The sequence below is a fragment of the Odontesthes bonariensis genome, chromosome 6 (genome assembly GCF_027942865.1).
Source record: "Odontesthes bonariensis isolate fOdoBon6 chromosome 6, fOdoBon6.hap1, whole genome shotgun sequence".
NCBI lineage: Eukaryota > Metazoa > Chordata > Actinopteri > Atheriniformes > Atherinopsidae > Odontesthes > Odontesthes bonariensis.
The window spans coordinates 17,082,406-17,224,398 of record NC_134511.1 but is presented as its reverse complement, the minus strand read 5'-3'; the positions used below and the strand labels follow the sequence as shown (position 1 = coordinate 17,224,398).

General features: G+C 41.2%; 8 protein-coding genes across 21 annotated transcripts in view; 2 read left to right on the top strand and 6 right to left on the bottom strand.

The window, feature by feature from the left end:
- LOC142382873 (chondroitin sulfate N-acetylgalactosaminyltransferase 1-like) overlaps nt 1-263 on the bottom strand; it is a 7,425-nt gene extending 7,162 nt beyond the window's left edge. Inside the window, exon 1 of the mRNA XM_075469001.1 lies at nt 1-263. This exon is cut by the window's left edge and continues 136 nt beyond it. Coding sequence (XP_075325116.1) covers nt 1-227 — 227 coding nt within the window. The 5' untranslated portion in view covers nt 228-263.
- A 5,042-nt stretch (nt 264-5,305) lies between these two features.
- On the bottom strand, nt 5,306-30,284 carry rnf122 (ring finger protein 122). 2 transcript variants are annotated; one of them, XM_075467680.1, is made up of 6 exons: nt 29,864-30,284; nt 20,944-21,100; nt 9,603-9,648; nt 9,473-9,514; nt 9,262-9,344; nt 5,306-7,202 (listed from the first exon to the last, which is right to left on the bottom strand). In XM_075467680.1, exons 1-6 carry the CDS (start codon nt 29,886-29,888, stop codon nt 7,088-7,090), a joined length of 468 nt encoding a protein of 155 aa, XP_075323795.1. In that variant the 5' UTR covers nt 29,889-30,284; the 3' UTR covers nt 5,306-7,087. The 2 variants fall into 2 exon arrangements, with proteins under 2 accessions (XP_075323795.1, XP_075323796.1); XM_075467681.1 differs by having other exon boundaries at nt 9,262-9,341.
- Nucleotides 30,285-31,866: 1,582 nt separating this feature from the next.
- LOC142382141 (gamma-glutamyl hydrolase) lies at nt 31,867-36,945 on the bottom strand. Of its 2 annotated transcripts, XM_075467675.1 has the most exons (10): nt 36,693-36,945; nt 36,406-36,553; nt 36,152-36,266; nt 35,827-35,877; nt 35,644-35,728; nt 34,608-34,746; nt 34,207-34,313; nt 33,611-33,704; nt 33,381-33,518; nt 31,867-32,566 (listed from the first exon to the last, which is right to left on the bottom strand). In XM_075467675.1, the coding sequence occupies exons 2-10, from the start codon at nt 36,521-36,523 to the stop codon at nt 32,448-32,450; spliced, it is 966 nt and encodes a 321-aa protein (XP_075323790.1). In that variant the 5' UTR covers nt 36,524-36,553; nt 36,693-36,945; the 3' UTR covers nt 31,867-32,447. The 2 variants fall into 2 exon arrangements, with proteins under 2 accessions (XP_075323790.1, XP_075323788.1); XM_075467673.1 differs by lacking the exon at nt 36,693-36,945 and having other exon boundaries at nt 36,406-36,648.
- Nucleotides 36,946-38,524: 1,579 nt separating this feature from the next.
- On the bottom strand, nt 38,525-44,574 carry nmrk1 (nicotinamide riboside kinase 1). 3 transcript variants are annotated; one of them, XM_075467678.1, is made up of 9 exons: nt 42,917-43,129; nt 42,767-42,825; nt 42,099-42,189; nt 41,969-42,017; nt 41,450-41,612; nt 40,838-40,909; nt 40,626-40,732; nt 40,325-40,408; nt 38,525-39,450 (listed from the first exon to the last, which is right to left on the bottom strand). In XM_075467678.1, exons 2-9 carry the CDS (start codon nt 42,793-42,795, stop codon nt 39,440-39,442), a joined length of 606 nt encoding a protein of 201 aa, XP_075323793.1. In that variant the 5' UTR covers nt 42,796-42,825; nt 42,917-43,129; the 3' UTR covers nt 38,525-39,439. The 3 variants fall into 3 exon arrangements, with proteins under 3 accessions (XP_075323793.1, XP_075323794.1, XP_075323792.1); XM_075467679.1 differs by lacking the exons at nt 42,767-42,825; nt 42,917-43,129 and adding an exon at nt 44,039-44,574; XM_075467677.1 differs by having other exon boundaries at nt 42,767-43,129.
- On the top strand, nt 44,327-52,295 carry ostf1 (osteoclast stimulating factor 1). Its single transcript, XM_075467676.1, has 10 exons — nt 44,327-44,478; nt 47,981-48,027; nt 48,543-48,593; nt 48,824-48,887; nt 49,004-49,057; nt 49,295-49,402; nt 49,617-49,666; nt 51,099-51,177; nt 51,393-51,491; nt 52,136-52,295. The coding sequence occupies exons 1-10, from the start codon at nt 44,445-44,447 to the stop codon at nt 52,192-52,194; spliced, it is 645 nt and encodes a 214-aa protein (XP_075323791.1). The 5' UTR covers nt 44,327-44,444; the 3' UTR covers nt 52,195-52,295.
- A 2,750-nt stretch (nt 52,296-55,045) lies between these two features.
- Nucleotides 55,046-67,256, bottom strand: mapkapk5 (MAPK activated protein kinase 5). The gene is made up of 14 exons (XM_075467672.1): nt 66,215-67,256; nt 64,640-64,713; nt 61,943-62,018; nt 61,134-61,231; nt 60,937-61,045; nt 60,665-60,754; nt 60,194-60,289; nt 60,018-60,098; nt 59,738-59,925; nt 59,423-59,543; nt 58,932-59,062; nt 58,597-58,712; nt 58,023-58,127; nt 55,046-57,219 (listed from the first exon to the last, which is right to left on the bottom strand). The coding sequence occupies exons 1-14, from the start codon at nt 66,248-66,250 to the stop codon at nt 57,125-57,127; spliced, it is 1,416 nt and encodes a 471-aa protein (XP_075323787.1). The 5' UTR covers nt 66,251-67,256; the 3' UTR covers nt 55,046-57,124.
- A 1,959-nt stretch (nt 67,257-69,215) lies between these two features.
- On the top strand, nt 69,216-87,927 carry atxn2 (ataxin 2). 9 transcript variants are annotated; one of them, XM_075467665.1, is made up of 26 exons: nt 69,216-69,739; nt 71,570-71,600; nt 71,869-71,928; nt 72,326-72,397; nt 73,562-73,712; nt 74,335-74,349; nt 76,136-76,260; nt 76,396-76,487; nt 76,731-76,919; nt 77,578-77,750; nt 78,068-78,316; nt 79,564-79,749; nt 79,860-80,039; nt 80,234-80,341; nt 80,448-80,518; nt 80,608-80,972; nt 81,227-81,290; nt 81,398-81,544; nt 82,128-82,145; nt 82,774-82,840; nt 83,518-83,711; nt 84,015-84,141; nt 84,258-84,449; nt 84,556-84,770; nt 86,069-86,243; nt 87,090-87,927. In XM_075467665.1, exons 1-26 carry the CDS (start codon nt 69,630-69,632, stop codon nt 87,116-87,118), a joined length of 3,405 nt encoding a protein of 1,134 aa, XP_075323780.1. In that variant the 5' UTR covers nt 69,216-69,629; the 3' UTR covers nt 87,119-87,927. The 9 variants fall into 9 exon arrangements, with proteins under 9 accessions (XP_075323780.1, XP_075323779.1, XP_075323778.1 ...); XM_075467664.1 differs by having other exon boundaries at nt 82,774-82,846; nt 84,559-84,770; XM_075467663.1 differs by having other exon boundaries at nt 82,774-82,846.
- An 867-nt stretch (nt 87,928-88,794) lies between these two features.
- sh2b3 (SH2B adaptor protein 3) lies at nt 88,795-140,588 on the bottom strand. Of its 2 annotated transcripts, none has more exons than XM_075467661.1 (8): nt 140,289-140,588; nt 121,070-122,248; nt 98,953-99,054; nt 98,586-98,674; nt 94,814-94,905; nt 94,119-94,333; nt 93,764-93,941; nt 88,795-92,752 (listed from the first exon to the last, which is right to left on the bottom strand). In XM_075467661.1, exons 2-8 carry the CDS (start codon nt 122,219-122,221, stop codon nt 92,385-92,387), a joined length of 2,196 nt encoding a protein of 731 aa, XP_075323776.1. In that variant the 5' UTR covers nt 122,222-122,248; nt 140,289-140,588; the 3' UTR covers nt 88,795-92,384. The 2 variants fall into 2 exon arrangements, with proteins under 2 accessions (XP_075323776.1, XP_075323777.1); XM_075467662.1 differs by lacking the exon at nt 140,289-140,588 and adding an exon at nt 123,817-123,954.
- Nucleotides 140,589-141,993: the final 1,405 nt, after the last annotated feature.

The following is a 141,993-nucleotide window of genomic DNA, read 5'->3' as shown; positions in this document are numbered from 1 at the left end:
TGCTTTGTCAGGCTGTTGATGTAATGCCTGTGAGAGTCCTCCCTCTCCTGCAATAAGGCCATGTATCCCTCCTTACTGTTGGTCCCTCCAGACCACAGCAGAGACTGCTGTTTGCCGTGAGATGCAGGTTTACAGGCCAGGAGGTAGAACAGCAAAAGACAGCAGCAGAGACCCAGCACGATGAGGCCAACTCGGGCCACCAGGGCCAGCAGCCACCGTTTGAACATAGTGGATTGTCTTTTAACAATTCCTAAACACCTCAAATTGCTGTCATGTGTAGATGCACCCACAATGAGGTGAGCAATCCATTGCTCCTGAGTTATCGATCAGAAGTGGATGTTAAAGTCCTCCTACTTTTTTCATGCTGTCCTCATCTCTCCTGTCCATGGGAGGCATCTTCACCTGGTCTCATTTGTTGGTGACAAAAGTGTTTGCGTTAGCTCCCAAATTTCGAAACTCCCTGCAGGGACCAAAATATATACATATTAAAGCTCATTTTTGGCTGTTAAAGTCGAATAACGAGCCTTTGTTGCAGGTTATATAAACAGAGAATGTTTTATCTTATTTGATATGTTTCACTTTAAAAACTTAAAAAAAGGAGGCAAGTCCTAACTAACTTCTTTAACTAGGCTAACTGGTAACAGGTCAGTAATATGATTGGATATAAGAAAAATCCCAGGGAGGCTGGGTCTTTCAGAAGTAAAGATCGGGAGGAGATCAGCACTCTCTGAAAGACTGTGTGGGCAAACGCTTCAACAGCTTAGCTAAAAATGTTTCTCAACATAAAATTTCACAAAATGTGGGTATTTCAAACCTTACCATTCTTACTTTTTCTCTGGATTTAGAGTATCAAGAGAAATTTCTGTATGAACGGGACATGGCTGAAATCCAATGCTGAATGGCCGACACTTCTGAAAACCAGTCAGTGAACACAGTTCATCACTTCAAGAGCCTTGAACGTGAGCATCTATTTGTGGACATTCAATGTTTCTGTGCACTATTTTCAACCAAATATCTGGTTTGAATAATTAACAAATCTGCGTTTTCTGTTTTTATCAACATTGTTTTAAGCTTCCCAACTTTTGTGGAAACACAGTTGCATGACTTCAACTTCAATAAGGGAATGAAAGCCTTCAGCTGGAATGAGCAACATAACTTTGCAAGCTGAATTGCCAAGTTAAACAAAGGATTATATTCATATTCTACGTACTTCATCACACAACTCCTTCAACGATGTTGTGGCCTTATTATGGCCTACATTTATATACAAAGTATTATTAGTAATTCAAATGTAAAATCATCGGTACTAGGTTTGTTGTGCTCCTGTTTTGAATTCACCAGAAACAGCCACAGCAGAAACTCACTCATTCTTTACAGAAAAAAAGAGAACATACCAACCTACAAATCTTGTCCTGACGCGCCGCAGTCTATCGCGAGCAGCTTATGTCATTACCTCGACACAGCTCTCCCCTTGGTCCTGTTGGTGCTGGACTACTGCTCAGGTTTAGTTTGGCTTCCACGAAATGCACAGAAAGAGAAATAACTTGACCTGACATTCAGTCTGACGCTGAAGGTGGGAAGTGATGGAAACAAACATTTCTCTGTGCATCTCTCCACCCCGAGTGTGTGTTGCCATAATCAGTTTATTCATGACACAGTTGGCTCTTTATAGTTCAGGTAGAGGCTGATCTCATGAAAGACTTGCTTATGTTTCCAGGTTCACACAAGCAGTGTGTGTGGATGGAGATGCATGTAAGCTTGTGTTCATACCATGCTGACCTACAAAACAGTGTATGGTTAAGTGATTTTATAAACCCACTTCTTCTGCATAGTTACTCTTTATAGCTCGTATAAAAGCATCTTATCGATTCAAACTGACTACAAAGTGATTTTCATCTAGCCATCATCCCAGCTGAACAACTTCCAGTCAGAAAATCACTGAAGGTCACATGTGATTGAAACCAGCAAACATAAAGATGCATTTCACAGTTTGCACTCTATAAGGCTGCAATTAGGGACAGAGAGAATAAAAACTATACTTACCAGCTGAGGTGCATCTCAAAATCAAGTTACAATTGGCTGTCTGTCTTCATAAGCTGATCATCTCTTTCCTTTAAAAGTAAGAAAGGAAACCATGGAGCAGCTCTCTACCTTGTGAAAAGTGAAGGCTGAAGTGGCCTCACATGAGTAAACTGAACCACATCCTCTCGTCTGTCCATCCCCACCTTTTTCCTGCTCCTCCCTATTTTCAACATTTTCCATCCGTCGCTTCCACCATCCCTATAACTTCTCACACCACCTGTCTTCATTCTCAGTTCCCTTTCAGGTCCACCAAGGCTCCCCTCTGCCCTTCAGTCTAATTATAAGGCAGCCCAAGTAAAGAGTTCCCTTTAGATGCCGATGCTCTGCCACCTACAATCTGTTGTGGGGAAATAGCAAGGTAACCGTTGAGTCCCAGGAATAGTATGGGGTCCTGCACATTTAATGAGGTAACAGTACAGATGGGTTTTTTCCGCCCATTCAGGTGGTGTTTCCTAAGCTTCATATTAGGCGCCATGATTTTTACTGATTAACTGAGATTTGGCGTCCATTTTGTTTTCTCTTCTGAAAATATGACGTCTTTTACACAATGTTGCTTGACTGTGAGTAATGTTATAGAATAATTAAGATAAAATTCAAAAACTTGTAAATAACTTAACATTTTGTAAACAACTATTTTACTTATTTACTCCTGTGTAAAGTGTTTAAATTAGACTACGACAGTACGTTTTGGTTCAAAGTACTTAACAGTAGGTCTTTCATGATGTTTTCAATACAGTAGGCAGCATTATCATGAAAATAATAGGAAGACAATATAAACAGAAGACTTGGGGAAAGATATTTCTGTCAGAATAATTCAAGTTTTTTTTTTGGTATCTGATATATATATATATATTCTTTCCTGACTTTTTTATTGCATTCAAACTAGAAGATAAGAAACTTTTGAAATAGTGCAAAATCCATCTATATTCAATAATTTTTTGGTTTTATTTGGTGAGATTAAATCAAAATATTACTTTTTTTCAATATCAGGACAATATCAGTGTTTCATGTGTCACAATATATAGATATCACAACATTGTCAATAAGAGTATATGGCAAAGCTCTGACTTCACAGTACTGCCTGGGATGATTGTCATTTAATTCAATGTGATTGGGATTTTTTTTCTTTTCCATGGATGTCTGTTTGATCTTTAAATCTGTTTTCATAACTCGTTTTACTTCCAACCTTTGCTTTGTTGCCGCCTCACACACCCTCAGTCAGCTCAGGTTATTGCCTCTTGCCTGTTACTTTCTCCAATGTCTGGTTTGTCCAGATCGCTGACTCGAGTCACACAAACTTTGTTTTCTGTGAAATCAGTCGAGGACTTTGAACTTGTACCTGGAATCTCTTTGTTATCGTCTCTCAAATCCATTTGTTCTCCAGTAAACTTAATAATACACCTCACAGATGTTCACATTTTAGCACAAATCCCTGTCCTGGGGGAATATGTACAAAAGAGGAAGTTGTACAAAAGATGAAGATTCCCCGGGCACAAAAGAGCACCCAATAAAACAATTAGTAACTGTGATGTGATTACTTGTCCTGGGAACAGTAAAACCCGACATTATACATATATATATATATATACATATATATATATGTATATATATATATATATATATATAGAAACACGTGTAATTTTGATATTGTAGTAGTAATTGTCATAAAATTTGATTTTTGCTAAATATAAGTGTCTCAAGATGTGCACATTTACTATGCTCAGGTCTCTACACTGGCTTCCTGTCGCTCAGAGAATAGACCTTAAAACAGCTCTGCTTGTGTACAAGTCTCTTCATGGTCTTGCGCCAAAGTACATCCCTGACATGTTAGAGCCCTATGAACCACCTGAGACTCTGAGAACCTCAGGGAGGGGTCTCCTGCTGGTGCCCAGAGTCAGGACGAAACAAGGTGAGGCTGCGTCTTCCAGAAGATGTGAGACAGGCCTTAGGTCTGACAATGTTTAAATCCAGGCTGAAAATGTCATGTCTGTTAGTTTTGTTAAGTTTTAAGTTCCTGTTTAGTCTTTAGTTTTTGCCATAATTTCCGTAGTTTCTCTTGCCCTGCCATCAGCTTCACTCACATCACCTGTGTTTCTACCCTTCAGTATTTACTTTCCAGGTTTCCTCATGCACTTTGCCAGATCCTCACTGTCCCTCATGACACTGTCACTGAAGTCACAGTATTCATGGTCAGGGTTGTCCTTTTGTTTATCACAGTCATAGCCATGTTTTGTTTTTTCATAGTTAGTTTTTTTGTATTCCGGCTCAGGATGAAGTGCAGACGCCGTACCACACAGTGGTTTTGTTTATTGGAAATAAACCAAGTTTTTGTTTTTGAATATCTGCATCCGGGTCCTCCTTCACCACGCCATGACCACCACCTCAACCGAACGTGACAGAAAACAGTTCTTTTTAGCTGTGCATATCTCAACTGAAAGTATTTTATCTGCTCTCTTTGCTTTTCATCTAATTAATTAATTATTGTTTTTATGCCTTATGGAATGGTTTTATTTGCCTTCTTGTGACTTTTATGTAGCTGTAAAGCACTTTAAATTGCCTTGTGTACGAATTGTGCTCTACAAATAAACTAGCCTTGCCTATTGCTTAAGTGAAACATCTCTTAGTTGTAAGAACATCGAAAGTCCCTCCATATCTGGCACCAGCATTTATAAAAACAAAAAGGAAACCATAGACTCTAAATAAAATATGGACACAGCCAGAGGGATGTCAACCTTCGGTATGGTTAGGGTTGGCTTCACTTTTCAAACCAAGAGGCTACAACTTGGCGGATACTTTAATTAATACGTTTAACCGTCCATATCTGCCTTTTGGTGAGATAAAGGGTCATTTTCATGCTATTTTATACAGCTGAAGACACCGTTATGAATATCGCATTGTCTTTCTGCCAGTAGATCACCCTGAATGTCACAAATTGGAGCTTTAGTTGATAAATCTTAGAGACGGATGCGTCAAACTCTGCAAGAATTGATTTCCATTGAGAAATATATATATTTATTGTTGTAGCTTGAGCTATCTGAGCATTTAAAGCCAAAAATGCTAAAAAAAAAAAAAAATTAACAGACTGCTGGACAGCCAATTCATATAAACAAAAACACCAAAAGATGAATTAATAGGGAAAATAAATGAATAAGAAACACGTTGGAAGAGCTGTCATTTTCTGTTGAGAAACACGGGAGTTTAAATGAGTCACAACTGGAAAAGCTTCACATATCAGTCTGTTAAGGATCCTTTAATCAAATTATCTGTCACAGGTCGAGGCCAAGTATTTTCAGCCAAAAAAAGTAAAAAAAACAGTCATACGGCAGCAAAAATAATCGACCACTTAACCTACAAGACATCAAAGAGATCACAGAAAAAGGATAAAAACAAAAAAAGTGACTTTAGTTTTTGAGTAATATTTAATTTATTTATATTTCTATATAACATTTTGCCCACACCTATGATTTAATGCATTTAGATGCAATATCCCCCCTGATGGTGGCGCCATATACATGGATGTCAAGAAACATGCGAGAGGCTGAGTAAACAGACAACTTTATTTATTACCGTTTCAAATTATTTACATCTGTTGGCTTATAAAATGTGGAATGTGGCCGTCAGAGTCAGAGTGATCATTTCTCTTCCTCAATGCAGCAGAATTGCCTCTTTTTTTTTTCTTTTTTTCCCTTAAATTTTCTTGGCTCATGGACATTTTGATTACAGTGCAGGTGCCTGCTGTCACTGCACAATGTGCTTTGTGAGTTTTGTGCTCAATTTAGGCAGTGTTTCGCTTTCAGAGAAATAAACCCTACGACCGAAGAATGTGAAACAGAATCACGAGCAATAAAGTCTCTAAGGGCCTGCACCTCTCAGCTCCTTTACTTTGTAGACTTGAAAACAAAGAACCTGCTGAGGTACATTAAAACCATACTGACATTTCAGACAGACAAAGGGGCGTTTCTTGTGTATCTGTGTGTGAATTCAAAGTGCAACATTTAAAAAAAAAATCGCCATATTTCAAATAAACTGTTACATTGAGAGGCAGAATGCTTCACTTATTTCCATCTATATTAACAGAAAAACATGTCTGGGCAATACAGCATCCCAGTGGACAAAAAAATACTGTTTAAACGAAAAAAAGCACAGGTGGAGCATGTACAGTATGAAGAATACATGGTGTCGCTGTTGTGGCGGGCATCAGTATGGATTTTAAACACATTACACAGAAGAAGTTAGTTTGATTTGTAAACGTTTGCTACCCATGTAAAAAAAAGAGGTTAGGCTACTTAAATTAATAATTTAGATACTGCTTGTAAGAAATGAATCATCTTTTACAATTTTTTTAACCACAGTGAGTCAAATTTAGTATTTTAGAATAGTTTAAATCATCCCCATCTATGTTTTTATTATGGTACTATTTCCTCATTTCCTCAGCTCTTGTTGCTCTTCTTCTATCAGCTCCTCTTTACAAACTCTAAAAACTGAATATGAACAGGGGCATGACGCTGTTTGCATATTTTCCACAGGAGTTTCAGACGATAGGGACATCATTTCATGTCTGCTCCCACCCTGACATGCAAGACTCATACAGTGCTTCCTGCTTTCATCCCCAACGCTCATTTATCGACATCGCAGTGAAAAAGCTGCCTTCTCCTCTTCACTGGTGCCGTTAAACTCACTCAAGGCAGCAATAGAAGATGTGAAGAACGGTGCAGAGGGCGGATCTTGAAAGAGGAGCGGTGGAGTGATGTGTGGGTGGCTGAAGATAATCTCTGAGACACTGTAAGGTGTCGTGTTGCTATCACAGAGGTTGTTGCTAAGCAACAGCATCTTTTAGAGTCTTCCTCCGGTTGGTAACTAGGTTACCCCAACATATTATCATCATGTTGGTGCTTTGCAGTGTTTTAACAGCAAAACAGTGTCACTCCTCCTGCCGGTCACTAACTCGGGGCAGCTGGTGTGGCCCGGTGCCGGCGTTCCACCCAGGCTGACAAAGGATCAGAGGTTACACCAGTTCATCCAGCAGAGTCCCTATGCTGTGATGCTGCTCAGGGGGGCCGGCTATGGGCTTGTTGCACATGGGGCAGACACAACGCACCTCCAGCCACTTTACCAGACACCTGCGAGGAAAGAAGACAAACTGAACCCACTCCACCTAAATCTAAATAATGAATTATACAATCCATCTCTTTTGCTTTTACAAACTTCACTTGCTTGCGTCTGCATTTTAAAAGTATAAATTGCTGTTTAGATGGGATGCCGCTATCATTTGCAATTTGTGCGTAAGCAGTGTTTTTACAAGAACTAGTTCTTGGCCATTGCGTTACGTCCTGGAAACTGCTAGTGGCCATGCAGTGATGACAAGATGGGAAAGTTACTCTTTTGAAGTAAAGAAATAGTCCCACATACAAACCTGTAAAACCACAGTATGCCGTTTCATCGCACTGGGTTAAATACATTTTTTACCAATGGAACCATGTTTCCTCCCGTTTTTCTGTTTTTCATACAATAAGGTTAAAGGCTTTGAGTTTTTTTGTTTTACAGACTTTGCTTGAGTTGGATGGAATGCACCTCCAGATGTCTTTAATTGAACTTCTCTCAATATAACATGACTTAGAAAAGTTCAGAGTAAAGCTAAGCATGGAAAAATGTTACATGTATGAGAGAACGGTTTCATAAAACATGACAAGACTTGGAGTAATGTTTTACAGAATAATGGAGTTAATCAATTTCCTGTTTAGGATGTTTTAGGGTGGGTTTGAAATCAGGGCTTAGTGACACACCAGAACAGTATTTAAGATGAGCAAAGCTGACACCTAACCCTCATATTATAATCTTATAAACAGGCCTCCTACAATGCATTTGCCTCAAACTAGCCAACAATGGCGTCTAGCTATCTATCTGACAGATAGCTGGCTCTGTGTTTCCTGCTTCATCACAGAAATGTGTCTTCTCTGGATGTCAGAATGTTCAGAAGCCCACAAATTGTTCAAATCCAAATTGTTGAGGAATATCAAGATTAGGAATAATACAATACTTTTGTAAGGAGCAGAGTTCAAATGTAGCACTGCAGATGTCGGCGTGGCTACACACCAGCTCAGAGAATCAGATTAATGCTTTATGAAAGGACCAAGAGACAAGCTATTTACAGGCCTGAATGTACATGTACTTACTAGATTAACACACACTGTGGTTTGATTTTGTGACTGTCGGGGTTAGAGGGCTAAAGGAACAGGTAGACGCTCAGTGGATAGGTTTTGTACAGAGCTAAGGTGACAGAGAGATCATTTTTCACCTGGCAGTTTTACAAAGTTTGCCCTGGAGACAGATGGGATTTATGCATGCATCACTACCACAGCTCATCATAGTCGAATTGACTCTCCTTCTCCTGCCAGTGTGCTCACCGAATTGACAGCTCAGCCACACTGTTGGCCCACAACATGAGAGTTTGAGTCACACAGTCCAAGAATGCTTAAAACTTAGTTCAGAACTAGAAGACTGGAATATTTATTATTTACATGTTTGTTTTTGGACTTCAGATCTAAGCAGTTTGCTTTGCTTTAAACAACTCTGTTTGGCCCCTTAGTGGTGTTAATTCTAGCTGATCCGAGATCTGTCAATCAGCGTCTTCAGCAGACCAGCCGCCAGAGCTAACAGCGCAGCTCATTTTCTCATGATCGTGAGGCCTAATCTATCTCAATTGGTGATTGTGTTAATACGTCATGCTTGGCTGAGTAGTTGATGATTTTTTGTGATGTAACAGACCGAATACACATTTTAATTTCTGCTCGACTAAGATCATATCACTTCTTGATGAGCTCACTGATGATGAAGGCTCATGTATTTCCAGAAATGTTAAACTGCTCCCCTAAATAGACTTATTTTTCAAACTCCTGTCACAGAATCCAGTCCAGGAAAAATGCTTCTCCAATTTTAGACGCCTAAAAACTTCAGGATACAGACATCCAGCAGGATCTCAGGACTGGTCCTGCCTGCTGTGATAAACTGCAGACCTGACCCAACCCTCTAATCCTGAACGGGCTGTCCCAGCCAGAAGACGTGAATGAATAATAAAGTCCGTCTAACTTTTGAATATCACATTCAATATGATCGTTTTCATTCTAACAAGCGTCAGCGGGTGTGAAGCGGCAAACAAGTGTGAAGAAAGACTCTACTCACTTCCTGTGAAAAGCATGTTGGCATGGCAACACACCCAGCTCGTCTTTCACTTTGAAGTCCTCCAGACACACAGCGCACGTCTGCTGTGTGAGTGACAGACGAGACGGGAGAGTCAGTGAGGACAGTCAAGGGTATAAATTCAGTGTGACTCGTCAGTTTAACTCTTTTACTGATCATGTAAAGAGAAATTAGTGCAAAATCTCATACATACCCCATGAAGACTTAACTTCTTGGGATCTCCTTTTAAAACTACCTGTAAGAGTGACAAAATGTGGTTTTCAAACAAGATATTCCTTTAATCAAGCTAATAAATACATTGCTTTTTGTGGTCTGAGTCTCACCTCTCTGTATCCAAACCGCTCACTCTGTGCTTGATGTCGTAGTTTGCTGTAAATAAGTGGAGACAGAAAATTTAATTAAACATTTTGTGTGTGTATTTTCTTTATATATATATATATATATATATATATATATACATATATATATAATAGGGATTCCGAAACAAAATACTCAAATAAAAGTGAATATCCAGAATTTTATTTACAAGAATGTCAAGGGTGAGAAGTACATTTTGTCAAAAGCTGAGGTGGAGTACATTTTGAGGTACTTTCTCTAAATATTTTTATTTCTCTGTCTTCATCTTAATTCCTCACCAAAGAGTTATTCTCTCTCTCACAGAAAAATCCTGAAACCTCTTGTTTGGAGTGTGAGATTTCCTTATACAGCGAAGTCACCATGAAGCATTTTTGCATGATCATGCACAATAAGCAGCAGAAGACATCAAGTTTTAGAAAATGACCGCATGTACATCCATACTTTTGGAGAATTATATGGACTTAAAATTTTATATGGGTTTGTGTTTGTTTTTGTGTTGTCTTGTTATTTCCATTTCCATGCTTTGTATGTGTGTAAGGGTTTTGTTCAGTTAATCTTGGTTTTCTGTTTCATTTACAGCCACTGTATAAGTTCACTGCAAGCTACACTCTAAAGTGTACGTTTATCTTGGCATTTGATGTGTGCAGACTGTACAATGATGATACCAGCTGAATTGTAGAAGTTTGCGGATGTGAAGAGCACCACAGATGCTCCGTGTTACAGTGACATTAAGTTTTTGGAGCTTACTCAGCTTCCGTTCAGCTCTGTTTTGGGTCTCACACAACAACATCAGCATCATACTGACTTGCACATTACTCCATGTTATGATCCTACTGGTTGATTAGGAGACACAGGTCATAGCAGCAGATACACAACAAGATGATGATCATCCTAAATTTCTAAAATTATCACAGGTTATCTTTGGTTGCAAGACCATGACACTGGCTGCTTCGAACCTCTCTCACAGTGCGAAGCAGGACCTCCGTTTAGGGGCAACGACCAACGAATCCAACACAACTATCCGCAATGGCTCAAAATCGTGCAGTGTATATCGGGCTATATTAGTCTATTTCATGGTTTGTGTCAGTTATTCTTGCTTTCTGCTTTCCCCACACATCTGGATTCAGTCTGCCATTCAGCACATCTGCCCCTTGTTTTTCATCAGCTCCAAATATATAAATACTTAATGGTTTCCTCTGTTCTCTTCTAGATTGTCATCTTTGTTGCCATTCCTCACGTCGACTTTAGTTCTGTTCTTGCCATGTTCTACTTTTCCATCCATCCATTATCTTCTGCTTATTCCAGGTCGAGTTGCGGGGGCAACAGGTTCAGGAGGGCAGACATCTTCTTCCCCAGCGACACTCTCCAGCTCCTCCTGGGGGATCCCGAGGTGTTCCCCGGTCAGAAGGGATATATAGTCCCTCCAGCAAGTTCTGGGTCTGTCCCGGGGCCTCCTCCCACACATGCCTGAAAAACCTCCAAAGGGAGGCCACCAAGAGGCAGCCTAACAAGATGGCTGAACCACCTCAACTGACTCCTTTTGATGTGCAGGATTAGCGGCTCTACTCCTAAGTTCCCTGTGGATGGCAGAGCTCCTCAGCCTATCTCTGAGAGTGAGCCCAGCCACCCTCTGAAGGAAGCCCATTTCAGCCACTTGTATCCACAACCTCATTCTTTCAGTTACAACTTAGATCTCATTATCATAGGTGACGGTTGGAACAAATATGGACCAATATATTGAAAGCTTCCCCCTCTGGCTCAGCTGCCTCTTCACCATTTATCTATTTTTCTATTTTTACAAATGAACAATGAAAAAGTTGTCACTGAGCTATAGTTGAGTGATAAGTGCAAATGATATGTTTGTCATATAATATAATGTAACATAAATATAATCAACATGATGTTACAAAATATTCAAACAAACAAAGCATAATCACATACTAATATTCAATATTACTCATTATAGTGCTGATACGTTTTCCAACGTCTTTCACATGATCAGATTAAAATCATTACTGATGCAGCATAATTTTAAAAGTTGAAATGGACTTCAATTAAAAAACTAATAATTTTTTTTCTATAAATTGCTCACAATATATCTTTGTAAACTGCAAAGTCAGCTGCAACTATAGCTGACAGAGAAATATAGTAGCTTAAACTGCAATAATTACCTCAAAACTCTGGTAAAATGACTGTGAGAATGAGAATGAGAAATGTTTGTTTCAGTGTACTTTACACCATCTTCTTCTTGATTATTAAGAGATAAAGATGTTTGTCTTAATTCCAGTCTCACTTTAACAGCAGGTAGTTTGACTCAGAATAAGATTTAAGTGTGTTTTAATTATGGGACTCTGTTTTACTAAATCTGTGTTTTCTCTGAGAATAAACTGTCATCTCAAACTGCTATGGTGGCCACACATTTATAGACAAATCCTCTACAAGCACACACATGTGTTCACACACTTAAGCAGTCATGTAATTACATGAACAATGCAAACACACACATACACAAACACAGCTAATGAGTATGTTTTCCTCTTTGAATTTCTGCACAAACCCCCTCGCCCCCCACAAAAAGAAACAATGGAGAGGAGATCTTTATCACTTGGCGAGCTATGTCTGCCTAGGCAGTTATTTTTGGTCTCCTGTTTTTACACAACTAAACTTAGACTCAAATGTCTGTCACCGTCTGCAGTTTGGGCCTGAAACTAAAGGCAGCGACTGCATCTGAGATGTGATCAGATCTCCCAAAATAAAGAAAGAAATATAAAAATATATAAAGTGAGGAAAAATGAGAGAAGGGAAATGTCCGTTATTCATTGTTTTTGTGATTTGGTTTATTGTTTACACCGATTGCTGCAAACAGTGTTCCATGTGAACAATGTGAGGATACACGTTTTACATGTGTTGAGCTTTCCCATGGCTGGGAGATGATGTGAAGCGGGTGAGAGAGGAGGCATGATGGAGATTTCAGTGTTTTTCTTCCAACTACTGGGTGAGAACTGGTCCACAAGAACAGAAAAAAACTTCCAATCTAACTTCAAACCTTTTCATGAATCTTCTACATCCTACTTTATTCAGTGTTAAACACAAGCTGATATTTAGGTTCATATTCATATCCACATTTACGTACACCAATCAGCCATAGCATAGGGTGCGGGCAAACAACATCTGAGGTTGTACTGGCCTGTCTGGAACAGCCATGACTTGATTGGTAAGGAGCCATAGTCGCGACTTGAATAACAAGAGATAATTGCCATTTCTAATTATAAGTATTAATTCATAAGAAATGTATTGAAATTGTAGTTTTTTTGTTTAAAAGTAGAAAAAGCAGAAACAGGAAGATCATTAAAGTTGTCAATTAATAATACTGTATCCTTATTCAAACATTAAGTGAGAATTAAACTCAATCAGGAAAGTCTAAAAGTTCTTTAAACCAGAGCTTGTAGTTTTCAGGTACCTGAATTGTCACAGGGCAAAAGTCAAGACCTGAACTGGCAACTGACAACCTGGACAACCTCACAGGCCAAAGCGAGAAAAACGAGACACACAACCATCCACGCTCACACTCACTCCTGGGAACAATTTAGAGTCACCAATTAACCTGACATGCATGTTTTTGCACGATGGGAGGAAGCCGGAGTACCCACACATACACAGGGAGAACATGTAAACTCCACACAGAAAGGCCCCAGCTGGGACTCAAGCCTGGAACCCTCTAGCTGTGAGGTGACGGCACTAACCACCGTGCAGCCCTTTCCTTTTGATTGTGACTTCTCCTTACAGTATGTACTGTCGATCCGTTCCGCATATGTAGTTTCTATCTCCAGGCTAACAGTTGGAAGTTGTCTTTGTGGGGTATTCAAGTGATGTGGTTTGTTCATCTGGATGTTGAAGATGCAAGGATGCACAGCACACACCCTATGCTTACAGTTTAGTTTATAACAGCCCATAGAACCACTTTCTTAATTTCATTGGACCAGTGGAGTCCCAATCCCAAAGCAGACCTCCACTCTGCATCCCGTCCTATGCTTCCCTGAGTGTCAGATTTAATTAAACAATTGCAGGCATCAAAAAAGCTGTTGATGTTTTTATTATATCTGCTTGGAGGACTTTGTTTTGTACATGAGCAGCAGATCTGCTCAGCACAAAGAGGTTTTCTGCACAGTATGAATATATTCAGTGGTCCTTCACAGAGAACCTTCTGCACACCCTTCAATAATGACATTTACATCACACTGACCCCGAACGACTTACTTGCAGAGGCACAACACTTTAACACCTGCGCAACCTGTTACCTCTCCCTGAGCCTTTCTCTCATTGTGTGTGTGTGTGTGTGTGTGTGTGTGTGTGTGTGTGTGTGTGTGTGTGTGTGTGTGTGTGTGTGTGTGTGTGTGTTTGATTGGAGGAGTGCAGTCAGGTGTGCTGGAGTCAGGAAATAGCTCCATCAGCCTGAACCAGTTCCATAATCAAGACCTCTACAGATATAATATTCAGTCCTGCCACTTCCTCATGCACTCACAGATCCAAGCCTCTGCTGCTAACAACACTCTGAGACAAATTATTCATCACTTTTTGCTCCTCAGCATTCAGTCTGTGTAGCTTGTTTTCCCTTGATTAATCCTTATTGCAGTCGTGCCCACTTCAGCTCCGCTCTGTGCTTCCGTGCTCTGTGAACCCTGCACACCTCGGACCTCTATGACCCCACATCAAACTGGCCTCGCTCCTCAACCCTGGCACCCATCTTCTCTTTCAGAATGGAAAGGGCTGTTCTTTACAGTTAAGCACAGAAAAGTACGTGATAATTTCAAAAAGAAATTCCAGCCTGCCACTTCACTTACATTTATCGTGTTTGTATGAACTGTTTACATCCACACAACTTTGTTTCATAGTTTTAATCGGCTCCCATTCTCTCCCTCTGATTTACTGCTGACTGTATTTCTATGTTTACATGTGTCACCAGATGACCTCCAGTCTGCCCTTTCTTCTGCTGAAACATTTTTTTATCTAAATATTCACTGCAACTTTCTGCAGGTCTGATAAAATCTGAAGCTGTGATGCAACAAGAAATTTGAGGAACAGTTTCTAAACATTGAAAGGATGTAAAACTGTGCAGTATCCTAGAAACCAGTCAGATTTCCTGTTTTTAAATGTTGCTGTTGTTGTTTTGGTACCTTTGGGGAACTCTTAAGCTTCTCTGAATGTGAATTAAATGCGTCAGAAAACACACTTGGGAGAACCAGTCAGGTAGATGAATATCTCTACTTTCAGTCATTGTTTTGTAAAACAATACAAAACAGACAAAAACGGATAAAAACAACATCAGCTTGTCCCTGCATGAATTGCGAAATCTCTCTGAATAGCTGCTTTGTTACCTAATATAAATCATCTGTTGTTGTTTCAGATGGAGGTGGGTTTTCATATTGGCACTGATACATTTTCAGTCTTGCACAACCGTGTCTCCCAAAAATAAGTCAAAACAGAGCACTATGATTTACGAATCATTATTACTCTATACTTAATCAGCAGTAGTACACAGACTAAATGTAAAGCTGTTGGTTCTGAGAGATGTTATTGTTTTTTTTAGGAAATATCAGCTCATTTAGACTTTTATAATGAGTGTCATTTTTTCTGTTTCTTCCCATTTGCTTTTCCATTTTTCTTGATGTGCATTCTCTATTTACAAGGCAGACTGGTTTGAGTTTTTTTTTGGCATCACTTCAACCTGTATGTCTCCCTTATACAATCTTCCCATTTTGCTTGTGCTCGCTCCAAATTTTAGACACAGCTGATTGGGAAGAACCAACATTGTTTACCACACTATCAGTTGAATTACCTTCTTGAAATAGTTTTCTAATCATTTCCATTGTTTCCGGTGATAACTCCCTAATTGGGGCCATGTTTCTGCCAATCAGCCAGGGGCAACAGCTTGTGTAAACTGCTGCAGTGACGTTGCTGTTTATGTCCGCAGGTTCCATTTCTTTCTGACCAATCAACGATCTGAAGTGTTTCCACACTTCCTATTCATATTAATCATAATACCAGTTATTGTGATGTCAATTCTGGCATTTGGCCATTCACAAGGTTGCTAATGGCAACCATAAACTAAGCTTAACAGGTGATTCATCCTCATGTTACCTCTGAAAAACTAAGCCTTTCTGCCGTGTCCTTAAGTTTCTGTTCCAACATCTAATATGTTATCTTTGTGTGCTATTTCAAATTGAATTTAGTTTGTGATTTACAAGAACGCGTTGTACGTTGCTATGTTCATTTCATCTTTGTGCCAACACAAAGATCTGTTTAAATGAGAGAGCTGGCCTTAAAAAACCTTGACTACAAGAAGGCTTTTTAGAAGAAATGAAATGCTAACACATGCAGATAAACAGGGTCAGACTTTTCAACCAGCTCACTGTAATTTTGAAGCTAAACATCCCAAACTTTTAGCAAACAAAGGACTGAGAGTCAGTCTGAGCAAGATGACTGGAAACCTGCCCGTCACAGAGAATAATTACTCACTATTCAGTCTGATGAATCGCCCTCTCAATAAATGAATTCACAATCACACTCCTAACCAAGACTACCTTCAGCCTGTTAATGGAGCCACAGGAAGTGACTCAGTGGTTGTGATTCATAGGCGAGTGTTTCAACAGAATTAGGAGGGATGTGAGCTTTTTCTGACAGAGCTCATGGCCACATGCCCAGTCAAACAAACCATTCAACAAATAATCAAAAGTGACAAATGTTCTGCTTATTTGATTTAAGGCTGCTCCAAACAATAATTCATACTAGGTTAAAAAAATATTCCTTCCCGATAATGTTTGTAAATCAAACTATTTAAACTGGTGCCCTTTTTTGTGTTTTAAACCATTCAGAGCAGATTTTTCATTCTAATCTAACCATCCATTTAAAGAGGATAATTTATTGATTCATTGATTTTTTATTTCAGGAGCATTTTCCTATTTTTGCTATTTTTGTGCTGGTTAGTTTGAAGATTAACCATCAAAGTTCATTTCAAATTTTGAAAACAACACCTGACAAGCGATTTTCTTACATAATGTCTGTATCAATAATAAAATGATGAATAGTGTCAAAAATCGAACGTTTTTGCTCGTTAAAAACCACTGAACGTATTAAATAAGGGGGCTATTTTGCAGCACCTGTGAGGACACATCCGTCACTGTTCCTGCCTCCAAGGTCTCAAACATCAACTTGGCAAGCGAGTCTGTGTTGAGAAGTTGCACACTGAGGGAGGATCGAGCACGTGCAGAAATGCTCCCTCACAAGGATAGTTTACTACTGTTTGTGAACTAATGACACCTCATCTTTTTCACAAGATTGAGTTGTGTGAACAAAAGAAAATAAGAGATAAAAATTTGGTGTTCACATCATGTTGACCACCACTTATTTCTTAAAAAGTGGCATTTAGATAACATGTCGCCATCTGTAACAGCAGCTCGAAATCAAAGCGTTAAAATAGCACGCCGTATCAGGAAATGGTGGGTAGTTAGGCCAAATAAAGATGCCGACTCATCCAAAGCAAGGTCAAGATAAAAAGAAATAACAAACCCCGCTGTAGGTTCTGGTGTTTCCTGGTGAGCTTTTGTACACTGCAGACCTTCATGTGTGATGGTTTTGTGTGCCCCCACTGTGCGCTATTCAGGCCGTGTTTATTCTGAGCTCACTGCTGTCCTCACACATTGTGACGGGCGGCTTCCTGTTGCCTCACATCCCATCTTTCAAACACATACGTACCCTCAGCTCATCAGGGAGTTCACAGACAACAGCAGGATAGGTCACCGTGTTCCTCTTTTTTTTTACATCCTTCCCTCCCTTACTGTATTTCTTGCCTACACACAAACACTAACACCCTTAGGATTCTGTTGAATCCGCCCCTTTAGCTGCACCTGAAAGTAGACTTTCGTGTGAAATATCTCACCAACCATTTAATGGATTACCATCAAATTAGTTACATAAGCTTATGGTTCTCAGAGGAGGAAATTTAATGACTTGATCCATGAACTTTTCATTAAACTTTAGGAGGGCCAAATCTGAATCAGTGTGTTAACGTTGGAAAAGGTGTTATTATATTCCCCTACGTGCAGGTCAATATGAAGCCACAATGAAAAGAGAATTACACACTCAAAGGTCAAAAAGTTTGTAAACGTATATCTCATATTGATGATGTGCTGCAGTGCCCTTTTTATCTCGGCAGAATTAACAGTTGTGAAGCACTGTTTGAGACATTGTCCACCCAAAGCAGGTCAAAGCAGGCTTTTGAAATGCCACAGCTTACAAGTTACCCTAACTTATTACATTTTAATACTTTTTTAATAACTATCTTAAACTTGGGAATGAAGCATAATATTGTAGAGTTTGTTGTAGACCTTTTTTTTTACTTCAAAATGAAAATACTCTGGAAATTCTGTCACTGAAGGCCTTCTTATCCAAAAAAAACAAAAGGACTCTGCTTTGGCCTTGGTTGCTTAGAGCAAAGTGATTTAACTTGCCAGTCTAAATAAAAACAATAAAACTAATCAAAAACCCCATTCAGAATTTAGGGACATACAGCTTGGCACCTGTCTCGACGTAGCTACAGCTTGGTTTGAACCATCAACCCACGATGGTGTTGAGGTCAAAGTAGCTTTGTGACCCCTGTTGCTCAACAGGTCAAAAAAGGGCATTCATGTGCATCTTAAAGACGCAGAAGATATTCCACAACAAGCTTTTTAACGACGGAATATATTCAGTTGACACGTTTTTGTATATTCAAACTATTTTCAAGCTAAGAGTTTTGTATTTGGGCCATTTTTAATATTTCTGAGCCAGAAATGATCATATTTGGACAGAAGTAAAGCTAGAGAATGATGTTTGTGATATCTTTTTGCAGCCTAACATCAACTTAATCATAGAACTATTTTCAAAAGAAACAAAAACACTGACCAGAAGGAGTGAATTCATGATACAATAATTCAGTGAATGTAATGACTATTTAATGCCAGAAGTTGGCACTTTTTGAATGTGAATCTACTGGAGCGTCAGATGTTTCTGAGCGAAGGGCCAGTGTTACTATCAGTGTTATTCCACTTTAAGGCACTTCCACATTGCCCTCATGTTTCACACCTGCTGGGCCCATTAATCTTTCAAATGCAGTCTAATGCTGAGTGTACACCAAGAGCGACCTACGCTACCTGAGCGCCGGAAATCATCATTTCTCTATGGAGGGTGAGCTACCTGGGCTACCAGAGCGGATTCTCCAGTGGCGAAGTGAACTGAACTACCAGAGCGGATTCAAGCGATTAAACTCAAGCTAACATTATGGTAATGAGCTATGACGCGTTTCGGCGAAAACCAATGACAATCCACAGATTGTAGGGGTCCGACAATCCGCGGGGTTCGCGGAAACAGACGTGTAAACTTTAGTTCCTATCCAAACAATAGTCGTTCAATCCTGAGACTGTTGCAATTGCCGTGTCGAGTGCTTCAATACAATAGTGTAGTAACCCCACGCATACCTTTCTCACTGCAATTAAGTTTTATTTCGGATTTATTTCGGATTTTATTTTGAATTTAGTTTATTTTTCACAGCTGCCTCTGCTATTCCTGCTCTTCTCAGGTGTACCTAATGTAGTTTTACATCATTTGTAACGTGATGTATATCTTGTATAACAAATTGTAAATAACAACACGTTTATTCGTGTCCCTGCCCTCACTGGGTGCTGCACAGCCGCGGGGCCTTTAAAAATTGAACATTCTAAATGTGACGTCACGAGCTACCAAAGCTACCAAAGCAAATTCTCAAGCGAAGCTTCTCCAGCGATCTCCGCTACCAGGTAGCGGAGGTCGCTCTTGGTGTACACGCAGCATAACTAATCACAAACGTTTTTGGTTGTTAACTGCAGTTTGATTTTTACACGGTTATAATTACATTTTTTTTATAATTTCTTTACATAACTGCCAATCATAACAACCACACAAGGAGTCTTAAGTAGCCCCTTCACAGATAAACTGTGTGACAATTTGTTTGCAACTCTGGTCTGCCCTGAACTGCTCCTCAAAGTTGGTGCACTCTAAATTCTGGGAGGAGGCTGAGAGAAACCAACAGATGCTACTTGTAGCAACAAACTTTTTTGAAACAGATAGGACCCCTTTTACCAGTGAGTGGAGTGAATGTGACTTATTATTAATTTAAAGGGGACATGTTATGAAAAAAAATAAAACTTTTTCTTTGCTTCTGATTATATTCTTGGCTTTCTGAGGTTATTACAGGCTAAAAATCACAACTTTAGCACTTCGGAACCCTGAAGCTCTGAAAATATCTCACTTAAAGAGTCGTTCAGAGTTGCAGTGGATTTCTACATCACACTCCCAACTCAAGAGTAGAAATAGTCAGCCTCCAAATCTTTATCTCAATCCAACCTCAAGATCAAATCTTGTTAAACATTAGAAGTGGGAGGCCAAAACTTTTTTTGCACTTTCACAGCAAATTCTGATCAGGAGTTCTATAGTTCACTTAACTTAAGGAAAATAAGAAATAATAATGCTCTACTAGGTGTATATTTCATGTTTTATGTGCAGGGAAATCTCACTTCTAATAGGTGTCATTTATTTTCTTCCCAGTCAGAAGTAAAAAATTCTTACTTCCCATTTGTCTAAATACACCATTAGCAGCCCTGCAATTACTAAAATAAACATGTCAACTTTGGTGAAGAGCATATAAGCTAAATGTTTGCCTCTAAAACTCAGACAAAACGTGGAAAAATGAAGCAACAGTGTGACTGAGGAATTACTATGTGATTTTTGACTGATGTATTCATATATTATGTTCCGCTCTATGTATTATGTTCTGTGGTGCAGTATTTTCACAACCTGGGCACATAACAAGATTGTGCCTAGAGGTTGGATCAGTACCAACCAATCAGGGAAATGCATGTACTTAGAAATAAAATTCTCAATCAAATATTTTTCATCAGGTCAGTGTGCTACTCTGAGCTTTTTCTGTTGTGTGCTAGTGTGGGCTCTAAATGCATTTACTGTATGCTGTCAGATGGTAATAACATGTGTCAAGGGGTTATTGCACCCTGAGGAAGATAGGGGTGGAGTAGAGTGCCTTACTCCATGGTCTTAAACTGGTCAAATTAAAGAGGTGAAAATTCACAGTGGTTGAAGGAGCTGCTGCTCTGTCTTTTGCTCAGGTATTATGACCGAATAATGGCACAGACATTTCATAAGACTTGAGTGTCAACTTGTGAAAAGAGGGTGTAAAATATCCCCTTTAAATCTCACATTTATGTTAGTGTTGTCCCTAACCTGATGAAATAACAGCAGAAGATGAGGCTCAGGATGAAGACAAAGATGCCTGTCCCGAAGATGACCATGTAGATGTTGAGAGGCAGATCCTGGAAGGTGATGGGCGGCATGGTGCACGACTTGTTGGAGTAAACCAGTCCCAGACCACAGAAGCACCCTAAACAAAGCAGGACAGGAGATTTCAAGACATATTCAGAGGAAGAGAAAAGCTGCATAGAAAAAAAGACTGATAGCAATACACAGTAATATGCCTCAAAATCTATCTAAACACAGACACACTCTACACATATTTCCTTTTTGGGTCGTAATATTAATTGGCAGTCTGAATTGCAGCAGTAAATATTGTCGGGAAGTTAGAGTGAGACAGCCATTGTTCTTCACCTTTGGTAGTAATTTAGCCTGTCATAATGCACTTGATCGAGTAAAATATTATTTTTATACGGTATCCGAGCAACATGATTGAGTCTTCCTAAAACATCTTTGTTCGTGTCATTTTTAGGATTCTCAAACGGGCAGACAAAAGTAACAGCTAAAGATAAAATGATTGTATTTGCTCAGTTATTTATTATGGACATTAGCTTACACATTTTTAAGACTTTGATGGAATCTAGTTCGTCACAGCTGTATAAAATTACAATAAATTTCTGTACAAAGATTCACTCCCACTGCACAAATGCAACACTTGGTTTTCCTGCCATGAAGGTACACTGCAGAAAGCTCCAACTTAAAACAGATGATACTCCCATTTAGGTGCCCTGCTATGCTCCTGTGTGTGTTTGTTTTACCATGAAATACATCATCACCGGAGTGTTGACATCTGCAGCCAAGGTCAGAGAGGGAGAGGTGGAAGAACAAATGTTGAATGACAATGGATAGGTTACAGTAAGAGCGAAGCTTACTGTATTTGATACAGTGTGTTTATTATCTTCACCACAGCATCCGACTACTCCGGACTCTGATTGATTAAATTAATTAAATGAAGACATCAACACTTTTAGTAGCTGTACAGGTGGTAGTTTGATTTTGAGCCACTGGAGCAAAGGAAAAGAGAGAAAGGAGAAAGGAGCCGTAAGCTAAGCTGCACAGAAAATGAAGAAATATGGAGGAATCTTATAAGTGCTGTGTGCAATATAATCACAGATATGACACAAATCAATATACTGTATCTTAACAGCTAAACACCTTGGCTTCATAAAATATACATAAAAAACAAAAACTACTACTAGTACTTTGTTTAAAGGAAGGAGCCTTGTCGTGGATTTAGATCTTTAACCTTTGCTTAATTTTTGCCAGGGGTTATACATTTTATATTCAAAACATGCAAATTTAGGCATTTTGTGTTACCCCCTTTTGAGTTTGATTTTGAGCCACTGGTGCAAAGGAAAAGAGAGAAGACCAGAGACGAACTTGGTCTTTAGTGTCGTCAATCATTAGAAATCATCGAACATACAGTGGGTCCTACAAGAACCTTCAATTCCCATATGACAAGCATAAGAGAGTAAGAGGAAAAACAAATGCACACAAGCAGCAGTGACTTAGAGCACACTTGTGTTTTTCCTGTTCGTGTGAGTAATGACAAGTCACTATCTGCATGTGAGAGGGAGCTTTGTGAGATCAGGGTCATGCTAACTCAGAGACTGATAGTGAATTGGAGCAAATGCAGGATGCAGAGCAGTCTGCTGACACAAGCTTCTTCTGATTACGATGGGAACAAGTCTGAAGGCTGAAACCGTGAGTAGGTTTTTCATTTTCATGAGAACTCCAGCAGATGACATCTGTGATTAGCACACCTTCACCCAGAGACAAGGTGCGAATCAGTGAAATCAGCTTGTCTATTGTTTGTGCGCCAGACTCTTGGTCTTTAATTTCCCACATAGCAGCAAACTGTGTTATATGAGCAGTTAAGAGCTTTGAAACATAGACATCTCCCACTCCTTTGAACTGCCTGTAGGTGTGAATGAGTTGCCTATGTTTACTTCTGCTAAATTGGATGGGAAGTCCGTCCACTGTGTGCAAGATAAATGAACGAGGCAGACTTTAGGATATATAGATGGATGGATTGGCAATATATAGAGATGTATAGGTGGAAGAAATCGGCATTTAGATAGATGGCTGGACAAGAAAATCATTAGATGGACATGATGCATGATGGATAGATAGTGTTGAGTGAGAGCTGAGAAAGTGCAGCGAGCTGTGAGTTACTGAAGATTAAATGAATCCACACAACACTGAAAAATACTCCACAAAGAAACATAAATGCACTAAATGTGTCATTTTTATGCCCAGTCAGTGCTACCTAATTAATTAGAACTGTAGATCAGATCCAGAGATAAACATGTTAAAACAAGAACAAAACAGAGGTGATGACAGTGAGTGTATGTGCACCTATGTTTGTTTTCCTTTGGCATGACGAGAGCCAAAGTGGAAGAACCATATGGGAGCAATGTCATTTGTCTGTTTATTCACAAGAAAACTAAATAAAACATCCATCCATCCATCCATCATCTTCCGCTGGTCCGGGGATCGGGTCGCGGGGGCAGCAGCTTGAGCAAAGAGACCCAGACGTCCCTGTCCCCGGCCACTTCCTCCAGCTCTTCTGGGGGGACCCCGAGGCGTTCCCAGGCCAGCCGAGAAACATAGTCTCTCCAACGTGTCCTGGGTCTTCCCCGGGGCCTCCTCCCAGTGGGACGGGCCCGGAACACCTCACCGGGGAGGCGTCCAGGAGGCATCCTAACCAGATGCCCGAGCCACCTCATCTGACTCCTCTCAATGCGGAGGAGCAGCGGTTCTACTCCGAGCCCCTCCCGGATGACCGAGCTTCTCACCCTATCTCTAAGGGAGAGCCCAGACAGCCTGCGGAGGAAACTCATTTCGGCCGCTTGTATTCGCGATCTCGTTTTTTCGGTCACTACCCACAGCTCGTGACCATAGGTGAGGGTAGGAACATAGATTGACCGGTAAATCGAGAGCTTCGCCTTCTGGCTCAGCTCCTTCTTCACCACGACGGGCCAGTGCAGAGCCCGCATCACTGCAGACGCCGCACCGATCCGCCTGTCAATCTCCTGCTCCATTCGTCCCTCACTCGTGAACAAGACCCCGAGATACTTGAACTCCTCCACTTGGGGAAGGATCTCATTCCCGACCCGGAGAGAGCATTCCACCCTTTTCCGGCCGAAGACCATGGTCTCGGATTTGGAGGTGCTGATTCTCATCCCAGCCGCTTCACACTCGGCTGCGAACCGCTCCAGTGAGAGCTGAAGGTCACAGCCCGACGACGCCAACAGAACCACATCGTCCGCAAAAAGCAGAGACCCGATTCTGAGGTCGCCAAACCGGACCCCCTCAACGCCCTGGCTGCGCCTAGAAATTCTGTCCATAAAAATTATGAACAGAATCGGTGACAACGGGCAGCCCTGACGGAGTCCAACCCTCACAGGAAACATGTCCGACTTACTGCCGGCAATGCGGACCAAACTCTGACACCGGTCATACAGAGACCGAACAGCCCATATCAAGGGGTCCGGCACTTCATACTCCCGGAGCACCCCCCACAAGAGTCCCCGAGGGACACGGTCGAACGCCTTCTCCAAGTCCACAAAACACATGTAGACCGGTTGGGCGAACTCCCATGCTCCCTCCAGGATCCTGCTGAGGGTATTTTGCTGGTCCACTGTTCCACGGCCAGGACGAAAACCACACTGCACCTCCTGAATCCGAGATTCGACTATCCGGCGGATCCTCCTCTCCAGTACCCCCGAAAAGACCTTACCAGGGAGGCTGAGGAGTGTGATCCCCCTATAGTTGGAACACACCCTCCGGTCCCCTTTTTTAAAGAGGGGGACCACCACCCCGATCTGCCAGTCCAGAGGCACTGCCCCCGATGTCCACGCGATGCTGCAGAGGCGTGTCAACCAAGACAGCCCCACAACATCCAGAGCCTTGAGGAACTCAGGACGGACCTCATCCACCCCCGGGGCCTTGCCACCGAGGAGTTTTTTGACCACCTCGGCAACCTCAGCCCCAGAAATGGGAGGCCCCACGTCCGAGCTCCCCAACTCTGTTTCCTCATCGGAAGGCGTGTCGGTGGGATTGAGGAGGCCCTCGAAGTATTCCCCCCACCGACTCACGACGTCCCTAGTTGAAGTCAGCAGAGCCCCGCCCTCACCATACACGGTGTTGACGGTGCACCGCTTTCCCCCCCTGAGCCGCCGGATGGCGGACCAGAATCTCCTCGAGGCCGTCCGGAAATCATTCTACATGGCCTCCCCGAACTCCTCCCAAGCCCGGGTTTTTGCCTCAGCAACCGCCGAGGCTGCGTTCCGCTTGGCCTGTCGGTACCCATCAGCTGCTTCCAGAGTCCCACTGGCCAAAAAGGCCCGATAGGACTCCTTCTTCAGCTTGACGGCTTCCCTCACCACTGGGGTCCACCAGCGGGTTCGGGGATTGCCGCCACGACAGGCACCGACCACCTTACGGCCACAGCTCCGGTCGGCTGCCTCAACAATAGAGGCACGGAACATGGCCCATTCGGGCTCAATGTCCCCCACCTCCCCCGGGACATGGTTGAAGCTCTGCCGGAGGTGGGAGTTGAAACTCCTCCTTACAGAGGAGTCCGCCAGCCGTTCCCAACAGACCCTCACAATACGTTTGGGCCTGCTAGGTCTGACCGGCTTCCTCCCCCACCAGCGGAGCCAACTCACCACCAGAAAAAACAACAAAGCCTAATTTTATGAAAATTGTTCGACAGTTAGAACATGATGAAAGGAAAAACATTTCAATTTAAACCAGGACCACTTTTAATAAATCTGCAAAAATACAGCATCGGCCTTTGTGGAAAGACTAGTATTACTCCATGGAGTAATGCATGAAGTTAAGCAGCACACTTAAGCACCCCTCATACTTACATACCAGTCAAGCATAAAAATGACGGTTATGTCACAAACTAATGCTCAGCTTTATTTTGAACCTATACAGTTTAAATATGTTTACACCATCGCAGAATGTTCCGCTGTACTTGAGACACATATTCAGAGTACAGAAGGGAGAATAGATATATGGACTAAGGGATGATGTGAACAAATTGGCCATTGGACTGATGATAGAAGGATGATTAAATGGTTGGCAAGATGTGTGGAAGGAAGGACCAATGACAGATTTGTCGGTTGGATGAAGGCATAGTAAGGTGGTTGTATGGATAGACAAATGAATGAATGCTACAGGATACAGCCAGCGGGATAGATGGATGGGCAGTCAGATGTATTGGTGAAAAGATCTACAGATGTACAGATAGACACAGAGATGGATGTCTGGATTAATGAGAAGATGACCAAATGGATGGGCGGATTGATGACCTTTACTTTTTTCATTTCCCCGGGATGACTTTTGTTTTCTTGCGGTGCCCTTTTTTAATCAATCCTGGTATTTCTACTCACTCCTGCTGGCAAAGTAACACACTGACATTTCTATCTGACACCTCTCCCACCTCGGAGTAGAAACTGCAGAATGAGAGGATCAATACTACCCGCCTCTTGGTTCCACTCAGTCTGAATGAGCAGAAAATCTCCATTACTCGAGACGTGTTGACGGCTGCACGTTCAAGTTCCCCCGTTTCAGTCAGCGAGAGGGGATTGTTAGCAGAGACATCAAAGGTGTCTTGGTCTTTAATCAGTCCCATAAATGAAACTCTGATATAAGCACATGAGCAGATCTGACGGCAGGAGTTCACAAACACTGGATCAAAATTCTTACAACCCCTGAGAAAAAAGCATCCACATCTACACGAAAAATAATTACTATGCTGGACTCTTAATTTATCAGCTCCAATATGAATGAGCTGCACCTAACCCCCAGCTGTATCTGTAAGAACCCCTTTCACCGCTTCCAGTTGTTTCATGCAGGCTGTAAAAATAATGTAGCACAGGCCACCCTTTAATAGAGTATGTTCTTCATCCCCCCAGTCATTAATGTCCTACATTAGTCACACTACACCCATAGAGACATTGACATCTACAAACTTGATGTTAGCACATTTCACTTCTATTTTTTGTTCGCTGTTTCAATCTATTATTTGCCTGAATGAGCCATGTCCAGGAGGATTTTATGTTACTATGTGACAAAATATGATGCTTAATAGGATTTTGACAAGAAACTGCACAACTGTAAATTAATGCACATGCATGAATGCAGAAGCAATAAAAATGTACTTATGTCTCACTCAGTGAGGCACAAAGACCCTATTTTTAAAGAATGCGTTTTGACAGTGCAGCTTCCTGATCATTCTTCTGCAGTTATATTTAAATAGATTTTTTAAGTAAGGATTCTATTCCCACATATTTTTTCAATAGAGCGTAACTGACATTTTGGTCTCTGTAGACCCTCTCTCATCATTAAAAACATTGAAAATATGTGGCACTTTGGCAAATTCATTCCCATTCTTGCCCAAAACAGTCACATAATGGCTAAATCGGAGTAAAAACATCATGATTAGCACACGCCTCATCATCAGATGTCAACTTCTTAAAGCTGCCTATTTCCCAAAATATCTCTGAGGAAATTACCTCAGTGTCCACATGTGAAGCTGGGCGCGTGTGAGGATGCGAACATGCAAACAAAACGGACACGGTGACCTCGTTTTCTCCATCATTGTTGCCTGAGTCAAACAGTTTGCCTTACAAAGATCATCTGAAGACAAAGAAACACTAACAGTGAGTGGGGGGAGGTTCATAGCTGTTCCTGCATTCATGTCACTGCACAGCTGATGGCACAAATCACCTGTGAGGCTGCTGCAGACCAACAAGCCAAATCTGGGTCATATCAATTCAAGTCTTTTTGTGTTCACCGTGTCACGGCTGTCTGTTTGGGTGGACATTCATGTTTACATGCTATATGTGATATTTTGCTTTAGGTGGAGCCTTGCATGACCACTGACCTATATATTGGCGGTCTCATGAGGCGCCCAGTTGCCATGGTGCCAAGAGTGGCAGATAAAGAGAAAGGACGAAGGTTTGCAAGCCAAAGTTCTCATTTTTAAGACAAAGAAAATCTGTGTAAGACAGATTCTTGTGCCGTCGTTCAAAAAGGCAGGGAAAGTCCCTCTGTGATTTGACAGAGCTGTAAAACACCTCAACCGTGGATGTTTCCCTGAGACGGGATGCCTACTGGGGTTTTGTCCTATTTACGCTGATTTCACACAAAACTGCCTCTGTTGCTGCTTGCACTAAAGACAGAACTTCACATCAAATATTCAGGAGTTCACATGAGAGGGAACACTCAAGCTTGGCTGCATGGCTGCTGCTGCCCTAAAGAAGAAATTGGGTTGGGCCAAAAACCTCACAGCACATGTATGAAAGCACTACATGTGTCACGCATAAACACTGGAGCAAATAATCACAGATAAACTGACACGCTGAGCGGACGGCGTGCTGTGGCTGCTTCATTTTTCCAGTAGTGTGTCACTGTGTGTTTGTGTGCTGCTCTGAGGGTGTACTATGAATAGCAGGGGAGTTGAGCCGCACAAAGGGAGTAATTGTTAATGTCTGAACAGTCCACAGAGGAGGCTGCTGCATTCAAACATGCAAAGTTGAAGGAAAAAGACTACCAATCCATCATTTGCACAAACTCTCTCCGTCACAGTAAGGCACCAACACCATTACGTCGAGATGAAGGGGCTCGTTTTGAGTGAGTATGACTGCTACTGAGGCAAATAGGCCTGAAAAGTTTCTCAAACTTATTTTGTCGTTTACAGATTACTGGCCGAAGCCAAGAGGTGAAAGAGATAGATTGTAGATAGAGTCAGTCAGTGTAAACAAGGTTACCCAGAGAGCCGAAATGTTACACATAAAGCACAATGACTGGCCTTGTGTGGCTCTCTTTTGGAAATACTTGAGATTAAAATAAAGGGCTCTATTGATTAAGAAGTCCTTTATTCTGCAAATCAATTCAATCATTGACTAACATTCAGAGAATAGCAGTTTTAATCTTAAATACAATTAACAAGTGAGTAGCAGCTCAGAATAATAACTCTGATTAGTGTTAACAAGCAGAACACGAAAAAACACACTGTAACATACAGGGCTAAAGCCAATTATTACACGATCAGTTATGCTCTTCATTGATTGCTGTATCCACAAAATGTCAGACATTTTTAACAAATGTCCCACTGTCATGGGTGATCTATTCAAATATCCTGTTTTATTTGGTCAATGGTGCAATGCAATCTGAGGCATAAAAGCTTCGTGTCCTTACATATGAAGATGAAAATCGTGGGAATGTGCAGCATTCTGGCTTGAAAAAAAATAGATTTCTTATTAAAATTCATTCATTTTTCCAACAACCAAAATTTCTCTTTTAATGCACTAGCTGTAATTAGATATATGGTCCACGTCTAATTACTTACAAAAGTGCAGTTTTTGTCAACAATTAGAACTTCAGATATGAGGTCATTTTTGATGCTCTGTGTCCAACATGCTCGTAATTAAATGTCCTTTGGACTTATCTCTGCTCAAAAGGGGAAGTAATCTAAACTCAGATATTTGTATATTGCACAGCTTTACTAATATGTCATTTGAACCATTTATTAAATGTTTACATGCTGCTTATAAAGCATTCCTCAAGGCTTAGATAACAATTTAACCAGGGTACTTTAAACTCAGTAGTAAACACAGATGTAGCACCACACACACACACATATAATAATAATAATAATAATAATAATAATAATAATAATAATAATAATAATAATAATAATAATAATAATAGAGGCAATTTTGTTTTCCTTAGATAGCAGATGCAAAAAAATTTGAGATCACTATTGTGATTCAGCCTTTTTCCACCGTCTGTTACTCCAATGAAAGAACAGGCTCTACAACACACTATAGGCCTAACAAACACACAGATCTAATCATATAAAATGACTGCTCACCGTTACACCACTGAAACGGGTGCATCAATGCACCAGAGGGAGTCCTTGCCGCCGGGATCCGATTCGAGTTTACCAGCAAGCCGCAGCCGCCTGTGCAGATGGGTGACCGCAATAAAGTGCACAAGCGGAGTCAATAAGTGTGTGCCAGCTGGGTAAAAGGCGAGCCAGACAATAGCACCTGCAAGGAGGTCGCAGAAGACGAACAAAAAGGTGTAGAAAGGGGGTTTCTTTTATCGGAAGTTGAAGATTTGTTGTGTCATGTTATTTTGCGCGCTGGATCATCTCCCCAGACTCAAAACGCAGGGACGGTGGTGTGGATTTTCTCTCGCTTTCTCCCGCCGTGGCTGTTGTGACTGTTTTTATTAATAGACGGCATGACATTGGCCTAGCAGCAGCAGCAGCAGCAGCAGCAGCATCTGTGTGAGAGGGGAAACTAGAGCAATGGCTCGATTTTCCTGCTCCCGCCCCAGCAGACGTTACTGACGCGCGGAAAGACCAATCTCCAGCCTGCGTGTTGGTGCGTCTTGTTGTGACGACCTGGCTGAACTGAGGGTCATGGACAAATTACTAAACAATGAGCCCCGGGGCAGAGATGTGTAAAAGTCCCCCAATATAAATATAAATTGACAGTCCTATCAACGACTAAAACATTCAGACAGGAGCAGTCATATGACCACAGACCATGTACACGCGCTTTGTTGTTGTTTTATGTCTCCAACTGTTGTTGCAGACATTTTGCATAATTTCGGATCTTGTTTTTGAACAATATTGTTTCAACTGTTACATGCTGTGTTGATTTTTCTTTTTGTGTGTGTCTTAGTTGTGTTTGGCACACAGTGGTTGTTTTATGTCTGTGACTGGCCATTCTGTGTTACTTTTTGCTAATTTGGTATCTTTTTGTGGTTATGTTTAGTGTGTTTGCTTTCATTTTGTGTCTGTTTAAGAACATTTTGCAATTTTTTATATTTTGTTTCATGTTTTATGAACATTGATTTTTTTGTTGTTGTTTTTTAAAATAAGCTTGAAATTAGTTGGGGTCTCATTTTTATTGTTTGCATTTCTGCGTGGTTGATGTCTCATGTTGGTCGTTTTGTGTCTCTTTGAGGTCATAGTTCATTGATTACGGTATATTCCATTTTTACTATTCTTTGTTGTTGTTTTTTCATCTAATTTTGATTGTTTTGTGTTTCTTGTAGGAACACATTTCATATTTCTGGGATAAGACCCTGACTCTGTGGAGTTTGTGCTCAGTGTGCCTTCTCAGTAATTTACCCATGCAGACTGAGTGTCTTTCCTCCCAGTGAACATCATCTCTCTTTTATTAAATAATGCATGTTTTACAGGCTAAATACTATAACTAATGGACAAAACTGAGGCCTATTGTACCCTTGTCTATAATACTATGTAGTCATCTCAACATTTTGGGAAGTTTTCTGTTTAACCTGAAGAGAGCATAAAGCACCAAAAGAAACTAGTCACAGTAAATTAACTAATCATCCAGCTGATCATTAGTTGTAGCCCTAAAATGGGGGCCCATTTATTAACTATGTCTAATAATCTGGATTAAGAGTGAATCATTTTAGTTCATGCAGCCACAATGAAGACTGTAAAATGCAGGTAAAAGGTAAAAGACTAAAATTGGAAATGTAATCTTCAGTAAATGTTAGCAAACATAACCTTTAGGCCTTAGTGTTGTGTACAGTATTAACAAATATATTATCAGATTACCATAGTCTAACTGACCCACAAATAAACTGGTGGCCCTCTTAAACCCATAACATTCAGGGGCTCCAGATGGTTCTAAGGTTGAATGTATCCCTTCCCCCACACGAAGGCTTCATACAGCAAGAGATAAAACTCTAGTTGGGAAATGAATGAATGAATCCATCCATCCATTTTCTGTACCCGCTTAATCCAATTTAGGGTCGCCGGGGGGTGCTGGAGCCTATCCCAGCTGTCATTGGGTGAGAGGCAGTGTACACCCTGGACAGGTCGCCAGTCCATTGAATGAATGAATGAATCCTTTATTTGACAATGAAGGTCGATCCTTGACATTGAAGATACTGAATGGACACAATAGTGAGATTGTTTAACAAAGACTTCAGTCCCAAATATTAAATATAAAGACAGCAAAAGTGTTCAGACAAATAGAGATTCAACATGTACATTTGCATGGCAAACATCCTCTGCTGAGAGAGATGTTTGTCACTTGATGTCACACTCTTACAAATTTTTCATTTGTTTAATAATCATGTGGAAACAGAGCTGATTAAATTTCCACAAAGAACATTACCTAATATCCCTTAAAATAACTCCAGATGTTAAACTCCAGTTCCACCCAAAGAGAGAAAAAAAGTGATTTTATTTCTGCGGACAAGCAAATTAATGACAATAAGAACACATTAATGAAAACAAGTCATTCTTTTATGGCAGTAAAAACAAAAAAAATGCAGAAACAGAGTACTCCAAATCAGCACACACATAGCTGAGTTAGCCCTCTGTTCAGAGGCATATCTGTGATTAAAACCAGGACATTTTGAATGCAGGGTGTTGTGTTGCCTGTACAATCATCTGTTGTAGGATCTCAGAAGAAATAAATCTGCTCGTATGCTGAGAAGTTGGCAGCGTAGACAGGTGTATGGGTGTAAATCAGAGAAGAGGCCTCTTCCTCGGGATTGTCAAACTTATGTAAACTTCTCCTTCCTGAACAAAGCAGAGATGATGCAAGTCAAACACAAGTTACAACAGACTGCCATTCAAGCTTGAATAAGAGGAGTTTGGTTAAATCAGAACATAAAGGAGTTAAATATTTTAATATTTTGAGAAAAATTGGATTTGACAGTCTTTTTCTTCTCTTTGGTCAATCCTACATTTCAGCTGTTACAATGGTTGTAAGTGTTTCATATGGATACAGTCATGGTTATGATTAAGGTTATATACTTTTTCTACTGTATACGATATGAAAAATATTCTGCTCAGTTAATTTAGAAACTCTTTACAACTGATGCAATAATTACATACAAATTATGTATTCACACTAAAACATTGCACTCAAACAGCACTACCAAAGATATGTCTGAAAATCTAAAAAGGACGATTGGGTTGGTATAATGGAGACTCCAAAAACCCTGATGGCAGTCAACAGATGTCTCATCATTAACAAATAAACAATCCGCCTTGAAACAATGCAGTTTTTACAGCCACAAGTAACATGGGCAAAAGGATTAAATCTGCATAAAGTAACCAATTAAACAAACATAATTAGTGCAAGCATGGATGAAATCCTCAGCTTTGAACAGTTGTATCGCCTGTAATCCTTTTCTATGTCCGAAAATTCATATAAAAGAAAGAAAACTGTTAATAAAAATGAAAAAAAATTACAAAACATTTTAAACTAAAAACAACGCTTACATTGAAGAATTTTATTTTTAAAAACTACTCTTATTCCAGGAACACATAAATAACGTCTAACGATCGAATGAGTGATTATTATTGTTGATAACAAATGTTATGTTACCTTCGTTGGCGAAGAACTCAGCCAGCAGTGACGATAACTGAACAGCGTGAAAGGAGTGAGGAAAGTTTAGTTTTCTGTACCACTGAAAACGATTCACCTCTGGGTGCCACTGCACACCATAGAAGGGATACCTTTTACCTGACAGGACGGAAAAACAATGCGTGTTATCACAACTTTGCTCAAGAACAACGATTCATTTTGTCAAGTTCGCATACAAATTACTGTGTAACCTTCTATGGTGGAGACAAATTGAACTCTGTTTTCTGCAATGTTCGTAGACAGAAGTGAGAAGAAACTGTGCAGCTTCTCATTTTCCTCGAAAGTCTATAATAAAAAACAAAAAAAACATTTGTCATATTACCATTTTGGTCATTTCATAACGTTTCAGAAATCTGCAACATGTAAACTCAAGATGCGGTAAAGCTGAAAGGCTCCAGTGGTTTGGCTGAGATTTGACTTTGGAGGAGCAGATTCATCTCACACAGTTAAATGTCACACGCAGCACTTTTCATCTATGTGTTTTACTGTTTCAGTATTACATACATGATGTATATTATAGCTGAATAGATTATTGTGATCATCTTAATTAACCATAACTTGCTTAACTAAATAAATAAGTTTCCATGGTAGGAAAAGTTGTGCTGCATGTCAAATTTACATATTTATCTGTTAAAATCCTGTTGAGTGAAAGGTGTCCAAGCCGTAGACCTGGGAATCACATCACTTGATATAGAAATAATTTGCTTTTTGACTGTGATTTATTTTACTTCTCTGTCCAATGTCTATGCAAAACCCCAAATGACGAAGTGAAACACAAAAGGAATACCTTTACTGTAAGTCCATAATGATGAAAATTCCCAGTCAGAGGTTCTTGTGTCAAAGCCTTGATGAGCACCTCAGGGAAGCCGTGAAATATTCTACTGGAGTGGGCCTCTGCAGGGATAAGGGAGGGGTTTATTGACATTAATAAAAACTCTTTTTTACAAATATTTTAAGATTTGGTTTGGTGATGGTGGCAAAGACTGGGAACAAAAATCACTCTCTGCTTTTTAACTTCCCTTTAGTGACACCAAGTGTTGTGACTCAGCTCATGCAGTTCCCCTCAAAATGTAGCTAAACAATTAAACAATCCACTATATACTTAATTAAAAATTCCTGAAATTAAGTGAAAAATTACAGGATGTTTTTAAATTTAAAGACACAAACGATGCTGTAGATAGCTGATACCTGTGCTTAAGTTGAGGGGCAAAGCCACATTCTCCGCTGTGGTTTCTGTCAGCAGATTTTCCCCGGCCACCAGTACGGTGAGTAGCTGCATGCCCATGCATGTGCCCCAGATGGGGAAGAAGTCCCCGGCATCATTGGCCTGCAACATACAAGGTCAGACAGTTTACTGTTTGTTTCTGGAGCAATAAAGCAGATTATATCAGCAGATATTGCTCACTTTGTGGCAGAAAAGTATAGACAAAGTTGTGATCATGGCTAATGGGCACAGCCCCAGGGGCCAAAGGAGTGCGGATGGATTTAATTTAATAGACAAAATAATGAACATAATATATAAAAATATAAACACAACCAAAATGAGGAGACCTAAAACTATTGCAAATAAGAAAAACGAAATGTGTAAATAGATCAAAAGGAGACCAAATTTAAAAGCAAATGACATCAAAGAGCTACAAAAAAGACCACCACACAACCATAAAAAAGGTGCAAAATCACCACAAAGAGAATTGCTGCAAAGAGATCTAACATGACTAGTTATAAGATAAGATACTAAAATACTAAAGACAGTAAGATAAAAGACAACCAAAAGGAAATGCAAAATTAACTATATCTGGCCCAGAACAAGACAGAAGACAAATATAATATGCCTTTAAAAATGCAAAAAGAGATAAAGAATATTGAAATTAACAGCCAAAATTGCACGAGAGAGCGTTAAAATGAGCTAAAAAGAAACAAAATGAGATATAAACAACTACAAACATGCAAAATGACGACAAAGTTATTGGAAATAATGCAAAACTTCTTCAAGCTTCACAACTGTATGTGCACTTTAATGACAATAAAATCCCCAGTGCACAGCTATCTCCTTTTCAGGATCATAAATAACTCAATTCAAGATAGGAACTGGTTAGTTGTTCCACAAGCTGCAAATTTCTGTAAATTTTAAGAGCCTATTTTGCACTGATTATTAGACAAGACAGGCAAAAAAGCAGACAGAGATGGATTGTTAAAGCTGAACAAAACGCTTTGCTGTACAAACCTCCAGCGCAAGTTTGTAAAAAATCTTCGCCACCCTGGCAATGTCGGAAGTCTCCAAATCCGCAGCTCCTCCAATGAGAAACAAGCTGAACAGACATCACGCAGGAAGCACGGTTACTGTATTAATTAAAGATATAAATGTTACGTTTCCAGCACTTTAACGGTCATATAAAGTTTAGCTCACCCGTTTATCTTCTTGAAGATGTTTTCATACTCAGCAGTAGTAAGAGTCAGTCTGTGCAGGGTAACAACACCATTAATGCTCACTCACTATTTACTAGAATATGAATTAAAAGGAGAGCAAAGATAAGCTAAATCTAAAGCAGATAAGCTAAAGCCTCTGTCTTCAAATAACTCAACATTTATCTGAGGTTACTGTCGAAAGAAACCCTGTATACATTTTCATCTTGCTTTTTAAAAGAGGGGCTAAGCTGCCCTGTATATCTGCTGTTAAACCTATCTATCTAAACCATTATCAACACAGTTATAAAAACCATAACTCAGCCCACCTGATCGGCATCACCCTGCTGCCTCCAGACTCTATATATTTCACATAGGAGGCTGGTATGTAAGTGCTCCCGAATGGTTTCATGACCTCATCTGAAACTATCTGAGTTAAAACACCTGTGGGGACAGAAACATCGCGGCATTGAATGAAAAAGTCAGCAGTGACACAGCTACAGAGAGGCAGTCGTCCATATAAACATCAGTTATCTTGGAGTGTAATACCAAACATCATGTCCTGGCAGTACATTTTACTTACCTATCACAGGTCTGTCATTTACAACCTCCTGCGTGAGTTTAGTTGGCATAGCTGTGCTGCAGCAGAAGCTACAGGCAAAAAACAAGCACAGATATGTTGGAAATCCTGTGTTGGACATATTCTTCGGTGGAAAATCAGCAGATCAGTGCTAGAAAGCAACCAGATGTGTCAGTTTATGGAAAAAGCTGTCGCAGACTTAAATATATCCTGTTGTAAAATTATATAATCAGTACAGGGAAGTAAGGAAAGCCCAGATTTACATGTGACGACAGCTTTACTGTACTCACCGGACAGGCAAGATTATTGCTGAGGTAAACACAAATATTCTGCTGATAGTATGGACTTTTTGGTAAAATTCTGCTCATTTGGTGTGTGGGAAATGATGCAGCTTCAAATGTTCCAGCTGGTTTTTGCAAAGAGGGTCACAGAGATCACATGAGAGTATTGACAGGGAGTAGCTGTAGAAACAGAAGTGCTGTCAGACAAGTTTGTGTGTGAAAATGAAAGCAATGGGTTCTAAGAGCCAGGAAGTTTAAAGCAGAGGCATACACATGCTATCTCTGTTTTACTGGCTGTTGTAACAAAGGGGTTATAGGTCCAGGCATTTGCTTACAAAATTTTCGTAAGCAGTTTTGAAAATATGCTTTACTGCTGGACAGCCTTGTGTGTGGCTGAACTGTGTCCCATTGACACCATAACACACTTGAAAACAAAAAAAAACTGTGGTTGAAAGCAACACATTCTGAAACATCTGAAGTTCCTGCTCAGATTACACAACAGAAGGAAGCAATGTCTTAAAGGAAAAGAGAACCTTCACTAAGTGATGAAGACACTCGTCCATAAGTTGGGATAATTTTGTATAGTTGGAAAGTTTGGTAGGTTTTGTGAGTTTCTATATGTTTTAAGGTAAATTATCTATACATTTCTTGTTCAAGTGTTTTTAGAACAGCTTACCTCATGTAAATGACACAAAGGTTATATGGATAAATTGAATAAAATCAAGGTCAGGTTTAAGCTAAAGGAGTCAATAACAATACTGCAGTGTATAAGCCCCTCACTCTTCTATTTTTAAAGGAATTATCTTCTATTTATAAGCTACACAAAAGCACTTAAAAATCATTCATCTTATTTGTTTGAGGTCTGAAAGTGCGAAGTGGACGAGTCAGTTTTAGAAGACCTTTTAATTATGTGAGAGGAATTTGTGCGCCCAAAGTTAAATGTCAGCCAAACTCTCTGTGCATTTTATATGATGTTTTGACCACATTTTATGTTTATATGATGGATATATTTAAAATGTTATTAAATAACTGCAACGAACTAAGTGTCATGGAAGTCAACAGGGGCTCACACATCTTACCTTGTTGTTTTTTTACCTGATGCAATGAGGTGTCTTTGGTCTTAAAATTGTTAATGAAGCAACTCTTTAAACCACTTTCTGTTGGGGAGTTCATTAAATGAAAATCTATGAGAACTTAAAAAAAAAAGTGACACGTGAAATAAAAAACACTATTTAAAAAAAAAGTAAATATCAGTCTGTTTTACAATCTAAAGTTAAAAACACAGAAAAACATGCAAACTAATCTGAATTAGGTTTATTGTGCAAAGCAATCCAGAAATTGTTTTGTGTGTATGTGTATGGTGGTTAATGATGAATAAAAAAACTGTTTAATGGGATTGTTTGAGAACCACTGCTCTTATTACACAACAATGGTGAGTTTGAGATTGTCATGATGACTGCTGTTCCAGAGTTTGGGCTTCCTCATAGCACATGCACGACTTCCTATAATGTTACACCTGGAACCCGTGGGCAAGTTGTCTTGCAAAGAGTAACACTGAGCACAGTGACTTTTAAACAATATTTAAAAAAAAACAAACAAAAACAAACAAATCTGCAGCCAGTCTGTTGCTTGCTTTTGGTTCAAAACTGAATACAGTAATCTAGTCTGGAGGAGACAATAGGATGTAAGATAACTTTATCCTTCTAGACTTAAAACTGGTTAAATCTCATATAATTTCATAGATAATTAAGGCAGGAGTGGACGAGTTGGCTAATTCATTATTCAAACATAAAGCATGACTATGAAAGATATAAAGATAAAAGACAAATAAATAACACATATTTGCTTGACTTATAACCCATTCTAATTCTTTATGTATGTTTCAGTATCAGGTGATGAGAGACTGATGTAAATCAGCAAAGGCCTTCTGATTGGTCTTTGTATTCAGGTCAAGCCCGACAGTAGAGTATCAGATTGAGCCACCAGGTGTAGACAAATTGCCATAAATGGAATTCAGTCATTCATCATTTGTGTTGCTGCTGCAGTGTTAGTGGACTGAGTTATTTCCTTCTACAGAGTTTTAGCAGGATTCATCAGGATTGATCGAAGTTATAATAAATTCAGGTTCAGTATTCAGCTGAACAACTCAAGATGACATAGGATCAGTAACCGCATTTTCTTCTTGCATCATTATTACAGCCATCATACACAACATTAAAACCACTGACACTGAATATCACTGTTCATCTAGTTGAAATGTTCTGCTGGGAAACCTTGGATCCTGACCTTCATGGTGATGTTCCTTTGACGGACTACATTGTTACAAATCAAGGGCCCTTCCCCGTCACTACAACGCAGCCCGTCACACAGCGAAAACTGCTTAGGAAGAGGTTAAGGAGAAAGAAAAAGAATGCAAAGGCAATGACCGGAGCATTTGATCGCACATCTGCTAGGTGTGTCACTTTAAAACCCAAAGAACCCGAAAGATCCATCATCCACCACCAGATGCCACAGGACATCCACAGAGGTCACATGCCCATTCCTCAATGGGTCACTGCTGTTGGGTGACCACACAGCAGAAAAAAGACAGGCAGTTTAAAAGGGAGGGCTGACCGGTGACATTCATGTCAAAGATATTCCCACAGCACAAATGCAAAATATTATTTGGTCCTTTCAGTCGCACATTAGTCCAAAAGAGGAGCTTTCTAAGAGCAAAGAGCAGCAGTCTCCATCTTCAAATGGTGAACACAATCGTCTCAGTCTTGCTCTGTAAAGAAAACACACAACATAAAAAGAGGAGATATTGACATAAAAATAATGCATTCAACATTCATACATCTGGGTTTGAAAGGAAAAAGGGACGTATTAAACAACTTAAATTCGATGAGATTTTTTTGATGGCATTTTTGGTTTCAGACTGTTTGTGTCTTACAGCTTCATTTCACTAGCCTGGGCGAAAGCCGACTGTTGACTCCGTCAAACAGTCTGGAAAAACCCAAGAGGAATCCGTTTCCATGGAGGGCGGGACCTTACTCAGCAACTTAAATTCATTGGAGTTCCCTTAACCAATCAGTAATGTTTAGAAAGGACGTAGGTTATGCGCCGAGGTTCATGCTTACTCTCGCGAGGCTCTAGCTCGCGAATCACGCTTCCCACATCCGCTTTCATTATACCGGTAGCCTACCATTTGATAAATCAAACTTTTCCCAAAGCCAGTTGGAAGGAGAGCTACGACATCCTTGCCACTAACAAAATTGACGAGGCATTCCTCTTGCTCTTGTTTTAATTGTGTAATGCTCTCCAGAGTTGAGACAACTTCATGGATAGCTTCTGGCGTTCTTCCGTCGCCATGTTTATTTCCGCTGCGGTTGAACTACAATTATATGGACTACAATGGACTCCGCGCGTGAGTTCTGCGTCACCACTCGCAACTGTTTGCTGATTGGCAAAACACTGAGCGAACCGAGGTAGGGGGATTTGGCCAGACTATGTGCGGAGCCAAAATCTTTGGGCGGAAGTACGTAGGATGGCGTCGCCAGGCTATCATTTCACTGCCATTTGGTTCATTTTGTCCTAGTCACAAGCAGAAGCTCAAATTTTTCCAAATACTTTAAAAGGCTTTATGTTCATAAACATCTTACCCTGAAGTCTGTCTTTTTCCTGACTAACATCTTTAAACACAGCAGTCAGCACTTCTTCCTTTGGCTTCAGACCATCCAGAAAAACTGGGAAAACAGATTATATATGCAATAAATGTAATTTATTTGGCTTTTTCTACAAATAGAACAGCTGCTGCAATGATAATATCAGCTTTTATCTTATTTGTTTGTAGCCAAGCTGATAAATGAAGCATACATTTATCTCATCAACAGTATCACCATTACTGTCATCCAACAACAATTCTACATAAAGTATATACAGAATCTTTGACGGTACTCTTACCGATTTCCGACGTGATGCTCCCCAACTCTTGGCGGTTTTTCAGGTACATTGGCCACACGTACCCATCGAAGTAGCCAGGCGGATCAGGAGGTGTGTACACCCTGGAACTGTCCATTAAACACAGCAACAAAGGTAAAGTTTTCCATTGCAGCTGCTTGAACATAAAAATGGTTAGAATGCTTAGTATGCAAGCAAGTAACCAAACTATGTACCTTCGTCTCCTCTTACAGACATCGTAAGGTATTTCCAAAGAATATCTTTTGTCAAATAGGTCATTCAGAGGCCTGTGAAGGTGAAACATGGAAAAACATATCATTAAGAGATTATCAACAGTTTTCACACTAAAATTTAAATCTAAGACACGTTTATGATCAAAAACAAACTAGAGATTAATGGGCTTCTTAGTGTGTCCAACTGTTGCCTCTTTTAAACTGATTAGTTATTGCATCTTGTTTATTGTTTTTATTCAGTTTAATTTTAAAAGAGTGTGTGGAATTTGTTGTTTATTCCATGTTGACCGTATGCTCGATGGCGTATACTGATTGTACGCTTAACAACTACCTGTAATTACTAAAATGTGAGCACAAAATCATACCAACAGATTTTTCTGCAAAAAAGTTGCATAGGTTTTTATTAGCAATCTCAGATTAAAAAAAGAAAGAAAAGAAAGAAACTTTGGAACCAATTTTGATATTTTAGAGGCTGAACTTCCCTGCATCAGTGAACGCAACACCAAACGCATCCATCTGTCCATTCCCCCAAACTACCTAGTCAGCTTAAAGGTCTCAACAGCAAGAATACAACTTTTCAACTGTGGCGTTTACCTGTAGTTGAAAATGAGGAAACCCTCCACTATCAGAACGCACACCTTCTTATCGGTGGATGAAGGCTCGGGGTTCAGGCCGCGCTGCCTCAGGAACGAATCAGGATCCGTTCGCCATGAGTCAACATCGCTCATCATCTTGTCCATGTGCAAAGCATCGAGCACTTCAACAGAACATAGTACACATATTTTTTTCTTTTGGGTTTCAGAGAACCGATTAAACATTACATTATGTGGACTGTTTCTGGCTCCAGCTTCTCTGGTTTCCATCTTTGTGACATTTTCGTTACAATTTAGAACTATGAAGAACATCATGATCTATAAATACAGCTTGGTACGTAATGTGTATTTGACTTTTTAAAAAAACAGGATCAAATAATATTACTGTGCAGGAAAGCCTTTTCTTTTCCTTTTTATTTATAAAGGGGGCAGAAACCATTCATTCAAGACTAACTTTAATCAAAATGAGTCTAAAACTTGTTTAAATCTTCAAGTTGAAAAACAGATTCAGTGTGCTGACCATCATACTGCTTGAAACCATTGCAGTCCACTGGTACCACAGAGTCATCCTGAAAGAAAAATAACTCTTCTGTAACAGAAGGAAATTACAATAGAAAAGCAATTTGATGTAAAGAGGCCTTCCGGTCTACCTTAAAGTAGGAATCCTGCTCAATGATGCAGCTGTTGGGGATTTTCTGATGAAGACTCTTGGAAAGAGTCGATTTTCCTCCATTGGTCATCCTGAAGTAAAAGCAGTACACATCACTTATCAAGAAATCTTAAAGCTGCATAAAAAGACAACAGAAAAGGAAACTACAAGGACAGAGTTGGTTCAGACATCCAAAACAGTTGTTTTTAAACTGTTTTCTGAATCTTATCAACTATTACCAATTATAGGCCAGTTTTAATTTTTCAACCAGCCATTTGTTTTCACAGTCTCTTTCACAAAGTTTTGACTTTGTCAGAACTCTAGAGCGACCGTGACTTTTTCCTCTAAAGAGTAAACAAGTCTTATCAGCCTTTGTAGCCACATAGTTATTATCACATGTTGCGTTGCTGCGTGCCCCTGCTGCTCCCACTACAAGCATTTTTGCCAGTAACATGAAATTTAACGCCATTAAACGAACACAAATTGAGTGCCTCCATGTGAGCTGTTGGTTCCTCTGCCTGCATTTCTCAGCTACACAGTAAACAAAAAGCATTTCAGAAAATGAAGCGAGCTTGCCAGCTTAGCTGATATCCGACGGGCTAACTGGAGCCCAAATGCATGGAGGTCATCCCATTCAACTGATGTTTACAGCCTTCCAGACTTACTTACCCACCAACTCCAACAATCAGTGTCTTCATTTCAATTCGCTGCGACTGCTCCCTGCAAAGCTGTGATGTGTGCACGTGTTTCAAGAAATAAATTTAAAAAATTTGAAAATCACCAGATCGCGTTTTACTACGAATCAGGCATTTTACTTACAAATGCTTAGACATGCTCTCGGTCATGTTTTTCCGCTGGGGGACGCTCGTGATTCACTAAAAGAAGTGCTACGTCACTATCGACATGCCCATTTAGAAAAAAAAGAAGAAAATTCATATTCACTGGAAGGCAGGGGAGACGTAACTAAATACAGAGGTAAAAAATTATGCGCAGTAACTTTAAACATAGCTAAAATGATTGTATACTAATTCCAAGGTTCATGAACAAAAATTATTTGACACATCTCTAAAGGAAACCTATGTTTAGAAATAACAACGAAAGGAATAAAAGACTGGGAATGGAAATATGACTATTTTAAATATACAATATAATAAAGAATTCTTGATGATCGTGTAAAGTAAATATTTTTCTAAAACGTTATTCGATACAAATTAAAAAAAAGAAAATAAAAGAAACGAAAACGTAATAAAGGTATCTGTCATCTATCTATCTACCTATAGCCCCTTTCACACTGCGACCCGCTATCTTAGCGGGTCCAAATTGCACCTTCGACCCGCGTCGAGCAATGTGAACGCTTGGCGTGTGTTAGATTTGGTTCTTTTAGTAGGAGGCTCAAGAACGGACCGGAGTAATTCAAGTGAAAATGAAGTCTTTATTGGTATGGCAACAAGTGGAGTATTTCAGCGCTGGGCTCTGAGCAAACCCTTCTATATCACGTGTCAGGGTGACCCGTGTCGCCTGAAGCCGAGTTCAGGAGGAGTTGCCTAGTGGCAGAGCGTCACACGAAACACATAAAATGCTGGGCGTGTACAATGACGTAGGCACAAGCCATGCGTAGGAGGTAGGGTGAAATACACCTGTCTGCATCAAATTTTTCAAACAAACGATGGCGGGACACCTTGAGAACTCATTTTTGCAATGCAGTTAATGGAGATGTTACTTTACGGTGCGTCTTTCTGCGTGGGAAACCGCGCTCTCCCATCTTTCTCGCCAGCCCTTCCAGCAGAGGTCCATCCTTCACCGTCCCCGACATGTGGCGGTAAATAACGTCCTCTGCTCGGAGGCTGAGGAGCTCGCGAACCTCCTTGTCTCCCCAGTTGGCCATATTAAAAAATGTCTCCAACTTGATGTAGGCTAAAACAGAGTAAAACTTGTCCTCACCTGTCGCTGTTGTTCTGAATCAGCTGTCCATTCTGTCTTTTAAACTCCTCACGTCACGCCCACGTCCGACCGCGTCGATTGTGTTCACATCAAACTCGGCTCGGCAAAAAGACTAGGGTCCGACGCGGGTCGAAAGGCGAGTCGAGTTGACGCGGCAGCCCGGGTCGGCAGTGTGAACACAACAGCGGACACGCTAAATTCGCGAATTAAACGCGGGTTATTCGGCAGTGTGAAAGAGGCTTGTGTTGGAACGGTTAGAGGACTTTGCACATGCGCACAACAACTTTTCCGCGTAAGCGAACTTCCTCGTTGGGAGTATAAGCTAGTAACAGCCCCACGGTCCAGCGACGTTTCTGGCTGAAGCTTCACGCCGCCCTTCTCCTCACTTTATCTTTGAGCCTCACAGATGTCGAAGCCCCCTCCCAAACCGGCCAAGCCAGGTATGCCTGACGCTACGTTGTTCGTTGTTCAACTTTAGTCAGAACTTACAAACTTTTGGTGTATTGTTACGAGGACAGCGCACCTTGTTGGCATTGTAGGCTAATTGGGCGGTCGTTGAGCACTTCACAGGAACTACTGACGTCTGTCGTTTGCCTGCGAAGCTTTTATAAGTCGAAGGAAATAAAGGTCTTAAACTCTGATTCGTGGCCACATCCGTTCTCAATGCCTTAATGCAAGACAAAGGTGGACGTGTTAAAAGTGCTGTCTTACCTTTACAGCCGGTTTACTGGGACATCCAGTTTAGAGTTGCAGGCCTCTGTCACTTCCCTATTTCCATCACTCATGCAGCACACGAAGAGTGATGCCATTCGCAGTGGCTTTAGGTGAAGAGGTGATGATGGATCTGAGATGTCACTAGGGGCCTATCATTTCCTTTATGAGCCGTCTAATCTGATAACCCTCCTCTAAATACACAGAAAATGTGTAAACTCGACTTAGAAACACTGATTAATCCAGAGCATATGGTTTTAAGCATGTCGTTGGTTTTCTTGCATAAACAGACAGTTTTCCAATGTGTTTATGCTGCAGGAGTTTAAAAAAAAAAAAAAAAAAGCAGTAAACTAAGGACTTAGTTGTCAATTGAATAGATGTTTTGTATGCAAAACAAACAAACCTGTCTCGTCCTGGTTATTGTGTGCAAAAGTGTAGTTTGCTTTGCAACACTTTCACACTTCTTCTCATTTCAGTTTTATTTCACAAGAAAACACTCGAATTGAATTAGTTTGGGTCTGAAATGTGTTTTCTGCTGGAGCAAAACAGAAACAATAGGAGCTTGGAGGGTGGCTGGAAAAAGGTATTTTATTGACATAAAGATTATTTTGATGAAACTTTGTAATAATTTTGCCACAGCTGTATATAAATGCAGGCAGACAAAAGTGTAACATTTCAGACTTTACAAGGAGTGTTACATCGTGTGCATCGAGATATTCGCGGGTACTGACAGGGGTTGAAATGGAATTCAAAATATAAAACAAACGGCTCAATCTTCACATATGAATTTGCGATTCGAAGTCACACCGAGGACGAAGAGCAACATACCCCAACAGAGACGCCTACACGTGCCCGCCTGCTGCGCTCATGTGCCTCAAACGGTATCTTTCATACTCCTCATTGTTATTAATGAGTTGCCTTCATGACACATCACCTGACAGATGGCTCGTTGGTATTCTTTGCAAAAGCTTTTAGTCGTGTTTGGCCAAGCCGGTGCCTCATGTTGTCATGGCTGATTCATCTAATGAGTTAATTCACATGCAGATGAAAAACTGAGAATGACGGACAACTAGGACTGTCGTGGGTATGAAATTCTAGTGTGACAGTTTTTACACTGTCATACTATAAGTCCACTAATGATTTAAATACTTCACCAAACCATTATGAAGAATTAGAATGATACATGAGTGAAAAGGGTTAGAATTGTACATGGCAGATATGAAACTGGTGTCAACCGAGTCACCGGCTCTATTAAATGGTGAAAAACGTGCAGAAACACCATCTTCTTTATCTGTTTTCAAAAAGCAAAAGCAAGTGAAGCTGATTGTGGTGATTATGCAACCATGACAACAATCACCACAAATAATTGCGATCAGTCGAAGAATTATTAATCATGATAGGCCTGCAGGCAGCTGAATGACTGAGGATTAACCCCCTGCATTTCTTTATGCTGTCTGTGGTGGGGCAGATTCCATATTTCATCATTCATCTCGTTAATAAAGGACTGTTGTTCTGTGTTCCCTTGGCAGACGTGTGTTGGGTTAAAAGTACAGTTTCTTTACTAAAGATCAATTCAAAACATTTAGCATTACACATTCATGCTAGCACATCTGTAAATGGCCTCATACATCGCGAGCATTGCATTCAGATTAAAGAAGCCGAGGTGTGCGAGTTATTTCTTCGTTATTTCAAAGCAAGATTAAGATTCAGTGTGTCTGACCACGGATTTACCCAATAAGAGACGTGTGCAATCTCTCTTTGAAAAGATTAGAGCGTAGATGGTTATGTTGTTTGGCTTTGAGCAGAACTGAAGACTCAAATAGCGTCCGTGATCATACATGTTTTTTTGTCTTTGTTATGGGAGACCTGATATAAGCTGATGCTATGAAATAATACACGTGGAAATAAATCGCAAAGCCACAAGCTCTTTTTTTTAATTTTTTAATTTATTTATTTTTTGTTGAATCTCTTATCTTCAGCTTCTCCTCATACATGCCTGAGGGTTTGAAATGCAGTGAGAGCAGGATCTAGTGTGCACAGGCTCTTGTGTGTTTGAAGCTGCGTGACCAGGCCTGCAGAGGAGACATGTTTGCTGCGTTGAACAGAGCTGGTCTTGTGCAGCGGCTCAGCCCCTTTCATTCTGACACACTGAGCCTGTGTGTTAACAAAACAGAAAGCCTGAGCAACGGCAGAGGGGAGTCACAACTGTTCAACTTTAGGCCAGTGAGGTAAATCATAGAGGAAACACAAGAAGACTCTCAGCCACCCTATTTGACAAACATAAATTAATCAGTGTAAGCATTTCTTTTACAGAGTGAGCCATTTCTGGCTTGTAAATATAAGCAATTTTAAAATCTTTTTTGGTTTTTTTTTTATGTTATATGAACAGTACAGTTAAACATCACAGTTTCATAGTTGTTTCTTTACAAGATAAAACCACAAAGTGCATAAAGGCGTCGGATAACCATTAATAAAAGTCACAGGATGAGGATGATTTTTGTGCAGTTTTAAATTCTGTTGTTGACTGGGTGTGACCCATCTTTGAAAAGGAAGTCAGAATAAAGCAGTGAGGGATCTACAACGCAGATCCAAATCAGGAGGTGTTACCTTTTATATTAGTTCAGAGTCTGACTCAATCCTGTCAGACAAAAACAAAACTTTATGTTTTTGTGTAACCGGCTGGTTTTTCTGTTTGGTAAACTTTGTATTTATAATGTAAATATAACGCACAGCACACATCTTGTAACTTAAGGTTTTGTTTAGTCCAAATAATCGTCTCACTGCTAATATCTTAAAGCTTGTCAGTGCCTCAGTAATATCTGTGGGTGTCTGTTAGCTAGTTCAGCTGCTAGTTAAACTAAAAAATCTACACTGGTGGGATTCCAGCTGCAGATCAAGCGTCTGTCTCATGCCATTACAGGCCCAGAGGGCAACCAAGTGCACATAATGACCACTCTGCATCTTTCGCCCTGTACTACAGAGGATTCACTCCTCTGCGATTTATCACACTGATGTGAGTGTTTTCCCACATTAAAGCTGCATGGTGGGCTCCTCTGCAGGAGTGAGACTAAACTAGATTGTTCTGTAGGACTGTGTGGCAGTATGTATGGGCAGGCACTACTCTGTTGTTTGTGTACTTTCTGTTCACTGCTCCTCTGCATGCACAAATGAACATGAATGGTATACGGGTGCTTCACCTAACTCACTACCCATGTGTTCTGTCTTTACTAGGCCAAGTCAAGGTGTTCAGAGCGTTGTTCACCTTCGACCCCAGAACAGTAAGAGCTTTTTTTTAAGCTTTGAACTATCCTGTGATTGCCGGTGACCATTTATTTATTCCTTTTTCTCATTTACGTTCGTTATCAACTCATGTTAAAGTTTTTCATTTGATTGATAATCTATGATTTTGTCACAGCTGAGTAGAGTAATTAAATCCCATCTATTCTGGATGGGTTTTAAGAATCCTCCTGATTATTGTAAGAAATAGGACAGCAAAACACTATATTAAGATGTCATAATCATTTTAATTTGGGTCGGAGAAAAGGGGAAGAATGTGGTTGAAATGTAAACAAATCAACAAATGTGGAGCTTTATTGTAGTGTATTTTTCTTTAATTTAATTTTTTTAGATGTTCTTTATCTAATGTTTTCCAAAATGACTTTCTCTACATTGTTTATATGTTGGAAATAAATTGAATTGAATTGAAAAAATATGTAACTGAAAAGTGTTGAGGTTAGCATACCGAAAAGGACTGAATATCCCAGAGTAAAAGTGTCTTATGTCTGTTTTTCAGCCTGATGAGTTGTACTTTGAGGAGGGAGACATTTTATACATCTCTGACACAGTAAGTAAAACCTCAGATTTCACTGCTGAATCGTTGAATCTGCAGTTCTTCTTCCTCTTTCTTTGTAACATTGCAGGCTTTGCTTTTTGTGTCTCCCTTATATGGTATTGTTTATCCATAGTCCATTCTTTAGTCAGACGTTTCTGTCTGACTTTATTTCCTCATTCTATTAATTTACCCTTGATTTTGGGGGAAAAATATATATATTTCTGCATTACTGTTATTCTCAGAGTGACACTAATTGGTGGAAGGGGACATGTAGGGGAAGGACTGGACTAATTCCAAGTAACTATGGTGAGTAACAATAATTTTTATATGCTGGGTTGGGGAAAAAAAAAATGATGAAATACAGCAACATTAATTGCAGCAGGATGAATTTTAAAGAATTGACTGATGATTTTGATTTTTAGTGGCTGAGCAGGCTGAGTCGATTGACAATCCAATGCATGAAGCAGCCAAACGAGGTATGGCTATCCAAATATTTAGACATTCCTATACGGTTTATTTATTCATCTCTTTATTTCCCCTCTCTCCAAGATGGGTCTTATCTGTTTTTTGAAATGATAAAAGCTGACTTAACCTTATAATGTGACTTTTCAGTTTCTTTAATGTTTGTTGCTCCATTTGATTTTATTAGCAAACTTACTGTCAGTTGTGTGTGTGCCCTGTGTGTTTGTGTACACGTTTGTGTATTTTAACAGGCAATCTGAGCTGGCTGAGGGAATGTGTGGAGAACAAGGTTGGAATCAATGGGCTGGATAAGGCGGGAAACACTGCCCTCTACTGGGGGTGCCATGGGGGACATAAAGGTATCAGTAAAGAGGCCACCAGCTGGCAGCAAGTAAATATGATTTCATGAATCTCAAATTGTGACACTGGAGCAGAACCGCTTTGCCTGAGAAGTGAGGTACACAAAAACAGGAAGTTGGTCTTAGCCCTCCATTGTTCCTGCGTTGTTGTTATGTAATATACAAATGTGCTCTTTTTTTTCTTCTTTTTTTTCTTTATCTCTCTCTCCGTCAGATGTGGTGGAGTTGTTGCTAAGCCAGCCAAATGTGGAGCTCAACCAGCAGGTGAGAAGAGTTTTAAAAGCCCATTTGGTGATTTCACTTATGGGTGAAAAACCACTGGACTGTGGTACTTGATCAAGTGCCAGATGCATAAATGATGTGTGCACACACAAAAAAAAAGCACGGACCTCAAACACTCTTCAGACCATGCACGCACCCTTTCATAGAGCAAATCCTGATGTGAGGTGGAAATGGGGGGAGAAAAGGGTCATTTGAATAAAACAATTTCACAGGCCCTGATTTCGTTTTAATCATTAATTCTATAATAAATTCTCATTTAATTGTGGGGCTATGAATAACTGTAGCTGTGTGTCACAGTCATGTGTAAAAGCTGTGAAAGACCTCATTGATGAGGCTTTGTAAAAGCGATGGCAATTTTATTTTTGTAGCACATTTTCTGATATGTCAAATTAGTTTGACAAGGTATGAGAACATAAGCAACATATTGTTCATTCATGTACATGTACGCAGCCACAGACATAGATGGGGAGGTATTCCTTTTTAGATCACATGGTAGTCTCAGGGTGGGCCCTGCAGCACTAAGAATTTATGATGAGTTGAATATTCACAGCTTTCTATTCCCCGCTCTGTTTCATTCATTTCTTTCCCCCATAGCTCGTCATATTATTTAACTTTATTTTGCACCAGAGAAATGACTGTTACTGGGTGTAAAGACTGCATATCCATGCCCGCTTCAGTCTGCCGGGGAGTCGCATCACACATCGCGAGCTGCCGTGGTTGAGGAAAATTGAGAGTAAATGAGGAGCGGCTAGTCGACAAAAGCGTTGTGAACTTTTCTGTGAATGCTGCTGAAAGGCTTTTCCCTGTATGAGTACTTTGCACGTCTGTGTAGACCTGACACAGAAGTGAGGAGAGGTGTGGTTTTTCAGACTTAGCCCGCCCTGTAACTTAAACTTCGTTGGAAATGCAGAAGACCAATGTCCTAGTGGTTTATAGTCCAATTGCACATGAAGTGATTGAAATATAAGGCAGAGGACATGATAATGATAAGATCTCTGTATTATGAGTCATTACAAATCATTGTATAGCCAGTGGAACAGAGAAAAAAACACCTTGACTTGTTAAAGAGTTTTAAAGTTTGTTCAGCTGGTAAAATATAGGGTGCAAACTTATATCCAACTAAACTGTGCAGATAACTGACCGTACTGGAGTGTGTCATAGCAAAATGAACAAATGAAAAACAAACTGCTTTCTGAAAGCTGAAGTTATAGGAACTAAACTCAGATTTGCTCTTCCAACTGAAAACCGTGACAGTTGTGTCTCTGACTTTGCATTCTAACCAAATTATATATAAATAAATCTAACAAAGTACATTTAAATACGACTAATTAGAATCATAAATCAGTGGAAGCGTCTGTTTACTGACGTTAGTGCTTGTCAAGGTGTCTCGGTAATGATGATGTTTTGTTTGTAGAACAAACTTGGGGACACTCCGCTTCACGCTGCCGCCTGGAAGGGTTATTCTGACATTGTGGAAATGCTCCTTAACAAGAGTAAGTTTGTGTGTCATTATTTTTATTTTGATGTAAATTGAAACTGAACAAAAAAAGACAGAGGAAGAAAGCTGTGCTAAGGTTTGTTAAATTCTAACATGAGAATATGATATCAGCATTTTGTTTGTTCTCAGATGCATCAAGTTGAATTTTGTCATTTTATTTATTTGTATTAATTTCTGTAGCCTTATTCAGTGTGAGAATGCTTGTTTCAGATGCGAGGACAGACGTCAGAAACAATGAGAATAAACTTGCTCTGGAGATGGCCACCAATGCCCAGTGTGCTTCACTTCTCAAAAGGAAACAGGGAAGCAGTAAGTTCAGTAGGGAGTAGCCTCACAGCACTCGCATGCAGTGCCAAAGAAACAAGAAACAAGGCTCACTGAATAGAAACTCTTTTTTTTAAGAGACTTTTAGCCTTTATTAACAGGGTGTATGCTTGAGAAATCTTAAAATTCAGCTGAGCTTCTGCACAGAGCTGCAGCCCTTGCAAGATGACTTGCCAGAAGAAATGGCAGTTAAATGTGCGATTTACATTTGTGTATCTTCCATTTCTATTCTCAGAATGCCTCATGGGATTAGTAATAATACGCATCGAGCAATCATTGCAAAATCTTGGAACTTGGGTACTGCTTGTTGACCGTTTCAGTCATTTTGGACGATCATGATGACATACAGGTTTAAGCACTTAAGGTTAAGAGATGAGAGGGATGTTAAACTCAAGGATCCTTCACTGTAGATCGAGTTACTTTTGGACTTTGAATTGATTTGCTGTAGTAGAAAGCCACACGGCTGCTTAGCTGCTGTAGTCATCACACCCGAAATGTTCGGCTCATGTCACCGGCTATTCATAACAAACTACTTTAAGACTCCCGAAGAACTGATCCAATACTTATTTTAAGTCAGAGATTTTGCAGATGACTTAATTTCCATTAACTGTTAATTTCTCTTGTTTCAGACTTGACCCGCACACACAGCAATGCTGAAGAGTATTTGGATGATGAGGACTCGGACTGAGCCAGCCCTGCTAACACATTGTCTGTCTTCCATCGGTTTTATGAGGGTCGTGGAACTTAAGAGTTTTATTGCTGGACTAAAATGGATTTATCTGTAAATGTAACTCCATCTTAGTTCAATTAGTTTTGTTGAAACGCCTCAGTTCTCGGCCCTCCGCATCTCCACAGTGTGAATTTCAAAACACTGAATCAATCAGATTTACAGTTCTCCTGCTTTGCGAGGTGCATTTCCATGTGTAGGGAATTTGTCACGGAGAGCATCAAGAGCACACTTGTACAGTAAAAGGGACCAGAGCTCTTAAGAGAGACATTCCACACATACGGATTACATTTAACCTATTAAGATGGGAATTAAAGTGCCAGTGCAGATTAGGCGATTGATATGGTTTGTGTTAAGTTTTCAAGCTGCACTTCAATCACCGAGCTACAATCCTGACCAAATGAAACTGGAAACGCATCATCTCTTGCAGTTTGGAGCTCTATCACACCTGTGTCTATTGGGGAGTTGATGAAAGTTTTTTTTTTTTTTTTTTTTTTACTTTAACGTTCCCCCTTTAAATGGGATTTGAAAGTGAAATGTATTCCTGTGTTACATTCTTAAAACTGAAATTTAAGGATTTCACTTATGCATAATTGGGCTTAATGTGGTAAAATGTTTGTGAACAGTCTTGCAATGACAGTGATCTCTTGAAACTCACCTGTTACTTGTATTTTTGGTCTGTTGCAACATTTCCACTGACATCAAAGACCTGCTTTCAGTTTACCAAAGAAAAACAAAAAAGACCCCATGATACAGGCTTGAATTACTCTATAATCTCTTTTGCTTTTGATGGTTCAATTTCCATACTGGGAGGTTTTATTGCTGATTATCAATAAACTTAAAATAAGTGCCTTAAATATTGTACAGCAGAGCATGTGACTTTGGTTGTGTATCACTGTGAGCATGCTTTGTCTTGAGGTTGTCAATTTCTTGATGGTTTTGTCTTTGTTTGTCTGCATTCTTCAGTCTGCAATAAAGACTTAAAAAAGCAATGAATGTGACATTGTAAATCAAATATCTGAGAAAAATGTGACTGAGGCAACACTATGTACTAGCAATCCAAACTTTGGCTATGAAGGGTGAACAAAACCTTTACCTGTGTGAAATATGTTGTCATAGATTAATAACCAACCCCGAAACGAAAAATCATTTGAAAATTCACTATTTTTTATTTATAACAAAGTCAGCATGATGATGACATTCCAAGAAGGCAGACAGAACACAACCATGTGTATAGACAGGAAAAAACAGCAAGTCTTTGTGGGAATCATGCTACATTACCGCCACACCAGAGGAAAAGAAAAGAGTGAGGCAAAGGCTCCGAGCTTTGAAATGATTTCACTGTCTAAACATCTCCTATTGACAAACAGGAACACCTACTTCAGGAAAAAAAATATATATATTTTCATCAATTAGATGCCAAACCCAAAGAACAAAGCACTTCTTGAAACTCAAATACCTCTGTTATGAGTGCTTGTACAGCAGAGGAAAAGGAAGCAACTGAAAGCAATTCTGCCATGAAGGTCATTTCTAATGAGCTAGTATTTGAAAGAGGTGCAGATATTCTTTCAAAATAGCACTCTATATAGGAAAATCTAGGACAAACAAGAAATCTCACATAAATATGGTCTCTCGGATGGGCAGATGATGTCATTACTAGAGATATTTGTGAAAATATATAGAAATCTGAAGGAAACCTGCTGGAGCAACTCGTCAGAACGATGCAGGACAGGGAGGTAGGCTCTTCAGACACACCTGCCCTCCATAGGTAACACTGAGCCAGATTGAGCAGCAAACAGCAGGTAATCTCAGCAGGACTGCATGTTTCCATTGGGGGTTTTCACTGCGGACACTATCAATATCGGGATACATGCCTTAACTTCTAAGTGTAAAACACTAATAAATATGCTGCACTTTTGTAATAATGCTCTCATGAAGCAGAGATTTAAGAAGCTCCAAATGCCACAAGAATACAAGGACGTTTTGCATACTGAACCACACACATACAACCAGTCTAGAAATCAGTTTCATAGATCAGCACAGACACAATCATTCAAAAACATGTGGATATATTCTTAGATTTTGACAGGAGGAACTCCTCAACGGGTTAACCCAAACTGCCTCTGTCCGTTAAAGCTGGCGCCGTTACTAGGCAACCAGCGGATACAGTAGTTATAAAATCAAACAATAAGCTCTTCCGGTCCGATAAATAACGCTCTTAGCTAAACTTTAGATAGCGTAAATAAATAAATAACAAATTTTGATTAGTTAGTTTTACAGGTGACAAAAGGCGGATTTTTTGTTGTTGTTGCAGCAGCATTATTTCCCCAGTTTCCAGTCTTTGTAAAGCTAAGCTAACTGGGTGTTACTATAGCTACGTATTTAACGGACGACCTGGAAACCTGTGGGTGATTTCCTAAAACGTTAAATTGCTTCTGTAATAGCTCAGTTCAGGAATGAAACATTTAAAATAGACACATCTTAAAAATGAAAAAAATCTGGAGATTACCCTCTCAAAATATGATAGTTTAACAACAAACGTTTCAAAGTCAATAAACCAACACTGTGGAATGAGAACCTTAGCATGAAAACAAGCAAATCACAGCTAAATGTCTTGTCACGACTAATTGAATCGCACTTTCTTTCTTTGATTGAAAAATGGCACCCTTTTGACAAGGCACATTGGAGCATACAACTTAGCCATGACTTCATAAGGCCTTTTTAAACACACGAGTTGTGGCTGTAATTGTCAGTCATCACGATCTCTCAGATTGTGTTAGTTACAACTTGCTTATGTGATGGATTGGGGGGGGGGGGGGTATTTTTCAGACAAGAACCGACCCTTTCAATTGATTTAAGTAGTTAAGCAGGCGAAAAATAAGGTAGACACGTAATCCTTCAATTCATCGGAAAAATGCCAAACCTGACACAGATACATTGGACTCATTACACTAGACAAGTAATGATCTTTAACACAAGTGTTTGCAAATTAGAAGAAACACACCATTTCATTCAGCTCAAAACATGGTAATGCAGAAATACTTCTGTAAAGAAAAAGAAAAAAAAATACAACAAAAGACTTCATCAATGACATATTCAAAATATACCTGAACTGAAGAAGAAGAATGATGAAGAATGATTTATAGCTCTCAAAGTGCTACACAACACAGCCTTAATTTAAAACAGCTGAACACAAGTCCATTCTTTCAACCCCTCTTTGCCCCTGATATGACTACTGGATATAACACTGGAGTGAAAGGTGTAGTGAAGATTTCATTCTGGCCTATTTATGATATGTGATAAAGATGTGGGATGGAAGGGAGAGTTGGCTTGCATTCACATCGCTGAAATGAAGTAGGGGATGTCTGTTAGACAATAATACTGACAGATGTGTGGCCCGTTCACGGATTATTCATGAGACTGAAATCCTACCGGTCCTCCCTATGGATCTTTACAGTGGTGAAGACAGCGACTGCGTTGCCCTGAAAAAGCCAGCCGGTTTTGTTTCTCTTTTTGCTCAGGTAACAACTACTCTCGGAGTTCAAACATTAACCATGGAGGTCTGAATTCCAGCTGATGACACTCTACGTCAAAGCAGCTCAGATTGCATCAGTTTCGCAGATCAGAAATGTTCAACAAAGAATGGAATTAGGACCTTTCTGACTCCTGCGATAAATCTGAATAGACGTTGCAGACAGGAAATAATCCATTTCACTTGCCAAACACAAACTCCAGAAGCTTTGAGAATTAAGCCTGCACTGGTGATTCAATCACATCTTCTACAAAAGGCTGAGAGAACTTAACGGCTTAAAAAAAACAAAATGTCAAGCCATATGATGATTATACACATACGGTCTACCTTGATTAGTTTAGTTTAACCCATCAAGACCTGATGCAACAAATCTGCCCATCTTACTCTGAGCAACATTTGCATGCTTTTATCTTTCAAGCCTGTAGCAACACATCTTTTTTTACCCCCAGTACTGATGAGCTCAATGGCCAAGTTGATGATTTACAAGGAAAAAGCTTGAATTTCATATCAAATTCCTTCAGAGGCTGAGAAATAAAGGGCTTTTAGTGGACAGTGACAAATTCTGACAGCTTTTTTGGAGGCTGTTTTCATAGTGACCTTTGTTTCAAGACTTTTTTTTGTAATTACAGATCAAGTCTGAATGGGTTAAGCGAGGGGTTAGAGCAAGAGGAGGTAGCATTTTTCTGCTTCAAGACACTTTCTTGTGAGTCTTCCCTTTCCTCCTTGACCTCGGATTTAAAAGAAAAAACGTCAAGGGAAAGTTGCACAATGATATATTTGCCTGCAGGCAGAGTGTGTGGAAGAACAAAGTCACATCGTAGACAGCTTCTCTAAACTTTAGAGCCCACTATCAAGCTACAAGGTAGGTATAAAATATTGGAATTTCTTTTTCTTTTCTTGTTCAAATAAATAAAAGTCTTCGCGTGGTTAAAATAAAAGAGAGTACAACGAAACAGATGGGATAAAACACGACATCTTTTACAAGCAGCTAATAAAAATTCCCTCCCGAAAAATAGTTTCTTTCACAGATTTCCTTTAGTTTTTTTTGCCGTTTTTTGTCATTTTGTTTTTTTTTGCAAAAATGAAAATATATTTTGTTTCCATGTTTTTTGCAACTGTCCATTAGAAAAAAAAAAATCATAGTACCAATGAGTCCTCTGAAATATATCTACAGCTGTACAATACTTCTTGCAATAGTTCGATAACAGGTCTTGCAAGTGAATTTATGAAAAAAAAAGAAGAAAAAGATAAACGATCACATCATTTGACATTAAAAAAAAAAAAAAAGCCTTTTTACAGATATGGGTTAAAAAGGGTCATAATAAACAATATAAAAAGAGGATAGATAGACAGCGTTTGCTAATGAGACTCTGTGAGATTGGTCTTCTCTTCAATGGCCTGTTTCACTATTTCGGCCAACTTCAAGCGGTCAACTTTATCGGAGAAGGCTCGACCTGCAATGAAAATGCTGGCAGTTAGAGACTCGCTAACCGGAAAAACAACTGGAATCGACTCTGAATTGGGAAAAATAATTAAGAGTTTGGCCTTTAATGCGCTGATTTGCTTAGCCTAACAAAGCCACCAGCCAGCACTGGTCTTTCTCAGTTATGCTGCCGTTTATTCAGCTTTAACTACGGGGATTATTACTGAGCTGAATATATTCACTGTTTTCTGCTCGTGTTTGGTGAACCGCAGTGCAAGTCTGATGGATTAATCTGTTAGCAAGTTATGTCGAGCCTAAAGTTGGAATTTGCAATATCATCCAGGTGGTTTTCTTAAAAACTTGTAATCAGCTCTTCTGGCGGTTGTGTGCTGAGATGAAATTGGTTGTAAAAAAAAAAAAAAAAGAAAAAAAAAAAAAGCCGGCGAAGCACATAAGATAAGATTTCCATAACTTTTTCACTGGTGTTGTAGCAGCAGAGCAGCCCAGATTAGAAATATATACAAGTCTGTTGTATATATATCTGAGAGAATATTTAATCAATAAAATTCATTCACTTGATTTGCTTGAAAACTAAAGTAAATTCCACATATATTTCATTACACAACTGTCAGGTTTTAAATTGAAACATTTACCAAACTGGTGCGGAAATGCCCAGATAAAAGTATAAAAATCAGGAAAACGAAAAATATTTCTTAGTTTTTAGAGAAGTCAGCAATGAAAGAAGGCTGCTTTTACTGGTTATGTTGTATCAAGAGGCCATCTTGATATGATAATAAAAAAATTATTTAAAAAGAAAAAAAAGAAGGTACTAACCATCCCAGCTGAGCCCCTGCAGGCCGTCTCTCAGCAGCTTACAGTCTCTGTTGAACCTCCAGGCTTCATACATCACTTCATTCAGCTTCTCATCCTCGTTCTCTCCTGGACAAAGAAATATTCAGTGAAGAAGCGACTCCGTCTCCCTCTCTCAGGCCTATTTGGGAATTTGCTGACTTCCCGATACAAAATGTCTCCCATGTAAGCTTTAATGTTTAAGCTCACACAAGTTAAATCCAGTAATGTTTCACTTATTTTATCGTAACATGTCAGACCGTCTGAATTTTTAATGTCTTACAGAGCCAAAGTTACCCGTGATAAAGGACATTATTTGTTTCCCGTGGACACTTGGCAGTTTATTTATTTTCATTATTCTTCTCAGTTATACAGAAATTACAAATCTATGTAGATTTATGTAAATCTGTACAGAAAAAAAAAAAATCTCCAATTTCTCTTTAAAAACTGTTGACAAAAATTCCAACAGTCTATCAATATAAACAGTGTGCAAAGAAAGTGGATTTGCAGCTGCTTCTTAAGAAAAATGCCAGATGATTATCAATGTGGGTTAACTGACCAGCTTGTGGTAGTATACATTGTGCAATGACATCTCGTAATTTTTCCAGCGCTACGTTGGAGTCTTCTCCTCCGTTTTCTGGGTCGTGAATGAATAAACTGTCAGTCGGCTTGGGGCTGCAGCGTACATCATGGTAAAGATTAAGCAGAGAGACACAACAGTACATTAGGAAGGCAGAAAGAAGCATCAGAAAACATGTCCACCTCACCCTCACTCAACTGCATTGTCAGTGTAATAATAATGTAAATGGCAATATATTTATACCTCAAATACAGCAAAAAAAAGGTTAACACATTAAAAAAAACAAAAAAAACCCTTAACATAACAGCTTGTACCCCAGCAGTTTCCGCTTCCTGAGGATTGGGTTGTTGACAGAGTTCAGAGGCTTCAGGCTGACGTTCAGATCCTGAATCCTCATGTTGGCGAGCTGCTCTGCGTGGGCCTGCTGAATACCTGCGACCACCGCCTGGAAGACAGAGCGCAGATTCAGGATTACATCTTAAGGATGCATCCCAGCTGACGTGTACCTCCGGAGAAGACCGACTGCAACATAGTGCGACATTGTCGTGACTGTTTTAGTTTTCCCCTGCCACACTTCTGATTCCAGTAGAGTTGGTTGAGAGTGAAGGCAACAACGGCAGGCACACAAATCTAAGAGGACTTTGCAAACCGGCTGTCCATCCACTCTACTCACACCAAAATAACATCAAAAGGTCACTGCAATGCAGCTCCTGTGAGACTACATTTTGTGTCAGGCTTGCCGTTCGCCCTCAAATGCAGGTAAATGAGAGAACTCAACTGGGGTTAGTGTAGTTCACATACAGACCTTGTCCATCATCATCTGTGCGGACGGCAGCACGTTGTCGAGGGCCTCGGTGCAGTTGAGCCACGGGTGAGCCAAGACTCCCTCAATAGTCAGCCTCTCCTCCGGCTTTACCTTCAACAGCCTGCAGGGGAGCAGATGACCGGGTGATAGAAACAGAGAGATTAGATGAATAAACATAAGGAAAACAGCGTCATCTGGAGAAGCAAGATAACTAAAGCACAATTCACGAATCCTGCATCACTCGTTTCCTATTTTCATCTCGACAGCAACCATTAAAAGGCAAAACATCTGAAAACAAATATATGTATATATTACTTGCGAACTATGTCCTTGGCCATCTCAGAGATCTGGCTCCATTCATCTTCAGGAAAGTCAAAGCTGCCCGTCATAATCTTCTTCCTCATGTCCTTTGGGATGGTGCGACTGTGGTGCTTCGAGTAGAACGGAGGGTAGCCGCACAGCATTATGTAGATAATCACACCAAGAGACCACAAGTCACAGCTCTGCAGAGAGACAATCAACAAGTATCTCAACACCGAATCTGGCTAAAGGCACCCTCCGATCAAACAGTAGAACTGAATGCTGAAAGTCTCGCCTTGTTATATGTGTACGGAGTTGGTGAGGTAGGTATGATTCCAGACTTTTCCTTCTGGTGTCTTCTTTGAGCCTCAAGTACCTGAACCAAGATCATGAGATTAATGATGCATAGATCCTGAGAAAATAAGAAGTTTTTTAGTTTTTATTATCCTGTATGTTATAATGTTTCTGTACCTGAGGTGCTACGTAGTAAGGGGTGAACTGAGGGGTCATCAAGTCTCCTTGATCAATTTTGGCAAAGCCAAAATCACACAACTTCACAGGTGCGTCCTGCAGACACAGGAGAAAAGAATAAAAAAGTGAAACACGTGAATGGGGAACGATCCCTGAGACATAATTCAGCAGCTTCCTATGCAAGATTGCACTTTATCTACGTTTCAGAACTTTGACGGATGTCACAAATGTTGGTGCCACGGCATGTGCAGATTCAACATTTCTACATCAGCGTGACCAAAACCTACCAAATGAAGCCAAAGAATTTTTCCGTTTCCAAAAGGGTCAAAAGTGCTCCCTGCAGTCTTGATTTGCGGCCCCTTTGTAGTACCCTGCTGTATGTTGTATCCATACTTAACGATGTACTGGTAGACTTTGAAAACTGCCCTACGTTTGTCTGCATGTGCAACACAATGCACTACGGCACCTTACCAGAGAGTTATCCTTGAAGAGCAGGTTCTCTGGCTTCAGGTCCCGATGTGCAATATTTAGAGAGTGACAGTGCTCCAAGGCTTGGCTAATCTGCAGGGGCAAAGAGACAACAACTGAGCTGAACTTTTGTCTCACTCTTTAAATACAGTGTGAGCAGCTTGATCTAAGTCGGGGGACATGGAGAGGTTGACAGAAATGCTGCCATACAGAGAAGTGTTTCTCAGGAAAAAAAGATGAAGACTGAAGCCTGTAGTGTGTGTGTCTTCACCTACCTGTTTGGTGACCTGACTGGCCATTTTTTCAGTAAAGTGCCTGTGCTGACTGATTCTGTGGAAGAGCTCACCACCCTCCATCATCTCCATAACAATCAGGAGCCTCGCTCTGTAAAAAAAATAAAAAATAAAATAAAATTTAAAAAAGGATCAACATAAAGCAAGAGAAAAAAACTGCAAAAAACTGAGCTTTTTACCTTGGGCTGGACTCATGAGGAAACTGGACGCTGTTGGCGTAAACCTCCAGGATTTGCACGATGTTTGGGTGGTTGGCACACATCATATGGAGACGCACCTGTACAGATAAAAATGACAGATTGTGTATAGAGCATTTTACCTAAATGTGCACCATTTGCCAAGTCGTTTCATCTTTTTTGCCTTATGTCATCATGGTTGCTAAGATCATTTAGGATAGATCAAATGGGTGAGTCAACTATAACCCCAAAATAAATAGAAACAACAATTGCTACAAATGTAACCGTAATAACAATAATATAAATGATGCACTATCCAAGTTCCAAGTTGGCGTCACCTTCATAATACAAAAACATGCTAAATGTACTCGTCATTGTCATAACCACCGTCATCACTTTTAGCTCCCCCCCCCCCTCAGGCACATTCTTGTTTCAGAAGACAGAGGAGCCCGAAAGACAGGTTGCTGAGTGGTAAAAAAATTTTATATTTGCTTCTCAGTGTCATGTTTCACACTTCAGCAGTTTGTGAAGCAAGTCTGCGTGGCTTGTTTTGACTATTTCATAAGGCGCTCGATCAAAACATAATGACATAAAGAGGCTGCTAGACAAACTGTTCAGAGCGAGAAGACAATGTTATGGACAAAGAAGCCCGTACAAACAGACAGAAGCGCGGGAGGCGGACTGACATGGAAAGAAAAACAGGAATTATTGAAGACTGAGAACAAGTAAGCAGACAGAACCAAGTAAATTGATACAGCAACATACAAGAATCAACAGGGATTAATCACAACCATGACAGTGTTCCCTCTAACCTCATTTCTGGCCTTGGGGCGATCAATAAGGATTTTCAGGGCCAGGCGTTCCTGAGTTGACTTCTTTACACAAACTCTGGATTGGAAGAAAACAAATGTCAACAAACATGTCATGCAGCCTAACGACCCAAATGTTTCAGCCATGTGGTTGTGTCCAGAATCAGTAAGGCAGCTTCTGTTGCCGGGCAGGAATTGTCAAAGATCTGACGTTTCAGTTACCAGTCACAGAATCATTCATTGTTCAGCTCCCCTGGCCAGATGAAGCTTCCGCGTGAGCGTTTCATTGGTAAGTTAGTACACACCCTCAGTGCCAGGATGAGCCATCAACATATCAACATTTAGAGGTTGTTCAGTCCTGGTCTGAGTCATATGTCCTGGGTGAAGCGCTCACAAGTGGACAGCTGTAAGGACACGTGTTCACACCAGGCATTACAATGTATCCTGCCATGAGCCCCTGACCTCTTGTGCAGTGAATGCGCAAATAAATACACAGCCTGTGTCAAACAGTCAGCTGAACAATATACAAGACATCAGCAGACCATCAGTAGATTAGATGTTTATGTTAAAAAAAAAAAAGTTACATCCTTTGAGTTTGAACACTAACTTTTACCAAATGAATTTTTCCTGGAAACTGGGAGAATAAGGAAACATCAGTTGGAAATTCTGCTCTGGAAACACCAGCTCTAATGTGGCTGGAGCAATTGGATCCGAGCGTGTCCACGGTGTGTCCCAATGATCCACTTGTGATCTGGTCATTGAGTGTGAATGTTAGCACAGGGACTGAACAGAGCCTCTGCAAAGAGTTTGTGACGCGCGAGTGAGTTCACTTCTTACTCAAATAAATGGCTTTGATCTTCATTGATAGTTACCGTGTGTTTTAACATTGTTCTACAACTGGTGCACGTTCTTACCTATTTTATAGACTGGGTAACATATACTGCAGTATCAAATTTGACCTGATAGAAGCACAAAAGCAAAAGAGAGAAGCTGATAAGCGGCAAGTATGAACTGTATTTGGTCAACATCACTGTTTATTATGGGGAATGAGAATATCATCTGCAACTTTGAAACTAGAGAGTTAATCCAAAGAGAAAGCCATCTGTTAAGGTGACATGTTCCATTGTCACGTGGTTCAAAAGAACTCCTCACATTGGTTTTCTTCTAATCATTTTAGAATCACAGAGGAAAAGATATTGAAGATCAGACAGTGTTGACATTGGATACATTTCATTTTCTGGGAAATACCCCCCTCCCCTTCTCTAATCTGCAAAAATCCAAATAATACCCTTCAAAAGCAACCTCTGACCCTTGAACCCGGTTTACACTATTAAAGCATTACCAAAAGAAACAATCTACCTCGGCCAAAGGTCACTTCCCTGGAAAGAATTAACTACCTAATGAATCACTGAGTTAGACGGAGAGGTATGTGTGTGGGGGGGACTACAAGTGTTGTGAGACAGAAAGAAGTGAGCTGGGGGTGAGTAAGGCAAAGGCAAAAATCTTTATAAATATCATATCAGAATACTGACAAATGGAAGACAGGATGAAAAAGAAACAATACAACATGAATCACAGGGTGCGTTTGCACAGACGAGGCGATTTCTCAGTATTCTTGTCACTTGAGGCTAAAACTACACACATTTGAAATGATGGCTTGCTCTCTCCTAGTGATGGCTTCAAAGTGTCAAATGAGCAGGAGGAATCGGTAGCACACATTGATAGATTACCGCCTCTGACGAGCTGGATTCAGCAGAACAGGCCGACGGAAATGAAACTGCGCAAAGCATGAACATGTGTGGGAATGCTGCTGGATGAACATGCATAACTCCGCGTGTCTTTACAGTCACAGTTTTCACAATTTTTATTTATTCATTTTATTTCATTTTTTTTTTTTAAATGTGGTCTTGCCCTAAAAATTAAGTTCAAGCTAACAAACATCATGGTAAAATACTGATAAATTGCCAGACAGCGGCAGCTACAGGCCTTAATCAGTTTCTCTCTGGGTTCAGAGATCAAATTCCTACAAATAAATGTGAAATTGCTCTCAACAGCTGATCAGAAGTGAACGCACCTCTGCTGTGAGCGCCTGTCTGTAAATGTGACTGCAGGGACAAAAAAAAAAAAAGCACCGATAAAGAAACTTCTCAAGCTTTATCCAATAATTCCTTGAGCACTAACTTGGACCGACTAGCCACAACAGAAGAAGAAGTACTAAGAACAAGAACTTTTAGCTGTAGATATTTAGACCGAAGGCTGTAAGAGATAAAAGTTTTGGTTTGAGATTGTGCAGTTACACAGACTATGTCTTGGTGAGCTAAGCCGAAAAACAATGTCCAAACATCCCCATAAACCTTCCGGTTGTGACACCACTGCACACTACCTGGTCAGTGAAATCAGTTGACGAGCACCGTGTCCTTCTGTATTCTTGTACGTCAGATTTGTCCCAGAGTGATTCAGCAGTATATGCAATGGCAGTCCAAAAAAAAAAAAAAGACCAATCCAATGAGATCATCCATCTGCAATTTCTCAATTGAAACAGATCATGATGATTTCCTCTGGTTCTTTAAGGGCTGTTTGTTGTGGTCGTAGTTAATTGAAATCATCTCAGATTTGTGTTAAACCTGATGCAGCACACCCATAATCAGTTGAAAATATCAGATTTATACAGAATGAAGATGGAAAAACTTCTTCACTCACCTGACAGGTCCACTGATTCCAGCTCCCAACTTCTGTGTCCAGTTTATGTTGTATTCATCCAGAATGGATGTCTCCTGATCAAAACGCAAACCGGACCAGACAATGCATCAGATAATCGAAATGGAAGAATGTCAGGCATGGTTTTGAGCTATACTGATATGATTTTTTTTAAATAAAAAGTTGACGGATCCGCTTTACTTCCCATTACTGTAACTGTAGTTTATATCACTGAGTACAAGAGAGACAAAAAGTCCAGGAAGAGGTAGAAAACGGCAAAAGAAAATGCAATACTGGTTATTGCCATTCCCAGAAAAAGATTCCCAATACCCAGAACATGACCTGAAACGTCTGCTCATCGTAATTAAGGCTTTTCACATTCACAACATATTTTCACAAGAGTTTGGCACACATTACTGAGATTCTGAGTAAGAGTGTGTTTTCTCCAGCTGGTTAGCACTACATTGTGCATTAGGCATGTATTCATCATCAGCTGTCTAGCTTCACAGCAGTGTCATCCTCATTAAAAACCACTTCCGTAAAACACGTGCACATCTGGGAAAGATTAGTCACTGCTGCCAATACAGAGGATTGGGATGCTATTCTGGAGGAAGGCAGACAACTAATGTAATCAACTCAATTAAAACTCCACTCGCCGCCTATAACAAGTTACCATACCCCTAACTCACGATCAGAAAGTTACTTTGGTCTTGGTCACCACAATAGTGTTTTGTCCCACTGCCCTGACGAGTCAAATCTGTTTTGTGTAAACAAAGAGTGATATAACCTGGGTTTACTCGTGCAACAATGATAGCCTGGACAATGAATCTAAAAACAAACTGGTTCTGTGGCGTTCAGGAGCTAATGATCGAATACATGAATATTCACCAACTCACTGGGAACACAACATATCAACTGAACTGTAGGTTAGGCAAAAAGTACACAAACTTGAGGTCAATTCAGCCTATTCTGTTCTGGGACAAGTTAGTTGAGCCGCATACAGTCAGTTACCACCATGAATTTGTGTTGCAGATAACAGAGTCTGGGTTAAGCCACATGTTTGCCAGCTGACCCACTAAACTCTCTTCAAAACAACAGCCCCAGAGCACACATAGTATGTACTCCCCTTCTCAACTATTTATTCTCCCCTGTGTATGAAAGCAGGGGACAAATGTCATCTCCAGGAGATCACATTTTATTGCTGACATAGATGCCTTGGCAGTGACACATGAAGGGAGCAGGCCGGGAGCAAAGCCCAGAGCCAGAAAGGTTAAGATAGGTTGCTGGTTAAGACCTATTCTCCTCAATGATGTCGATCAGATGTAAGACTTTCCACTACTTTTAAGTCATGTCTCACATTTCTGCTGTTCACAAGGAAAAGGAAAGATTCAACCCATGACTGTCTCTTTAAAGATTAAAATGTGCTTCAACTTTGTCAAAAAACAAAGATCATGCAGTCAGAAGCGACTGTAAAAACAATAGACCACAACTTAATACACATCTGGCAACTGAGAGACAACCAGCTGTTAGTAATTACCAATATCAGCAATTAGGAGATAAAATCTGCATTGTCCTGACCTTGATGAACTTGTCTGCGTTGGTATCCTCCGACATGGTGCTCTGCTCCAGACAGATGAAATCTGTCGCCAGCTTCAGACAGTGGTAACAAAGTTTTCCTCCGACTTTTACAAACTTCCGGCTTTGGGAACCTCAGCTGAACCAAGGCTTGTTATATTACTACTGATGACAAGGCAAGGCCATAACAGCAAAAAGATAGTCGGCCACCGATCAGCCAAAGCCGAATGTGGTCCCCCTGGAGATCGGAAGCCCAGCAGCCGGTATGATGAAACGTTAGATCAGGCCAGCTCGGCTCATAACCACGGGGTCCGACTCGCTCTTCCAGTCGTCTCAAATTCACTGTAGTGACCATGTAGAGTGCCAAACTCTAAGTAAAGTTACCAGAAAAGCCAAAGACAAATCCAACGTCTACTAGACCACCACTTTTGGAGGCGCACTGACCATGGGAGTAAAAGTGGTATTTTTAGCCAGCGAAATGCTGGAGATTGACTCATTCGCTCTTAGCTCGCTTGCTAACAGATACACTGGGGCCTCTCCATGTTACGGTCATGACAGTTGGTTACGCCACAAAGGTAGTCGTTAAAGATTAATGTGACGGATGGTGGTATCTGAAAACCACAAGCATCGAGAAAGAACTGGGCTGATCTGACACAACGAGCACACCGCGTTCTCAGCAGCTTATTATGTCGTCGGGGTTTACGCGCTAGCGTGCTAGCTCAGGCAAGTTAGTTTTTAACCCCGCTCAAAGCCACGTATATAAACCTTCTTCATTAAAGCAGTGGAGTTAATTATCAAAGTTCGTATGGCCCAAAATAAATATCTTAGCGTTGGTAGGAGTTAACGAAAAATGTTTTCACTGGTGACCAAGGAGATAACCGCATCTCTAGACAGTTTTGCTAATGCCATTGCTACTCGTCATAAAAATACACAACAGTAGTCGGCACGACGCAATAGCAGTTCGTACAGAATGCCTGATGAGAATAATTACCACTTTTTGGAAATTAGAGCATGATTTAAATACACATTTTGAAACTATCAATAAAAATATTTTTTTAGTCACATAAACGTATCCTAGTCTAATTTTTTTTCAAACAGGAATGTGTAGTTTTTTTTTCCTACATTTTTTTTAAAGGACAATCTATGGTGGGTCCTAATAAAGGCCCAGTTTTCGGTATGTATCAAGGGTGAAATTAGGGTTTAGCAGTAATCTAGTTTAGTTAACGGTTTACTGACTGGTCAATTTTTTTTCTTAATGAAATTTTCTTTTTTTTCTAGAACAATTTCAAAAAGTAGATTAGTTAACTTGGAAACCTAATTGTAATTTGAGTTAGTTGTAGTACAATGTGAGGTTTCTCCAAAATACCAGCATTGTAGTATTGTACCCTCAGACATTATGACAGTTGTAGAAAAAAACAGGCTTTTATTAGATGTGAATGCAAGACCATGAATAAAATTGTGGATTTTATACCTTTTTTATGCTTTCTAAATAAGAAATGCATGTGGCAGATATGCCATGTCTACCAACCGCAGAGGACAGACATGCAAGGTGCCATAATTAACTTTATGCGTCTTTCAAATGGTAAAAAAAAAACAGTGTGCAAATAAGATGTTTTTGTCAAACAAGTATACAAAGACAATTAAGCTTAATATATGACCATGATCACAGTTACCTCAAATAATTGTGATAATTACACGATCAACTGTTTATTGTGACAGGCCGAGTGCAGAGTAGAGATATGCCTTCAGCCTTGCCTAATACAGGTGACTATTCTGGATACATGGTGGTCTATGTTATGTGAAAATGGTTTTCCAATTTACTTTTTAATCATACTGTGACAATATTGATCGGGGTATGATAGTTTCTCATGCATTGCTGCCCCAGGGCTTGAACCAGCCAACAGCGATTTTATCTTTGGCCTTTATGCACTTAATTTTCCCTAGACTCCCTGGATGTTTCCATAATTATTAAGCAATCTTTGAAAGACCAAAGTTCTTTGCATTTTTGCATTGGCATGTTTTAACTGCTATGATTCCCTGATAGGGTTTGGCACAATATGGTTAGTCCTGACACCCCCACTTGTCACCAATATATCTGCTGATTATAACATTTTCCAGAACATTTTTCGTTGTATATACCCTCTCTGTCCTCCTTGTTTCTCGGACAGATTTTTTTCACTCTTTTGCTAGCATGAAATATGAACTTGTTTATGAACTCAATAAGTTTTCATTTACGATTGTGTCTAATGAATAAAGAGTCAAACAAATCATTGATTTAAGTTTCTTTCTAGAATGTGATAACTTAATTCTATTACAAAAATGTGTGACTACAATCAGTCCACATTTCCTTTGAGCTGCTAATTAAATCTAAGTAGAAATTATGACATTATTTTGATACATATTTAGAAGATGGAAATAAAAAATTAAGACAGAAAAAAGAAACGACACAGAAAACCTCAACGTTTATACCACACAGTTTTTGTAATAGTAATTTGATCACTACTAAAGCCCAGAGCGTGAAAAACATAATTTGTGAGAATTTAAAATGTTTTGAAATGTGTATCAAGAAATACATTTTTTCACAAGATGTAATATTTTTCAATTTTGACTGACAGCTTATCTCAATCAGTGTGTCATTTGCATCAGATCGGAATGGTGATTGATCGTAGGCACGCCAACTGTTAGCTGTTATGTTGTAATAGTATGTTGCTATCAATGTAGACAGTGGGAGCGTGTAAATACTGCGTTTGTACGCCCCTGTGTGTAGTGTGTTCGCCGGCTCACGTGGATGCCACCGAACAGCCGTTTAAGATTCATGGACTTCCTGAAAATAGTGCCAAGGTGTATGTATAATCCTTCAAACGAATAAGTATTTATATATCCCTGCTAAAAGTCTTCATTAAACATGACCATACGTGTCTGTTTAGCAGACTGAACGCTGTCAAATAAGTCGGCGTATGATTATTGAGTTATGAGACGTTACGCCTTTCATATATCCCTCCGCGGTTTTTTGTCCCCTTTCAGACTGTTTTGGTCTTTTCGCTGTTAGCAACGGAAAGAACCCGAGCTAGCTGTAAACCCTATTTTGAAATAATCGAATTTTTTTTTGCTAGGATTACAGAGCAAATTGACAAGAGTTCTAACGCAGATGTTTATTTTGGAAGAGTACCTGAAGCGTGCTGTCTTTTTTTAAATATCATTATTTCCGGTTTTAATAAGAATTGTACAGATTGCTAATTTAGCTAGCGACTGTTAACCAGCAAGCTAGCTGCTTAGCATAGCATCCTCCCCAAGAGGCACGTTGACATTAGCCTGCGAGCACATTAGTGAGCTGTCACACAACCACACGCCGTTTCATTGTCAAGAAATTGCGGTCTGAAATTGGTTGTTTTAGGACGCTGTGTTTTATGGGATCACCATGTCAATGAAGGCCGGTGGAAATCGCAGCAAGCCCGGCGGTGGCAACACCGCTGGTGCGGCCGCCTCCGGTGCCGGAGGAAGCGGCGGGGGAAGACAAAATATGGGCAGGTCTGTGAAATTAAAACTTACCGAAGTAAAAACGTAGCAGCAAGAGATAATGTGGCCTGAATTTAATACTTTGGAACATTTCCTTCTAACACTATGAGTCTGGAGAGATGTCATCAATTTGAAGTGGTCCAAAATCAGTACGTGTTTGAGAACATGATGCGGGCCTTACGACATGTTGGTCATCCAGTGTAACGTTATGCAGTTTAGCTAGCGAGGCCTGTGTGCTTGGTCCAATATTGTTGCAACTTGCACGTAACATTCATCTTCTTGTGAACGTGAAGTAAAGGATATTTTCTGGTCGTTGACCACGCATGCAAATAGTGTGGACGGAGAAATATCTTTTCGCACATGTACTTTGAAATGACTGTGTTTTCCTAAGTTGCTGATATCAGTTAGTGTCAGCCTGGAGTCAATTTGGCTTGAGTTAATTAGCCGTTTGACAGCCCATGCTTGTAATCCAGGGCGCTTTCAGTATCGGAACGGCTAGCTAACGGGATGCAGTCTGACGACTTTTCGGAACAACTGCGTTACTTGTTCATTTGTCTCCCGGGTGGCATGACACGTTACCGCAACATTGCTGCAAAACGGGATTGCCAAAAAATTATATATAGCGTGTGGGCGCACGAGAGAACAGGGAGGGTGTGAGGCAGGGGTGAGGAGAAGAAGGGGAATTACATACTGACCGGCTTTCAACCTTGACGTAGTCGTTGCTTCTCGTGTGAAATGGTGTCCTTGAAGCATGACTTTCTTTGCACATGTCGCCGAAAAATGAAGCTTACACACACTGTCGGGCAAAGAAAATTGCATGCTTTTTATGTGTTTTTTTTTTTTTTTTTTTTTTTTTTTCCTCCCCAAATTTGAGCCGATGGCTCCTCGCCGATCACTAGCACAGTCCCCATTAATTGCGCAGGTTTTATCTATCAAGGCCGAGCAAAGATACCGTATAATAAGATTGGCCAGCGGGACGCACGCATATTGAACCGGTGCATTTGAGGCCAATATGCGTTTCATTGAAACAGTTATTAATTGTGTTGTAGAGATAAATGGTTGCTGCTCACACTGAACCAGTTGTAAATGCCTGGCTTTATGCCAGCTGCTGAACAAGGACAATGTTGGAGGGTGGGGGGTGTTGGCTATAAAGTGTTGGTAAAATGTTTTTGGATTCTGTTGGAAATGATTGTGTTCACATTACACTCTCATTTAACTAACTCCTTTTTGCATGTCTGTCTGCTTTTAACGACCTCTTTAAGAAATATTCTCTTACAAATATACAGAATCTGTCAATAAGACTTTTGGCACTGGAGTCTTCTGGTTTTCAGTCTGTTTTAGGCGCAGCATTATCCCGATGAGGCTTTGGTCACAAGCAGGTAAACGACTCATGTAAACAGCAAAAGAGGCAAAGCGTGTTTTCTGAAACACAGTCCTGAAGCCATCAGCAGTCTAACAATGGTTGAGCATGTCTTTAGCTCTCGAATGTATCTGCATTCAAACAAAGAGGAATTGGAAGTCTTGACAGAGGGGCCCCTTATCCAAATATCAGCTGGTTACACCAGAAGCCCCAAAACATTGGCTATTACTTTGAGGGGCTACATGAGCACACAATTGCCAGTAAGTTTTAGACTAGGTTTTGATTAAGCTGGACGGGCTGTGTTGATGATTTCAAATTTTTTCATTCATTTAATCTTCGAGACCTACAGCTCCATCGCTTGGATTTCTGTCCTCTATTTGACTCCATCAGAGAGCTTTGTGTTTCAGTGTGCTTTGAAGAACTTCACAGCTAATGATGGAAAATTTGACAACACTGCCATGTTTTTTGTTTTTTTCTTTCAGGGGAAGACACAGTGGTAAAAATCCTGCTCCTGTAAGTAACCCGCTAACTCTCACAAGCCAGTTTCAAATAGTCCCGTAGGCCTGTATCATCTGAAGTTATCTATAGGTTAAGAAGACTCACATTTTGAATTACAGAATGACAAAGACCGTTCAAGTCCAGTGTTTGGATTTCTGTCTCTTAACATAATTGTGAAAGCTATAAATATCCAGAAGGTGTTGCGCAGCTGTGATACGCTACTCAACGCAGTCTTTTCCCTGTAAATTGGGAACACCAACACTTAATTGTATTTTTTCTTTAGGTCATTTGCAATGGTGTATATGCAAATGTGAGGATGGTCCACGTTTTGACTTCAGTAGTGGTACGTCTACTTTGTGTCATGCAAGTTTTTGAGTCGACCCTAAGTTTCAGATTTTTTGCCTCATTTGTAGATGTTTGGAACACAGAAAGCATACTAGCAAAATTGCTTTGGTGAGATAGCCACATGATTCATGTTTACTGTAAATGACGGAGTGATAACAGTACTACAGTTTGTCTCTCGGCACATACTGTGTCTTCAGAATGTCTACACTGCAGTAAACAAAGCTTGTTCGAAGGGACAGCTGGTTGCATAAACAAAGCAAAGATTGGTCAATCATTTCTCAGCTTCATAGCAGATGGGTTATCTGAACTTGTTTTCTGAATGTGTGAAGTGATGCTGGCAGTTTATTGAATGACTGCTGCACACTGTGAATAACGACAGGCTTGTTTGTTCACAGGGGACCAAGTGCGAGCTCAAAGTGAAAAACGGAGCGGTATATGAAGGAGTATTTAAGACGTATGGTCCAGAGGTAAGAAAAAATGCAGAGTTGGATTTAAAATTTCTTTTTTTTTTTTTTTCCAAAGAGATGCCAATATGGACGGTATTAGGAAGTGTTGTATTGATTATATGATTGATTTTAACCGTGATAGCATCCTGCCAGCACTCAGTGGCAGTGGTTTAGGTAAGGATCACTCTTTCCATCTTACCTTTTATGGCAATGAGGTATGTGGCCTTTCATCTTACCTTTTAGGGTGAAGTATTCCCCAGTCTGTCGTCTGTGGGGGAAGATCATTCTATGCTCATTTGTCAGAGCGTTCCTTTAACTTCAGTTGTTGTTGGAATGCCAGGAACAGATGTTGTGTTGTCACCATTTTGTATTTCTGTGTCTTATATCTCCTCTTTTTTGTAAGGTTTCATCTCTCAAATATTAAAAAAATGCTTGCAAAGCACCAAAAAGAACTTGAATGTGGTGTACTTGCAGAAGAAAATGCTACTTTGGTTTGAAATATAAACACATTTTAAATTTGGATTTTATTACAACAGAAGTTACAGTCAAATATGCTGAAGTGTTTACATGTTGCTGTTTCCACTGCCCCTTTGGACACTGTCTCCAAGTCAACACTGTAGTGTTTTGTATGCAGGGCTTGTGATTTCAATTTTCTTACATGGTATTACACAAGTTGTGGGATCGCTTTGTGTTTTGGGGTAATTTGTGGTCCTGTCAGCTCTCACGGCATCTCAGAAGCTCATCCAGCTGGTGAGGAAGCAAATAAATGAAAGACTGTAGTATTTAATTCCAGTTAAATATATCATGTGATTTCCTCATCCGGGTTAATTGCGTTATCTGTTGATATATCAGTTGTTTGTTTTTTGGATTAATTGATGATTACACCCACAGAAAACGGACATAATAATAAACGGGCCACCACAACCGATCTCCTCAGGTTACATATTTGGACAGTCAATAGTGAATTGATCTTTAACCTATAACAATATAAAAGCACATCTTCCCTGAGAGACTGGACACAGAATGTTTAGTATTTTAGCTTAACATTGTTCCTTCAGAATATATTTATTAACTAGTAAGCTACTATGTCCAGTGACTGTGGAATATGATTTGTACAATGTTTCAGGCTTTTCTTGTGTTCCAGACGTCCTTTTAACCCGGTTCTACTTTGACTGTGTCCCCCAGTTTGACTTGGTGTTGGATGCAGCCCACAGAAAGAGCCCAGAGCTGAGCATAGGGCCAAGGAAAGAAGATATTGTAGAGAGCATCATTTTCAAGGCCTCCGATGTTGTAGTGGTGACCTTTAAAGATGTGGACCTGAATTTTGCCAGGAAAGGTACTGAGCCAAAATGTATTGGCAGATTATAAATATTAACAGTGCAATACAAAACTTGGTTAGTTTGTCACTTTATATTTATCACACATGCACAAAAAGATAAACCCATGCCAAGTGAGTGCCCATTCAGTGCATACACACAATGTGTATTGATTGCTTTCTGTCTTCGCTGCCCTGATGTCACAGAGGCTTTGCCATGACTTAGATCTTGTGTGTCTGCTCTGAGTGGTCATTCAGCACTAATTTGATATATTGATTGGTCTGAAGGTTGCCCCAGCGCAGCGACGACACTCAATAAAGGTTGAGTGAGTCTGTTACACGTGATCTGTCTTGACCCTTATTGTTTTTCAAAGAAAAACTATAGACTTTGTGTTTAATGTCTTTTAGTTTTATTGTTTGTAAAAAAGTTTGAGAGGTGGCGCTGCGCTGGCGCCACTTGTGAAATCAAATTGTAACAAGTGACTTAAACTTGAACCTAAAACTTTGATTTGTCCTAAAAGTTGATGAATACTATACATGCTGGTTTGGATGTCCACTATTAGTGTGTTCATCTGTCATTCTGTCTGTCAGTCCATCTTCTGACTCTTGTCATCTGTGTGTCTCTTTCTTTCCAATGGTCTAGTCTCCTCTGACACAGGTAATAAATGACTGTTTTCTCCTCCCACACATATCTGTATGCACTCAAACATGCAATTATTAGACTATGAAAGTATGAAATTAAATGAATAGTATAGGCTTGATATGTTACCAATTATAGCAGCAGTTTAATGTAAATTTCATAATAATATCTGAGGATAATTATAAGAATTGCATATGTCAATTAGTCGTGCTCCATCTTTTCATAACATCCTCTATCTTTGGACGGGATTTTGCTTTCAGTGGAAAAAAAAATGCTGCTTGATTATTGTACTCTGCTTAGCAGTGCCTACATTTTCTTATGTATTTGGTTTCACTTGTCTCAAATTTAATGATGTGTGAGATACTAGTGCATCCCCTGTGTACAACTGCATTTTTACTGTTGCGTTCTAATGCATTTGTATTAACGGATATTCTTAATTGATTTTAAATTTTGGTTAACTGTGTTGTGGACGTGGTTATTTTTGTTTTCACGTCCTTCAGAACATGATTAATACTAAAGATGGGGCTCTACTGCAGCACCCGATTCAAACCTAATTTTTCCAGAGCGCTGGCTGAAAAGGGTTTGATGGAAATGAGTTGTCACAAGTGATTCCATTGAAAGCAACAAAAGAATAACATAACAAGTTACAGACTTATGTTCAGCACCACATTTGCTTTCTGCACATTTTATTGAAAGTCATGTTGGAATGCTTTATTTGTTTTTACCCTGATGGACTGCAGTTTGAATGCATGTTGCCTCACCCCACCCTCGGCCCGTCGTTGATTTGTAAAATGAGACGATTGTACAATTTCTACATGTTAACCTACGTGTACAATTCCCTTCATGGACGATATGCACAAAGCATGCCAACAACCTCTAAAATGATAAACCAGGCTTTGTAGCCCAATGTGTGTATGGTGCCAATCCGCTGTTTCTAAATTTGCTCTTGTCAGATGTTTTTAAAGCACTTTGTAATGTGGGTAGAGTAAGTGTGTCTGGTTGCGGATCTCTTGTTGGCTGGTATGCTTTCAGTACACAACCATGGGTGCCAGACATGAGACTGAGAGCAGACTTGGTCTAACATGAGATTAGAGTTCCTTTCAAATATAATTGGTGGTTCTTTTTGAGCACAGTGGCGATGATTCACTTTGTTGAGCCAACGTATTTTCTGCGTTTATTTATATGTAGTGAATATCCTGAGACGATGAGCTGTAGACTGGACACGGAAATCTTATTTATATGAATGCTGCTCCTCAAATTGTTGCCATGGCGATGCTGTACAAATTAAGTGATAGAAAAAGTCAGGCATTGCAGACACCGTGACACATGAATTTTAATTTATGTGAAATGCAATCCCCAAATTGCATCTTGGTAATTCTTTATGTAAAGAGCACATATTCACACAAACTAAAAAGGGATTTCTCCTCTTTTCTTTACTTGGTTAGATTCTGTGCTGTATCTTGGGTTTCACTGTAAGAACACTAGCTTTGCCAGCCTTTCCAAGGCAAACTCGAGAGATGAATCGAATGTTTTTGAAAGGATATTTTTTTACAATCCATTTGGACCCATGTCTGGATGTGAGTGGGTGTGCCTTTTTAACCACCAACACCCCCATGTATGCCTTTGGTGTGAGAGCTTACGGCAGAGGCTGTTTAGGCATGTGCTCGTAACAAAAACAGACAGCGTGCAGCCATGTGATTGTATACTGTCAAGAGTATGAGCGACGGTGTGTGTTACATATATTCTCTTGTATTCGTTCCTTCTTTTTTTTTTTTTTCTTCTTTTTTTCTTTTTTTTATGACAGACAACTTCACAGATGCAGCAGTGAGCGGTCGGATCAATGGGGAGCACAAAGAGAAAGATCTGGAGCCCTGGGACGGAGGAGAGACCCACAACTCTGACAGCCTTGAGTCTCTGGATACAGATGTGGTGAGATAAAGAACCCAGACCTGCCCCTGTGATTTATACAGACCTTTATATGATGGCAATAAAGTGATTAGGATTAATGTATCTGCGTACATTTAGTCCCAACTATTCTCTGCTGCTTCCTTTTTTTCGTATCAGTCAAATGGATGGGATCCCAACGACATGTTCAAGTACAACGAGGAAAAGTATGGAGTCTTGTCTACATATGACAGCAGTCTGTCCACATATACGTAAGCCCCCTCATATTTTCCACTCCTGTTTCTCTGTGACTCTTTGTCCAAAGTCTTTACTACTTAATCTAAATGCTAAATCCAAGGGATGGATACAGTGGAGGTATATGTTTTAAATATCTCAGACCATTAAGTTGCTTTATATTATTCTTTTAAGCTTGTAATTGTGTTATCACACGAAAATGAAATCCTGAAATCAGGTCTTCCGTTACAGTACTCCTCTGACTGGAGTTTGTTTCCCAGGGTCCCCTTAGAGCGTGACAACTCAGAAGAGTTCCTGAAGAGAGAGGCTCGTGCTGCCCAGCTGGCAGAGGAGATTGAGGCCAGTGCCACATACAAGGCCCGTGTGGCCCTGGAGAACGATGAGCGCTCCGAGGAGGAGAAATATACTGCTGTGGCGCGAGGGGAGAGGGAGGCTCACACGCTTAACAGGTAAGACCAGGGCACACTCCAAGTACGTCGGCCTGTGTATACTTAATGTTGTGAGTCTGTGTTTGTACACACCTTGTGGTTTGCAAGTCTTTTATCCAGCATGTTCAGGTTTCTTTGATTTCATTTTGTTGGTCAGTGGATCTGGATAGGTTCTGTAATTCCAGCTCCTTGATAACACAAAAGCTCAACAATGCAACATTTATATCAATTTTGTGAGTTTGTTGTCCTTATTATTGGTAAATGTGCACACTTTGAAGGTATAGGGCTGGCCTGTTCAATGAAATGAATCATCTTATTTAATCCTGATCACCAGTAATTTGTTGAAAGATGCACCATTCATGGTTTCTTTATAAAAATGAAACACAGACTTGACATTTAATTGTATTTAAATGTATTTAAAAGGTTTTTCACTGTGCTCATCATTTGTGCATGTTCTAAAAAAGAGGTAAAAGTAGACAAATTCATGAAGTCAACGGCATTTGTTTGGCAGAACAAATACTTTTAATGATGATTTAAAAAAGGAAAAAAATGAAGCTAATTTGGGGAGAAGAGGGGTACTTGGTTGAATATGATATAGTGTAAAATGAATTCCTCATCTTGATTATTGCCATACTTTAATGAACCACCTGCCTGTTATTTTTTGTGTGTGTGTGAGTAGAGAGAACAAATACATTCCTCCAGGTCAGAGAAACAGGGATGGGATGTCATGGGCGCCGGGACGTCAGAATTCACCTCGTCTGGGTCAGAGCTCAGCAGGACCCTCAACACCTCGACCGGGACCGCATGACTACAGTCCGAGCTCTGGGGCCGACCAGAGGGTTGTCAACGGAGGTGCGTTTAATATATTGTGTTACTTTCTGCGTACTATATAGGCAACACCTCCTTCCTGAGCAAGTTTGTCTGTACAGTGACTCTACTTTGCCTGGAAAACAGTTACTTTTCTCCGAGATGGGGTCTTGGATGTTTATATTTGCTATCCCCATTGATTTTATTTTCTGCATTTCTTGCTCCTACGTTTTTTTTTGTTTTTTTTTTGCCCTTCTCTCTCGTAAGAATTAACCCGCCCTGCCTTTCTGTTTCTGCTGTTTCTTTGTTTTCTCCCACTTGCTGGTTTATCATCCTTGATCATTTGTCCTTGCCTCTTTTAGGTTCATCCCATTGGCCCTCACCCTGTCCATCTCCTTCCTCTCGTCCCCCCTCTCGTTACCAGTCTGGCCCCTCCTCCCTGCCTCCTCGGGCAACCACGCCCACCAGGCCACCTTCCAGACCCCCCTCTCGACCCTCCAGGCCTCCCTCTCATTCATCCCATCCCTCCTATTCCTCCTCTTCATCCTCCTTTTCTCACCATGGGGCCACGTCGCCAGCCTCCACTCTTCCCAAACGCATGTCTTCAGAAGGTATCCACATCACTGTGGAGCTGACCTGGGCAAAGGCATGAGTTGAGGGTGGAGGGATTAAACTCCGTATTTAAACCAAATTCCCAATCAAATTGTGAAAGCTAGCTGAAATAGGAAAACTGCTTTCAAAGTTTATTTTGCCCAGATCAAGTGTGGAACGACAGTAATGGGTGAAACTGCTTCTTCATACTGACTTTGGGTCAGATTTGGGATTTCCACTCAGTGGAAATTGTGTGCACAAGACTGACCCTTCTGTCAGTGCATTAGGCAGCTTTCACTACAGCATGTGGGTGGACTGAGGTTTATATGCTGTGCTTTCTTTCTAACAAGGGGGCTCTAGCACCAAACCACGTTATTCGGATCTCACATTCAGTTTTTTATTGTCAGCACTGTTTTTGAGAGCACTGCATCAGTGGATATGAAAATACCAACTCCTAGCTTTATTTCACTGTTTTTGCATCATTATTTTACACGGGACAGCTCAGTTTCACGCGTCAGGAACCTTTTGAAATAAACATAAACGGTAACTCGACGGCAAATTTATTATTCAGTCTGTTGTAACCGTGAGGACAGTCAAGCACCGGAGGACGATAAAAAGAACAGAGCAAGTTACTTTTGTATTAAAGGTGATATTTTAAAGCATCATCCCACTGACAGATTTTTGCCCTCGTTCTACATTTGAATAACTTTAAATGAGCTGTTGGTTTTAGGTTGAAGTTAAATCCTGCGAACAGAAATAAGTAATTACTGAGGTTTGAACACATGTGTAAACTTTTTTTGCTTTTCAAATATTTTTACTGTACAATGAAGAAAGTTAAACAACCAGTCTTGCTCTGGGCTGCCACGACCAAGACTGAGACTGTTCACTACACAAGTTTTGCTCAACAGCAGACTCGTTAAGTGCAGTTTTTTTTCCCGTCTCACTAAGCACCTTTTTCCCATTTCTCGTCTCTCACTTTACTTGGTTTTGGTGGGAAAAGTGCCGTGCGGTGTTTGACGCTTTCCAGGATCATTGCAGTTTCTCCACTAACATGCATGTCACAGCTGTTGGCTGAGATTTCTTTTTTTTTTTTTTTTTTTTTTTTTTTTTTGTAAACCTGAATTTAGGATGTAGTCACTGTAATGGGGTGTGTTCCCACTTTCCTTTTTAAAACAGAAATAAGAAAAAGAAGCCTTCACAGCTGGATGTCAGGGGACTGTGTACAAATCATTGCCACTGTCAGTTTATGGAGTCTGTCCATCCACAGGTCCTCCCAGGATGTCTCCAAAATCCCAGAGGACGCCTCGTGCTCACAGAGTGCCTCCCTCACGAATCAGTGGCGTCCCCCCCGGAGTTGACTTGATTTCCCACAATGCACCTGGAGAAGTTCAAACGGCTCCACCAACCAGGAATAGCTCCTCTGGAGGGACCTGGTCCTCAGTTGTCAGTGGAGGTTAGTGATATCTCCATTTCTTTATGGTTTGGATACCATGTTTTGCAGGAGTTTGCATGAAACTTTGATCACATAATGTGACTTCTAAAATCTTTTCTTTCTCTCCTCAGCTCACAGACCTCGCTCCCCCCGACAGAATAGTATTGGTGGCTCGTCCCCTGGTGGCACCTCTCTCCCTTCACCCCAGACAGGAACAGCTGCTGTGGAAACTGTTGCACCGCTGACATCAGCTTCCTCTCCGACTGCTGCTAGCCCCACTTCCAATATGGTCGCTTCTCCTCCAGGAGATGGTAAGCTCAAAGTTGATAGATGATTCCACTTAGATTGACTGAGAGCACAAGGAATACAAATGGTATCAAATGCCGTATTTATGTTAGAATTTGATTTATTGTTGATTCTGTCCATCGGATGAGCTCTTTACAAATCCTTGCTCTGCTTAATATGTATATTAATATATATATATTTATTTAATTTTTATTTATAGCTAAGGAGTGTCGTATCCAGGAGACCAGGCAGACATCCCCCACAGCAAACAAGGAGAACGTAAAGCCTGTGGATAGCTCTCCTAGTATTACCAGACCAGTCTGTAAAGGTAAAGTATAAACTGAATGTCAGCGTTTGTTATAAAAATCATTGTTCAAACTCCAGAGTGCTGTCAAGCTTGATCATTAAGACTCCATCTCTGTTTTTGCTTGCAGGACCTCCTTCTATGGCACCGGACCACAGAAAACAAATAGATAATTTGAAGAAATTTAGTGTAGATTTTAGAGTAAGTATCCCAGTCATATTTTAGGGAAAGTGAAAGATTTAATGTGACTTGTGCCTTTTCAAATAATCTTTAAATTGCATTTCTTCTAGTTGCAGTCTAGTTCAAATCCAGACCCCGCCTTTGACCAGATGATGACCAAGCCTGTCAGAGATCCAGCAGAAAAGCCTAAAGACCTGCCTCTGGACAAAGCTTCCGCAGCGGGGCGGGACGCTGCTGAAGATAGTGTTGTAGTGATTGCCGCTGGCACTCCTGGAGCCTCCTCTGCTCCATCCACGACCACCACAAACACCAGTAAGCCTGGCAGCCCCGCCGCGCTGTCTCCGTCTCCTTCAGCACCGGACCAGAAGAGGGCGGGACTGGATGTGACATCACAAGGAGTTCAAACGACAGCCACGTCTACATTCAGTGGACCCAAGCATGAAGAGAAGGAGGAGAAAAAAGAGGCAGTACAAGAGTGAGTGGAGGCCAGACTGGATTTTAATAAGAGTGGGCTCACTGATTTAGTTTATTCCTCTCTGCAGAAGGGATCCACTGTTGTATTTAACAATATAAAACATTTCTTAAGAGTTTGAGTAATATTTTCCACAGACAGAAACTGCATTGCTCAGCTGTTCTTTTTTTAATTATTGAAGTTTGTAGGAGAATATAATGGTTTCAGACTCATCCATAAGCTGTTAACTTCCCTCACTGTTTGTTCTCTTTATGCAGTCAAGTACGGAAATCAACTTTGAACCCAAATGCTAATGAGTTCAAACCCAGGTTTAACGCTCAGGTAAGTAAGCCCCGATGCTGCAAGCTTCACTATATACACACCATAAACTGACATGGTTTTATTTCATTTTTATATCTCATTCTGTCTTTGTAACCCCCCCTCATCAGCCTAAACCAGCCAACACCCCGACACCTCCCCGTCCTCAGGGGCAGCCCAGCCCCTCCATCGTTGTCCAGCAGCCTCCGACTGTATACGGCCAGACAGTCTGCTTCCCCCAGATGTATCCCCTCACACCAGTCAGCCCCGGAGTGCAGGTGAGACACAGTCCAACATGCTGAAACGTGACGCATTGTGACAGTTTTATTTACTTCCACTGAGCACAGATCACCTTGTGTATAACGTTGTTATAAGCATGAAGTGCAGTTTTAATGATTACTAATCCCTAAGTGTCAACTCGAGGTCTCCCTGTGTGTCTGCTTGAGTTTGTCCTTATTTTTTTTTTTTGTTCTTTGCTTTATCTCTAATGCACGTGATCATTAGTTTCTCTTTGTCCTTTGTTTTCTTTAGGACACATCTGGGTTTTTCCTCGTTTTCAGTGTGCAGTTTAATGTAAAAGCTCATCTTTTTGCTACCTCTTTTTCTCACCTCCTAGAAACGTACTAAAAACATTTTCTGAATTAAGTCGTTGCACTTTTCACCGTTATCGAAATCCTTTTTAATAACATGTAGCATCGTTTTAATGAAAGCTGTTTCACTTTGTGGATGTAAGACTTTATTTCCTGTGTTGCTTTAAGAAAAACTTGGTGATCCAACATCAGACACGTACAAACGATAACAACTAAAGAGTGGTTCTTTTTCCCTTGTCTCCCCCTCCTCCTTTCTCTCTTGCTCCATTAGAAAAGCATAATATGGAAGGTTTGTGGATTTTCTAAGATTTCTATTTTTCAATCTTTTCTTTTATTATTATTTATTTTTTAAATCCCAATCAGTACTTAGATGTTTTGCTTGCTTGTTGAATTAATGCCATCAGATGATGGTTTGCCAACTTCTTATTGCAATTCATTTCAAACTGCCATCACAGGTGAAATTCTAACCTCATGTTACTTCTGTTGGCTTCTTCTGTTTACCAGACAAATGGCTGAGAGCTAAGAGCAGTTTAAGCCTTTCTGATTTTGCCGCAGTACTTTTTGTGATAGAAATGCATGGTGTATAATGTTATGATTAAATAAGTAATGGAAGCGCCGAGCAGTGCTTGGGTGTTTATCATCTAAGTTAGAGATCTTTTTTTTTTTTTTTTTTTTACCCAATGATAGATAGAAAATGCATGTGTCCCCAGGTAAGATGACTCCAACAAGTGTTTTTGATATTATGTAGGTGAGAGCTTTGCTGCTAAAGCAACATTTAAGAGCTGTATAGTTACCATGCAGCGAGACACAAATGATAATGTGATGGTTGTGGCGTAGGTTCTCTAAGCATATGGAAGAAAAAACTTTTTTTTTATAATCTACTGTTCTCACCCCCCCCTCCTCCCTATTCGATCCAGTCTCCAGCAATGTACCAGGTTCAGATGCCTCATATGACGGTCAGCCAGTCTAAACCCTTCAGACCAGGTAAAGGTGAGAATAACTGATGCTTTCTCTCTCACTTCCCTTCCACTCGCATCTCCTTCCCGCTCTCTAAAATGATTAAAAGACTGGCTGAAAAGTGCCATCTGTATTCAGGAACGAACACAAAATTCACGATGTCGCATTTTCAAAGCCAACTTTGTGTTTATGATACGACGCTCCTATGTGACATTAGTGAAAAGTTTTAATCTATATGGATTTTCTAATGGCTCAAGTAAATCATCTTGGCCCTGATCTGTGAATTAAACTTCAGAATCATGCATATAAGCAGCAATACCATGGGTGACTCCCAGTGATACTTTATATAGTATTGTAGCACACAGGAATCGGGAAAGAAGAATAACAGTAAGTGGTATTCAATCCTAGTCTTGAGTGTTTGATACTAGAAATACTGGAAATTCACTGAGAGGGAACAAGAATTATTTTCTCTTAAAGGGCCGGTAGCCTCAGAAATCAATTTCCTGTCGGGTCAGATCAGGTCCAGTCTTCCTGACCTTATGAAAGTTATTATCCGGGAACAGGTGTTGGAATAAATGGATAGTTTTTTTTATAAACGGCAATTACAATCAACTTGGTTTAGGAAGCGCCTCATCAGCTGTTAGGTTCTGATTTTACAGGATGATCATTTTCTTCCCCATCAATCTCCCTGCATGAATCTTTAGTCCCCAACATGCCCCAGCAGAGGTCAGACCAGCACCACCCGTCTGGCACGCCCACCATGATGCACCCAGCAACAGCAGCAGGACCCCCTATTGTAGCACAGAGCCCTGCCTACTCTGCGCAGTACTTCACCTGCAGCCCGCAGCAGTTCACCAGTCAGCCGCTCGTCCAGCAGATGCCACACTACCAATCGCAGGTAAGATGTGTTGTCGCCAGCAGAAAAATGCAACCCTCAGCAGCTTGTAGAGCGCGTTTCAGCCCGGGAGGCTACACGGTTACTCTGGCAAATTTCATTTGTACTGGCAGGCCTCATCTCTCCTAGCTGTTCACTAGTCAGAGATTTGTCTGACAGATGCCTGTGGTTCAGCCTCATAAGGAGACGCCAGTGTGATGCAGTGTGACTCGTGGAGCTGAATCCTCCAACACCTGAACAAAACTTTAGATGGTCACTGTAAAGCTGATGTTGTCGGTCGTCTTCGTGCTGTTTCGTGTCCTACAGGCACAGCATGTGTTCAGTCCAGTGATGCAGGGCAGTGGCAGGATGATGGCGCCTCCCACACACGGCCAACCCAGCCTCGTCTCTTCCTCAACTACACAGTACCCGGAGCAGACACACACCATGTATGGTACGTCAGCCTGTCTGCTGTGACTGTATATATGAGCAAGCAACGGGCTACAATGTGAAATGCTACGTGTGTGGATTCAGTACTCTTATTTATACAAACACTGATTTGTACCACAGTGTCTCAAGGGCCAATGCCTCAGCAGTATCCCCACCCGAGTGCAACCCTACACCATCACCCACAACACCCCCAGCCCTCTGCCACTCCTACAGGCCAAGGCCAGCAGGGTGGTCCTCCACAACATGGAGGTCCTCCTAACCACCCTGCTGCCAGCCCAGTCCAGCACTCTCAGCACCAACAAGCAGCAGCAGGTAAATTGTCTCCTTCCTAATGTTGCCATGGTTACTTTCCTCATCACTTGTGAGGCTTGATCTGTTCAAACTGAGCATTGTGGTCGTGCGTACCTGTGTGTTGTAGCAGCAGCAGCCGCAGCCCAGGCCCTCCACATGGCCAACCAGCCCCAACAGCAGCAGATGTACTCGGCCTTGGCCCCTACACCCCCCTCCATGACACCGGGGCCAAACCCACAGTCTCCACAGGGATCATTCCCCTCTGCTCAGCAGGCTGTCTATATCCACCCACAGCAGGTGCAGCACGGCTACAACCCCAACCACATGGCACATGTGCAGCAGGTAGGCCACAGCCCGGAGTCCCCGATAGATTTAGATTTGTGTGTGAGGAAAATCTGGGATCAGCTCCAACAGATCGAGCTTATTTCTGGGTCATATGTTAAGGGTTCTTTAAGTGCAGTGTATATTTTTTTTTTGGCTGTGTGACCAAGTTAAAAATAGCATGTGGATCTCATATTATCCTGTTATTGTTGCAAATAGCTTCAGTTCAGAGGAATTTAATACATTTCAGTGTCCAGGATAAAACCTTGTCCTCTGATGAGAAGATGAAAAGTTTAACCCTGTTTAAGGTTCCAGTTGGAAACATTTAGAGCTCCGCTGGAATATACCATTTATAACTATTTTTATTATTATTTGTGTAGAGTTGACTGTTTTCATCACTTCAGGTCGCCCTCCTCGCCATTTTGTGCTGCTCTGTTTTCTCTTAACCTCTTGGTAGCTGAACATTCTTGCTTTGTAACATGAACCTAACATGGAGTAAAACTGCTGTGGGTTTTTTTTTTTTTGGCCATTTTTTTTTTTTTCAGATCAAACAGTTTGGAAACGTTAAATCAGAACAAAGAAAAAAAAAAAAAGCTTTTTTGCACCTCCTGCCGTTTATAAGAGCCATCATAGCAGTCATGTTGACTACAAATGATGCTTGTGATTCAACCAGGTGTGGGGAGTTTGATAAGCTTCCTATAAACTTTTTCACTTCACTTAGACTTTGAGTCTGGTGTAGTTTGGATGTTGCTGAGCCTCACCAGGTGGGATCCTGGAGTTGGCGTGATAAATGAGTTCAGGTGCTTCTCTGGTCTTGTGGAGAGTGAACAAGTGACCTTTGGGAGAGCACTTCTTTTTTTTCTTCTCATTGACTTTTTCTTAGAATCGTCTTCAGAAGTGAGTCGCACCATCTGTTCTGTGTGCGTCAGCCCCCCAGCTCAGTGTAAACTGGAAGCAACACAGAGCAGAGGAGGCTCGAGAGTGTAAAAGAGGCACAACAAAACACGACTTTAAACCGAGTTTTTCAGTGGTCTCACCAATCTACAGCGTGAGCCCAGTTGGATCTAATTGAATTATCTTATCTTACAGTACTATAACCATAATTGATTTTGAATCACATTTCTTCTTCACACCCCACAGCTGTAGCCCCATGCTGCCCCCGTTAGACAGGCAGGACGTGTGAAAGTTGTGACTCTTGAGTCTCTTTCATCTTTTTCATTGACTTGTCGTCTGCTCGGCTCTCACCTTCTCACTTTCTTTCATGCTTCCTCTCAGTGTCACACACTTGCTTACTCTTCATATTTTCCTGTCACCCCCAGGCCCATATGCAGTCCGGTATAGTGCAGTCTCACCACCCGGCGCAAACCCACCCCCCGATGATGCTGATGGCCACCCAGGGTCCAGGCGGCCCACAGCCACAAATGCCTCAGACTGCCCTCAACCCCATCCCCGTTTCCTCCACAACACATTTCTCCTACCTGGCACATCCACAAGGTACTTTTCTTAACAATCGCACGTCTGCAGGGTGGAGCAGAAGTACTTACGATGATCTGGGCGTGATTAGCCATGTACCCTGCCGCTTGTTTATATCAGTGTCTGTTCGGATGATTAACTTGTAACTTATTAACTTATAAGAACTATTTAAATGTATGCAGATCAAACTTAAAAAGTAAGACGACAGCAGTTTGATAGGATATTAAGATGTGAAGCTTCGTGTCACCTAACCGAATCACCCTGAGCTAAACTTGCTGCGATGCCCTCGCACTGAAATGCGTCTTCTCTTTCAGTAAACGGGGCCAGATTGATAACTCGTTCCCTGCTGGTTCACATGTTCAGTCTACGTCCAAAGTTATAGAGAGTGCTGTCTGTCAGAGGTGCCCATGATTCTTCAGATTTCTGCTGGTGAAATCGAGGGGAACGGGTTGCATTTAGTTCGTCACACAGTGAGGAAAACCGAGCCGAATTTCATTTAACTCTGTGCAAGTTGATACATAATCCATCGCACTGACCCCGGGCCTCTGTCGGTGCTGTAGTGAGACATCCAGTGTTAACATGTAGTGTTATAAAATCGTAAAATGTTAAGTAAGTTCACCCTGTAACGATGCCGTTTGGCTGAAATGAACCCAGAAAGGCATCAGTTTTCTGACCGACAGATGGAGAACAGTTGATTACAGGTTGTTGCACAGCTGGTTTAGTCGAGCAAACGTTCCTGGCTGACTTTGTTTTGTAGCACCGATTTAAAGAAAATGGGGAACCTAACTCTAACTGTGATCACTATAATCATGGCAGATTGAGGTCTTTTATCCTCACATTTGCGTCATTTTTGTCTCGTCCCTGCAGTGCAGCCTCATCACCAGCAGCAGCTGTAGATAGAGGGCGCCAGCGAGCCGAGGGACCCGCTCTGCATCACGCTTCTCAACCAGAGCCTTCATAACCAGGCGATGAAGAGAACGAGAGCCCCTCCCTCTCCTCTCTTTCCTCATCCTCACCAGACATGCTTCACATCAGCTTTTCTCTATCCTTCCTTCTTCCCTCCCAGACTAGGCAATAAGAGAATGTTAACAGGTTGATGCAGTGACATGTTTTAACAAGATAAGAGTTTTTACGGATAAGACTGCTTCCATTCAGACCCCGCTCGCACGCAGACATCTATATATACACACACACACACAAACATACGCACACGCACACACACGCATACACCTACAGGGGTCCCAGATTGCAGCTTAAATCCGCTTGCCAAGTAAGATGTGAAAGAGAGAAACTAATCAGTGACAGTGAAGAAGATTCAACTGGAACTCGTGTTTTGTCTGCACCTTGTTATGAGGAAAGAGAACAAAAAAAAAAAAAGAAATCTTCCGACTTTTAGACAGTATTAATCTTACTGTTTATTGCTGCTGCTATGTGCTGCGTTTGTTTCCAGATTACAAGTTTCTAACCAAACTAAAAACAACAGAACACGACCAGAAACTTCCTGAGAAATAAACGGGTTTTGGGCAGCCACGAGGACAGGGGAAAATGTTATTTATGAAATTATAATGGCTGAGGTGATCAGATCCCACTTCTCACCTGACCCTTATGTAACTTTTAAGTTAAAACTTTTACTTTGTAGATAATATAAATAATTTAAAAAATGAGCAAAAAAAATTTAAAAACAATAAAAAAGTTTTAAAAACTGGATGGATGCACGTTTTTGTGGGCTCTTATTTACCGGTGGCGCGGCTCCACGTGCTGCTGCAGCAGCAGCTACTTCTGGGTTCAGTCGTTTTAGGTGGTTTTTCCATCATTCGTACACACAGTTGTTCTCCCCTCACTAACTTCTGTTGCCAGTGGTGTGTCGGGTATGGGCTGCAGGCTGGTAGGTCACTTCTACTCCTGGACCGACTTCAGTGGTTGGGTGTTTGACCTGCTGAAATCAGCAGATGGTGATGCTTTTTGAATATTGCTCCTACAGATGGTTCCCTCAGCTCTTTGGCCAGGAGCGCGCAGGGGTCCATCACTTCCACAGGAAGCACTTCTCTTCTTTACCTCAGTCCATCTTAAATGGATCCAAGTTGTTCAGAAGTGTCCCTCAGACCTGTTCACCGACAGCCACCAACCAATCCCGTCTGTTTTTAACGCAGGGCTGAGGATGGTTATAACCACTGGGTTCTAGTCTGCAGTTTTGTCTCCTGGAAAGAGGTGACGAACGATGACAAAACTCCAAAATTCTTTACAATCTTTTTAATGAAAGAGACGCTGAATTATTTGCCTCTGTAGCCTTGTCAGAGTGGAGTCGTCCCCCCCCCCCCCCGCTCGCTTTAAATGTTAAACTAAGTCTCTCATGTTGCCTCTGAAACGTCTTGCTACCATCAAATCTACAATAAATATTTATAGTTTTCAAAGAACACCATCATTTATCAGTTTTCCAAATGGGTGGTGTCGGTTCCAACTATTCTGGAAACGCTTCTATTTAGTACTTGAGTGATTTTGGCCACGGTTTGATGTTGGTTACAAATAAGAAAATCATTTGGACCCGATAAACCAAACACAACACGTTATTACGTCATTTTTTGGTTAGGTTTATTTAAAAAAAAAAAAAAGTCGAATATACAGTTGATATATATTCAATATAATTTAGTTGTAAGTGAATAAATGCAGACCCAATGATTGTTGACGTTTGGCAGTAGAAGGGACGTTGGGCTGAACTGAAATGTTTACAGTGCGAAGTTAACAAACAGGATGAACAGTATTGAGAACACATTACATTAATCTGCTGGACATTTTCAAATAAACATGGTGGCTGGTGGTGGGGGGCGCTAAAAAGAGTTTCTGGAACAGATGTCGGGGATCAAAAACACCCGAGATACACGGGGATCTTCTCTAGCATTAACTCGAGTATTAAAGAAAGAAAAAAAAAAAGTCCTGGTTGTAAACACGGCGCAGTTTCTAGTCTAAGAGCAGGTGTGAACACTGAATTCATCCTTACATACGACAGATAGAAGGTGTGAAGCTCTGGGTGTCTTTCATTTATTGCACCACACAATCGCACCCTGAGCTTTCGAGAGAGAAAAAAGAAGGTATGGAGGGAGGAGGGGAGCAACAGCAGCTTTCTGGCAGAGGCGCAGCCATCCTCCCGCAAAGTGAGGAGACGGATGCGCAGTTACCGTTAATCTGCTTTAGCAGACATGAAACAGGTGATGAGGGATCGGTTCAAGGCGGGAAGACCAACCGTACATTTGGCCAAAAACATCCTTGTTTTTTTTTTTGTTTCCCCTTTAAAAGATCGTGATGGTACACTCAAAGAGGACGACAAAAACCATTGTTAAAAGGTTACTTTGGTGGCGAGAGAAGCGGCTTTGCGGCATGTTACTCGTGTTCAGGAGGGAAGACAAGCGGCAGTTTTGCATTTCTCTTTGCAAAAAAAAAAAGAAAAGACAGAATCAGGTCTGAGCCCTACAATAAGCACAAGTTCACCGACGGTCGATCTTAAAAAATAAAATAAAATCATCCGCTAAAGTTAGTGTTAAAGCAAGGTTAGAAAACAGACAAAAATGCATCCCACCGCTGGTGGAAGTGAGGCTGCAGTTTTCCCACGTGGACACGCACTCATCCTGATTTAAAAAAATAAAATAAAAATAAGCTCTTCAGATGCTTTTGATTGAGAGGAACCTCAACAGACAAACTTATCCCTGGATTAAAGCTTTACGCTTTGGTAAAGGTTCTTTTTTTTTTGCATGAGCTCTATTAAACACTTCGCTTTTAGCAATAAAAATGGACACCTGAGTCGCTGTAGTCAGTGCAGCTTCAAACCTTTAGAAGGCACCTTCTGATGTAGGCAATTTCCAGATAAAAGGGCTCACAAACACGCAGCTGGAGTGTGTAACATCTCGTGACACTTACAAAGACCTTTTTTTTCTTTTAAACTAAAAAAAAACATTCCTCCCAAACACTTTTGTTAAAAACAGCTCAATTCAAAATGACTTCTAGTGTAAAAACATGATCTTCACGGCCCTCCGTTGTTTTAGCTGCTGCGCTGAAGTCAGAATACTCAAATGAGAGATAATAATCGATGCTGGGTGTGAAAAGTGAAGCTAGAAACAAGAGGTTTATCCCCCCACCCACCCAACAAACAAACAAAGAAGAGCTGCACGAAGTTGGAAGAAAATGCATGCATTAGAAACCCAAAAGAGGCACCAGTGTGATGTCACCATCTGCTTTACAGGGGATCGAGTCTCGAGCTCTGCTGAGGGTCCACACAGCTCAATGGCCAAATCTTACAAACTGTCGAATGCCCATCTTTGTTTTGGTCTGTACGTGGAGCATTTCCTCCTCTTGGGTTCTTTGGGGTGAAGCCTTTCAAGTTTTCGAGTCTCCTGTGTATGTGTGGATGTGTACTTAGATAAAAATAAGACACATTGGGTCAAAAACCTTTACACATTCAAATGCCACATAATCAATTAAATGGAGTTCAGTTATTATTCTTTTTCTTATGATCACTTCATTCATAGTGTATCAATAATTTGGGAAAGACCTCTTCCTACTCTGACACTTCCGGAGGTAAACGCAGAAGAAGAAGAAGAAGAAGAAGAAGAAGAAGAAGAAGAAGAAGAAGAAGAAAACACAAGAGGGCCAATAAGATACGGTGTCATTCTGAATTGCTGTCGGTTCAGATTCGGCACCGGATTGGTCAGGATTCGGAAAAGATCATCTGGAGTAAACAGCTTGTTTGTTTTTGTTTGTTTGTTCATACTGTTGCGACCCAACCCGACTATATTCAGACTGGCTCTTCTCTCCTTCGTTTTCCACTGCAGCTACTCCCCCCTCTCCCCCTCCCCCTCCCCTGCGGTGACACTGAACACCGGCGGTGTGTCAGCTGAGGTAGCACTAAAACAGGATCAGGTACCAGGTGCTCGGTTCTGCCGTCTCCAGCTACATTCTTTAAACTTTTGCTCATTTTTCCAGAGATCACAATGTCCACAGGTGAAGGTAGGGGAAGTGGACGGGGCCGGTGGGTCAAGAGCTTTGCCTTCAAATGAGTGCGGTCCTTCCATATTCTACATCACACTCATGTGATGCAAACATGTTATCATAACTGTCACATCCCTCCATTTTCTTTGACTTTGTGGCATTTCCTTCGGTTCATTTTGCTCTTTGGTGCGAAGTGATTTTGGGGTGCATTTTCATGCATTTTCAGGAAGCTCGAAGTTTGGGGATTAGTTCACACAAGCTGATGGATACTCTCTCTCGTCTCACACGCACACACAGCACAGACAACACACCGCCGACTCAGCCTTAAGCGACAGCAGTAAGGAAGAAGGAGCCGACCCTGAGCCGTGTCTGGGATTCTTTGAACTTTGAAGGGGGGGTGGAAGAGGTGTGGCGTCTGTTTCTAGAGAAGCTTCCCAACTGACTGGACCAAACTTTTCTCCTTCTTACTTTATTATTATTCTTCTTATTTTTTTTTCCTTTTTTTTTTAACTAACATTTTTCTACAAAAGATTCCGTGTATAGAAAAAATACACAATGTTTACAAAGTGCACTGAAAGCAACGTGCACCTGGGTATCTAATAATGCACAAAGAGGAGAAACATTACGAAATCACACCCTGAAAAGAGTGCTGTTTGTTTGTGTAGAAAGGCGGAGGATGCTCCACACTGGGGACTTTGTGCGAAAAGCACAAGTCGTCATCTTTTTTCTTTTCCCGAAGAAGCACTTTCCCATCAGTTCGGGTTAAGTGCCAAAGAATTTCCATCGAGTGCACCTCTATGAAAATCACCAGAGTGGACATATATATATTTATATATATATATAAAAAACAACAACAAACAAACAAACATCTTTTTGCCAGGTCTCGAGGACAACTGCTCGTGTGACTGAACATCACTAAAAACAAGATTAGTCATCCTAGTTAACACTGGTATAAAACTGCAAAAATACATTCACTGTGGACACTCTGGGCGGAGCCTGTGAGGGTCTGACACGCACACACAGCACGTGTGTGTTCGCCTTGACATACACAGTGCTATGCATTCATCAGACAAAGACTTTTCTCTCAAGTTCATGAGTCTGCTGTGATCAGGTTACCATCTGATCACAGGTGTGTGTGTGTGTGTGTGTGTGCGTGCTGGCTTCACAGGTGACAGAGGTTTTGACTCAGTGAGTCAACATGTACTGGTTGTCTATCGCCCGCTTGCGGCCTCGGTCGGGCTCCAGCTCATAGTCTGAGTCCCGCTGAGGAATGATGGGAGTGTGAGAGTTGGGGTTACGTTGCAGGGGCCTCCTCCCCACAGATTCACTCCGTCGCAGAGGAGGCGGCGCCACCGGAGTGGGTTCAGGCACGGGGGTGGTGCGAGCGAACTGGTGGTTCCCTGGTGGGGAGGCGGAGCTGTGAGTGGAAGTGGTGGTGGAGCGGAAAGAGGGGAGCTGGCTGGAGCTGCGAGCCAGGCTGCAGTGGGCCAGACTGGGCTCTGAGCTCCACCGATGGAGGGAGAACGGGACGAGGAGAGCGCCCGAGAGCTGACCTGAGGAGCGAAGAGAGGAAATGAGTTGCGGTGACCACTTTAAACCAACGCTCTTTATACGTCTGCATCACACCTGTCACGCAGCAGCAAAGGAACACATTGATGCCTTGTTTTGGACGGGAAGTAAGATGGATTCATCAAGTTAACTGAAACAAACTACCGCTTCTGATGAGGGAAATCTTTCACTTTATGATACACCCATAAAATTTGGAACAAATTTTCATATGAACCTACTTTTTTTCTTTTCTAAAAAGCCTGGCAGTAAAAACATTTTCCGCTGAGTGGACTTGAAAACCCTTTTTTTAAAATGTGGTTTCTGACCTGGAATAAGATCCGATAAACCAGTTTTGATGATCATAGCATCAAAAGATGGTGTTCTGCATGTGAATAAACTAATTCCGCATTATAATGCTGGTAAACTGTGAGGATAGAAGCTAATTATTATACAGACTTTTGGTACTGAATTTGACAAAGAAGTATATGATTTAACATTTTAAGGAGTCAAAATAATGTCCAAACGAAATCTAATGCAAACTGTGATAAACCCCCCCCCACCTTAAAACACCAGCGGCTATACTGAACTTTCAGGTCGGCAAACTTACATTTTCACTCCTAACACTTTAAAACACGTCCAGCGGACACGGCTGTCATGACAACTCTGTAGACACCTGTATCATCAGGTGGCTTATTAGTTCCCAGGCATTAATCGTGTCAAATTTGGTGCTTGTGGGATGAAAGTGAAAGATTATTCTGGAATATTGACTTGACCTGCAGCACTGTAACGTCTGTGTCCACAGATTTATACCCACAACAAACTTTTTCTTCATAACTTTTCCAAACAATTTTGAAATGATTGAGTATCTTACGAGAGAAAAAGACAAGCATCAGGGAGAAGTTAGAAAATGTTCAGCCTCTTGTGCTTCTTGCTGTATTTGGACTCCCAGAGCCAATAAAAACAATGGTGAAAATGAAAATAAGATCCAAGTCTTGACGGTTGAATGGGAGTCTCACCCTGTGATGGGGGGCTGGAGCCCGCCACTACGAAGCTGGACAGCGTGACGGCACCGGCGGCTCCGCACTCCAGCGGGATGGGGAAGAGGCGGAAATGACTGAGCATGTCCATGACAGAGGGGAAGCGCAGGTGCTGCACCCTGCACTGGCCCCACTCCGTCAGAGAGAGGCGCAGGTGCTGCGGAGGAAAAGACAAGAAAGACAGGAAAGAAGGTGAGACTTCAGTGGACTTCGGTGACGTTTCCATCAGCAGTGCTTCCATAAAGCCTCCTCTTCTAAATGTTTACCACACACAGAAAAAGCACATTCGGGCGCACTGAGCTCCCAGTGTGACAGTGCGGATCTTTATGTGTACCTTTGCTTTTCCTTGGTAGTTAAACGTGAGGACGTAGTCTCCCCTTCGCGTCTCACTCTGCCGGACCAGAAACACCCCGTGTCCCTCTGGTCCAGAGCTCTGGACCAAGTAGGCAGCCTTCACGCGAGAGATGGGCCCGTGGAACCAGGGATAAGAGAACAGGTAGTGATCGGTCTTCTGGATGACCTGCTCTGGCAGGGAGAAGGTGACGGGAACTGGGGGAGACGAACAGAGGAACAACACGCTGTAAATATCCTGTCAGTATATTCATTCCTCAACTAATCAATATGCTCATGACAAGTCCGAAGATTTCTCTGGAGGAGATGGAGGAGCATTTTGCAGCTGGAGAGAGTGTGAATGAAAAGCAATATGTGCAACTTTATCAGCTAATAACTGCATTTTCACATAAACTATTTAAAGTTTACTATAGTTCAGATTAACGTAAACATCCATCAGTTTGGTTTATGTTTTTTAAATGAACACTCTTTATGTTACATAGTCAGAATAGTGAAAATGATAACAAATTTGGAGTAAAGGACTAAAAAAACTCCGCAAAGCTGTGAAAGTGGCAGAGAACCTGCCCCGTGGACACCCAGCAGCCAACTTTTACAGAGGTTGTAAACTCTGAGGTTACAGCTCTCTGGTTTACACCCTGCCTGTCGGAGGGTGTAACTTCCCGTCATCCCCATACTCACGCTGACTTCCTGATTCTGAGCTCCTTCTGTGATTGGCTGGAACAGAGCTGTCAGCTGGGGAGAGGGGGAGCTCCAGATCCATGCTGCCCGACCTGAGGGATGAGAACACGATTCGTGACTTTAGTTCACCATCTGTTATTCTAATTCAGCTCGGCTTGTGCTCGTTGCTGAGAAGCCGTGAGAGCCGCTTCGTTTACAGACATTCATCAGGCTTTTCTTTTTTTTTTTGTTGTATTTAATCCAAAAACAACTCTTTGTTGATTTATTGTAGCTGCCAATTTTGTCATGAGCAGAAGGGGTTCAAAAAAGCAACAGCGTGTGTGTGTTTTTTGCTGAATAGATGTTTTGTGTGGATCGGTTTGACTGGTGGGTCCTCTCTGACACACCTTCAAAGGGCTGTTTGGGGGTTTTGATGTGGCTTTAGGGTGAAGGTTAGGCTGAGGGCAGAGGTCACTAGACGGGTCCAACCTGCAGCCAGTTTTTTAAATTTTCTTTTTAGCACTCTTAGCATCAATAAAGGACTAACACAGATTTAAAGGCATGGCGGAGTCAGACATCTTGGACCACGGGGAATGTGCAATGTGATGTACAAAGGACAGTTGCATTTTCTTCGCAACACGTCCAAAATGGTCGGTAAGGCTGACCGTTTTTCTGTTGATGTCAATACCAGCTGTATGTATCCCCAGCAGAGCAAAGGAGTGGAAAAGCAACAAACGGGGCAGAACAGAGAACGATGCGGCGACTCTACCCAGCATCCCCGCTTGCAGTAAACGATAAAGAGAGAATGGCTCTCTCGCAGTTTGTCTCTGTATTATTCTTTTATTTCCTACTGATCGTGAGCAAAGTCCGACGATGTGAGCAGTACAAACGGGACAAAGACGAGCAGCAATCTCTGCCTTTGTTTTGGTTTGTGGCTTCACACTATGGCCCATAACGCACGGCACTGGGATGTCAGTTGCTTTGGAAATGGCCAAAAGGATTTTTTTTTAAATTTTTTTTTTTTTACCACCGCTGCAGGGGACACACGTTCTGCCAACGAGTGTCCTCACAGCAACAGACATACACATGTGTGTCGGTGGAGCGGGTCTAGAGAGCGTGGAGGAAACAGCAGGCTGAGGGAGCACAAAGACGTGGAGCGCAGACAGGAAGTGAGTCCAGTTCACCAGTTCAGATTTGAAATAAGACTTACTGTTCTTGTTTCACTGCTCACACACACAAACACACGGATGTAAGGCGGCATGTGTGCGTGGAATCACACAGATGAGAAGGGGAAGGTTAAAGAGGGAAGTTGGAGAAAATCCTGCTTAAATGCTGACTTGACTTTGCGGCGCTCTGAATAACAGGAAGACAAGTTTCACCTCGCTGTGTGCGCTTGTGTTCTTGTTTTTGTGACAATCGTTGAGCATTTTGTCCTCACTTGGTGGGAACATTTCAGCCATTCAGCCAAGCTGCAAAGGTTAGAGGCAGCGTACTACACCTAAAATATCAGACCACATCTAAAACACCCATCGCACCCTCTCTTTGCAGTGTCCATTCTCCCAGAAGAATCGTGCCTTCCTTTGGCTCCAATAGTCTTGATATGATGAATCATTTGAGCTTCAGACTTTTGTCGGCTTAGCATTTGCACTAAACCTTCAGGAAGTGACTTTTATTCTATGGAGAGTGGACCGTTGGGGCTTGAAAGAGCAGCAAACTCAAAAGTAATATGACAAGCAGTCGCTATCCCACACTGCACAGAAAATGATTAAAAAAACAAATTGAGTGAAACATTAAAGAATGAATTCGATTTGATTTGCAGTTGAACATGTAACGCTACAACATTCCAACTATGAGACCTTCGCTTGCCACAGAAGGAAAAGAAAAGGTGTGACTGATAACTTGATAACAGTGACTCTGTCCTTTGAAGTGACAGCCACTCAGCAGGCATGACAACAAGTTCCCAAAGCTGCCTCTCCGGACAGCATTTATGATTTATGTATCCAGTCTCGGCTGAGATTGTTGAGTTTTGTCTCCTGAAAGCTACAAAAATGAACCAATGTCTGAAAAGTGCCACTCCATGCAGAGATCCAGTGACATCTAGTGGCGAAGTTGCAGACTGCCACCGACTGAATCCCATCTTCCTGCCTCACCCTTCCCTCGCAAGCATTTAGGAGAAACTACAGTGGCCGCTAAAAACAAACAAACGAAAGAGAAATACAGAGGGCCCTCCGTAGAGCCCTGTCTTAATCTGTTCATTCTGGTCTCCTGGAGAAACACGGTGTACTCTGAAGAGGATATACAAACAGCTTGTTCTGGGCAACACAACAACTCTTCAACTTGTTTTTAATTTGTTTGACATGCGAATCTACTTCCATGAAAAGGAATTTAGTGTTTTACGTTGCATTTCTGCTCACGGATCGCCCACAATGTTTGAGACTAGAGCTTTGAAACAACATATGGCCTGCGTTGATGCTATTTGCTGTTTTCTTTCTTCCAAGGTAGCTGCTGGTCTGAGCACCGCTCTAAACAATCTGTTTATCTGTTCTTTCTTTGAAGCATCCCGAGGCACCAAACCTCTGCATCAGTAAACGGCACGTAGTGATGGGGAATATTTCAGTTATGGAGAGGTCTGTACAGCATTTAGACAAAATGAAATGGCGCTCAAACACCAAACACCAAAGTCTGAGTGTGTTTGTATTTCCACACATCCGCAGAAATGAGAAATGTCCAGAGATTCTGCGAGTCTCAGACCTCCCCCACACTTCCTTTCATGCGCTCGCACAAATACACACGTTTGAACCTGACGGAAAACTTGTTTATAACCCACATATTTACTACAACATGAGTACATTCAATCACATGCAGCTACAAACACTAAACCTATAGCACACGCTGCATTTCCTTTTGGGAAACCAACAAAGATTTTTTTTGGTTTTATGCCTTTAACTCTTTGTGATATTGTGGATTCAAACGCTTCTTTTTTCCATAAAGAATTTCTTTGAGAAAAACTTTACAGCAGGTGTCAACTATCTTAATAACATTTTATTGATTCTGTTGACCATGAGAATTCTAATGTTTCAGGTTGTTTTTAAACTTTATTGTAATCGATCCTTTACAAAACAAATGGGGCCCATATTGATCACAATACGCACAAGTTGTCCTCAACTCCCACGCTGCTCTAACTCTGTTAGCGCCCTGTTTTCCTCCCTGTCAAGCCCCAAGAGCCCACGCCAAACAAAAGATAAGTTACCTCTCGAAGGTTTAGTGTAAATACTAAGTTGACTGAGGAGTCTGATGACTGAATACCCCCAGGAATATTCCAAATGTACCAAAGTTTAAACCTGCTCTAGTCCGCGGAGCCGTCAAACAAACCAATGCACGGACAAACTTGCACAAGAGCAAACGCAGCCGACAAGCAAGCACACACACGCACTTGTTGTATACACACACACACACCTTAAGAAACCCTCTCACTTGCATTTGCAAACGCATACCTCAGCACAAGTAAACATCAAGCACACCCACAAACACTGAGCCAAGAGTTAAATATTTCCACCCAGAGGGAAAAAGCAGCACGAAGAAGGCAGAAAGGGGTGTTGGTAGGAAAAATGGCCTGCATTTAAAAACCAACTCAAAGTCAAACAGAAGTATTTTCAGTGAAATGTGAACAAAAAATATATAAACAGACTCCAAAGTGAAAAGCTGCTCCTGTGAGGGATACATATCTACATGACGACTAGACATTCTCAGGTTAAGCGTGCGTGTCTTTGTGTTGCGTTCAGGTGTTTCTCACCTGTTGCTGATACACTCTTTTAGCTCTGTGGTCCAGGAGCTGACCTGCTGGTCGTTGTCTGTCTCAAATATCAGACTACCTCGATTAACCTGCGGAAACAAAGACGCTTTCATGTACTTTTCACTGCATAGATGGTGAACTGTGCAACACGGTTCGGAAGCAAAAGATCGTCTTACAAAAAGTTTTAAAAAAGGTTTTCAACCCCTTTGTGAAGGATGATTCAGTGCCATGTTTTTAATGCCTGTGCTCAGTACGACACTTTGGTGAAAAGGTGGTTGATAGAGTTAACTGACCGGCCTTTTTAGTGACACATTATTTCTAATTTTGATTGAACTTATATTTAGTCGAAGCCCCGCGGAGCACATACCTTTAAAACAAATGTGTTTAAGTTGTCGGGCATCTCCAGTCGGTTGCAGCGACGGACTTCTTTGATATCTGAGCAGTTAGTCATCAGTTTGGGACCGGAGGCCTGAAACACACAATAACGACATCACTTCCGTCCTTCAGGGGGGAAAAAAAAGCATTGCTCTAATCAAGTGTTACGCACAGGGGCACAGAAACAGAAATCAGAAAGTAGGACCTGAAACAAAGAGAAGAGCCGCATCGCACACCACGAGGAAACATTTCAGTATCATTCTGAGAAATCGGGATGTTATTTTTGGAAAAACTTAAAAAACCCTTCTATTCACCTCCAACATCACAGTGACGGCTGTCAGTTCTGTAGAAAACAAATCAAACGCAAATGTGTTTCCTTTGAATTTCACTGGTCGTTTGTGATGAGATGGGAGATATTCAATTGATAGCAGTTTGCAATTTGTGCAGCCAGATGTCAGTGCATCCTTCAGACTGGATCCTCACAACCTCTTGGTGAAACTATGCGACAACTTCTGCTTTAGCTCAGCGCCATCTACACAAATAAACCTACACAGCCCTTGTAGATTTATTTGTGTAGATGAGGTTTCATCGATGTCCCCAAATATCTTAAGAAATCTGTCACGCCGCCTTCTTTCTACTTCAAGCCAAATCCTTTTGTGGCTCACGCAAACTGCTGACTGCAGCGAGATGTGCTACTTCTGCATGCTGCGCTGCTGTGATATATATTACTCAAAGGTTGATGAATTAAGCTGCAGATACCACAGGACACAGTTTATCCATGTGTGCAAAGCAGACACTGTTCATGGTCTTTACACATAATTAATGAGAACCAGATGGTCCTCGGTGAGCCTGGAAAGCAGAGGCAGCTTCTATTGAAGCGTATGTGTGTGATTTCAGACTGTGTGCATGAGTGTGAATCCTCTGAAGCCTCCCTGAGTGAAAGAAAATGTTGTGAGTCGTGGGAAGCGTGATTGGAGCTCTCGTGGCGGAGCTCCAAGCTCCACCCCGCCAGGACAAGCTGTTTATTTGAATAAAGTTAGACGAGAGACGAGGGGCGTCCTGGTGGCTGTTTGACCTGAAGCACGAAGTTCCGATGCTGTGACATCGTGCCAAACATCAACGAAATCACAAGTGACCCTGTCTTTTACACAACAATGAAATGGACATCATGAGAATAAGCATGCATGTGGGGATCGTCTCCACAGGTCTAAGGCCACTTTTTCAAGTCCTCAACCTGAAACCCAGCTGGACGGAATGATAAACACATGCACTGAAACTAATCACCAACACGGCCATGAAGAGCCTCCAAAAAAAAACCCACATACATGCCAGCGCTAAAAGAGCCTCCAGCATAAACACACACAGACCATCACGCACGGATGGATGACTCGGTAAGCCGTGTGCAAAGGCCTGTGGCATGCTGGGTCAGAAGTCCCCTCTGAAACCAAGGCTGGGCGACAGCTGATAGAAACGTGTTGAGACAAAGAGAGTCAGCAACCATTACTGCTACAAGAGTTTAACAAAAAGTGTGTTTGGTTTGTCCTGAACCAGACTGTAATATAAGTCCATTTCACAACGTTTTCTGATAACGACTTGCACGCATGGTCAGGGTTGCAGTGTGCAAATGTGGGTTTTGACAGAAATACTGCACAATTTCTCAAATCTCATAGATAATCAGCAGGCAGCATTACTGAGCATTCATTCATTCATTCTTGAGTAATGAAAGCATTTTTCAACAAAGGTATCTTATAGCTTCCTCCGCTGCTGAGAGGAAACTAAACAAAGAATCTCTTCTTGTCTCGGAGTCACAGTCTGATCTCCTAAAGGGACAGACAGAGGCAAGTGGCAACCTGCCCCGTGGTGTGGCAAAAATAAAAATTTCAATTCTGTTTGGCTATCATGGACTGGGGAGGAGAGGGACCACCCAGCCTTTTATCATCATATGGATCAAAAAGCCAGCACGATGACGGTGCGGGGCGTGCATCGTTTTGCACAGCATCTCAACATCTTTTGTAAACTGAGCTGTGCATGAGAACACGATGATATAATACGAACGTTTCCTACGGCCCAACAGTCCGGAGCACAAAAATATTCATCTTTACAGTTACGCTGGATTGTTGCAGCTCTCGAAATGAATTCAGAATCATTTTCTATAAAGTAACAACTGAAAAGCATTCCCCAAAAACTGAACTAACTTCATTCTCAAAGATAAACGGTGAGAATTATCCCTATTTCAGCATCATTCAGGGCAGAATTTGGAGTCTCATAACATGACTCCACACCTTATCTGTGAGCGATGGCGATGTGACTCCCGCCAACTTTCTAAACAAACACAGCACACGGTGGAAGCTGACAAGATCAAATCCTTTGGGTCAAACACATGCAAGAGAGCAGAACGGTTGAGGAGTAAAAGAAAAAGAAAAGAGCAAAAACAAGAGGAGGGGGCGGGCAGCCTGACGGAGCAGCGGCAGCACAGCAGCGAAAGGAAACAGACGAGACAGTGAAAGACACGGTGTTGGGTGGGAGAAAAGGAGGGATGGAGAGCAGGGAGGACAGATTCCAGGGCTTTGTGCACCGGATGAGTTTGAGTTTATGTGACAGTGTGTGAGCCTGAGGAATGTCTATGTTAATCCCACACACACTCATAAAACCAGACAGGGACGCACACACATTCAAAAAAAAGAAGAAAAAAAAAAGATTCATGCCCCCCCCTTCTAACTCCGTGTTTCAACTACAGTCTCTAATATTATCAATAGAGACACAATGACGCAGAAAGAAGAGGGATGTGACTCATTTAGAGACGTCTGAGTCAGTGAATGAGAAACCGACGACAACTGAACTCGCACCAAATTGCAGAGACGGATGAATTTAGTCCAGGATGTTCGGAGAAGTGTTTGCTTCTTTAGATCGAGGATAAAGACTTTCTAATGACTTTGCAAGAGAGATACGATCAACGGCATATTCTAAGAAAGAAGGCGGGCGCTTGCAGGAAAAACCAAAGACACACACAGAAGGCCCCGTCAGTGCTGCGTCTCTGCTGGCTACACCAGAGGCCCAACGACACCGGCCGCTGTCCTCAGAAACAGACAAGACGAAATGTGGCTCAGTCTGCCCCATTTAGGTTTGACTTGCCTTGTTTGCACCTCACTCCACCCAGATACAAGAAGTCTGACTCTTACTTTGCTCTCTGAAGAAGATGTAATGGAAGTTAGGGCTGTGTGACGCATCTGTGCCTCACACTATAAGTTATTAATCTATCAACAATCATTTGAGTTTTACACAGAAAATATTTGAAGCAGCATTCCAACCCACAGCGGCCCGACAAAACAACGACTTTATGGGATGTCAAAGTGCAGGGAGGATTTTTCCGGGTTTTGTAGCATTTTATAGGCCAAGAAAATGTTTTGGGATTAAGCCCGACAACAAGCAGCGGATAAATCCCAGTTGCTGCCCAGTTTAAAGATCTGAGTTAAAGCTTCAATGTCACAACTGCTCATAACGGATGTGTGACAACTATTGAGATCAGCTCCTCTCTCGCTCTGCGTGTACACTGGTGAGCGTTCGAGCTGAATGACTCATTGAGAGGGATTTATTGTGAAAATGTGAATGAGTTTCTGACTGGTAAGAGCATCTTTGAGAAACCATTGCCTGTGGAAGGGGAAAAAAAAAGAAAGAGAGAATGTAACAGATGTCAGACTCGTTGTGCAACAACACAACGGGACTGATTTCTGTGAATCAACTTCGTCGGGGGAGCAAACTGAAACTCACAGCACATTTCTGCGATCTGGACTCCTTAATACTCCCTCGAAAAGACGCACACGCACTAAACAGGCACTTTATTTCTTTATGGAGCTGCTTTAACGTTATCCACAGATATCACCACTTTATTACTGTTTACAAAAGTACAGAGTCGGGTAGAAAAACCATATAGGCTTTTATGTTAAGTGTTTAGAAGCTTTCATTAAATATCAAAAGGGGCAGCAATCGCAGTCTGCATGAAGCGGCAGCCGGGTTTAGCTGTTGAGACGCAAACAAAATATAAATCAAGTCGTTCATTATCTATTCATAACCAGCTACAGATATCAGCAAGAAATATGATATCATTTAGTCGAAAGATAACTAAAATTGAGTACAGTGCACATGTATAGCACCGAACAAATTGTGTCACCCCTTGAAAAAGATTATTCTATTTATTTTTGCCAAGAACCAGAGCTTTTTAAATAAGTCTTGACATAGATAGAATGTTACTACACAGCCTGATCTCTTACTGTGGAGATGGCCCCAAACTCAACACCATCAACATCCTCTTCATGCACAGAGACACACACAGACCCAGATTCACTGAACCGTAAAGTGTGAGCACAATAAGTCTGGAAACATACAGTTAAACCCCCCGGGGAAGCTTTTTATTCATCACTTAATAATAACCGCTCATCTCAGTCCCAGCAGCTGGCATCAATGCTGGTTCCTCACCGTCCCGGTTTAACTTGCAGGCATGGTTGCGTAGAATCAATCTGGGTTTTGATCTAAAATGGTAGCTACACGTTACTGGGACTCAACAATTATTGCAAATAACAGATATTTTGATAATCATAACAATACAATAACAATAAGTCAGCTGCAGGAGGGCTTAGAAACAAATTCGCACGAAACACGAAGGCGGATGAGCTGTTCCAGCAACAATATGAACCCGAATTGACTTCTCAGTTTTCATTCCAATGTCTTCTCAGATTGACTCAACTTTCACTACTGTGTCTCATCTTCAAACAGAGACACAGACTTAATATCACCAATGTGAAACACAGATATGCAACAATGTCAACATAACCCACATCTTAGTGAACCCAAATTTTACCAGACATGGATTTAGGGTAAGTAGCTTTTTATGTCCCCCCCCCCCCCATTTATTTCCAAACATGCTTTTGGATTCTAATCATCTTCCACTGTTCTTGGCATATTACTCGCGCTGTAAACAGATGTGCAGAGATAAAGAAATTAACCTTTTAGACTAGTTCCAGCTGAGCTGGCTTGTTCCTAATTTTTGATTATTTCATCATTTTGAACACAATTCAGGTCAGCTATAGTAAATCTGGAACTTTCACTGCATTTTCAAACAAAATTTTACAGGTTTAGCTATTTCTGTGACGGAAAAAATTCAGAATATTTAAAATTTTATAAACAAATATACATATATGTATATGTATATGGGCAAAACAATCACTTGTTTTGCTGGCAACTAACAATGTTAACACAGAGCAGCTAAATGAACATTATCCCTGACAAACGCACAAATGAAATAAAGCTAAACCAGTGCTGTAAGCAGCAACTTTACTCAGTTTTACACACAAGGCGGCAGCAGGCGTAAATGCTTTGTGACGACAGCGCACAAACTTACAGAGACACGTCCACAGATGCAACCATGCAACCTCTCACCCACACAATCCTAAACACAACTACAGTTTGAGAGCGCACACCCACACACGGGTGACACACAGGATGTTTGGAGTCTAAAACAATCTTCCCAGGGTCCCTTTCTCAAGGCCGTCGCCACGGCAACTGACTGACACTCAACATTCCTCTATCCCTCTGAGGGTCATCGAAGCCAACGCTGTCCGGGGTGCATGCATGTGTGTGTGTGTGTGTGTGTGTGTGTGCGTGCGTGCGTGCGTGGGTGGGTGTGTGTATGCGCGCGCATGTGTGTGTGTGTCTGCTGGACTGACATTCGACTCTGAAGGATTTTGGAAAGTGTGTATGTAGTTATCCCTCACAAACACACACACACACACACAGAGACCATTCAAAGACTTAAGAGCACCACCCATGAGAGGAGGCCACGACCTCGATCACAGCAACCAACACATCTGTCTGTACTTCCCCTGGTTTCAGGTTGGGATCATTGATGCATTTCTTTTCTTTTTTTTTTTAACTTAAAGGTGGGGTATGAGATCTTGGAAAAAACGGTTCCTGCAAGCTATATTTTTTGAAAATACACAACCTTGCCTCTCCCTTCAGCCCACCCCTCGAAACCACGCCTTCAAAACACATGAACGAGTCACGAGTCTGTGAACGCGCAGGGGGGAGGGGGGAGGGGGGAGGGGGAGGGGGGCTGACGGTTGATTGGCATGTCAGAATCCAATAGAAGTAACTCTCATCATTACTTCTATTGGTCAGACATTTCCTCTTGCTACACCCTCTACAATGGACTAAAATATATACCGGTATATATTTTTTTCCAAACATTCTATTTTAGTGGGTGCAATGGGGTCGTGAGGAGGTTTTCAGACAATATGATAAAAAATGCTCCAGAAAACATCTCATTCCCCACCTTTAAAGGATAGGCCTGGAACTATTCAAATCCAATACAAACAGAGTCCCATCATTGCACCAAAACTACTACAATTCATCAATAATCAACAGCAGCCAAGCGTCCATTCAAAGTTGGAACAAAAAAACCTCCAAAACCAATTAACCGAAGAATATGCAAATCAACTCCCTTCACACGCAGGTGGAACAGCTCATTTTCTACTAAGCCGCTGCTCAGGAAAAACACGCACCACAGGGTTGTAGTTTGAAGAGCTAGATAAATGAAGACAGTGTGAAAATGTGACATTTGTTGAACGAAAGTGTTTGAAGAAGGTGGCAGTACTGCATGACAATCTCATGTGCTTCAGATACATCGTGATTTATTTGTCAAAGCTGTTTACGTCTTCATTATGTTGCATTTTTTTTCCACTGCACACACAAAGCTTTCTCAACATCAACAGAGTGCAAAAGCTTTTGGTCGCAACACTTGGACCATTTTCCCCGTTTCCTGCATTTCTGCTCACTTTTGTAGGCACAAACTGCAAATCACGACCAAAGAAATTGTCTAGAAAAAAATGATCCCTCAAGAGTTATCATTTCCTACAACTCAAGAGTTATTTGGTAGAAACCAAAGTTTACTGCTATTTGAACAAAACATTTAAAAAGGAAAAAACAAAGTGTTTATCTCGAACACACTGTTGGTTTTGGTATTAATAAAATATTCTGATGACAGCTAAACAAAAAAGCCTGTAACATTTACAGTAATCACTGCTGCACGGGAACATGTTGCAGGATAGTTTTCAAAATTGTGGCTGCCGAGCACAAATTCTTTGTATGTTTGTAGTGAAAGAAAAAGGGAGTTTTTTTTTTTTTGTTAACAACATGCAGCATAACTGCAGCTGATAGCAAAGATCTGCAGCAGCCGGCGTTGTTTTCACCTTTCCTCTCTCTGCTGCTCGACTCAACCACCTGTTGCTGCTGTCATGCAGATAAACACTCCTGAGGTCCTGCTTCATAGGCGTAAAGCAGAAATAAAACTCTTTCCTCCCAGCTCGCTCCTAGAGTTTGGTTCAGAAAGAAGATCGGAGATGTGATGAGAGCAAAAAAGAAACTGCCGATGAGCATGTCCACAAGCAACAGCTGTGGACGCGAAATAAAACATAAACGATGCATGAAAGTGGAAACATTATGATGAGGACTGGCTGGTGTTTTTGAGTTAAACAATAACTCTTGTTGCCTTCAACGACAGGTTTTTAGATGGAGTTCGTGCATTTTGGTCTTTCAGATCAGCTCGCTTATAGCCAAACTAAAGCCTCCACGGAGAAAAACTCTGAAAGCCACCTTTACTCACACTAGTTTATGGTATTCGTTTTTTAGGTGGCACGTATGCAGCCAGGAGATCACTATAGCTGATCACATTCAAAATAAGCTCTATCTGTGGCATCATAGAGGATGTGGGAAACGAACACACACAAACACAAACACACACACACACACACACACACACACACACACACACACATGCACAGGTTACTAACACTGATAGAGATGACTGTGTTCTTGGAAACCTGTCATACGCTGTCAGAGACGAAGCCTTCTGTCATGAATAAATGTGTCACTTGTTGCACTGCCCTCCTTCCATACTTCTCAGAAATACTGATATATAAGCCAAATATGAAGAAGTTAACACAGCACACATGAGATTCACAGAACTCGGAGCAGTTCCTCGTAAACTAATTAGATGGTGTGCACATAAGAGAGGACCAATTAGCAAACCTGACAAAAAGAAATGCAAAAGAGCATGTTTTAAATTTAAAAAAAAGAAAAATACATTAAGCTTTTTATTTATAGGATGAAATAAAACGAAACCGAGCTATAAGCTATATAAAGACTAAGGATTCAGTCTAATATAACAGAAATACAGCGAACACAGCCTACTTCTCACAAACATTGTTACAGTTAAAAGTAGGAAGGAGTTTTGGTCATGACGATGTGTTTGAATGCGCACCAACACTAACAGAGTCGCCTCGACAAGTCAGCAAGAATAACTAGAAGAAACAGAGCAGGTTGAGAGTGCATCACAGCAATTAAACTGTTACATATCAGGCTTTCAAATATATAAAGAACTCAAGATTTCTACCATCACTGTCAGTAGATTGGGGAATAAACCAGATTTTGTGTGTTATGCATATTAGTGAGAGCTGCTTTTTGGCTGTAATCTAACTGTGCACGATGGTCCCTGCTTGACAACATAATTGATCATTTTCACGCTGTCTTGGCAACCTTGTCGTCGGAGGTGTTGACCACACCGTTGTGTTCACAATGTCGCCGAATAGAGTCCGACTCGGGCTGTCCTCGCTCCTCTCTCATTTCCTTTCGCGTCTGTGATCATCAAGTTAAGGGACAAAAAATATTCCCAAGAATAGTTACAAAGTGAAACTATCTGCGTTTACTGTGGATGAACGTCTGCCAATATGAGAGACGACAAACAAAACATTTCACTGGGATTTGTGACGAGTGAACACCTCGCTCTGCTGCTCAAATACATGGTGTAGATGGTTAAATTTTTTTGGGAGACTACATATAGTTAGTTAGTAGTATAGTGACACGATCAATAGATGCCATCCATCTCTCTGCCTCTCGTAAACTGCGGCTGTTTTTTTGGTGCGTCATGATTTAGGAGTACGTCTTTCATCAGTTGGCTGCATGAAATCTGTCAAAGAACCGTGAGAAGTTCTGCACACAATCGTGACCCAGTGCGTGTGTCGGTTATGGGTGTGTTTGGATGTGTGATGGTGAGTTAAGGGCGTGTTGTGTGTTGTCGTATTCTTTCCCGGAATGTAACACGTTTTTCTCTAAAACACAGTCCAGTCATCATCGCTCCCATCTTGCCCACGCCTCTTCGCTTTTGTTATCTTTGTTGACTTTGTGCTAAATTCTTGAGAGAAAAACACCGCACTTTAACTTTGACCCCAAACATTAACAACGCGGATCGTACGCAAACTGCTAAGCAAAGAGTTCAACTCTGGTGAAATTGAGAGCACAGATCATGAATAAATGTTAGCCATTCCTATGATGGAAACCAACCTAAAAAAAACTGTCCAGACAGAATGTAGAGAGGGGGATTTGAGAGTAAGTAAATCGTGGACTGATGAGAGTAAATAACTACATATACCAACATGTGCCCATTGTTTCTGCAACATTCACACCAATATTTGTACAGACGATTCAAGGGATTCAAAGTAACAAATCCACAGATGATGCAAACCAAGGACATTTACGGCTAATTTTGTTTGTATGTCTTCAAACACATTGAAACATCTTATAGATATGTTAACAAGGTTAGAAACTTTGTTTTATTTGACTTTAGAGTTACCTTATGTTTGCGTGACAGAAAAAAAGAAAATAAATGAAGAAAAACAAATAAACAAGAAGCAAAAGTGTTACATTAGCCTCTGAAACTGACAGCAGCAAAAAAAAAAGGACGAGACTGGGGCCCCGGGTCGCTCATCTGGCTCCGCATACACAGAGGCTAAAAGCTCCACCATGCAGCCGGCCCAGTTTGAAGTATACTGGACCGGTAAATTGTAGCCTTTAGAGTACTAATGTCAAACACGCTACTCCATGCAGTGGGAGAGGCTTTAATCTTCTTGTTTTAGCGGGTTTAAAAACCATTTCAAACACACTACTTTTGGTGTCAGAAGACTATAAACAGGTTAAATACCTGGAAGTCTTTTGGTTGGTGGTAAAAAGTCAATATAAGATCTTAAGATGCCATGACATTGATGACTGTGAATACACGCAGTTAAGTTGTTCAGTGTTTAGAAAAGTAGAAAAAAAACAAAGACATTCATTTTTAAGGCACAGAGTTTCATCAACTTATGAAGGGCTGCTGCATTGCTCTGCCTCTGTCTTTTATTTTGTGTACCCAACGTCAATAAGATAAGTTTCACACCTCAAGTAGGTTAGTTAAAGCAAATCAGAGCATGACTAAAGTGGTAAACAAAGCTGGCATCTGAGGTGGAATGCATGCTGCTGTGCTTGCTGCACCGTAAGAAAAAAATGGCTCAGCATACAAGATGTGACCTTTCAGTAACTTTCTGTCTGAATCAGACCTTCAGCTAAAGCTGTAAGTAAACCCAAACAAAAGTCTGGCCCAGCTGAAGGGCGCAGCTTGTGCTTCCAATATTTCAACACATTTCGCCACAATCAAACATGAGATTATCTGTATTTCTGTGCTTGCATCTCAGTCTGACCAAGGCACTGTCAAGCAGAGCGCCACGATTCAAAAGCAATTCCATCAATAACATCTAACTGAGAGTGCTGCACGTAATTACGTGGTATCCTTTGATGATACAAACATTTAAACTCGCTGTAGTTGTGCTTACTAAAACCATGACATAATGGTGTTTGGTAAGACAATGTTTGCAGGTGTGTGTGTGTGTGTGTGTGTGTTGGTCTGACAGCCTGAGTGCTGATGAATAAGAAGAAAAGAGGCCAAGAGAAAACTGTTGGGCAAGGGTGTTGCACAGCCTGGGGGCTTTCCATACACTACTCAGCAAGGTCATGTGCATTGTGGTTGTATGTTGCACGAATACACACACACACACACACACATAATACAGGCCAGCAAAGAGGTGATGACAGTGATAAAAGAACACATTCAAATGCACGAAAATTTAAACGTTAGTAATCGCCAAAAGGGAAGCTGTGAAGCCGCGTGATGACCAACACATCCGATTTTCATTAGTGTCGGCGGAGAAGCACAGAGCACGCCAACCTCTTCTGCAGAAGACAACACTGAACTAGAAAGAGACAGTGCAGGAGATCTGACAAACATCTTGACCACATGACTCTAACCACTACTTCCTTTAGATGTTTCTCTAGATTTTTGTCACACTGAAATGCTCACGAGCAAACGCACATACATTTTCAACCATGTGAGATAAGTTTTCCACTCCGTCTGAGAAAGTCTTCTGTTTCCTTGACACATAACCCAAACAAATACAGACAAATGTGACAAATGTTGCACAAAGCTGCAGTAAACTTTATATCCCCTAATGTTCTCTGCTGCAGCTTAGCTCAACTCCCTTTGCTTTTTCATCCAAGTCTCTTTTTGGAATGAGCAAATATTTTGCATCGTTTGACACCCCAGTTTTGAAGACATGCATATAAAGTAAACGACACAAAATCTTGTTGGTATAGCCATTAAAACGTGGCATCTTTCATCCCTTCAATCAGCCCCCTTTTCTCTATACTGCCTCGATACAAAGCCAGCAAGCCATGGAAGGATTTAAATTCTCAACAACCTCTTCTGGATTTTGAAGTTGTTCCCATGCCTCATGGTGCCCTACAACTTGTTTGAGTTGCAGCAGTAGGGCTGCATGCTATTAGGAAAACATGTAACATGCAATGCCATGGTTGAATATTGCTCTGACGGTGTGACTAATGATGTATAAACAAATCCTTCAGCATATGATGCTAATCTCGTGTGTATTAACCAGAGCCCTGATGCATGCTGGTTAGTTGAAGAACATGCGAAAACGCAGCCCGTATTAATACACCTTTGTTTGTCCTATTTCAAGTCAAACTGTCAAACCTTTGAGATGCTGATATTGCACTTACTATACGTTTTCAATAAATTGTGCAACCACACCCAGGAGGAACTCGAATCAGAGGTTTAACTGACACCATAACTAAGTCAGACAAATTTCTCTCTGGGCTTCGTCTAGTTCTGCAAACACACTGAAGAGTAAGCTCAGTTCTGCAACACAAGCACAAAGCTGCATGCACCTGCTTGTAAATGTTCCTCTGAAAATTTTTCCTTCCTCTGATTTCATTCATAATAACAGCACTTTTGACTTAAAGGGAGCCAATTTGGCAGAACTAACCCCGGCTAGAAGGTGCTGGCTCTTATCCCGACGATGTCTCAAACTTTGCTCCGCCAGAGTTCGTCCCAACTGGACAAAAAAGTGGAATAAATAAATTAAAAATTAAAAAAGAGCAAAGGAACAATCCTGAGCTCAAACTCATACCATCCACTGTCGAACCTCCAATGTGAATAGGACAACATTTTGGAAAAGCAAAGAAAATAGATAAATAAACACACTGTCCCTACCACAGTGAGACGGCTCAACAAAAGGAACAATAACAAACAAGGCACTGTTTTTTCTAAATCTGAATCGACTCAGGTGTCCCCGAGTGAAGAGAGAAAACAACATGATCCAAAGCTTTCAGCTCATTCGATTAGTCAGGTTTATAACTATAACTATGGCAGTTCTGTTCCTATTCAGTCAAGACAAGCAGTGGATTGGCTAACGCTTACAAAGAAGTTCACTTTTGGGAGTTTCAGTACATCGCCTGGCAACGTGCCATTATGGCCAATCCTGTGCATGAAACCTCACATTCCTGAATACTTTGAAATGAAGCTTTTCTCATTGCTATGCAGTTCGTTCATCACACGTCATCCCGGCATGCTCTAATGAACCATGCAGCCTGTTACTTCAGCCTGTGTTAGCTGTTTTCAATGCATATGCCTTTGACACCAGCTGGCACGTTCACCAAGGATTTTGTTGTGGCTAATAGTTAAATATTAACACCAGGTGACTTGTGACATACGCATGCAAAAAGCCTAACAATACACAGATCTGTAACCTGGACTGAGTCTTTTGTCTCACTCGTACCTAGAGTTGCCGCCAATGCACCGGAGTAAAGCTTCAGTGTGATATCTCTAAAGCAAATATTCAACCAAAAGTGTGATCAACTTTGATAGTCTGAAACTCAAAGGTAACATTTTTATTCCATGAAACTCCAGAATTTTTTATTTTTTTCCCCACAGATTATTTGTAGATAAAGTTTTCTCATGGGCCATGCTTTAGTTCCTCGATCTAGATCGGTTTCCATCGACCTGTTTGGTATATTCAACTTGTGCATCAAATTCTGCAAAAACCCTGAACGCCCACTCTTTTACTGAGGAGATGAAAATCAGCAGTAGGAAAGAAATATCAGTACTCTTTGGTTAAAGACCATAATATTCCCATCATGTCTTACTCATTGCCCTTCTTTGTTGTGTATTTTAATAATTCCGTGTAATAATAGGTTATCCTGTTGCTCCATCATCCTCTGAAGGCACTCAACCACGTCCAGCTGGCAAATCAGAGCAACCCGCAGTCAACCAACCAGCTCTTAATACTGCCCATGCTGTCTGCCTGTACCCACAACAGCTGAGACAAGTTGAAACGCAGTCAATAAACAATTGATCTTTAAGTAGCTGACAACATCTGAGAGGTTTTGGTTCTTTGAAGCTTTTAATATTGTTACACCAATTTTTTTCCCCCCTGGAAGTCTGTGGGTTTTAACTGGGCAGGATCTTTCTGTGAGTCACAGTAGTCCGTCCTGATAAGAGTCATAACTGCCGACTGTTGCTCAACACTGGCTCTCTGTTCAGTCTCAATCCCTCAGAAACTGAGTAACCTACATACATTTGACATATCTACATATTTTGCTCAGTGATTTGCAGTTTTTTTTTTTAAATATTCTTTCGTGCTTTCGTAGTGTCTTCGGTTCTTGACTTTTTAAGTATCCCTTTCTGCCCACTTGTGCGGGAAAACTTGTGCCTGCTTTTCTCCAAAAGCTGCACAGTACTTTCCCATGACTGTAAGTATTTCCATCACTGGTGAACTCAGCCGTAACTCAACACCTCGCCCTGGCATCCTTAGTTCTGCACGCCGTCCTTTCTGTTATAAATCCTCTGAGCTCTGAAACTGATTTCTCAAAGTACAAAACATGACTTCCAGGTGAAGGCATGTAATAAATGAACCATGCAACCTGTAACTCCAGCCTGTGTCAGCTGTTTTTAATGCCTCTGCTGTGGACTATAGCCAGCATTTTCAGCAGGAGTTTACATCAATAGTGGTTAGCAGCTCAATATAAAACTTTGTGAATTACACAATTAGCCGGACCTAATTTGCTCAGTCAGAACTGCTGTCAATTACAACTTCACTGAGGTTATAATTTTCAGTTTTTTGCAACTGCGTTAGATGTGCTGGACTTTCAACATTTCGGAGTCTGTAGCCTGTCAAACTGTATTTGGTTTACTTCTGCTGATCATAGTGATCAAATATACTATTTGAATGTACTGACCAGAATCCCCATGAAATAAATAAGGCCGGACTTGATGGTTCTGCTGTTTGGATATTTGTTTCTAAATGCATGAACTTAAACCTCAGCTTCTGTCCCTGTTGCTCAAGTCACAGCAGCGATGACAAAAGCTGCTGATGTCATGCTTAAAAGAGTGTAAAACAGACTCTGTTTTCTTGTCTAATAATCTCTGTTGACCAACATCCAAATGACCTTTATGGCTGCCACACATGGCTGTGATGTAAACAAGAATGTCACGCAAGCTTGAACACAACGGTCATTATGCCGACCAATCAAAGATTAAGTTTGAAGAGGGATTTTAAAACTCAAAGCCAATTGGCTGGCGGTCCAGTTATTTTGTTTCCCGAGGACTCGCTATTCTTCATCCATCTGTTTTCTGCCGGATCGCAGGGGCACCAAGTTGGACAAGTTTGGGCAGATTAGCTGAGAAAAACAAAAAATGCAAAACCTCTGTGGCAAAGAAGACAAAAGCGAGTAATCCACATGAGCCAAAGAAGTCAAACTTCAGCACAACTAGTCTGTATGGCCAAAGCCAAGGAGTCTGTTGTATGATATGTACACACATGTGGTGAACACACACTCGGTGAACACAGTGCTAAAGTATGCCTGTCCACCCACACACAGTGACTTAAGTCACTACAAGGCAGCATTTCTAGGTGTCATGAAACTCAATCCCTGGAAAGAGGAAAAGATTTAGCTTGTGGGTGAGATATGACGAGTGATGTGATTTAAAATGAAACCGTCTCTGAAGACACCATCTTTACTCTGAATGCTGCTGTCAGCGGAGCCAAAACGACCATCTCCCTGTTCAAAAGGAGCATAAAAATAAATCACCTCCATGATATTTGGCTGTTCACCTGTCCGAACTAATCAAATTATCCAAAGCAAACATTTTTAGACATCACGTCACTACGCTGCGGATGGCAGAAAAAAAAAAAATCACAATCTTTGAAAAAATCTCTTAAAATGTCGATTTTCGTCCAACCAACAATACGAAACCCCAATAAGGGTTTTGTTCATTTTAACACTGAAGAAACATCTATACATTCAACTGTGAAAGACCTTCAGTGCGTCACTTAAAGTTATGTCCTTCATATGATTTATGGCTGTTTAGGTGCTGAAGGCCTCAGAGTTGCAAGCAAATACAATGCAATGCAATGGCAGTAATACACTTATAACAGCATTTAAGCGTGTTAGTAACGGATATGCAGAGAGAGATATTTGCAGTAAAACTTTCCACAGTGCACATTACTCTGAAGAACTGGGACATTTCTAAAAAGACCCACTGACATTTAGACCTGAAAATGTAATTTTTCGGATCTTCCAGCAGCCCAGATCTAAATTGATTCATCTCAATCATGCTGGCTCCACAGTGGCAATCTTTCAAAATTAGCATGGCTCGATGTGACAAAATATATATTTTAATTGATTTGATTTAGATAAACTGAGTTTACATGCCTACTATGTGGGTATTCGAGCAACCAAGAAGGATTTCCACAAAGAAGAAATACTTTGACGAACTCGCTCGTTCTTTTTAGGAGTTTGTAGGACACCTTGAGCTCCACCTGTCCTCTTTTTTTTTTGTCTTGGCTCTACTGCTGTCAGCGCATTTCTCTCGTTCTCCCCCCCGTCGTTTTTTTCCATCTCTCTCGTTTGATTTCATATCGTTTCTTGTTCAGATGACTGGGGCCCATGTGTTCGGAGCTTTAGTTGTGGTATGCAGCGCGAGCCAAATTAACCAATGTGTGTTGCCATATGAGAGCCTGAAGTACAATAAGTAACACAGAACAGATGGACGCCAGGGTATGGTTGTTTGAAAATTATTTTCCACTGATGCTGCAAATGCCTTTTACTGTAACCGAGAGAGCAAATAATGAAAAATAAAACTTACTCAGCCTGCAGTGAAAGACAAAACGCAGCATAGATATGTAAACGTCTAACACAGACATAAATGCACTTTGACTCATTTCCAACCCCAAATCTGTTTGTTTAATGTGGCACAACTTCATACGTGATTTTCTGAGGGAGCCTGTTTCTGTGCGTTCTTGTATCTTCTTTGATAGATAAGCAACGCAGGGCCCTGAATGGGGTGGAGAGGACAAAGCTTTTGTCATGTCATACATGGCAAAAATATGTCAGAATCTACAGCAGAAGCACAGACACATTCAGACAGTCAAGGACAAACTCCAAAAGCAACATGACACACAGTGTAGGCACATGCACACACAGGCATGAAATGAAACCATGTGGGAAAGATTAAGGCTTGAAGAGCTGGAACAAACACATGCAGAAGCACAAACACTCACGCACACACAGCTGAAATGAGATGAGAGGGGTATGATTAACATGAAGGCTGCAGGAGGTCTGAGGAAGCATATCAGACTCTGGCAGTCTGTGGGAACACACTCTGGAAGACGGAAGACGGAAGACGATTTTCCTGGCAAGGCGCTAACCTTGTCTGTAACCTTGACTACTGGACGTCAGATGAAAGGAAAAGTAGGACTCACTGTTGAAGAAACAGCTTCTCTGTGTTTAAGACCAATAGAGTAAAAGACACCAATCCCAAGACATGAAGAGATCGGCACATCAAATGACCATAAAATGAGCAATAGACCCAGAATTTCCATTAAGAATGCTGAATTAAATTTACACCAAGATCAGAGACATTATGCGTCAAGGTGCGAAAGACTGAGACAGGACTGGAAAATGTCAGGATTAAGTGTCAGACAACACTGAGGACATTGTGGAGACTTCTGCTCTTTTCAGCTGACAAGACAGGATTCACTTCTGTCATAAAATAGGAGCTGCACTTTGTCAATTCATCTGCAAAACAAGAGTGGAGCAGTAGTATCTTTCAATCATTTTCCACGTGAAAGCCCATAATTACAAGTAATATGAGGAAGAATTAAAGCTTGGTCTCTCACCCAACTCATTTAGGTGTGCAGTTGAGTATTAGGCTACGTCTAACATGCTAGCTCATGAATAAAAGCCTCTTTATTAAATTTTAGATTTGAGCAACACCGTCACAGTTTTTAGTGTTTGTAGTTTGGTGATGAAAACACAAGCAAAACCAAACAAAAAAAAATTGCGTGACTGACAGTAAGATCTGACAGCTGTTTTCTGTAAATGTATTTTCACTTCTCTTCTCTTTGAAAATAGGAAGTTGATGGTTGTTGTTTGGGTCACTGCTACGTTTTCACCTCCCTGTTTTATCTCAATTGAGCAGCTCAAATATGCATTTAGACTGACATTTCAACCGCATTCAAATCTTCCCTTTAATTGTCAAGTAGGATGTCAGTTGGGCACATACACATTAGTGAGGATGTTTTGTACTATTGAAGCTCTTTTTACTTTGCAAAGACGCAACAGATGATTTAGCCACTGCCATGATGCCCACACGAAAAAGCCTGAGATACTAATTGCTTTAAAGAGTGAGCATGTCTGATAAACCCTTCATTTAAAGTTCAGTCACCCAAAACCAAATTGCCTGGATCATATTTCATCTTCACCACAGCACCTATAGCAACATGCGCACACTGCGGCAACCTCTGTTCTTTTTCTTTTCGTTTAAAAGCGACCCTATTTTAGGCCTAAACGTGTGTGGGAACGCTTTGGATTTTGCAGAAGTAAAACTGCCCTCATTTCGTACTAAAATTACAAGAAAAAAAACGGACACTTGACGAGACTTTCCTAGGAGGGGATGACACACAGATGTCAATAGATGACACGATGTTTACCATTGCCGTGACATTTTCTTCTCTACCAGATAAGAAAATAGGCAACGATAATATAAGGTCTTGCTTAAATCTGACGGGAGATTATCTTGCTGGGCTACAGCGTTTTCAACACTAAGGAACCTACAGCTGCGCCTTGACTGCTGCTTTCTCACGCAAGGGCATCATTAGTTTCCACGCAGCTTGCTCTTTTGTGCTTAATGAGCTCTTTGATATTACTTCTCACGCATAGACTTACACATTAAGAGATATAAATAAAAATACACTCATGAACACTACCCCATGGGTTCCTTTTTTCTGTGCAGCTGAGATATTTACAAGGCGTGAGCATTCACGTTCATACACCGACAAACAAATGGCCCTCATGCTTGTGAAACCCCATTTCATATTCACAAAAAAACAAGTTTAGCAGCACAAAATATAACACAGCAACAACTTTTAAAGAGCTGGTGTATAAATAACTTATTTCAGGGTGTGAATGCATGTGCCATTTCTTGTGTATGTTAAAACATGAGCATGCAGCACCACTGCTCTCCTTCCTTTTAAGGCCATTCTCCAGACCTTATCTGTCTGTCCTGCCAAGATTAAACACACACACACACACACACACAAAAGAGAGGGAGAGCACTCAAAACATTAATGCAGTTGGCTAACTAAAGCAGCATTCAGAGAGCCGGGCAAATCCTGCCAATGGCGTCCTATTCAGTACAAAAAAGCATCCATGTAAACACACTAATATGCAAAACGTGGGCTTTGCAGCTGCCCCCATCTGGAAATACTGCAAAGTTTAACGCCAGGCATTTACTGAAAGAAGAAGGGAAAAAAAACACAAAAAACATCCTTCTGTACTGTGATGGCGCGTCAGTATGCAAAGTCAGAAGCTTGATCCTAACTTAAAAAAAAAAAAGCAAGTTACTCTAACAGAGATTTTCTAAAACGTGATAATTTTATATTTTATGATTGCTGAGTGGCTGTATTAATGAGATAAAAAGTAGAGAAGTTTTGACTGGCTGAAGCAAACCCCAAACAAACAGGAAATAGTGTGGGAGGTAGATCTACACACCAAAGGGTAAAACAAGGCATGAATGCTGCAGTTTTTTTTAGTTTTTTTTTTTAAAGTATTTGACAAGACAAATGCAACTCTGCAAAAATAAATAAAACATTTAGCATCATAAAGAAATGTGCACCGATAAGTATTAAGTCATTGGGGTAGGGGCTGATCAAATCCGATTCAACTGCCTGAAGCAAACTATCTCTTACCCTATCTTAGAAGGTGATCAGTATTGTACAAACAGTGGAATTTTAACAGGCATGCAGCTACTCTTCACTCAGCTCTGATCGCACCAAACTGTGACTTGACTCGATCGCAGGACACACCGTTGCTGCAGTCCAGACAAAAATCAATCGTTCACCAAAGAATAAAGGTGTGATGAAAACCAGCTAAAATGTGAGAAGTTTTCAGAGGAGAAGCTGAATGTCACCATGGCCTTTGTGATGATTTGTCATGTGGCAAAACCTAAAGGAGCCACTAAGATGGAGCAAAGTATGAAAACAAAACAAACACTGGTAGAGAAAAGAGACAATTTGAAAGAGGAGAGGGGGAAACCCCTGCAACTGAGACAGCTAGAAACAGGAAATGACTTTGAGCCTTTATGTGTTTGCTTGTGCCCGAGTTAATTTAGAGAATGTTGCATTGCATGGCAAACTCACAATACCGAAGGTTTCTGTGGGTTTCCATCTTATTGATACAAACAGATCTGCAGACTTATCTCTTAACAGATATGAAACACAAGATGAGGAACCTGCCAGATGTTAAATGGCTCAGTGGCATGCGCAGTTCTGAGAAGTAAAAGAAGGATTTTGAGAACTGCACACAGAATCCTATGAATCAGAGTCCTGTGAAAGCAGGTAACATCTGTACTAAGAACAGCAGTGCCAGAGAAAGCAGACAGCTATTGATTATGAAACTAAGTGTGGTGTGGTGCTGTTGAACATCTGCCTGTTACACCTAAAAGAAACTAACAAACCAGTGCACGTAAACATTTTTGGAAATACAATTATTTGCTTTACTCTCAGGTGTAGCCTATCTGCACAGCATCAAGAGCAGATTACCCAAAACCCTTGTGGAGGTTAGCTGGCGTCAGACTGTGTAAACGGAGCCATGGTTGCTAACGTGGAACAAAGCGTCACAGAAGACAACAAACAAAAACAATTACCTGGCCCATATAAAAGATGGAAAGGAAGAAAAGTGATGCTAAATCACTTTAAGTAAACTTAAAAAGTTCCACATTCGGGCTGACTGAAACACAACTCTGATTCTGAGAAGTTGAGTTACTGGCAAAAAAGTTTAAAGGTGCACTGCTGAGATCACAAGATGTCAGTCGTCTAAATTTCTGATAATGTCCGACTTTTCCTATCATTTCCAACGTCATCATGTACCCAGCCTGGCAGAAAAACGGTCATCACCTGGATTTAGATTTTGCAACATTATGTGTCCCAAAAAAAATAAACCTGACTCCCCATCATTATTACACAAGATCTTGGCTAAAAATTTAAAAAGTTAATTAAAATTAATCCAACTCCGAGTGGAAATTAATGTTGTGGCTTTGCATTGGCTTATCAAAACTGCAGCAGTCAAAGCTAAAAGTGGTCCAACAGAAAATTAGAGTGACCATTATTTTGCCACTGCCATGCCAAGACACACCCTCCATTCACTCATTACGCTCCCAAATATTTTGTATTAAGGAATGACTGTAAGAAACCTACAGATATGCACAATTTACACCTCAAATGAAACACTGAACATACACTATACTGTCAAAAGTATTCGCTCATCTGCCTTTACACACCCATATGAACTTAAGTGACATCCCATTCTTAATCCATAAGGTTTAATATGACGTCGGCCCACTATTTGCAGCTATAACAGCTTCAACTCCTCTGGACAAGCTTTCCACAAGGTTTAGGAGTGTGTTTATGGGAATTTTTGACCATTCTTCCAGAAGCGCATTTGTGAGGTCAGACACTGATGTTGATGAGAAGGCCTGAGTCACAGTCTCTGCTCTAATTCATCCCAAAGGTGTTCTATCAGGTCGAGGTCAGGACTCAGTGCAGGTCAGTTAAGTTCTTCCACACCAAACTCGCTCATCTCTTTATGAACCTTGCTTTGTGCACTGGTGCGCAGTCATGTTGGAACAGGAAGGGGCCATCCCCAAACTGTTTCCACAAAGTTCGGAGTATGAAATTGTCCAAAATCTCTTGGTATGCTGAAGCATTCAGAGTTCATTTCACTTGAACTAAGGGGCCAAGCCCAGCTCCTGAGAAACAAGCCCACACCATAATCCCCCCTCCACCAAATTTTACAATTGGCACAATGCAGTCAGACAAGTACCGTTCTCCTGGCAACCGCCAAACCCAGACTCTTCCATCAGATTGCCAGATGGAGAAGCGTGATTCATCACTCCAGCGAACGCGTCTCCACTGCTCCAGAGTCCAGTGGACTTTGTTATAATACCACTGACAGCTGACTGTGGAATATTTAGCAGCGAGGAAATTTAACGACTGGACTTGTTCCACAGGTGACATCCTGTCACAGCACCACGCTGGAATTCCCTGAGCTCCTGAGAGCGACCCGTTCTTTCACAAATGTTTGTAGAAGCAGTCTGCATGCGGAGGTGCTTGAATTTATACACCTGTGGCCACGGAAGTGATTGGAACACCTGAATTTAATTATTTGGATGGGTGAGTGAATACTTTTGGCAATATAGCGAATATTTGGAAAATGTAACTAAAAGTTAATATCATAGCTGGAAAAGGCTGAGTTTGAACCAGCATCAAAAGAATAACTTGCAAAAAACTGTTTGATTATAAGAATGTGGCTACATAATCATAAATACGAGTATGTATTTTTACCTTTGGGGGATCGTAGAGCTCAAGCTGGAACCTCTCGCCTCCTCCTCTTCCTCCACCACTTTGAGCGTCTCTAATCCTCCTGACCAGCAGGCGGCAGCGTTGCCAGTGGGGCTGAGAGTCTGAGATGGTGTCATCCACCAGCAAGTACTTGAGTTGGCCCTCTTTACAGGAGCCGCTCCCCTCTGATCTCCTCTGCCTCATGCTTCTGCTGCGTAACCAACGGAAACCATGAATGATGTGTGAGACCACTCCACGATGTGAAGCGGCTAGGGGTGTGGTTTCAGAGCTCTGACAAGAGGAAGTGTGGGAGGAAGAGGACGAGGATGACCCTTCCCCGTTAGTGGAGGAAATCCCACCTACTCTGTCACAATTGTTTGCGGGATTGTTGCTGTTGCTGGTGGGATTAGGGTTGCTAGGAGACAGGTCCTGGGATGATCGGGGGCTTGGGTGGGGCCGTTTCGTTAAAAGCCGCCTTACCGTCTGCTGGATCTGGCTGACAGAGAAATGCGTGACATCAGCGTGTCCAGGGCTACAAGCCGAGTCAGAGGAGTATCGCTCAGACACCTGATGATGATCAGCGCCGGAGACGTCCTCGTTGCTATGGCTACGAATCAGTGGTGACACGCTGACGATACTGCGAGATCCCGAAAAGGAGTTTCCCGCAGCACATCTCAACGGCTGCTCCTGCTCCCGGCTCACCACCGACTCCACTTTTGATGCCACAGATAACAGTGTAGGCCCTCCGCTCGGCCGGCCCGCCTCCCGATAGTCCTGTGCCCCAGACAAAGATGCGATCCGTGATCGACTGATCACAGCATGCGACGGCAGAGGTGAGACCAGTGGAGATGAGGAAGACGCACTTCCGGAAGCGGCAGAGCCTGTGTTCTGGCTGAGAGGAGCGCCATCTTTGTCGACCTCACAGTAAAAGTGCTGCCTGAAGAGGTCGGAGAATTGTTTGGAAAAGGCTTCCGGTGGGACCACGTCATGTTGTGGACACTCTCTGGCAAAGCTCCGGTAATGTCCGGCCAGCTGCCGGGCTGTGGCGATGGCATGCAGCTCACAGAACTCCCTCCAGCCTCTTGGGGGCGCTGCTACACTCGGACCTCCTCCTGCTGAAGTGGTGTTGGCTGGATGGATAGTGTTACCATTCATTGCAGTAACCAGACTGGTTGAGAATCACTGCTGACAGACATGGAAAAGGGAAAGAAAAATGGATTATTAAAGAGTAGGTGGGGATCAATTATGAGGCAAGACAGCGGGGTTGAACAGTTTGGAAAAATAAAGGAGGAGATCCGGTGTTGTGCAATAATAACCAGAGCACTGCTAATGGCCATGCAGCTACTCGGAAATTTGAAAGAGTTCAAACACATACAAATCAGTGCTCAATCATTAACGGTAGAAATTAAATAGGTCTGCAAAAAAATCTCTGGCAATCAACCTTTCCAAGAGTATCCTCACAGACAAGGACAACCGCAGCTCATACAAAACAGGAAGAGTATCCAGTCGGTTGCGAGAAACCTGCAGACTGAATCAAGGAAAAACACTGCACTTGGATACATTTAGGGATTTTTCCTGAAATGTTGTCATACAGTTGAGGTTAATAAAGTGAAGAGATTATCAAATCAGTTCCAAACTGCACTGGTACTGAGACTGAAGAATTTGAAACAAATGGGAACGGGAACCAGTCAGACAGGCAGACAGTAAATGAGGCCCTGACTGGGGAAGTACGGTTAGGAAATTTCTCAATCAACCACATAGCATACGCGACCATCTGTGAGTTTGTGGATTTAAATGTGACATTTCAATGTTCCTTCTGCTTTTTTTTTATCTACGATGACAGCTTAAGACAGAAAACATCGAAATATAAATGTAAACCAATCATATGATTTATTGTTTTTCCTTTAACAGTTTATCTCTATATTTAAGTGGATATTGGGTGGGATTTTCCTCGCATGTATCAAGGCCGTGCTTGGGCAGGTTGCCATGCAAAATGGCTTGTTTTCCTATGTGTTGTTTCACTTCCCTGCTTCTGCTGATCCATAGCAACACACAGGCAGGCCCATTAGTAAGGCTGACTATAAGTCTTAAGTTTAAATCTGAAATCCTTTTGTTTTCAATTCTCCATGCATCACCTAAAAATAATAGCCTTAAAAAATGAAAATAAATTCATTATGTGTCAATAATAACAAGAACATTTACTATCCACTGTCTTCTGACAGCAGTTTAACTCAAACTAGGGCAGATAAACAAAGACGAGTTACAACTACAGTTACAAGAGAAAGACAAAGAGTCTATGCAGACATAGACTTCTGTGCAGTCTATGAATCTTTAAAGATGACAACCAAAAAAGCCAACCGGCCAGAAAATTAAGACACCGAAAAACACGTCATCACGTGCAGAGCTGCTAAATGTTCAAATAACTGTGATGCGCCACTTGGTCTGCAGTCGGTTGAACACAAACATTTTCCACACAAGTTTGACTCTTTAGGTTTAACTTCACCTCAGCTTAGAGACTCACTTAAAGGTGGGGGGAAGATCTCTTGCAGGTGGTCCAATAAAGGGAAAACTCTTAAGCTCTTTCCTGCAACATAGCTGTTGTTTATGGCGATACCTAATTCAACTTCCATTGAGACTGATTATTTCCATGCACTCGCTTGGCAGAACTGATATTGCTTTAACTTTTATCGTCTGCTGTCCCATCAATACCCACCGCATCCTTTAGGGAAGCTGTAGAGATGTTCGCTCACCTCATCTCCGCTGGTATAGACGGGAACTTCTTTATGTTGCTTAGCAAAGGAACGGCTGAGACTTGGAGAATGATGTGGCACAACGCTGACTTGTGAACGATAAAATGTCTTCACAATAATGGTGTGTAAGGATTCCCTAGTTGGAAACCATAGAGTAATCAGAAAGAGCACAGCAGCAGAAGGTATATTCAACTGGAAACGGTCGGAAAAAAAATCACTAACCGCCAACTCTATGGTGCAAAATCAATTGCGCAATTTTAGAAGGACTGATGGAACACAATTCTCTGGATAAATTCATTGGTTTTCACATCATATTTTGCCATCCTGCAGCTAAGACACAGTTAGAGGTATTTAATGGGGTTTTTCCCCCTTAAGTTTGTTGCAAAGGTATTTTGTGCAACTGGCCCCTGACCTTTAAATGTACATAGATGGAGCTTGATCAGAAAGTTTCATAATTTGAACTTATCTGATTAGAAACTGCTGAGTTTTTGCAATTGCTCTGGCTGCACCAGATGACAAATAGTTCACATTTTTAGAAAAGCAGAGAAAACAGGTGGACTATCTCATCATGAAGACTTAGTAGAAGAAAGACATGTATGTCTAAAGAGCCTGTTTTAAAAACACATTATGTAACAACTACTACCCTACTGTTGAATGCATGCCGCAAATAATGAGAGGCCGAACATATGAATACACTCACTGTTAAATTGTAGTAGTATTAACAAGGATTTATCATTCCTAAACTTCATTTTGTGACTAGAGTACATACCAACTTCCTCCAGTGCAGCGGAGAAGGGTCTATTCTAAATACAGGAAGTATTACTGTGAGTGTGCATACGGGTGTGTGGATTAGTGTGTGAGTGTGTGTGTGTGTGTGGGGGGGGGGGGGTCGTCGAACACTGTGGTCCAACAGATCACAGAAAACCACAAGAAACGGGAGGGGAGGGGTTGTTGTGGTCGGGCAAAACATGGAGCAGCGTGTCCCGTTATCTCATGGCTAGCATCTATCTCCGTGTCCTGAGCGACACGATTCAGAGATGAAAACCTGTGAAATCTTGGGAACAAGTCTCTCAGTCAGCCTGCACATTTTTCTCCGGTGTCGTCAAACATACCCGGGGACGCGTACGTCAATGAGGCTGTGAAAACTTGGCATCATGAAATATTGCGTCACTACGGTTCCTGGATGTGTCCTGTCACAACAACTAATTCCCTTCCTGTAGTTTTCAGAGCATGCTCAGTGCATGCCCCCTTGTGCCCCTCCAGCTGGCCCCCCCAGAAGCCTGTTTCTATCTGCCTGGCCAGCCCAGCAATGACTCAGCATTGACTTACTACAGAACATGCACACACAGATGCAGACACACACTTCCTCTCGCCGTATCCCTCTGGGGGCTTGGCCGTCAGTGTTCCCAGGGTTTTCCTTTTCTTTTCATCCTCTCTGCCCTCTTGTATGAGGATCTCCAGATGTGTGTACTTTACTTTTACCTCAATTGAGGGCCACGGGGAAAAAAAGAAAGGCTAACATAGTTTTGTGTGTCCTTTCTCTCCTCTTATTCAGGACCTCTCACCTCAACTTAATGCTTTGTTGTTGTATTATTGTTTCAGCATTCAGCTGAGATGAGAGAAAAAAAAGGTTCAGACGCACAAAGCTGAAAAAGGAAAACATTAAACGATGTTTAAAAGAGAAAACATGCAGAGACATCTACACCTCTCAGAGGTGATTTGCCCTAACTAGACAAACAAGAGCTAGAAAGAAGCCTTTCAGGAAAGCAGCTTGTGACATTTAGAGTAACATTGTACACTGTTTTATGAGCCCCTGACATGAGGTTTACCAAAACTAAATCCGTTAACGACTGTGCTGAAACAATTTGGATACATTCTCTGTTTACAGCTACATAAACATAAGGATTTTCTGATTTATTTATTTTTTTTGTAGAAGGGGGGGTTACTCTGATTGTAACTTAAACATTTTGTCGTTGGCTAAGCAAAACAATCAATTTGAAGGTGCAATGTCAGACTCAGAATTGTGTATATTGATGATTATTTGAGAAATGTAATATTTTGAGTAAAGCAACTGCTTCGGTGCCTTCTCCCTGTGGATGTCAAGGAGCTACTCAGCCACAAAAGCACCAGAAAGAGTGATGCTCCTCCTGCCTTCCCTGTGAATTGATCATTTAAGCATGAGTAACCTCTTGACACATGTCAGCTTACTGCGTTGTGCTTTTAACCCTCTGGTGTCTGAGCCGTAATGACGTCATGTGAGCTGATCACGCCGGCGTGATCATAGACCTCAGACGGTTAACATAACCTTGGATCAACCACAGGACATATTGGGGAAATGAGCACGTGATGTGCTGTGGTGTGTCATTCCCGCTGAATGCCCAGACACCAAAACGGGAGCGTTAGCAGTTCGACTGCAGTGTCCCGGCTGCGGCCTACTGGGCGCAAAGCCAAATGCAGTTTCCTTACAACCAGCAATGCTCAATTTAGGCATTAGCAATGAGCAAATAAAGACTTCAAAAGAAGAGGAAAGATGGCATGCACTTTAGTGCAAAACCAATACATTTAAATCTACAAAGACTGGGGCTTATACAACACGTAGATAATTATCAGTGCTGCTGGTGGAAGCCCAACTGCTGGGAGGTCCTATTTATATCTCAAGAGACTGGTATCAGCTCTCACACACCACTGTGCGCTCCTTGTTGTCCCTTGTTGGGATCAGCTCGTTTGATATAATGGACACACAGCAACACACATGGTTGCTGAGTTTTTGAGGTCATGTATTCATAGCAGGCAGCAACTGCAGTGGTGACATGCTGCGTGGCTTAAGATGCAGTTTCTCTAATGGCCACTAGATGCTGAACATTATTAAATAGATTCAGGCTGGTGGAAATAATGATGAATGTGAAGGAGGAATAATTTACACACCAATGCCGAAACTGAAATGATTAGTTGTACATGTGATACGTCAACTAAAAACAACCTAGTCTGCTTTTTATAAAGTCAGTTAGCTAATTCTTTTTAGCCTAAATGCCAAACACTCGACAGATCATCTATTCACAATTAGTTTTGATGACTTGTGACTTGGCTGGCAAAATGAATCACTGATGGCTCTAAATGAAAGTTAATTCACAAGGCTGGCTCAAGCTAACAGCTGCATGGATTCAACAGTGAATAGCGTATTAACGCTTCCCTTAACCCACAGTTTTGTTGCTCAACACTAACCCAGACTGAGACACATTTCTATGGAAACTTTGCCCAACTAAACAGAAGTCCAATCACCTAAAATGATAAATTCAGGTGAAGTATCTAGCAGGTCCTGGGACCTGCTTGCAAACCAGATTGGGTGGTAATCCTGTAGCCGCCTATTCTTTCGACCCTGATTACAGGCGACTCTATTGTAAGAGACATTCAGGTTAGATCAGCAATAACCTGATAGTCCCTGGGTGCAAAGTCATACTCTCTTTCAGGGACTGGAACTAATGGAGGACTTCTCCAATTTGAAATAACAACAATAAATACGACCAATGCAACATTTTGAGTCAAGGGGCTGTGCACTTACTCTCTCAGGTGCACCTGTTCAAGCCAGAGGTCTCATTAAGTGTTCCCCTTATATTTGAACTATTCCCAAGTCTCCAGAAAGCTTTTCCTTCAGAGTAAAGTGAGCTGTTGTGTGAAATGTTTTGCTGTTTTTTGTTTGTCCTTTCATACCACAGGATTTTCTTCTTGGCTGTAGATAATAAAAAAGGTCTAAAGAGCAAAACGCACTTCCTGAGACCGGCAGCCTAATAAAAACTTGCACCAACTTCATCATAACTTGGACTTTGTCACTAGAAAACATGTCAATATCTCTACAACTGTCTATGATTCAGTTTTACCCAGACAATTCAGTCATTTCTTTGATGCGTCCTTATTTTTGCTGCTTCCATCTTCTGTGAACAAAGAAGTCTTATATGACGATGTGATATTTACTACACTGTACTCATCTAACATAGATAGTGACAGAAGTGACATACAGGAATGTCTCAATACCACGTGTGGCTAATGATTTTGTAGTAGAAAGCATAAAAAGCAGAAGTATCATTTTAGAACTCAGACAACCTTGTGTCAGCTTTGTGGTATGTTGCGCAGACTCGTCTCTTTGATGCAACATGAAACCTTGTTGTTAGCCGACTCCAGCGACTGTGAGCCTCATTGGTAGAATTTTCTTAACAACCAAAAACTATCATTAATTGATAATTAATGAATAATAAAACTGCACCATTACATTGTCACGTAAAGCTCAACTGCTGTAAAACTCAGAAAGAGAAGATGTTTTATTACGAAGCTCTAGAATTTTCTATGCTGGTAGATTACAGTGAAGATCTGAAGCTGAGGTGGAAGCTCTCATGTTTACTTTAAAGAGACAAGTGTACCTGACTGATAAAGTGGTGAGTGAAGCCAATCAAGCAGCAATTACGTGTGATTCTTCTTGAGGCGACTGGCTCGTATGTGTCTCGGGATTACTGGTGGCTGTAAATTACTGTATACAACCCTGTTCCAAGGGTTCTACAGACTGTCCTCTGAATAGGGATGTCCCGATCCGATCGGCCCCGATTTCCGATCACGTGGTTTCAGACTCGGTCGGAATCGGACGATTCATATATATTCATTTATTTATTTATTATATATTCATTCTCATTATTCTTTTTTATCAGAACTATAATATTTCAAAACAGATGGGAATAAATAACTTAGTATTTACTGTTATGTGGTGGTACAGAGTCAGACTGTCTCAACTCCACACAGAATCAACGCATGCGGCATGACGTAACTTTGCTGCGTGCCGTAAAGCGAAGCAGAACGCGGCAGCAGCTTGAAGCTGGGGGCACGAACGTCCGCTGTGTGGAGGTATCTTAAAGTGGATGACAAAAACGTTGAGATTGCAAACTGTGAGATATGCAAACTTGGGATTTCAAGAGGTGGCAAGGACATCGCTAACATCCTTGATGAGAACAGGAACAGGCTCAAAGCTGACAAGGTAGAGATGTTGGTTTTCATCAAGAAAAACGTACATTTCCTTCTGTGAAGCCAGAGGAGGAGAGTAAGAATTAGGAGTGCAGTTCCGAAAAGCCTTACTTTATAACACTGTGGCACTTTTATTTGCTTATTTGTTTACATGCCTGCCAGGTATTTCAAGTAGAGCTGCTGCTCGTTTTTATATTAGACATTGTTGCACTAAACACTGTGAAGAATTTTTATTATTACTTGATTACTTTTTTTGTTCAAGCTACCTCACAGAAGTGCTGTGTTTATAAGTGTTAAATGATAAAATAAGATGATTAAAATAAAAAAAAAATCAGGGACATCCTGGATCTGTTTCTTCGCTGTTCTTCATTTTTTTAATGTACTGTAGAAGTATCGGATTGGGACTCGGTATCGGCAGATACTCAAAATCAAATGATTCAGAGGCAAAAAAACCTGATCGGGACATCCCTACCTCTGACCATATCCTGCCCCTTTAAACCTCGAAATGTGAGTGGGGGGGGGGGTTCTCCCAGGCTGATCCTCACACGCCTCCAGATACCAACTCTCCTCTCTCCTTCTTCAGTGGAAGCATGGGGGTGGATCAAAGTAAAAGACCATCAGTCTTCCAATTAACCAATTGAATTACTCAAATGGAGAGGAGAACTTTATTATCATGGACCATTACGGACATCAGTGAGGGACATTTTACACAGAAATAACTCTCCAACAACCCCTCTCAAATTATGGGGGATCAAATGGTTTTTTTTGAACATCAGAAACTGCCACATTAACAAAAATATAGCATGTTGAGCCACCCAGAATCAGAGCTGGATAAATTCCATCACAACGACAGCCCTGCTACAGAATCAGCTTTTCCATGTGTGCAATTTGCAAACCAGCTCTTTAGAAATCTGTTTTTCCTATCTCAGAAATCGGCCTGCTTACTACAAACCTATTACTGCTGTCTGGTAAATTCCCCCATTCACAGATTGCGCCGCTTCGCTGTAGACATCATCGTATGCAAAGTTGGCAGACATTGCCAAATCCAAACTGTCACCAGGTGCTTCCTCAAAGGGAAATTGTTGGGGTTTTGACCTACTATGTTAAGTGTCATAAGATGACTTAAAAAAACACATAAAAACATAGCTGTACTGAATTGAAAATCACATTACACCTAATACACTTAAAGTTTGTCTTTTATATTTACCAATGTGTAAGAATTTGGAATAAACTAAGTTATTTATATATTAAATTCCTTTACCTCCGGCTTTCACATTGAACTTCAGTCAAATTTGGACTTTCACGGCATAATGCCGGCAGAGAGTATGACCGTGAAGTATTCCTACACACTCTACTGTATACACTACACAGTAAGGTAATGACATAAAAACCCTTTTTTGACACACACTCATACACACTGACATAAAAGACACAGTTGGATGTGAGCAACTCAAATAGGATGTGCTCCTAATATAGATTACTCATTAGTTAAATGTAATTTACAACAAGCCACATCCGTCTGACCTATTTATAGTTATGGACTTGTAGAGATCAGCCGGATCCAATCTATTACGTATGACTCAATTAATCTGCATGGCATCAAGGCTCAGCGAGACATCAAACACTCCAGCTTTTCCCGTAAAAAAACTGGAGTAGAAGAAATAAATGGATTACAAAAGCAGCAACATGTGCATCACAAGGCCTGGGATGAAAAACAGATTGTGTTACCACCTATGAATTTTAATTCTGTGAATCACGGAAAGAATCAGAGATGTAGACGGATTTACAGAACACGTAGTTAAGGATGGAGTGGATAATAGGAAAGAGAAAAGGAGGAGGCAGGAAGGAGCGAGGGAAACCGAACAAGAAAAGCAAGAGGAGACAGACAGACATGAATCACAAGGACAGTGACAACAAAAGATAATGAGAGGGCAGAGAGGAAGTGAGAATAACAGGCAGGAGAGGAGGCCAGAGGAGAAGACCTGGAGCCAGATTTGTGGGTGAAAGTCCAGGTGGCAGAGTAAGAGTGGAACAGAGACCAAAGGATCTCTGCTCTGCTCTGCCTGGGCAGCAATCACTGCAACAGGAAGCCCTGCCCTGCCCTGGCAAGCAGCGACCAGTGCACGCGAGCAAACACACAGAGCCCACACTCACACACAGTACACCAGCAAAAACACTCACGTCAGGACTGGAAACAGGACCAGACTATCAAGAGCTGTTAAGGAGTTAAGCATTTGTGCTCAATGCTACAAGTAAGAAAAACAAAAAAAAAACAAAAAACAAGTACTGCTTGTGAAAACTTACACGTGTTCACTGTGTTTGGGATAATGTTGCAGGATTATCATATGAAAACAGCCTACCAAACAATTCCTCTCGTAAAGTCTGTCTGGGATATTCACATCACTTTGCTGTTAGTAGATTAAATAATTATCTAGAAGAATTTGCTTAACTTTTGCTCCGTGAAAGTGACTGCTGCTAAGTTCTCACGTCTGCAGCAGCGATACCTTCCTAGGGTCAAAGCTACTTTGCAAAGTCCGCTTTCTAACTTCACCACAGGGGAGTTATGTCGGAGCGGCTGAGGTTTCATGAATGTCTTTGCCGTTAATAAGCGGCAGGAGTTAGCAGTTAGACAGTTTAACTCAGCACGATGGCTGTAAACACGATAAAGTTAGCAGAGATACTGCTAACAGTTTTTTGTTTTCAGTTTAACAATGAATCATTCAGCCTACGAATGCAAATATAAAGTGCCTTTTAACTTGATCTGGTTTCAACAATGCACTTTGCAATCATACAAACACTCCTACAGCGCTTCTTGTTATATATTTGCACTCTAGATACACAGTGATACAATCACACGCTAACGAGAATAACAAGGGTAATGTGGGGTTCAGGGTTTTGCCCAAGGACACCTCGATACATGGACACGCTATGGACCAAACCACCGATCTACCGATTGGAAGACAACCCGTCTTCCACCTGAGCCCCAACCAGACGGTTCTGTGCAGGGAGAAGATGAAAGCCAATACCGTGCTGCTACGTTGAGGCCCAAAACCAGTGTTGGACATTTGTGAGAGCGCTTGTTCTTCTCTAGTTCCAAAAGTGCTAATGCAGATACTGGGGATACTTGATGGTAACAACAACATATGGAGCTAGTTATACTGATAGGCCTGCCACAGCGTGTAAACTGTAGCTGGGTTTCCATTCACTATCAAAGCCAACCGAAATGATCTTTTAAAAAGCAGCAAGAGAGAAATGTGAATCAGAAACTTTTCAATTCACTATTTCAAAGCAAATAAGCTCGACTGCGTGGCGTCACAAGGAAGTTGTAGCGGAGGTTACGTCACTAGTGGTGTTAATTCGGTAGAAGAAGTAGGCATCCTGACAGAAAACAAACCCTGAAGAGGAAAAACCAGAAACAACTGCAGTGAACCGAGACCGAGAAGAGGAAAAGGGAGAGAGCGCTTTTTCACGAATTACTTAGCTGGAATATTTGATCATGTCTGAGTTATGAGAACTCATATGAGTTTATGTTTTTCTGCCGGCTCATATCGGAAACAGCTGGTGAGCATCATCATTTTAATCTTTCATGAGTCAGACATGTTTAGTGAAGTTGTTTCCATTCCCCCAAAAGCGCATCGAGCCTTCTTCAACTGGGACTATAAAGTTTTTCTATTTCTCCTTTCACCTATTCATCTTTCGTAAATACACATCAAAAACAGCGATGGCAAGCCAGCTTTCGTCACAAAACATTTTGAGGAAGTTAAAAAAAAGGAAATAAAGTATATGTTTCCAACTTATCAAATCAGCTCCAAGCCAGGCATCCTGACCTGTACATAGAAAATAAAGGGTGAGCTAATCAAGCTTATATCAGCATATCATCAAATGAGCATATGGAGACATTTTTTGTGATGGTTAGCAGGTTGTGACGGCTGTTTTTTGTTGTTGGAAAGGTCCAACATTCACGAAGTGTAAGATCTGAGTGCAAAGCACTGTGATATTTGGCTTCCTCTTGCTCCATCACATCAAAATTAGGTGATCCAGGTCACCAGAAAGAAGGATCATTGCAAATATAATCCAACCAAATACTGTAATACAAATTTTGGCAAGCGAAACGCAAGACGGACATCTGTGAGTACAAAGTATTATCCATGTGTTTTTTTGTGAGTAAAAAAGGCCAAGAATCCCCTCCACTAGTCACTATTCAGCATTGTTATGTCAGGCGAAACAGCCCTGCCCCACTGGTAGCCTACACACCAGTTAACATGAACTGACACCATGTGACCTTTTTCTCATCCCTTTCACTTCACATTTTATACTTCAGTGCAACGCGCTGCTGTGCACCAGGCAAAAGTGGAACAACCTGACTTTAACTACATGCAGCAAAGGCTTTCTTATTAAAATCATTGCCTGATTGATCTGCTGAATAACAGAAGGAAGCCAACGTGAAGAAAATACCTGCAGTTGCAGGGTTGGGATTGGCTGATGCTCAGTGTTCCTGCTCATGTGAAGTGAGATGTGAAAGCGCTTTGATAACAAACAGAGCAGAAAGCGAGACCCACACAGCTTACATAATTGAAGAACATATTGTCGATGAGGAAGTAGTGCTGAAACATGAGATAACTTTGGCCTGAACTTCCCATAGCCTGAGGGAAAGCATCAGCTGATTCGTGCTAAAACTCCAGAGGGGAGTATGCAGCTCGAGTCTATTGAAATATAAATCACCAGTAAACGATGCAGTGTTTGTTCAGGATGCACGAGATCACAAAGACATGGAGGTTTGTTTGTGTAAACCCAGGTCGAAAAGCTATAACGCTTGTACTTCTATCTATTTATTTTTTACAAAGGAGAATAATCAGCTGGAAATATTGTGTGAAAAAGATTGTTTATTTAAAAACAAATACCAATTTCAACACAAAGCTTTGGGTGGGATCAATCTTCAATCCTTCGTTTTCTCAGTTCGTAGCTTCACACTGTAGCAGATTCTTTCAAAATCCCATTAGAAAACCTGAAGAAATTTTGTTTCTAATGGCTTAATGCTGCAGCTAGCCACTGCTGAAGGAAAACAGCAATACTCGTTAGCACTTATCTTTTGCAGTGCACATGTTGTTTCTTGTTATATGTATAGACAAAACTCCTCTGAGCACACAGAGTTTTTGTTTCGCCTAGAATATTCTCTAGCACAGTCGTGCATTCCCACAACAATAACACAATGCTGCTATTCTTAAGACGCACAGAAATAAAGCCCGGCCACTTTCTGGCTATTTCCTGTGGCCTGGGAACGGAGAGGGGGAAGCAGGTTGGGAGAGCAGCTCAACTTAAAGTTCTGGATCTGTCGTGATAACACAGAAATTGCACAGCACTTTTAATTTAAAATGTATACTGGAGCATCAAGTCCACTTTTAATGCTACATTGCAAAACAAACATGGGGTTTGCCTCAAAAGGAAACCCAATATATCTATATATTAATCTTGTGCGCAGTATTTCCAAATAAACCAGTAGAAATCTGAAAAATAAGCATCCTTCCAGCTGCCTGGCACCTTACCAATGAGTAATACAAAACGTCTGTGTACAGTCTATCATTATCATGCAAAGACAGACCTTGGCAAGGAAACACTAAAGTATAGGGCTCGCTTAATGACAGGCAAAAACTGAACAGTGAAGTTTAGTTTCGGCTTTAGCTGCCTGGATGTGATGAGCGAGGAGCGTGGACGAAGGGAATCAGGTCAGGCATCACAGGTGACCAACTGCACCTCACAGGAAGATCCTTATTAGAAGCTGAACACATTATCCTTTTAATCAGGGATGGGAAAAGTCCGACCTTGGTCACATGTCAGACAAACGTAAACGGACAGAAATCTGTCATTTCATGCAGAGTTTCTACTCGTTTCTCATCCTGCTGCTAATGTCAGGCGGCTGAGCAGTACAGACAAATTAGTACATTAAGAGAAATAGTATCGAGCTCAGTAATGATATGATATAATGTTGAATATAAAAGTATTTTTCAAAAAAAGGTGATCAACTGTGGTGAAGAACTGTGAACCCGGTCCAAGTCAAATATAAAGCTAAAGCCAAAGTCACTACGTCTAGATAGTCACTGCATACCGTATGTGGGTCACTTTCTGGATTCACGGCTTCATTTACGAATATATAATGTGACAAAATAAGCTTTGTAGTTTTTCCAGAGAACTACCTGATGTCCAGCCCAGAGATGTTCCATTTACAAAAATTCAGGAATATAAAAACATTAAATCCTGACTTTGAACCGGTCAAAATGCTTGAACATGTGGATTAAAAGGCTCAGGTGCTAAAGGAACTGCTTCTTCTGCCCAATTCAATATTGTCATGTTTTCATTTAATTTAAAACAACACAATATCGATATACAGTATATATATAAATAATGACTGAATCTGTCAGGTTTTGAGCGTCCTCACCATGCAGCGGTCTGACCTATAATACGTCACAGTTCAGTCTATCGTGCAGACCATTACAATAAAGAGCAAACGCAGACATTAATGGAAACTTTCGCACTTTGAATCGCTGCATTACAAATACTGACTGATGTACATATTACAGAACATTAAGTAGGCACACAGAGCTAAACGGTTTCAGAACGTTTCACAGCTACAAAGCCACCAAAGGCTGACCTCAGCTTCTTACTGGAACCCTTACACACAGGCTTAGTTTCTGGGAAGCCAACAACAACAATCCATCATTCACAAGCAGGTTGAGTCAAATCGATACACTTCAGCCAATTCAAGCATTCAAGACTCAGCTAGAAAGAGTGTGACAATCATCTCTGTCTGAAATCCACGAGCACTTCACGAATGAGTCATCCACCCTCGTGACGTCTTTCTAATTCATTGTGAATTATGATGATCCATGGTAATATTCAAACAGTGCAATACTACGCTGTGTGTGTACGTAACTGTGTGGGGTTGTTCAGGCGATTCGGCTGCGAGATAATTGACTCCTTCAGTTATTCTGATCTGCTGTGAATCATCTGCAGCCATCTGACTTCCTGGAAGGCTATTTCAGGAGTTATAAACTTTTCCACATTGGGACTAATGAGGAGCCATTTGAGCTTCAGTGTTAGTTCTTACAAAATGCCTCTTTCTGACACACAAACATTACCCAAGAATCCTGGTTTTCTGCAGCGATGGCAAGTTCTGTGTTTGCGTTGGAAATAAACCTTTTGTGGCGTGATGCAAACGGGGTGTTTTTCTGCATGCGAATGGGATTCTACTTTCACTTCAGCTGAGACATGACTCCCATTTCTGCTAAACAAACAAACAAAAAGCCCATTCATATAAGTGTGTACGCAGAGTGGAAATTATTATTTTCATTTTCATTGGACAACCAGATCATTTTCTCAAAATATGTAACTACACGTTTGGTTAATGAAGTATTTAAAGACCTGTCAAAAAATGAGATGACGGTCTTATAAACTAAACGTGAAAGGTTTCTGGCAGTTCAGCCTGAAAAATGACTGGAACAATCAATCTTTAATCAAAACAACTCGCGGGACTTTCTTACAGCATATAAGCCGTTTCGTTCAACTCGAGGAGCGTACAAACACACTCACGTTTTCAGCAACACCCTCGTAATGCGGCAGCCAAAAATCGAGCCTATAATCAACATTCTTTCAACAACAAGAACAGTGGCGCACTGGCTTAAACACACACAAATACACACAGTCTCTAATTATTACTTCTGTGGAAAAACACGGCAAGGACGCATGCGTATCCCCTACAAACACTTGCGCCTAACCCCATCTTGTGTCTTGTGTGTGCGTGTCTGTGGCGAGAATGACCACTTAAAGTTGAGGTTTTAGCCTTTGGTGGCCAGTCAGAGCCTATAAACACGTCCCAACTGCTCAACAACGCGTATGTTACTGCGGAGAGTCCCAACTGTCACCAGAAAAGAGCTTTCTCTTCGGACCATTTTCTGCCCTGATATGTCTATACCGTCTTTCTCCATTTGATCTTCTTCTTTTTTTTCTTGGAGAATGTGACCCCCATCTCCCTGCTAATTCATCTCCCACGGCTCCTCTCTTTCCTTTGCCTCCCTCCTCTCCGCTCCCCACTGATCCACTATGGGTCAGACCTCTCTCGTGGTCTCATAAGTGGATTCCTTCGAACTCCTGGGGGGAAAACGGAAGAACTGATGTCCGATCACAGTGCAGTTAAGAACAGGGAGCCATGACACTGTCTGATCCACAGATGATAATCGAGGCAACTCATTTGACCAGTTTGAACTCTTTTCTGTGGCTGCAACACATGCTGTGTTTGCATGCATGCACGCTTGCACAACAACGTGCTGAAGAAAAGATAGAAAAAAGGAAAAATTTCAGTCTGAATTCCAAGAAGATATTTTTTTTTTTTTTTTTTTTTACAATCATGTGTTGTAGAGCACAAATCGCTCATCTTGTAATATTCATCTTGTAATCTTGTCAAGTTGGGAAAAAATCTTGTGATCACACAGAACGTGGGTCACGCTGCCGTCTCGGGGAAGAGACCAATATGCTTTCTGATTGTGAAAATGCACAAAGGAGTTATTGCTTTAAGCCACGATGTTAAAATATACATAAACCTGCATAAATAAAGTCTATCAACTGTGGTGATTTCATTTTCCGGGGGGGTTGGATGGTATATTCAGCAGTACACGTTGGTGTCACCGCCGCATCCTAATGTCGACACTGCACTGAGCAAGAGAGAAGTGATGACAGAAGCAAAACATCCACACATCAGAAACCACGGAGGTCTGTGCGGAAGTAAACACTTTTCAGAAAATGATCAGATTCTCCTGTTACTGTACGAGCCAAGTAGGAATGTGGAGGAGATGAAAACCTTTACAATTACAGACAGCCTTTTGTCAGAGGCTGGCAGAGGCAGAGCTGTCTGCAGTGAAACCCTTTAAGTGCATGTTGTCAGGAGTTACTTCCCTACCCTGGAGCCGTGTCTTTCTGTGTTTGGTGCTTCGATGACTCAAGGTGTGAAAACTTTTGTGTCTAAATGACTGAATCATGAAATAATGCAAACCACAACTGGGTGCTTGGATTACTGCAGAAGGTAAATACGTCCCTCCTGACTGTTTCCAGACATCTTGCATCATACACATTTTTGAAGAAGGCCTTGAAATGTAACAGTCCATACGATGTTAAAATGTCTGACCAGATGCAGTGACACAATAAATCTAGCTGTGGGTATGGTCACCACTTTTTGTAAACTTTCTAAAAAATCAGTTTAGACAGGAAAGCCCTTTCCTAGCTAACTGCAATTAACATGTTGTTTTTTTAGGCATGTTTGTCTCATCTAAGAGTTGCATTAATGACCTGTCAAGTTTCAAGGAGGGACAGAAACAAGGCAGTCACCTATTCTGGGGTTTATGTATCTTTCCATTACTGCCCATTTGAAACTTTTGCTTCCCTTCAAGAACTTTGTGAGAACTCTCTCCCGCTGGTCTTTGCTTGAGACATTTCATCCATGCATTCCTGGTCTTTGGCAGTGGAAAGTACACCAACGTGCTGCATGATGATACAGTTTCACATTGTATGTACCAGGGGTTAGCAACATCTGAGATAGCACGCCTTCCCTGAAAGAGAGTTTTTTGGCTTAGTTTTGCAAAAAGGTCGAGCGAGTGCCAAGAATTTCTGGATCATGGCTCTGTTGTTTAATTGCGCAAACACTTTGAAAGTGTGCCAAAATAACCGCAGATTGTTGTTTGAAATATCCATTCTCCAACAAATACATAAATGGTGAGTCCTTAAGTATTTTGTAGTGCCTGGAGTGTGAAAAACAGTCAAGCAACCCCCCTCAGAACTAATGAATCTGAGCTCTTCAACCACATCACAAACATCCAAGTTATTCATTTGATAACTAGTGCGGTATTTCCTCGCCTCCATTCATTGAGCCTCCCCTGAAAACGTTTGGCCCACCTCACACTGAAAACTTACTGCACTTATATCACTCTAGGTGAGCTGCAAAGGTCCTTTGGCAGGAGAAGTACAGCTGGCAGATCACACCATGCACACTAAAAGAATTCCAAAGAGCAATAACAACAGTATTTACTCGTCTATGCTGCTAAACACTGTGAGGGTTGTGAATTTACGTCCGTCTTTACCTGCACTTTATTATTGGTTTTTGATCACAAGAAGTTGAATCGAAATTTCATGGTGGATTTGTGCAGTGACAAATAAAGCCATTATCATCATTAGGAATTACTTCCATAAGTGTGACGCAGCATTTGTCTATTTAACCACAGCTTTATCTCATGGTTAAACTGGTATTGTTGATGCATTTTTATTACTTTGCATAAGTTTGGATAAGGTTACAATTGTATCTTTAACACATGAAGTTGCTTGAAGCGAGCTTGTTTTATAAATATAGTGAAGGACAATATTTTCCTACAGCAGATAAGCTAAGTACAGCTACACACCTGTTGATTCAGAGTCTATAAAAACAGACCGTTAAATGGAAGGAACATCTTCCTGTTCACAAACATGTGTTTATATGTTATGTGCCATAACTTTATGGGAACCAACACCGGCAAAACACAGTTCGTAACCCTTTTGATCAAAAGAGAAAAACCCCAACCTGAACCCCAAACCTCCACCATCAAACAGGCTGACCATAGTGTCCTCACCTTCCATAATGTCCTCACCTCCAAAGGTCTAAAGCTGAACTAGGTCCTGACAAAGATAGAAATAAACACAGCAAGGAGCCACATATGAAAATGAGCCCCCTCTCCAACACACACACTGCTTTGATTTCCTGACACACAACACAGGACACTTAAACCAAGAGGCTGCTCCCCACATGTTGCTGTTCTCTTTCCTGCAGTAATGACGGGTGACGAGTAACTTGAGCACGCGCACACTGGCTCGAGTATCAAACAACAACACACTTCAATGACACTTTGTTAATAAGGGACTGCGCGTAAACGTGCACAGGTAAGTGGCTCATTAGTTAAGCAAATGACCACACAATGTTGCCATGGGTTGAATGTTGCGTCATCACCATGGTGACCACAGAGACTTTTCCGCCCAATATCTATTAACATGTCACGTTAATTAATAACGTGGTAATTAAGCTAGTGCTTGGCTCCAAAATGCACGTGCCGTGCACAGACTTGGTGACAACTGTGCTCTACAGAAAGTACCGCTGAAAGTGTGTGACATGACAACATCAATTGGAAGAAAAAAAAGTCATTTTTTGCGCAAAAACATCTGCGCAAGTGCCCAAACAGAGAGGCAGACCCTTTAAACTTCACGCTAGCACATTTTTGATGAGTACTGATAAGGAAAACTTTCATTCTGGCCGAAGCTTTGACAACATTACTGCATTGGTTCATGATTTGGGGGATTATTCCGCATGGGGTTCTAATAATAATTATATTTGGTGACTCAAAAACACTTTGAGACAGAAAGGCAGTGAAAGTTGACAGTCTCAGGCAGCACAGCATACTCACGTTCTCCGTTATCTCGGACGGGCACCCACCGCAGCACGACGTCTAACCACCAAGTTGGACTTCGCATAACGGAAATGTGTTGAGAGGCATAAAAAGTAAGTCTAAGCGACGTCGGCGAGGAGCAGAAGAGAAGGGACATCAGAGGAAAGGCTGTTCGTTAAAAAGACCGTCGCTTTTTCTCTCATGGTGCCTGCATGCGACCGGTCCTCCGCAAAAAAAGGGGAAAGAAAACTTTCAGCGACGAACTTAACGCGGAAAAAAAAGAGGCTACTGCTCATTTCCGCTGTCAAAAAAAAAAGTGCCGCGGTCCAAGCGGGTGAGTAGCAGCTGCATCAAGATGGAGGAAATACAAAATACCACTTCCGACCACATCTTTTCAAAACAAGAGACCCACATCTGCGCCTGTTCAGTGCCTCGGGTCAAGAAGGACCAGACCCACCAGGAAGCCTCAGGGTGAAAAAGGAGATTTAGATCCTAATTGCCACGAGATGATGACGGATTCGGATTGCACACTATGATGAAGGATGCAGCCATGCTGCTCAGCGTATACTGTGCTCGTGAACATTTGCAGCTGGCTGCAGTACATCTAATTCTACCTGACGTATGGCCTCTCGAAGTGGTTTCATTTATTGTGCAACTATGCATCACATTTTACATCCTCTTTCAAATTCTTTATGTGCAAAGTGCAGCTGGAAAAAAGGAGAGCAAAAAGTAACACAACATTGGAATATGCTCAAATGCAGTGGAGCAAGCCTGACAAAGCATTAGATTGGTACCTCACAATTGCTCAACTATTTTACACGCGTTTGACAGGACCCAGCTCAGAAACACAGGCACCAAAGAAAAACCCGCCCATTTATAACTGCCTTTATCTTTTCATTTAGAATTGTGTTAAACCATGAATGTTTTAAAGCAAATATCAAGTTAGATCACGTTAAACCGCGACAGTCTGGCATCACTTTGCCCAGCCTTGCCTCCTACGTATTTCAGGTGCAATGGCACTTTTGCATTTTGCACCACTGGCCCATTCACCCAAAAAGTTCATCTGTAAAAACACTCCCACAAAAAGAACACACCAGAAGTTATGTGCTTTGAAATGACAGATTCAGTGGAAGGACTGTTTCATAACCTTTGGCCAGGTAGTCCTAGGTAGTGAGAGTTCAGATAAAACATGGCGCACTTTCCCTTCTTTCTATCATTATTCTAATTCTTCTTTTAGTACTCATCAAAATCATTATCATTATTAGTAATGTACCTTTATATTGAAATGAGTGGACAGGAAGTAGCTCCCCTGTTGGAAGTTTCCTCCGCAGTCAGGACAGGAGCCTCGTGGACGTGTACGGAATGTGCAAGATGCAGAAACTGTTCATACTTTTAACATTATGTGCTCTTTCAGTCTGGTAACTGCAGTTTATGACAGAGTGATATAACATTATTTGTAGGCCTATTTGATGGTATAAAGCCCTTCCACAATATTTCCTATTCCCTTCAACTGAGGCTGGGAAACGAATACAACAAACCTGCACTAAAAACTCTTGCAGCGTCTCTTCAGTATGCATCCATCTCCATCGTCATGTGATGCGAGATGACTCCAGTGTCAAACTGATCCACTGTGAGTCTGACCTGACAAAATAAAAATAAAGATTAAAAAACAACAACACAATACTCATGCAGGTCTGCAGTGGAAAAAATGATCTTTATTTAA

What these genes read in the sequence shown, in the direction of transcription:
- LOC142382141 (XM_075467675.1), bottom strand. Translation starts at nt 36,523, where the DNA reads ATGTCCAACACAGGATTTCCAACATATCTGTGCTTGTTTTTTGCCTGT. An exon ending in AGCAGGGTGATGCCGATCAG is followed by an intron (nt 35,878 to 36,151) that starts GTGGGCTGAGTT and finishes TACCCTGCACAG; the next exon opens with ACTGACTCTTACTACTGCTG. An exon ending in TTTACAAACTTGCGCTGGAG is followed by an intron (nt 34,747 to 35,643) that starts GTTTGTACAGCA and finishes TGTATGTTGCAG; the next exon opens with GCCAATGATGCCGGGGACTT.
- ostf1 (XM_075467676.1), top strand. Translation starts at nt 44,445, where the DNA reads ATGTCGAAGCCCCCTCCCAAACCGGCCAAGCCAG. An exon ending in GCATGAAGCAGCCAAACGAG is followed by an intron (nt 49,058 to 49,294) that starts GTATGGCTATCC and finishes GTATTTTAACAG; the next exon opens with GCAATCTGAGCTGGCTGAGG. An exon ending in ATGTGGAGCTCAACCAGCAG is followed by an intron (nt 49,667 to 51,098) that starts GTGAGAAGAGTT and finishes TTTTGTTTGTAG; the next exon opens with AACAAACTTGGGGACACTCC.
- nmrk1 (XM_075467677.1), bottom strand. Translation starts at nt 42,795, where the DNA reads ATGAAGACACTGATTGTTGGAGTTGGTGG. An exon ending in TGGTTTCAAGCAGTATGATG is followed by an intron (nt 41,613 to 41,968) that starts GTCAGCACACTG and finishes GTTCTGTTGAAG; the next exon opens with TGCTCGATGCTTTGCACATG. An exon ending in GAGCATCACGTCGGAAATCG is followed by an intron (nt 40,409 to 40,625) that starts GTAAGAGTACCG and finishes CTGTTTTCCCAG; the next exon opens with TTTTTCTGGATGGTCTGAAG.
- rnf122 (XM_075467680.1), bottom strand. Translation starts at nt 29,888, where the DNA reads ATGCACCCGTTTCAGTGGTGTAACG. An exon ending in CCCGTTTCAGTGGTGTAACG is followed by an intron (nt 21,101 to 29,863) that starts GTGAGCAGTCAT and finishes TGCTTTGTTTAG; the next exon opens with GGTGCTTCTGTGGTCTGGGA. An exon ending in CAACATGCTTTTCACAGGAA is followed by an intron (nt 7,203 to 9,261) that starts GTGAGTAGAGTC and finishes CTTTCCTCGCAG; the next exon opens with GTGTCTGGTAAAGTGGCTGG.
- sh2b3 (XM_075467661.1), bottom strand. Translation starts at nt 122,221, where the DNA reads ATGAATGGTAACACTATCCATCCAGCCAACACCACTTCAGCAGGAGGA. An exon ending in TAAACACATTTGTTTTAAAG is followed by an intron (nt 98,675 to 98,952) that starts GTATGTGCTCCG and finishes TTGTTTCCGCAG; the next exon opens with GTTAATCGAGGTAGTCTGAT. An exon ending in ACTACCAAGGAAAAGCAAAG is followed by an intron (nt 93,942 to 94,118) that starts GTACACATAAAG and finishes TTTCCTCCGCAG; the next exon opens with CACCTGCGCCTCTCTCTGAC.
- atxn2 (XM_075467663.1), top strand. Translation starts at nt 69,630, where the DNA reads ATGTCAATGAAGGCCGGTGGAAATCGCAGCAAGCCCGGCGGTGGCAAC. An exon ending in TACCAGACCAGTCTGTAAAG is followed by an intron (nt 80,342 to 80,447) that starts GTAAAGTATAAA and finishes TTTTGCTTGCAG; the next exon opens with GACCTCCTTCTATGGCACCG. An exon ending in TGCCACACTACCAATCGCAG is followed by an intron (nt 83,712 to 84,014) that starts GTAAGATGTGTT and finishes CGTGTCCTACAG; the next exon opens with GCACAGCATGTGTTCAGTCC.
- mapkapk5 (XM_075467672.1), bottom strand. Translation starts at nt 66,250, where the DNA reads ATGTCGGAGGATACCAACGCAGACAAGTTCATCAAG. An exon ending in GGAATCAGTGGACCTGTCAG is followed by an intron (nt 62,019 to 64,639) that starts GTGAGTGAAGAA and finishes CTTCCAATCCAG; the next exon opens with AGTTTGTGTAAAGAAGTCAA. An exon ending in TCTTCAAGGATAACTCTCTG is followed by an intron (nt 60,290 to 60,664) that starts GTAAGGTGCCGT and finishes CTGTGTCTGCAG; the next exon opens with GACGCACCTGTGAAGTTGTG.